Below are 112,752 nucleotides of genomic sequence, written 5' to 3'. Positions count from 1 at the left end.
CAGAAAGTTTGAAGCCACAAAGTAAATTAAAGAACAATATATGCAGTCTTGTTTGATTTTCTTTTACTAGCTTTATTTCCTAAGAGAATTTACAGGTTGTTTACAGAGTTTGTAGAAAATAAGGTTGTTCATGCTGCAGAAGATCGAGAAAAGGAAGTGAGATGGATGGTTCAGTTCTCAGTGATCTATTAATTTACGCAAAATTTACTTCCATTTCTTATCTATGTTTTCAATTTCCAAACAATTGAGAAGGACCTGACTCCTTTATTTTCCTAAAAGCTAGCAAAAGTGCTTGCATGTGCTAGTAGTTCTTTTAATAGTAGTTCGGAATTTCATAAAATATTAAATATTCGTTTTATGTAACAGTAGTAAGGTGTCTTCATTCATATTGATAGCCAAAATAGATTCCTTTTCCCTCGTTTAAGTTGATTTCATGAATCAAAATTCTAGGTAATTGTAGTTAATCACTTCTGATTTTCTTTCATATCTACAAATTCTAAAACTCTCATCAGGGTAGCAATCATTAGATAGGCTTTAACATCTAACAGCAATGGCATTAAAAGTATTAGAGGCAATGGCATTAAAAAGAATTAGATTGAAAATTATTGAAAAAAAGAATTCAAGGGGGTATCAGATTATTACCATTTCTTTCTTCAACCATTGGATTTTGGTTTCAATGGTACAATCTCTTGCCTTTTTGGTGAGAGGTGGGGGTTCAGTTCTGCAGGATATCGACCCTCTTCAGTCCCCGATTATATGAAGCTCAAATCATGCGGGCATTGGCTCAATTTTCCCAAGGGATTGGATTCTAGCTTGGGAGGGATAGAGTGGTGTAGATTAAAAGGTGGGGAATAGCTCTCCCAACTCAGAAAATAAAAAAGTTTTTGCACTACATTTTATTACAATTAGTGGATAATGCAATGTATATGGTCTTTCTCATATCGATGCTTCTTATATCAATCCAACTCTATTAGCATGGTTTGAACCAAGGATGAGCATTTATATAGGAAGATTTTAGGAAACTTTGTAAGGTAAAATGTGTAGAAATATCCGGAGACTACATAAAACAGTTCATACGGGGCGAGTGCAGCATAACTAGCGGGGTTTTTCTTCCCAAGCGCAACGCCAACATTAACTTTTACATGAATAAAATATGAATAATACACGCAAATTATCTGGCAAGTGGTGAAAGCAGGTAATCAGTGGAAGGGATTGATTTTTTTTTTTTTTTCCCCTTCCCCTCATTCAAGGAAAACCTTCAAAGTATCCATCCTAAAAAAACCATAAATACGGCAATCATCCTTCAAGAAGAGCACAGAATCCTTCACTTTTAGGATTGCAAAATTTGGAAGCTTCTTTACTTGGTCAGAATTCTTCCATTGGATTACTAATTCTCTCTTAAGTTTCGGTTGTTTGAAGAATTCATCCATGGATAATATATCAAGGTATCCAAACGGATCTTACAAGTAGAACTTCTAGCCTCTTACAACATTCCCACTTGATAAAACAAATTTTAAAAAACATGTTAGATTACCCATTGGCTCACATGGCACTTTGTTGGTCTGAGTGGTTTACCAAAGTAATGTCATTTCAAAATTTTTTTATGAAAATAATATATTTTTAAATTTATTTATCAATCTAATGCAAAAACAAAAAATTGTCATTTAAAATAATATTTTGTAACTGAGAAAACATCATTTCAAATGAGGCTTTTTATCGAGTTAACTCACGCCCTTCCCCAACAAAAAAAAAATGTTGCAACCACAAAAAAATACATGGCTAACCAGCTGAAAATGATAGTTGGAATGGCGCCTCTAGAAGTGCCATTCGGAACGGCACTTCTGGCCCTTATTTCCTGACACCCCCTAGCTTCTTCCTTCTCCTTCCCATTGATGCCCCCCATCTCGACGGCTTCCTTTTCGCCCCACGGCTTCTTCCTTCTCCTTCCCATCCGATGCCCCCTCCTGCGGCTTCTTTTTCCTTCTCATCTGCTCCACTCCCCCACCCCACCCTCACCCCCAGCGGCTTCTTCCTTCTCCATCCGACGCCCCCTCCCTTCCCCCACCCTCTGGGGTGGCTTCTTCCTTCTCCTTCCCATCCGATGCCGACATTCTATGCGTAGAGCCCCCCACTGCCCTTCTTTTTTGCTTCTCTTTCTTTCTTCTCCTTCTAGTCGATGCCGTACACTCAGTCTTCCATTTTCAGATAATTGAAAAAGCTGTCCGACACCATAGCGACGTGCCCAACACCGGTGATGCATAATCGTGACGCCGCAGTAATCTTACAATTATCTAATTTATCTATAAATGTAGCACTCGATTGTGTGTACTTCATTAATGTAAGTGTTTTAGTAGGAAAATAGATTCACATAATACCTAATTAATGTATCAATGTATTGTTCAATGTAAGTTGTCATATTAGGATTAATGTTGTTTGCTATATTCTTGAATAATTGAATTACTAAAATTAGTTGTTGAATAATTGTTTGCTATATTGCTATGACATTTAGACAATGGAATTCACAAATGTATTCATTGAATGCAGATGATTTTCTCAATATACTCTATGGCAATCTAGTTTTTATATCTTTTTATCAAAATAATTATTAATTCTAAATATTCTGATTTTGATACTGTCATAGGATTTTTTGAGAAAATGGCTAGTGCTCGAGTTCATCTACTATTGTATTATGATGGTATAATACAATATAACGAAGATGGAGTGCAGTACAGTTAGCCTGCGAATCGGATGGTTAGGCTGTCTTCATCATTATTATGTCAATAATTGTTGGATCATTTATACAGTGGTATTTCTATAGACAGAAAAATTGAAATCAAATTGAGATGAAAATCTCCTAACATATTGGGACAGTTAATGCAGAGCAAGTATGTCTTAGTTTCAATTGATGACAATGAAGATATCCAAAAAATATTGATATTTTCTTTAAAATTTATTGAGTAATTTAATTACATCTCTTGAAATAGCAAGCAATAAACTTACACAAGTTAGCTCCACTGGTCAACAAGATTAAATATTCATGTTGGCCATGGGAGGAATATGTCACATTAAGGTGCCAGTTGAGGGGACATACTCAAAAAAAAATCTATAAGGTATTTTTTGATTATTTACCCTATATTTGAATCAAGCATCTCCAATATTTTTGAACTTGCCATATTCCCTCCACCTCTTACCTGTTCTTTAACCACCACAACCTTTGGCCATCCTCCGGCAAAACTACACATTTACAAAACCCATAAACTGCCATATATGGGATTGCTCTGGCAACTCTTCACATGTGGTGCCTATCTTTATCTTATCTCCTTAGTTACTTTGTACATTCTACCACTTTGCCCATCCTTCGACACCACTCACTTTATCTCTATAATCCAAGCACACAACATCCAATAGCTCCAAATACAAGCCCCGACAGCCAATAAACTCTTCCTCCACACCTTATATCTTAATCATCTCTACACAAACTTACAAGTATCAGGTCAATTTCTCTATGTTAAGCTATTTATAATAAAAAGCCCTTCTTTGCCTATATATTTGTTAAAATAATGAAAGAGTTAACTTCTGACAGAGGTGGGATCACTGTATGTAGGCGCCTAAAAGCATCATTTGGAATGGCGCTTTTAGAAGTGCAATTTGGAATAGCATTTTTAACTACACGGAAAGCACCATTCAAAATGGTGCTTCTGTATTTTTTTTTTGTTGTGTTCTACGTAAGCTGCCATGCTAGATTGGAGGGGTGGGCTGACTGGACAGAAAGTGCCATTTCCGAATGGTATTTTTTTTAGTAGAAACTGCTATTTCAAATAGTACTTTTGGCTTTTGATGTGCAAATTTTAAAATTTGTAAATAAACCACAAGCGCACAGTGTGCAGAGTAGCATGACCAACGAGTACAGGTCGATCCCACAGAGACTTGGTTTAAAAATAATTTTCAAATCTATGCTCAAGCGAGCTTTAACGAAAATCGAAAATCGAAAGTTGTTTGCTAAAGACAATAAGACTAAGGATCTAGGGTTTTTGAATCCACTAGATCTAGATTAGAGAATTCTACCCAGAATTTTTCTTATTGATCCTAACGACTACTCCTCTTGTTTTTTTCCAAGCATAGATTATGAAGGGACTAAGGCCCAACGATAACCCATCAAGATTCTTTACAGGGGAGTAGTAACTAGGATCCCTTAGGGTTTTCTCCTCCTATGCACTGAATCAAGCATGAACTATGAAGGGACTCTGACCCAACTGTAGTTCATCAAAATTCTTGGCAAAAGAGGAAGAAAAAGAAATCCTAAGAAAAAGAAAGAACCCTATGTAAAATTCCTACTCATGATCTAGCTTCATCGCAAATCCTAGAAGGGATGCTTAGCTAGACATGATCTAAATCTACTTGCAAAAATTTAAAATGCAGAAAAATAAACTACCCTAATTTCATAAATTAAACTATCCTAATTGCATAAATTTAAACTGCATAATTTAAACTAACCTAATTGCATAAAATTAAATTGCATAAATTAAACTATCCTAATTGCAAGAAAAATAAATTGCATAATGTAAAGAGATAAAATTGCATAAAAATAAGATTTTATATATAAAAAAAAATTATTACAAAAATTTCAAAGCTCGAGGCTTGAGAAGAAAGCTAAAAACCCCACTATCTAGGGTTACAAGCTTGATCGGAAGGAAGGAATCATTAAAACAAGGGTCTTTGGGGGCTTTTTATAGGCATTTGGGGGTTATAAGATTTTCAAAACTTTAGATGTGGAACTAAGAGATTTTTAGATGGCTGTTAGGGGGGTTTAGGGGCTCAAATCTCGCTCAAAAAGTACTTAAATCCATCAAGAAACCCTAGAAATTATTTCAGCCGTCCGATCTTCATCTAAAGGACCCAATTCATCTAATAAATCAAGCCGGGAGCGATTCTGGGCCGTCGGATCACGATCTGGATGAAGCGCTGCCGTTGGATTGCGCTGCAGAGATGGGATCAGGTCGGATGCGTCGCGGACCGTCCGATCAAGGCGCTGGAAGATTTCATCCGTTGGATCGTGCTGCAGAAGGATCCCGTGTTGTCCTAGTGTTTATTGATTCTTGCAATTGCCTTGATTACGGTTGGATCTTGACCAGCTGCGATGGTGGCCGTTCGATGGCACAAAAATATGGAGCGTTGGATCTTGATCAGAGAAGATCAGACCTCGAGTAATGTGAAGTTACCAGGTTGCCCTTCGGACCTTCTTCTCTCTCCTCATGAGCCCTGGACCGCGCGTGTGGATCGGGCTCGCGATGCGTTGCGATGAGCTGAGACTCGCTGATTGGCTGGTTTATGGTGCGTCGATGGGTCCATGGTCCAGGCGCCTGTTGTTGTGGACCAGGCGGCTAACCAGATCACCAAATCAGTTGATTTTTGATCAATTTTGACCTAATTTGACTCGGATTTGACCCAATTGAGTCTTCTTTCTTCATTCTTCAATTCCTGGGTCAATTTAACTCCGTTTTGCGTAAAATTTACATCGTTGGAATCCTCTTTCCTTATTCTTTCTATTGATGACCTCTTCTTCTGCAAATATAATAACAAGTATCAATTTCCTAATAAAGTTAGATAATTTAGATATTAATTGATACTTTTTATGTCAATTTGTGACATAAATCAGCTTTTATATTACTTTAATAAATAAGTTGAAAGTTGCATCATTTTCGTAAAAATTTTTTACAAAGGCTTTAGTTTGGTAAACAACTCTTGTTGGTCCAATGCGGACCTCATTGATTGGCTAAGTGATATTTGAGGCTTGACTAATACCATTGGAACTGCATTTTGTTAATTTGGTCATCAAATAGATATTAAAATCCTGCAACACTTTAGGAATTTAGTTATCAAACAATAAATAATTTTTTATTGGAAACTCTACTTGAGAAGGTTTTACTATTTAAAGCTCTACTGAAAAAAATTCCAACGCTTAATGAGACGTAAGAGTCTTTGCATAGTCTCTTGATGACTTGGGGCATGTCTTTTTTTTTTATTATTATTATTTTTCAATAGAAGAGGTTTTACTGATTGTGCAAGATGCATAACTCTTCTCCAAATACTCTTAACTCTATGGTATATGTTGTTAGGATAGATCCTATCACTCAACCGTCCTCATCCAACTGATCTCAATCGGAGGCCTACCTTGGTAAAAGCCGACCTTATCAAAAGATCATGATCTCCAGAAAGTCGGTCTCACCAAAAGGCCGACCTCGTTTGAAAATTGAGGTCGGTGAAAATCTGACCTCAACATCACCTGAACGTGATGAGTCCAAGTTGAAGACTACATCGGCCAATGACTGGCCTGTTTCTTTAGTGGCATCGGCAAGAAACCGATGTCAGCTGCCTATGGTGCTTGATACTTCAGATCGATCAACTACCGATCTGACTTTCCAAACTTACTTGGCAAGCCTGGGACTGCTGGCGCGCGGGGTACTCACCGCAGACCGCTTCCAATCCCTTTCATCTTGCCTCGGCTAGTGCCCGATCTGGATATCGACATCGGCTGAACTACCAGAGGTCAAGTAAGGCTATCATGCAGTCACATCGAGTCACATCAAGTTGCATCATTCTGAGATCATACCCTAAGTGGTCTGCTCCATGCCGTGATAGAATATCATAAAGTCATTAATTATGCCACACACGTGCGATAAAGCTCACAGCTACGGCCACCAATGTTGGGAAATGTGTCCTAAAAAGCCAATCATCAAGCTGTTGACGGTTGAGCAACCAAGTATTGTAATTGATTTGTTAATAAATAAAATATATTTGGCATTTTCATCATAAGCTTTCATCTTCTAATGAACTCCGTTGTTATGATGAAGTCCTTAGGACTATTTAAGTTCGATAAAGAGAGGATTTATCGATTAGTCCTTAAAACTGTTCACGACCAAATGATAGGCTGTTAATAAGGACGACAGCTTCTATCAAGCATAGGTCGCTGTAGGCCATATGGGTTGGTTGTCCTCTTAACCAAGGAGTGTGGAGACACTGGTATGGCATACAGGTGAGATGTAAGGGTACATCATCATTGAACGTGACCAACTCCAGAGCATTCTGCTGTCGAGAATGTCTCTGATGGGATATAGGTATAAGTGTCCCTTAGACTTGAGATCACCTCAGTGACTTGCAAGCAACTCACTGTGCTTTGGTACTGGACTAACTGAATTTCTAATTCAGGGACGGAAGGCTTCTGGGCACAGTCAAGTACTTGCGAAGTCAGAGTGTGATCGAGATGGGATTGACCACTCCAAGAGTTGGAGAAGAATGAGTCGCTGTATTTCAATTTAACAAAACCTTGGCCAGGGTAATCCATCAGATGGATTTGATATTTTGAAATACAATGTGGACAACCTGATCAGAGTTGACAGTTGAGCTCTGGGGTGTCCTATGATCATTTTGGTCAAGGGGATGAATTATATGAAAACTATATCCGCATGGGTTCTAAGGATGTTGTTCTACACATTCGACCTATCCGGTCGTCGGGTATCATTGCTAGATGGTCACTTCGATTGGTATAGGAATTTGTTCCTATGCTACCGGCTTAGGTTCGGACCTATGAGGTCACACACATTAGAGTTCATGATCCGATCGGATGGTTGATCAACGATTAAGAATCGTTCTAGGGTTAGATGATCAATACGATTGATATTTAACCCAGTGCAGGTGTTGCAGGAGGATCGATTAGCAATTTGATTGCTAATTGGCTTAATTTGATTAAGCCAATGGGCTGAGATTAAGTCTAATTAAATATGATTTAATTAGATTTAGTTTGGGCTTGATTGGATCAAGTCCAATTGGTTTATTGGATAAGCCAAGTGCAAGGAAAAACTAGTCCTAGTTCAACTAGGACTTGGGTCAATCTAATTTCTAATTTGATTAGAAAATTAAATCAGATTTAAATCTAATTTAATCTGATTAAATTAGGTTCTTAATTGGGTTAAGACCTATTTTAATTGGGTTGATCTAATTTTGATTTGATTTGGTTTGAGAAACCAAATTAAAACAAGTTATGAGACAGAATCCTAGTAGGACTAGGATTCCACCTTGCGCCACATAAGCCTTCTCCACGCCCTCTCTCTTATTCAACGCCAATCTCCACTTATTTTGTGCGACAAAAGCCCTCTCCCAGATCTCTCCCACGTTCACAAAAGGTCTCCTCTCTTCTTTCTTACATGGAAGGTGATTTGGATCAAATCTAAAAGGAATAAGTTTGGATTTCGAATTCTATGAGATAGAGTTTTAGAAATCCAAAACTCTTTCAATTTTGCACCGAATTTATCCAAATTTTTTTTGGAATTTTTGTGGCTTTTAGGGTTTACATTGTGCACCCTTTTCTATTGATCCATCCACGAAAATATGAAGGAGATGCTCAAGAGTTGGGCGTCCCTTTACTTGCCATGTTTGGATAAGCCTTGACTAGGTGTTTGACCTAGACAAGGACTCTATCATATCTCTCTATATAAGACGAGTTTCTTCATGAAATTTGAAGGGGAGATAGTTTTTTGAGAGGCCTTTCTTCCATCCAAAAATCAGAGAGAAATACCTTTGGGTCGTGGAGATATAAAAGACGCAAGTTTGGGTGTCTAGAGAAAAAAATGTGAAGAAGAAGAGGGTCTTCTTCTAGGGTTTTTATTTTCATATCTTTCCTCCTTTGTTGCCCAGCTATGCAACCCAAGAGGGGGGGTGAATTGGGTTTCTAAAAATTTTAAGCCCAACAGATAACTTATGAAGAACAAAATAATGGCTTTAAATCAATATTAATTAACTAAAGCAGTATTGCAAGGATATAAATAAGATAAAGCGATAAAGCACACCACAAACACAAGGATTTATAGTGGTTCGGTGCTAACCTTGCACCTACGTCCACTCCCCAAGATCCCACTTGGGAATTTTAATCCACTATCCTTTGTATTCAACCCGAATACAAAACGTCGGAAACTCCGACACTAGCTATCCCAAGCTAGAATACAGGACGTCGGAAACTCCGACCCTAGCTATCCCAAGCTAGAACACTTGTTTCCCGGGTACAAGCCAACCCACAACACTCCGATTTCAGGTTCGGATCAACCTTTCCTTGTTTTGGAAATCCTCCAAAACAAGAGCAAAAACTCACAAAGAGTAAGAATATTTAGAGCACAGATGAATACAAAACAGCTCCTTAAATGAGCAAATATAACAATAAAAGCTTTACTCAAATGAAGAACCCCTTTTTCAGATTTTCTCAAGATGAATGAACGGTTGAACGCTTGAGAAGAGGTTGATTGTTGATTGAAGATCTCTTGAAACTTTGAACGATCTCTAGATCAAGGTTGCAACGATAGGCGTGAAGAATTCTCTCCTTGAAAGATCTTCCTTTTCTCTTTCACAATCTCTCTGGTATATTGTGGATCCTCTCTCTTTTTCTCTAAGGATATTTCTTTGATCTCAGGCTTTTTCTTGCAAATTTCGGATCCTCTCTTCTGTTCTTCCCTTTTTCCTCTCTTTTCTTCTCTACATTTGATTTCACGTTTGATCCGCTATTTAATCTGCAATTTCTTTCATCATTTAAAGCATTTTGTAGCATTAGAAGCAAGAGAAAACAATTTAGGCAGATAAAGAGCCGTTAGAGGATTTTTAGGAAGCATAAATGGCAATTAAAACGGGCAAAAAAATAGCCGTTGCTGACATTTCCCGTCGCAGGGGTCGACTCATGAGTCGACTCATGCTTCAGGAGTCGACTCATGAGTCGACTTCTGTTGCAACAGACCAGAAGATCTGATTTCTGAATTTTTCGGTTCAAATCAGCAGGGGTCGACTCATGAGTCGACTCATGCCTTGTGGGTCGACTCATGAGTCGACTCACAGGTCGTGCCAAGCCAAAAATCCAGCGTGCCATGGGAATTTTTTCGTGCCATTCAGCTCATAGTGCCATGAGTTGACTCATGAGTCGACTCATGCACTTAAACCTTCATAACTTCAAAAATATTAGTCCAAACACAATGAAATTTTCACCAATAGATTTCAAATATTTGTTCTACCAAATGGTACTATCAAATCAGGATTTTAGCAAAATTACGATTTTGCCCTTGAAGAGCATAAGGACTTTTTCAATTGTTTGTATCCCTTCAATCTGCTTTGTAATCATCAAAATCAATCTAGGAGCAACAATCTCCCCCTTTTTGATGATGACAAAACATATGAACAAAAATATTTATGTTAATGCATTAATTTCAAAAGAATCCATTATGGGTGTATATGCTTGAAAAGAGTATGATTCTTTTGGCATGTAATATAAATGCAAAAATAGTTTGTCCATTTTCTTAAAGATTTGAAAAGGGTATTAGATCATTTTGAGTTCAAGATATTTCAGAGCAAGAGAAGATAAATAACTTTTTCTATGTATCAGAGCAAAAATAATTTTTACAATGATATCAGAAAAGATTTTATAATGTATCAGAGCAAGAAAATTTTAATGTATCAGAGAAAATTTCATACAGTATTAGAGCAAATGTTATAATATTTTAGAGAAACCTTCACACTGTATCGGATCAAATGTTATCATGTATCAGATCAAGTTGAAAGAAATTGTAGGATGAATCAGAGTAAAACAAATTTCTTATTGATGTCTCAAGGTGAGTAAAATTTCAAAAGCAAGTTTGAATATCAGAGCATATATATAAAAAATACTTATTTGCATTGTACTCATAATTTTGCTTTTGATGGATTAAAGTTCTGTCTGATACCAAATTTCTCTGTCTATACCAAATTTCGATACCAAAATTTCTCAAAGTTTTGTTTAATCTTTCAATCCTTGTTTTTGTCTAATTTCTCCAATATTTATTTAATTTTTTCAATATTTGTTTTAATTTAATTTCTCCCCCTTTTTCTCATAATTTAGGGTTTTGCTTTTTGTCTAATTTCAATTTTTGTTTAATTTTAATTTCTCCCCCTTTTTGACATCATCAAACATAGTTAACTCTTTCTTTTCCTTTTCTGAAAATATTCTTTAATTTCTTCCTCTTTAGAGTTTTTCATAGATGTTTGCTCCCCCTCAATATAGCAATTATCAATAGCAAACAACAATAAGGAGAAGATAATATTTCAACAGATGTATCGGAGATTGAAATATAACCAAAATATAATCATTACAAAGAGGTAGAAATATAGGTAAAAGATGATTCCATTTATATCATAATTGTTTCAATACATAAAATTCAACCAGCTAAATGTCAATACATGGCCCCAAGGTATAGATCCTAGAACAAGATACTAACTCCTAGAACCTAGTAAAGATCAAGATAAGTCAATGATCAAGACAAATCATGGATCGGAGTCATCAGATATAGGGTGAGGAGATGATGGATCAGAAGTGCGTCCTCTACCCCGTCTGCCTCTGCCACGAGTGGAGGTGATGGCACGAGCAGGAGAACGAGATGAACTAGGTGGTTGAGAATGCTGAGATACTAGGGCTGATACCATGAGTCTGATAGAATCAAGTACGTTCAGTGCTCTGGAAACAGATTGAAGTAGAGCAGTGAACTGGGTGGTAGCATGCTCATTCGATCCTCTGATCTCTTTCCTCAGTAGCTCATATCCACTTTCTAATGCTCCTCTGAGCCTGCCAGCCTCTGCAGTGAGGTCTGTGACCTCAATAGTAGACTCCTGTGGCTGGGGATGGGCCAATGCAAGGACTTGCCCCTGCAAGTCAAGAACTCTGCCAGTAAGTCTCCAGACAGTATCCTCAAGCTGCTGTATCCTGACGGACTGATCTGAAATCATCTGAAATATAGTGGAGATGTGGGGAGTAATGGTCTGATCAGAAGAAGTAGCTCCAGGTGCAAAAGAAGTACTACTCCACTGGCTAGACAACAAAGAAGCCACACGCTGAGATATATGCTCGATCTGATCGTCAGCCAGTCTGAACTCTGAATGAGGTGCTCTGCTCTCTGGCTGATACACTGGTGTGGGCATCCTAGTAAACTCAGAAGGGCCAGCCTCAGTATCATGAATGAACTGGGTATCTGGTGAAGCTGCCCTGAAATCATGTACAGGAGAAGTTGGACCTTCTTCTTCTACTCTGCCTTCAGTTCTGTCTTCAGCTCTTTCCTCAGCTCTCTCCTCAGCTCTTTCTTCAGAGCCCTTGATCCAACCACCAACAGTCTTTGTAATTCCCATTCGGTGCAGGCTGTGTTGGTTGAAAGTGTCCACATGTGAGAGCTTGGTAGGTGTCTCCCCCTCACAGCTAACTCCAAACCTCCTAAAAACTCTAGTAAGGGCCATACCATAAGGCAAGTGTGCCTTGGATCTGTTCAAAGTTTCTCTCATGGCCTCTATCATAAGTGTAGGGAGGTTTAAGGGGGTCTGAGTGATGATATGAAACATGACACATACATCTCTGCCAGATAGTAAGTCATGTCTACCACTCCTAGGAAAGAATAGTTTTGTCACAATCTGATGCAGGACCCTCATCTCAATGGACAGTAGCTTTGCTTCCAATCTGTTTAAACTTCCTGAAAAATCTTCTCCTAAGATAATTCTGATCCCTTCTTCTTTAATTGGGAGTTCCATATATGAGTATCCTTCACTAGGCAACTGAAGTATCTCTCCCAATATCCTAGAATCCAAACAGATGTCAATCCCCTTTACAGTTGAAGTCACAGATCCGTTTCCATAATTTAGGTTCTGGTAGAACTCTCTGACTAGATCAACATAGGTGACTTCCTTAAGAGAGCAATAAAGTTCCCATCCTTGATTTTTGATCTTGGTAGCAAAAGTAAAGCCTTCTTTCTCAAAGAACCGAAAATCTATATTTTTCCCGGTTTCTACTTTTCTATCAGAAAGAAGATTTACATTGGGGCTTATGGAGGGTTGAGAGGGACCTTGAGCAGGTACTGAAACTGGATTGGGAACAGTGGAAGACTGAGCATGCCTTTTCTTTCGGACAATTTCCTCAGGCTCTCGGATTGATTTCCTTCTTTGGGGAAGTTTCATCTTTGGAGCCATATCCAATAAGGTAGCAGACAAGAAGACTTGAATTCAGTGGAGGAGGGATCACTAAAGAGTAAAGAAGAATTTTGGTGGAAAAAGAAGTGGATTTTGAATGAACGGTGAAGTTCTAGGGCACGTTCCACCCGCGCCAAACACTGCGAGAAAGCACAGAAAAATCCTTTTCAAGGAGGCGATTTTTGGTGGAGAGAAGGAGGGAGAATTGCCTCGAAATTAATCTTTGAATTTGGAGCAAAACAGAAGTTTGGAGAGGACGGCTTTCGGAAGGAAGACGACGAGAAGATGAGTCGTCTCATAAACAGGTTTCTCGTTTTAAAAACAATGAACCCGATGGAAGTTGGTGGGATTTACAAGTTTGCCATTGAGTCGACTCATGGGGGTCGACTCATGAAGTTCAGAAAATCAGAAAAAATACAAATAAATTCCAGAAAAATTCAAAATTTTGGGAGAAAGAATTTTGCTCAATGATAAGTTTTTAGAGTGATAAACCTGAGCTTTTGGAACTAGGATAGATGTTGAAAATTGAGCTCTAAGAGATTTTGACATCTATTCTTTGGAAATTGAGAAATTTCAGACATATGGATCTAGAATTCCTAGATTTCTCCTAATTTCACAGAATCTTTCCTCACTAAGGGCCTTTGTAAAGATATCAGCTAATTGATTTTCAGTGCAAACATATTCAAGAATTATATTTTTGTTTTGAACATGTTCTCTTATAAAATGATGTCTTATCTCAATATGTTTAGATCTTGAGTGTTGTATTGGATTTTTAGATAGATTTATAGCACTTGTATTATCACATTTTATTGGTGTTTCATTAAGTTTGATTCCAAAATCTTCGAGTTGTTGCTTAATCCACAAGATTTGAGCACAACAACTTCCGGCTGCAATGTATTCGGCCTCAGCCGTAGACAGTGCTACCGAATTTTGTTTCTTGCTAAACCATGAGATTAGGTTAACTCCAAGAAATTGGCAAGTTCCACTTGTGCTTTTTCTATCTAATTTACATCCAGCAAAATCAGCATCAGAATATCCTAACAAATTAATTTGTGAGTCCTTAGAGTACCATAACCCTATAGTTTGTGTACCATTTAAGTATCTAAGGATTCTTTTAACAGCATTCAAATGAGATTCCTTAGGATTAGATTGATATCTTGCACATAAGCAAACACTAAACATGATATCAGGCCTACTTGCAGTTAAATATAATAATGAGCCAATCATACCTCTATAGTATTTTAAGTCTACGCTTTTACCTTCATCATCCTTGTCAAGCTTACATGAGGGACTCATTGGTGTGCCAATTGGTTTGCAGTTCTCCATTCCAAATCTTTTGAGTAGTTCCTTGGTGTACTTGCTTTGGGTGATGGAGATTCCCTCTTTTGATTGTTTGATTTGGAGTCCGAGGAAGAAGGTGAGTTCTCCCATCATGCTCATCTCGAACTCTCCCTGCATAAGCTTAGCAAAGTCTTGACAAAGGGATTCATTAGTAGACCCAAAAATTATGTCATCAACATAAATTTGTATAATTAGCATATCATTTTGGTTTCTTTTAATAAATAGAGTTGTATCCACATTGCCTCTTGAGAAACCATTATTTAGTAGAAATTTGCTTAGCCTTTCATACCATGCTCTAGGTGCTTGTTTTAGACCATATAAAGCTTTATTTAATCTAAAGACATGATTGGGAAAAGCATGATTTTCAAATCCAGGGGGTTGTTCTACATATACTTCTTCAGAAATATATCCATTTAAAAATGCACTTTTAACATCCATTTGAAATAGTTTGAATTTCATAAAGCAAGCATAAGCAAGTAGAAGTCTAATGGCTTCTAATCTAGCAACAGGTGCAAAGGTTTCATCAAAATCAATTCCTTCTTCTTGATTATATCCCTTAGCAACCAGTCTTGCTTTATTTCTAATTACATTTCCATGCTCATCTAATTTGTTTCTAAAGACCCATTTAGTGCCAATTATTGAATAATCTTTAGGTCTTTTCACTAAGGTCCAAACATTATTTCTTTCAAATTGACTGAGTTCTTCTTGCATAGCATTAATCCAGTTATGATCATTTTCAGCTTCTTCAAAAGTTTTAGGTTCAAGTTGAGATACAAAAGCACAATGATTAAGTTCATCTCTAAGTGAAGAACGTGTTTTTACCCCATGCATAGGATCTCCGATAATTAATTCCTTAGGGTGGTTGTGAACATACCTCCATTCCTTGGGTAAGTCATTTGTACCTTGAGGTTGTTCTTGAATTTCTTCACCTTTCTCATTTTGTTCATCTTCTTGATCCTTGTCTTCTGGAGTTGCTGAATCTTTTAGAGTGATCTCCTTCATACCTTCTATTAGTGGATCTGCATCATCAACACCCTTATTCTTCCTTGAAGGAAGATCGTTAGATTCATCAAAGACAACATGTATGGACTCCTCAACTACTAAGGTTCTTTTGTTGAACACTCTAAATGCTTTACTAGTGGAGGAGTAGCCTAGAAGGATTGCTTCATCTGATTTTGCATCAAATTTACCAAGTTTTTCTTTGCCATTATTTAATACAAAACATCGGCAACCAAAAACATGAAAATAGGCAATATTTGGTTTTCTTCCTTTCCAAAGTTCATAGGGGGTTTTCTTTAAAAATTGTCTTATTAAAGCACGATTTAAAATGTAACATGCTGTGTTAATAGCTTCCGCCCAAAAATATTTTGGAAGGTTGCTTTCACAGAGCATGGTACGGGCCATTTCTTCTAAGGTTCTATTTTTCCTTTCAACTACCCCATTTTGTTGGGGTGTCCTAGGAGCAGAGAAGTTGTGGCCAATTCCATTTTCATCACAAAAATTTTCAAAGTCATGATTTTCAAATTCTGTTCCATGATCACTTCTAATATTTTGAATTGAAAACCCTTTTTCATTAGTGACTTTTCGATGAAATTTCGTGAAAATTTGAAAAGTTTCATTTTTGAGAGCTAAAAAGAAAACCCAAGTAAAACGAGAGTAATCATCAATTATTACAAATCCATATCGTTTTCCTCCTAGACTAGTGGTTTTAGTTGGTCCAAATAAATCCATATGTAAGAGCTCTAAAGGTCTAGAAGTTGAAATAGTGTTTTTGGATTTAAATGATATTCTAGTTTGTTTACCTAATTGGCATGCATCACAAATTCTATCCTTTTCAAAATTTAATTTTGGCAAACCGAGAACTAAATCCTTTTTGATTAATTTTGAAAGAGAATGCATGCTAATATGTGCAAGTCTACGATGCCACAGCCAACTAGTCTCATTTATTTTAGCATTTAAGGAAACTAGGCATTGCATGTCTAATTTAGTTAAATCATTCAAGTCTACCATATAAACATTGCCATGCCTATGTCCTATAAATTTAATGCCATCGTTAATAGGACTCGTCACAATGCATACAGATGATTCAAAACTTACTTTATACCCTTTATCACAGAATTGACTAATGCTAAGTAAGTTATGCTTTAAACCTTTAACAAGTAAAACATTCTCAATGTATTTGGAGGGAGTGATACCAATGTTACCTATCCCGATGATCTTTCCTTTGCCATTATCTCCAAAGGTGACCATCCCTCCATCCTTAGCATCAAGCGTGATGAATTGTGATTCATCACCAGTCATGTGTCTCGAGCATCCGCTGTCAAGATACCATTTCCTGTTTCCTTCTTGGGATGCTAGACACACCTGCAAGCACAGATCAAGTTTCTGTCTTAGGTACCCAAGCTTTCTTGGGTCCTTTCAGGTTAGTCAGAATGGTTCCTTTTGGAACCCATATTTTCTTTGTGTTTGCATATTTGTTAATAAGACATGTGTATGATTTATGTCCTATTCTTCCACATTTAAAACAAGTAATATTTGTAGGCTTTTTGCTTGAATAATTTGCATAAATATCCTTCAAAAATTTTTGTTTCTTCAGGGGTTTATAACCAAGTCCAGCCTTATCATATATAGCTTTCTGATTATCAAGGATCATATTTAGCTTGTTTGAACTTAAGGTGAACTTATCTACTATAGATTTCAGTTTGTTAATTTCATCCTTAAAGTTTTGATTTTCTTGAATCAATGTGAATTTTTCAATTGAAAGAATTTCAGCTTGTTTCACTAAGGACTCATTTTCCAATTTCAGCTCTTTGTTTTTCTTCCCTAGTTTCTTTAATTCATCAATTGAATCATAGAAAGCTTCATGCAATTCTTCAAAAGTAAATTCACTAGTGGATTCAGAAGTTACCTCATTTTCATGTGCCATCAGGCACAGATTGGCTTGTTCGGTTGAGGTTTCCTCGTCGGAGCTTGAGTCATCACTCGCACTCCAGGTCGCCATCATTGCCTTCTTTTTGAATTTCTTTGGACCTTTCTTCAATTGAGGACATTCGGATCTGAAATGTCCTGGCTTCTTGCACTCGTAGCATATAGGGGTTTGATCTTTTTCCTTTTCTATGCTTTGATCCCCTTTTGTAAATTTCTTTCTCATCCCCTGTTTCCTTTTTCTTAGAAACTTCTTGAATTTCCGGGTGATGAGAGCCATCTCCTCATCCTGATCTTCATCTTCAGTGTCATCTGTTTCATAATCAGGTGAAGTTGTGGATTTGAGGGCAATGGTTCTTTTCTTTTTGATTTCATCCTCTTGATGTTGCATCATGCTAAGTTCATGAGTCATCAAGGATCCAAGAAGCTCTTCTAGAGGTAGAGTGTTCAAGTCCTTTGCTTCTTGGATGGCAGTCACCTTGGCTTCCCAAGTTCTTGGCAGTGACCTGAGAATCTTCCTTACAAGTTCACTGTTAGTATAAGATTTGCCAAGACTCTTTAAACCATTGATTATATCAGTAAAATGAGTAAACATAGCAGTTATGGACTCATCATGCTCTATTTTGAACAATTCATATTTATGTACAAGCGTGTTTATTTTAGACTCTTTTACTTGATTTGTTCCCTCATGGGTGACTTCTAACCTATTCCATATTTCTTTAGCAGATGCACAAGTAGAAATGCGATTAAATTCACTAGCATCTAGTGCACAATAAAGAACATTCATAGCTTTGGCATTTAATTGTGCTAATTTCTTGTCAACCTCATCCCATTCTTTCTCGGGTTTGGTTGACTCCTCACCATCTATAATCTTGGTGGGTGTGTGAGGACCATTCACTATGATACTCCACATATCATAGTCGAGTGCTTGTATGAAAATCTTTATCCGAGCTTTCCAATAGGTGTAATTAGACCCATTGAAAAGTGGAGGTCGGTTTGTTGATTGCCCCTCGGCTAGAGAAGTTCCAACATGGGTTGCCATAGATCTTTGGCTCTTTGATTGTTAGATCAAAGAAGGGCTAGAGCACTGGCTCTGATACCACTTGTTGCCCAGCTATGCAACCCAAGAGGGGGGGTGAATTGGGTTTCTAAAAATTTTAAGCCCAACAGATAACTTATGAAGAACAAAATAATGGCTTTAAATCAATATTAATTAACTAAAGCAGTATTGCAAGGATATAAATAAGATAAAGCGATAAAGCACACCACAAACACAAGGATTTATAGTGGTTCGGTGCTAACCTTGCACCTACGTCCACTCCCCAAGATCCCACTTGGGAATTTTAATCCACTATCCTTTGTATTCAACCCGAATACAAAACGTCGGAAACTCCGACACTAGCTATCCCAAGCTAGAATACAGGACGTCGGAAACTCCGACCCTAGCTATCCCAAGCTAGAACACTTGTTTTCCGGGTACAAGCCAACCCACAACACTCCGATTTCAGGTTCGGATCAACCTTTCCTTGTTTTGGAAATCCTCCAAAAACAAGAGCAAAAACTCACAAAGAGTAAGAATATTTAGAGCACAGATGAATACAAAAACAGCTCCTTAAATGAGCAAATATAACAATAAAAGCTTTACTCAAATGAAGAACCCCTTTTTCAGATTTTCTCAAGATGAATGAACGGTTGAACGCTTGAGAAGAGGTTGATTGTTGATTGAAGATCTCTTGAAAACTTTGAATGATCTCTAGATCAAGGTTGCAACGATAGGCGTGAAGAATTCTCTCCTTGAAAGATCTTCCTTTTCTCTTTCACAATCTCTCTGGTATATTGTGGATCCTCTCTCTTTTTCTCTAAGGATATTTCTTTGATCTCAGGCTTTTTCTTGCAAATTTCGGATCCTCTCTTCTGTTCTTCCCTTTTTCCTCTCTTTTCTTCTCTACATTTGATTTCACGTTTGATCCGCTATTTAATCTGCAATTTCTTTCATCATTTAAAGCATTTTGTAGCATTAGAAGCAAGAGAAAACAATTTAGGCAGATAAAGAGCCGTTAGAGGATTTTTAGGAAGCATAAATGGCAATTAAAATGGGCAAAAAAATAGCCGTTGCTGACATTTCCCGTCGCAGGGGTCGACTCATGAGTCGACTCATGCTTCAGGAGTCGACTCATGAGTCGACTTCTGTTGCAACAGACCAGAAGATCTGATTTCTGAATTTTTCGGTTCAAATCAGCAGGGGTCGACTCATGAGTCGACTCATGCCTTGTGGGTCGACTCATGAGTCGACTCACAGGTCGTGCCAAGCCAAAAAATCCAGCGTGCCATGGGAATTTTTTCGTGCCATTCAGCTCATAGTGCCATGAGTTGACTCATGAGTCGACTCATGCACTTTAAACCTTCATAACTTCAAAAATATTAGTCCAAACACAATGAAATTTTCACCAATAGATTTCAAATCATTTGTTCTACCAAATGGTACTATCAAATCAGGATTTTAGCAAAATTACGATTTTGCCCTTGAAGAGCATAAGGACTTTTTCAATTGTTTGTATCCCTTCAATCTGCTTTGTAATCATCAAAATCAATCTAGGAGCAACATCCTTCCATCTTGAGTTTCCTGAGAGCGTCTCAGATCTGAAACTCCTCCTTCTACTTTCCATCTTTGGAAGAGTCCAAATCAAGAAGAAGGAGGCACCTGATCAACCATCAAAGAAGGATCAGCGCAGTACTAGCATACTGTGCTGATTTCCTGAAGCAGGACTTCTGATCGAGATTCGTGAGCTCATGTGGACGACTCCTAGAGGCCGGACGCGTGTGCGGCTTGCAACATCATCCTTAAGCCCGGATCAGCGAGGTTAGAGCGTCTAACTTGCAAGGTAATAGATCTGATCTATTATTTAATACATACATTAGATGTAGCTAGCATAGAAACATGTTGATATGATCAACATGTAGTTCATACTATATTTATATATATTTTAATTTTTGATTTAATGCCATGTAATAATCATGTAATAGAATCTTAGATCTAGGGATTTTTTGATCTTAGAAAATAAATTTTGATTTATTTTAGTCTTCCGCTGTATGATCTTGAAAAAGTTTCAAGATCTAACCCTGAAACCCTAGATCTGGTTCCTACAATTGGTATCAGAGCCCAGGTTCTTTATTACATGATTATTTGCACATGTTTAGATTATTTTTTAGATTAGATCTAATTTATAATCTGATTATTAAATCTGAAATTAAAATTTTAGATCAATCACAAACTGCAAGGTTGTCCTGCTGTAAGGTTTACCCCTTACAGTGCAAAGGTTGTCCTAGTTTGTGTAGATCTATCTTTAATCATAAATTTGTTAGATATGATCTAGATTAAATTTATGATTTATTAGATTTAAAAGATGTTTAAATCTGAAATAAAATCTCTTTGTTAATAATTTTTATGCAAAAAAAAAATTATGTAAAGTTGAAATTGTTTCAATTACATGAACCTGTTTAGATTAGATCTAAAGTAGTTTCATGTTTATTTCACTTGCATCTTGATTATGAATCAAACATGCAATATGATTGGTAGAATCATATTGTAAAATTATTTTACAAATATGAAAATTATTTTTTGAAAAGCCAAACCCAACCCTCAGCCCAAAACTTAATTAAGAATTAAGAAGTTGTTTGATTAGGTTCTAGGATTGTGAATTGAAGAACCTAAGACACAAATCATAACACATTGGGTTAATGGGCTAGTGAAAATTAGGTCCATTAATTGGGTTAGACCTATGGTTAGATTAAAGATGGACTTAATTAGAGAATTGACTAAATCTAATCAATTGTTGTCTTAGATTAGGTCAAGGATTCTCTAGATCAATTACAATAGTTGTAGTTGGTCAAGTCCATGTCTTTAACGAGAACCAAATGGACTTGATTTTTGGCTAAGCGGTCTAGCACGAACTGTTAGGTTGATCTAATCGAAACTAATTAAACCAGTTGGTGTCTAAGGTAAACCAGACCGGTGGTTTTTAATTGGGAGCCCGCTTACCTGGCCATTTCTGATGGTGTCTAAGGCAAGCTTTGGCAGACCCTCCCACTGATCGAACTTACCTGGCCTCTTGGTGAAATTATGTTTTGATCGGATCACTTGACTATTCGAGCTGACCCATGTCAGCTAGGTAAATCAGTGTGACTGATTTAGGTGCTCCTAGACCAGCCCTGGTCTCCCTTAAGCTGACTTGGTGAAGCCAGTGGGAGGATCATGATAAGCTGGTTCATCTGACCTCATCCTCTATATTATTTAATCCTCTAAAATTATTAGGTCCTTAAAATGATAAAGTTATGGAGATAACTGAGTCATAGCCTCCCATTAAGGTGTTTGATAATGAGTCCATGAACTCAATAATCATTGCAGACCCAAAGGCCTGGTGCTTGTTGACTAATGGAATTATCACTCATCATATGATGACTTGGAAGTGTCTCACTAATGGTGGTTAGGTGAGCCAACCAAAGTTGGGCTTAATCATTCGTTGGTTAGATACACCAAGTATGATCATGTTAATGGTTGGACCTAACCGGATCCTTACAGTGGAGGCCAAAGCCTACTGATTAGGTTTCTGGGGCAAAATTAAAATTACTAGAAATTGTTTAGAGAAACAATTGGTTATGAACCTACCCTTAGATGTACATGGGTTGACCAACCAAAGTTGGGCTTGTGTGCAGTCTAAGTGGATTCTAGTACCCGCTAAGGAATTAGGGTAATTCCTCGAATTGGAGGTAGAGGCTACCAATTCGAATAAAATAGTGGGAGAAACCTTTTGATTAAAGTCCAAATCTTTAGGTTTAATGAATCAATTACTAATTAGGTTATGGTTCTCCTTTGTGCAAATATGGCCACTTCCCTATCGCTCCGATCATTGTTGGACAATGATAAGTTGGTGGGACCCAACTTCGGTAGCTGGTACCGAAAGTTGAAGATAGTCCTGGAGCATGAACGGATCCTATATGTGATAATGGATCCTGCACCTGAGGAGCCAGCTGTCAATGCACGTGGAACAGTCAGAGACACTTACCAGAAGTGGCTCAGTGACCGGACCACGGTGCGCTGTATCATGCTGGCTGCTATGAGCGACGAGTTCAGTCGCAGATTCGAGATGTCTCAGCCAAAAGACATGCTTCAAGTGTTGGAGGATGCCTTTGGCACACCCGATGACGTAGAGAGGCACAAGACTAGTTGTGCCATCTTCAACGCCAAAATACGAGATGGAGTCTCTGTCACTGATCATGTATTGTACATGATTGAGCTGATGGAACGATTGAGCAAGCTCGACTTTCCCTTGCATGAGCAGCTTGGGAAAGATGCAATACTGAACTCGCTGCCCAAGTCTTGTCTCCCATTCCTCACTCATTATAGAATGACAAAGCCTGAAGTAAACTACCATGGGTTAATGGGGTTGCTTCAGAACTTTGAGAAGGATCACCAACTCCTCAAGGAGTCGGTGAACTCAGTGAACTCAGTGGGAGATTCATCTTCTGGTTCTCGACCCTTTGAGAAAGGAAAGAAGAACAAGAAGAAGAAAGTCAAGAAGGTGCAAGTTCAGGCTGGGACATCTGTGCAGAGCCAGACCAAAAAGATCAAGCCTGATAAGAGTCTATTCTACTGGCAAGCACCCTAGATTAGATAGTGTGTCAAATATCTACTTATGGCATTGGAGGCTAGGTCATATAAATAAGAACAGAATAAACAGGTTGACTCAAGAGGGAATCCTCAAAGTCAGTGATTGTGAATCACTTCCAACCTGTGAGTTCTGTCTTCTTGGTAAAATGACCAAGTCACCTTTTACTGGAAAAGGTGAGAGAGCTACTGAGCTCTTGGGCCTAGTACATACTGATGTATGCGGGCCCATGAGCACCAGTGCTAGAGGTGGATATTTCTACTTCATAGCTTTCACGGATGACCTATCCCAATATGGATATGTCTATCTGATGAAACATAAGTCGGATTCATTTGAAATGTTCAAACGATTCCGAAGTGAAGTAGAAAAACAAACTGGGAAGAGTATTAAAACTCTTCGATCTGATCGAGGAGGAGAATACCTTTCTAGTGAGTTTCTCACATATCTAGGAGAGAATGGGATTCTCTCCCAATGGACTCCTCCAGGAACACCACAGCATAATGGTGTGTTTGAAAGGAGGAATCAGACTTTATTTGACATGGTCCGATCCATGATGGATTTTTGCTAGCTTGCTGATATCCTTCTGGGGATATGCACTCGAATCGGCTTGTTATCTGTTAAATAGGATTCCAAGTAAGTCTGTAATTAAGACTCCATATGAGATATGGACGGGATATAAGCCAGCACTTTCACACCTTAGGGTCTGGGGGTGCCCGGCCTATGTCAAACGATTAGTCACAGACAAACTTGGACCTAGGTCTGACAAATGCTCATTCATAGGGTACCCCAAAGAGACAAAAAGATATTTTTTCTACCATGCTGATGAACAAAAGGTGTTCGTCAGCCTTAAGGCAATCTTTTTAGAAAAGGAGTTCCTTGGTGAAGGAACCGTTGCCTCTAAGGTTGAACTTGATGAAGTTCAACAGGTAGAAGGACCGACACCAATAGCTGAACCTGAGTCGGATATGATTAGATCAGATCCGGAGCCCAATATACCTGCACCATTAAGGCGATCCGGTAGAGTACCGCGTCAGCCGGACAGATACTACGGTTTCTTGGTCCGAAACGGTGATCCCATCAAACTTGATGAGAATAATGAGGATCCGATCACCTATATGGATGCTATGCAGAGACCTGATTTCGAGAAATGGCTTGAAGCCATGAAATCCGAAATGGAGTCCATGAAGGTCAACGATGTATGGACATTGGTTGACCCACCTGAAGGGGTTAAACCCATTGGGTGTAAATGGGTCTTCAAAAGGAAGAGGGGCGCAGACGGAAAGGTGGAGACCTATAAAGCCCGTCTGGTTGCCACAAGGGGTATCGTCAACGTTATGGTATTGACTATGACGAGATGTTTTCCCCTGTGGCAATGCTCAAATCTATTCGGATAATGCTTGCAATAGCTGCCCATCTGGATTATGAGATCTGGCAGATGGATGTAAAGACAGCTTTCCTTATGGGAGAGCTGACTGAAGAGGTGTATATGATACAACCTGAAGGGTTTACATCCACAGATGAGTCCAAGGTGTGCAAGCTTCAGAGATCCATTTATGGATTGAAGCAAGCTTCTCGGAGTTGGAACATGCGTTTTGATAAGGTGATCAAAACGTATGGCTTCATTAAGAATGGAGAAGAGCCCTGCATCTATAAATGGGCAAATGGTCCAGTTGTGGTATTCCTTGTCTTGTACGTGGATGACATTCTCTTAATCGGGAATGACATCCCCGCACTACAAGGAATAAAAGTTTGGTTGTCATCATAGTTCTCCATGAAGGACTTGGGTGAAGCATCCTACATCCTAGGGATGAAGATCTATAGGGATAGATCTAAAAGGATGCTTGGGTTATCCCAGTCCATGTACATAGATACTGTGCTGAAGAGGTTCAGCATGGAGAATTCCAAGAAGGGCTATCTACCGATAGGCCAAGGAATTTCTCTCTCTAAGAAGGATTGTCCGACAACTCCTGAAGAGAGAGAGCGTATGAGTAGAGTCCCATATGCTTCAGCCGTGGGATCCATCATGTATGCCATGACATGTACAAGACCAGATGTGGCATACTCACTAGGAGTAGTGAGTAGATACCAATCTGATCCTGGAGAAAATCACTGGAAAGTGGTTAAAGCCATCCTTAAGTATTTGAGAAATACTAAGGACCAATGGTTGATTTATGGCAAGTCAGATCTGAAACTTGTGGGGTTCACAGACTCTAGCTTCCAATCTGACCATGATGACAGCAGGAGTGTGTCGGGTTATATCTTTACTCTGAATGGTGGAGCCATCTGCTGGAAGAGTTCCAAGCAGCATACTGTGGCAGACTCTGTTTGTGAAGCAGAGTATATCGCAGCATCAGATGCCGCGAAGGAAGCTGTGTGGCTGAGGAAATTCATCAATGAGCTTGGAGTAGCATCCTCCTTCGATGGTCCAGTCCTGCTCTACTGCGACAGCACTGGTACCATAGCTCAAGTGAAGGAACCCAAAGCACATCAGCGGATGAAGCACATCTTGCACCGCTTCCACCTGGTCCGAGAGATCGTGGATCGAGGTGACGTCGACCTTCAGAAGATCGACTGAAAGGAGAACCTAGCCGACCCCTTCACTAAAGCCCTGGCAATAAAGAAGTTCGACAACCACAAGTTGAAGATGGGTATTAGATACTGTGCCGAGTGGCTTTAGGACAAGTGGGAGTTGTTGGGAAATATGTCCTAAAAAGCCAATCATCAAGCTGTTGACGGTTGAGCAACCAAGTATTGTAATTGATTTGTTAATAAATAAAATATATTTGGCATTTTCATCATAAGCTTTCATCTTCTAATGAACTCCGTTGTTATGATGAAGTCCTTAGGACTATTTAAGTTCGATAAAGAGAGGATTTATCGATTAGTCCTTAAAACTGTTCACGACCAAATGATAGGCTGTTAATAAGGATGACAGCTTCTATCAAGCATAGGTCGCTGTAGGCCATATGGGTTGGTTGTCCTCTTAACCAAGGAGTGTGGAGACACTGGTATGGCATACAGGTGAGATGTAAGGGTACATCATCATTGAACGTGACCAACTCCAGAGCATTCTGCTGTCGAGAATGTCTCTGATGGGATATAGGTATAAGTGTCCCTTAGACTTGAGATCACCTCAGTGACTTGCAAGCAACTCACTGTGCTTTGGTACTGGACTAACTGAATTTCTAATTCAGGGACGGAAGGCTTCTGGGCACAGTCAAGTACTTGCGAAGTCAGAGTGTGATCGAGATGGGATTGACCACTCCAAGAGTTGGAGAAGAATGAGTCGCTGTATTTCAATTTAGCAAAACCTTGGCCAGGGTAATCCATCAGATGGATTTGATATTTTGAAATACAATGTGGACAACCTGATCAGAGTTGACAGTTGAGCTCTGGGGTGTCCTATGATCATTTTGGTCAAGGAGATGAATTATATGAAAACTATATCCGCATGGGTTCTAAGGATGTTGTTCTACACATTCGACCTATCCGGTCGTCGGGTATCATTGCTAGATGGTCACTTCGATTGGTATAGGAATTTGTTTCTATGCTACCGGCTTAGGTTCGGACCTATGAGGTCACACACATTAGAGTTCATGATCCGATCGGATGGTTGATCAACGATTAAGAATCGTTCTAGGGTTAGATGATCAATACGATTGATATTTAACCCAGTGCAGGTGTTGCAGGAGGATCGATTAGCAATTTGATTGCTAATTGGCTTAATTTGATTAAGCCAATGGGCTGAGATTAAGTCTAATTAAATATGATTTAATTAGATTTAGTTTGGGCTTGATTGGATCAAGTCCAATTGGTTTATTGGATAAGCCAAGTGCAAGGAAAAACTAGTCCTAGTTCAACTAGGACTTGGGTCAATCTAATTTCTAATTTGATTAGAAAATTAAATCAGATTTAAATCTAATTTAATCTGATTAAATTAGGTTCTTAATTGGGTTAAGACCTATTTTAATTGGGTTGATCTAATTTTGATTTGATTTGGTTTGGGAAACCAAATTAAAACAAGTTATGAGACAGAATCCTAGTAGGACTAGGATTCTACCTTGCGCCACATAAGCCTTCTCCACGCCCTCTCTCTTATTCAACGCCAATCTCCACTTATTTTGTGCGACAAAAGCCCTCTCCCAGATCTCTCCCACGTTCACAAAAGGTCTCCTCTCTTCTTTCTTACATGGAAGGTGATTTGGATCAAATCTAAAAGGAATAAGTTTGGATTTCGAATTCTATGAGATAGAGTTTTAGAAATCCAAAACTCTTTCAATTTTGCACCGAATTTATCCAAATTTTTTTTGGAATTTTCGTGGCTTTTAGGGTTTACATTGTGCACCCTTTTCTATTGATCCATCCACGAAAATATGAAGGAGGTGCTCAAGAGTTGGGCGTCCCTTTACTTGCCATGTTTGGATAAGCCTTGACTAGGTGTTTGACCTAGACAAGGACTCTATCATATCTCTCTATATAAGACGAGTTTCTTCATGAAATTTGAAGGGGAGATAGTTTTTTGAGAGGCCTTTCTTCCATCCAAAAATCAGAGAGAAATACCTTTGGGTCGTGGAGATATAAAAGACACAAGTTTGGGTGTCTAGAGAAAAAAATGTGAAGAAGAAGAGGGTCTTCTTCTAGGGTTTTTATTTTCATATCTTTCCTCCTTCCATCTTGAGTTTCCTGAGAGCGTCTCAGATCTGAAACTCCTCCTTCTACTTTCCATCTTTGGAAGAGTCCAAATCAAGAAGAAGGAGGCACCTGATCAACCATCAAAGAAGGATCAGCGCAGTACTAGCATACTGTGCTGATTTCCTGAAGCAGGACTTCTGATCGAGATTCGTGGGCTCATGTGGATGACTCCTAGAGGCCGGATGCGTGTGTGGCTTGCAACATCATCCTTAAGCCCGGATCAGCGAGGTTAGAGCGTCTAACTTGCAAGGTAATAGATCTGATCTATTATTTAATACATACATTAGATGTAGCTAGCATAGAAACATGTTGATATGATCAACATGTAGTTCATACTATATTTATATATATTTTAATTTTTGATTTAATGCCATGTAATAATCATGTAATAGAATCTTAGATCTAGGGATTTTTTGATCTTAGAAAATAAATTTTGATTTATTTTAGTCTTCCGCTGTATGATCTTGAAAAAGTTTCAAGATCTAACCCTGAAACCCTAGATCTGGTTCCTACAACCAACGCGTCGGACAAAAGGCATGCCCACTGACGGGGCCATTGAAAGATGCCCCCATGCGGTTTTGAATGATTGGATGTTATCGAAATGCTCTCCCATCTTTTCATCCTTTATCCTGCTCTCTTTATAAATGAAGGTAAGAAAATATCCCCAGAAGGTACGCACACTAAAATACTCAGAGTTTTTCAGCTAGTAGCCGACCTAGATTTCGACATTGGCCAAACTATCAGAGGTCAAGTGAGGCTGTCATGCAGTCACATCAAGTCGTCTCATCCCAAGATCATATCCTCAGCGGTCTGCTCCACGTCATGATAGGACACCACAAAGTTATTAATTATGCCACGCGCACGTGATAAGGCTCACCGCTGTGACCACTGACACGTCGGACAAAAGGCATGCCCACTGACAGGGCCATTTAAAGATGCCCCATGCAGCTCCGTATGATTGGACCTTATCGAAATGCTGTCCCTTTCTTTCGTCCTTCATCCTGCTCTCTCTATATATGGAGGTAAGAGAAGACCCTAGGAGGTACGCATACTAAAATACTCAGAGTCTAAAATTCTACCACACTCGCTCCTCTACCTATTGAGTTAAAAACTGACTTGAGCATCGGAGTGTCTTTATCGGAGCCATTTTTGGTGTAGACTTTTCTTGTAGGTTTCGTTGCTGCCTCTGGACATCGTCGGCTGACCTTTTCGTCCGATCCGAGTCGACTCCATCTCGGTTCAGTACACCGTGAGCCCTCATTCTCATTCTCGATCCTCTCAACTGTGCCCTCTCTCCGACGAGCGGTATCTCTCCACCGACTTTCGATCGTTCAACACTCAGGCGCGACAATCTGACTATTCCATCGGAGACGAGCTGCAACAGTTGGGCACGCTAGGTAGGGGGGAGGAACACCCTTCTAGGAGTTACAATGGCCAAGATGAGAGCGCAAAATGCTTCCCTTAGTTCCACTCGATGCTCATCATAGCATGACGCACTTCCGACAACCCTCGAGGAGCTGAGTGCCTCGCGACAGGAGGAAACAATGGACCAGCAACAGCTTGCTGCCTTAGTACAGTAAGTTAGAATATTGATGAAGGCTGTCTATAGTCTCCAACAGACTACAGAGCAGCAGCAATAGCAGCAATGGCAGACAGAGGATTTGACATCGTGGGACGTGCCCTCCAGGCAGAGTCCCTGGTCCCATTCTTCATCTTGCCACTCATCTCGACACTCCCATTAGATGACTTTTCCACCTGTCCGATGGTCGCCACAGGCTGACTCTCGATGCATTCTACGTGCCACTTTCAGTGATCGTCGGTCTCCTTCCTCTTGATGAGCTTCACACAAGGGGAAGAGGCCGCAATCTCCATTAAGATCTTCTTCTAGGGAAGGTTCTACCCTCGGATATTCCAAGCGCTCAGATGAATCTCAACGACGGTTGGATGAATATGACCCCAAGCTGAAGGAGTTTGATCACCGCATGAATCGACTCCAAGCAAACAACTGAGATCCTATCGGTGAGCTCGACATCAGCACCCATCTGTCCTTCTCTTGATGGATTCTCGATGAACTGATTTTGGATCGGTTTAAAATGTCATAGATGGAACCGTACGATGGCTCCACCGATCCGCTCGATTATCTTGAGAGCTACAAAGCTCTCATGCTTCTTTAGGGGATATTTGATGTCCTCCTCTACATCATCTTCTCAGTCATGCTCAGGAAAATTGCCCAAACGTGGTACTCCATACTTTAACCTAGGAGTATCCATTCATTCGACCAGCTCGGACAGCTCTCCTTGGCATACTTCGGTACCAATCAGAAGGCACCACGGACATCCAACAGCCATTTCTCCATCAGATAGTAAGATGGAGAATCTCATGATATTTCGTGGCATAATTCAATGTTGCTATCCTGAAGGTTCGGGGTCTTGACGAATTGACGGCCATTGTGGCCATGAAGTGGGGATTGCACAGCTCCAAGTTCTCCTATTTTCTGGACAAGATGCTTTTTTGGACATATGCCGAGCCGAGGAAGGAGAGACTGACCGATGTCGATCTAAAGGCAAGGACCCAAAGAAGAAAGCCAAGAAAGAAGGAACCTCCATAGGATCCAGTCGAGCCCGTACTGAGAGGGAGGCTCCACCTTTCCAACCAAGCCTGAAGCTTAAAAATTTCAATCCCAAGTATGATTCCTACACCCTTGTAACTACTCCTCGTACACAGATCCTCATAGAGATAGAGAGGGAGGACTATTTTTGACGATCCCAATCGATGAAGACAAGAGCAGCATTCCGTAACCAAAGGCACTAGTGTCGGTTGTTGGAAATTATATCCTAAAGTCAATCATTTAGATTGTAGATGATTGTGCCCTATACATGTATATAAATTATAAAATGATAAATATTATCTGGCAAGATTCATCATAAGGAATACATCTTTCTAAATAGAACTCATATGTTATGATGAAGTCTTTAAAGCTACTTCCAAAATGATAAAGAAAGATTTATCGTATAGTTCTTAAATCCAGTTCATGATCAAATGATAGAATTGTTACAAAGATAATAATTGTATCGAGTGTAGATCGTTGTATGCCATATTGGTTGGTTGTCTTCTTAATCAAGGCGTGTGGTGACACAGATATGGCATATGGATGATTTGTAAGAGTGCATTTCATTGAGCGTGACCACTTTCGAAGCACTCTGCTGTCAAGGATTGCTCTGATAGGATATGGGTATATGTGTCTCTCTAATCTGAGACTGCCTTAGTGACTTGCAAATAATGCACTGTGCTTTGGTGTCGGACTATCCGAATTTCTAATTCGATGATGAAAGATTTTTGGATATAGTCAAGTACTTATGAAGTCTAAGTACGAGTCAAGATGGAATTGACCGCTCCAAATAAAATTGAAGATGATACATCATTGTATTTTAATTTAGCAAAATTTTGATCAAAGTAGTCCTAGTGAAGAGTCACAAATTTTTGAGATTGAGACACAATGTGGATCACTCATCTTGGGTTGATAGTTTAAGCCAAAGCATCCTTGAGCATTGAGTGCCAAAGGAATGAATTATACGGTAACTATATCCACATGGGTTCTAGAGTATTGCTGGACATACATTCGGCCTATCCGGATATTGAAAACTATTATTAGATGGTAACATCGATTAGTACAAGAATTGTTCTTATGCTACCGACTTAGGTTCGAACCTATGGGGTCACACACATAAAAGTACTATCTGATCAAATGGCTGATCAATGATTATGAATCGTTGAAGAGTTTAATTATCAATGTGATTGATGATTAATCCTTTGCAAAGATTGTAATAAAATATTTACTAATGGTTGATAAATTAAAAAAATAATTAATTAATAATTTAATTATTAATTAGTTCAATTTGATTGAGCAATGAAAATTGGATTAAATCTAATTGAATTGGATGCAATTAGATCGGTTTTGGATTGATTGGATGCATCCTTATTGAATAATAAGGCTTGTTTCAATTGATCTCAGGGATATAAATCAAATTTTAAATTGAATATGATTCAATTAATTTTATATAAGCTTGGATTGGATTTAATCCTATTGGATAATAGGCTTGATTGGATCAAGTCCTAATATCAAATGAAGTTCCTGATCTCCATTTAGAAATAATCCCTAGATTAATGGGATTTTAATCTAACTAATTCCCAATTAGATTGGGGCCTAATTAGTTTCATAATTAGGCTAGGACCCAATTAGTTAGTTTGTTATAACTAATTCTTAAATTGATTAGAATTGGATCTAAGAATTAGTTAGAGTTTGACCAAGATCTTGAATCCTATTTGGAATAGGACTTAACCAACTTAAAACCTAAACTCATATGATATAAATCCCACATGCCCCACACCTCTTTATGTTAAGAAATTCCTCACGCCCAAAAGGAGCAGTGCCCCTCTCTTCTCTCGTGTGAAAAGGAGACGTTCCCTTTCTCTTCATGTCGTCAAGAAAATAGGAGGGGGTGTCCAAGAGTTGGACGCCCCAAACTTTACATGCCCACACTTCATCTTCTTCCCATCTTGAAGTATGTTTGTGAAAGTTTTCTTGCTGATTTTTGGACATCAAAGAGAGACTCCTCTGCTGGTTATACAGCAGAAAATTGAAGAAGAAAAGTTCTTCCCAACGAGAGAAAGAGAAGGAAAAAGAAGTGTCTTCTTTCTTGTGCGTAGCCTTGAAGAAGAAGGAGTTCTTCTTTTAGATTTTTTTTCTATTTTTTTCTAAGATTAAAGTCAGATTAGATTTGATTTTAATATAAAAATTTAAAAAAAAATATCAAAAAAATCTGATTGGATGTTTGGGGCTTCCTAGAGTTCTAGATCAGAAAGAAGAAGAGAGAAGAACGGTTCTTCTCTTGGATCTTTCTTTTGGGTTCTTCTAGAGCTCAAGATTTTATATAATTTTCAACATAAAAAATTAGATTAGATCTGATTTTTATTATAAAAAATTAGAGAAGAAAAGTTCTTCTTAAAAGTGTGAAAGAAAGAAAAAAATGTTCTCTCTTATGCGTGGGAGAATTGAGAAGAAAGGGTTCTTCTCTTGATCTCTATTGTAGAGAGTTGATGTGTGGATCCAAAAAAAAAAGAAAGAATCTCTTTATTCTTCATCCTCTTCATGTTCTTCTTAAATCAATTAAAATATGATGTCTTCGTGAGCTAGCACTCCCGAGGTCATTCATTAGCATATGGACTTCATGTGGATAGCTGTAGAAACCAAACACGTATGCGGCTACCGAGCATCATGAAGAACCAACTACTATGGACTTCAAATATGGTTATCTACTACCCATACTCAGGTATAAAATTTTAATTTCGATTTATATTTAGATATGATTTAAATATAAATTAGATATGATCTAATTGCATATAGATATGATCTATACTTGCTGAATTTTAGATTTCAGATTACATATATGTATATTAGTTCATGTCATAGATCCTGTATGGTAGTTTTAGATTTGATCTATGCATACATTGTAGATTAAATTATTTAATTTATGTATATTCTGTTATAAAATTTTAAAATACATGCGTAAAACCACCACACTTTCCTTCAACTGATATCAGAGCAAAAGTTCATTATGACATGAACATATATGCATGTAGAGTTGAAATCCAGATTTAGCAATGCATGAGATGTGTTATGATCTGATTTTAGATATGATCTAATGTAAAAATTAGATCTGATATAATTTAGATTAGATCTAAATTTTTGCATATATGATATGTGAGTAGATTAGATGATCCGATTAGTAGTACTTGGATTGGATTGATCATTAGGCCGTCCGATCAAAGAAGCAAAAAATATTTAAAGGCCCTCTCTTCCTATTTGATAGGATGCTCTTATGACGTGTAGGGGTGCCATGTGATTTAATCCCATGAAGAAAAAAATGAAAGGAAAAATTTACTTTTCTGTAAAATCCTAGATGTTGAAACCCTAGGACTTGTTATATGTGATACAAAATATGAGTTGTATGAAAAATAGATCATCTAATCTATATGATTAAAATTATTTCAATAATAAGAATAAAATTTGAAATCATAAAATATTTAGATATGATCTAAAGTTTATTATGATTGATTTTATTTCAGTTTATGCGAAGATTTTCAAATCTAAAATTATGTGATACTTGTTGGCACGCCAACTGAGCCGACTAATTTTGAACTAAGTCGACCCAATCTCCTGATTTAATCGGTTCCATGCTAACTGATCCGATCCAGTTGTCTTAGGCCGAACAGTAATGATTATTGTTCACGATCAGTTAGTTGATCAAGTATCAAACTTAGTCGATCTACTGAAATGAGCCAACTTAGCTCAGAGGTGAGCCAACTTAGTTTTCAGACCAAAAAATTTTACATAAAATTGATGTAAAATTATTTTACAAAATTGAAATAGTTTCGATTAATAACTTTAACCCATGTTGATGCGATACTTAATTGAGAATTAAAAAATATATTATAGATCTAGAATTGTGATTCGAGATCCAATGATGTTGCATAAAATATGGGGCATAGACTAGTTCAAATCAAATCCTATTAATTGGGTTAGACCTAAGGTTAGAATCAAAGATCTAATGGACTAAAAAAAGTAGTTGATCAAATCTAACCAATAGTTGATTTAGATTAGATCAAGGATACTCTAGATCAAATATAATAGTTGTAGTTGATCGAGTTCATATCTTTGATTAAACTAAATGGATCTTGATTGAGGCTCAATGGTTGAGCCTGAGTCATTAGACTGATTAGATCACTAGTGACTCGAGTTGACCCATATCGTTAAGGTTAATCAATATGACTGATTTAGGTACCTTAGATCGACTTGTCGGTTGAACCGACTTATCTTTAGTCCTTCTCATTACTTGATGAAGTTAATGGAAGGATTTATGATGTACCAGTTGGATCCGCTAGTCACTAATCCTTTACATGATTTGGTGAAGTCAATGAGAGGATTTATGATTTGTAGATCGATTGATGTCTTATTAAATAAATTAACCAAATCTTCTAAATTATTAGATCCATAAAATGAGCTAGTTATGGAGATAACTAGATCATAGCCTCCCATTAAGGTGCGTGATAATGAGTCTAATATTCCAAATAGGTATTGGAGGTGCCACACACCTGGTGTCTATTATGTATTGAAATTATCATCCATCATATGACCATCTTATTATACTTGCAGATCAATGCTCAAGTTGGTCAAGCCATACTCAAGTCTGAATATCTGTTTATTGGATGCACTTGATGTTGTCATATTAATGGTTGGACATAATCAGAATTTTCAGTAGAGGCGCCACACGCCTGCTGAAGGGATGTCTGGGGTAAAATCTAATTGCTAGAAATTATTTAGAGAAATAATTGGTTATGAACCTACTCATTGATGCACTAGAGTTGGCCGAGCCACACTCGGGCCTGAATGCAGTCTGTGTGGGTTCTAGCACCTACTAAGAAATTAAAGTAATTCTTCAGATTGGAGGTAGAGGCTACCAATTCGTATAAAATAGTGAGAGAACCTTTAGACTAAAATCCAAATCTTTAAGCTTAAAATAATTCATATACTAATAGGTCAATTATTCTCTTTTCAGAAATGACTAGAATATTATCGTTCTGTTCATTGTTAGACAGTGACAACGTTATCAAACCTAACTTTGATAGCCAGTATTGAAAGTTGATTATAGTTTTTGAGTGAATTGATCAAAAAAATCTTAGGCTAACCCAAACAGGCTTAAAAGAAAAATCAACAAATCATTGCTAGTCAAGATGTTATGTGATAACTCTTTGAAGTTTTTCTATTAGTAATACTACTATCTGGGTATGGGATACCGACAGTGCAAGTCATATTTGTAAATAGTTGTAAAAGACTTCAGGATAGTAGAAGATTTAAAAACGACAAGAGACTCTTGAATGTAAGACATGGAAGTCTATCCAGTCTTAACATCAGAAATCGTTGAGCTTGTTTTCAATCCTGAAGATGTCATTTTAAGTGATTGTCACTATTGTCCAATCTTATTGATGGTGTCAATAAGAATGATTATTGTGATATCATTATGAATAATACTACAATAATAAATTGATAATTGAAAATGATATAAACTCAGTACCATAGTCTGTTAGTGTAAAGTACACATCTAACTAGCACCCTAAATTAGACAATATCATTGCAACTTGCTTTTGGTATAGTTGACTCATTCATCTTTTATTGGAAAGGATGAACAAGCCAGTGTTGTTCTGAGTTTGATACATATTGATATATTTGCACTCATGACTCATAAGTGCCAGAAGAAAGCTTTACTACTTCATTAAAATCTCTGATGACCTATCTTGGTATGGGTGCATCCTGCTTATGAAGTATAAAATTGAATCGATTGAAATATTCAAATGATTTCATAATGAGGTAGAAAAATAAACTATAAAGAGTATTAGCATTCATCGATTTCTCAGATGAAGTGAATACCTTTACAGTAAGTTTTGACATGACTTGGAGAAAATTAGATTCTCTCTTAATGGCCCTCTCTTGGAACATCACTATTTAAAAAGAATGTCTGAAAGGAGGAATTAAATTTTGTTAGATATGGTTCGGTCTATTATGAGGTTTGTTGGTCTGCCTGAGGATCGAGGTTATGTATTAGAGGCTACTTGATATATGCTCAAAAATATTTTGAGCAAATCGATCACCAAAACTCCATATGAGATATAAACTTGGGTAATTTGATACTCACTTACCTTAGGTTTGGGATGTCGAACTTACATGAAATATTCACAAACCGACTAGCTTGGATCTTGATTTGATAAATATTATTTTAGAGATATTTTTTTTACCTTCCTGATGGACATGAGATGTTTATGAATCTTAAGGCATTCTTTTTGAAAAAAAAGTTCTTTGGTGAAGGAACTGATGCCGTTAAGAGCAAGCTTGGGGAAGCTTGATAGGTAGAGAAACTGACTCTGACACAAACCAATAAAATCGAAGTTGATTAGATCAAATCCGAAGCCCGATGTAAAGGCATCTCTGAGTAGATACGGTAGAGTACCGTGTTAGCCGAACAGATACTTTGATTTCTAAGTTCAAAAAAAAGATTTGATCTCCCATAAGGATGCTGTACATGGATCTAACTTTGAGAAGTGGCTTAGAGTCATTAAATTTGAAATGAAGTCCATCAAGATCGACGATGTATGGATATTCGTTGATTCACCTGAAGGGATAAGACCCATAGGGTGTGAGTAGATTTTAGATGGATAAGAGGTGCAGAAAGAAAGGTGGAGACCTATTAATTATGTCCGATTATCAAAAAATTTTATCAAAGTTATAGTATTGACTACGATGAGATATTTTCCTTACGGCAATCCTCAAGTCCACTCGGATTAAATTAAACTTCTCAAAGTTGGAATATACGTTTTGAATGCATGGCTTCATTGAGAACAAAGAAGAATCCTATATGTACAAATGGACTAATAGTTCTGTAAAAGTATTCTTTGTGTTGTTTAGATAAAATTTTCTTAATCAAAAATGACATCCCTACATTACAGAGAATAAAAGTTTGGTTATTATCTCTGTTCTCTATAAAGATTTGGATGGTTATGAGAATCATCCTTAAGTATTTATGAAATATTAAAGACTAATGGCTCGTTTATGGAGAATCTGACTTAAAACTTGTGGAATATTGATTTCAGTTTCTAGTTGGATCAGAATGACAAAGTTGTATCAGATTATGTTTTTATCCTAAAAAGAGGAGCGACATGCTGGAAAGGTTCCATACAGTATTCAGTAGTCAGTTTTATTTGTGATACAGAGTTCTTTGCGATATTTGATGTTGATAAAGAAGTTGTTTGGTTATGGAAGTTTATTAGCTAGCTTGGAGAGGCACCCTTCATTGATAGTCCAGTCTTTCTGTATTGACAGTAGTACTGGAGCTATAGCTCAAGCTGAAGAACCAATGTTCCATCTAAGAATCAAACACTTTCTATATTGTAATCACCTTATTCGATAAGATCGAAATAAAGTCGACCTTAGGAAGATCGATCGAAAGGAGAACTTGACCGACCCATTGACTAGAGCAATCGGATCTAAAGAGTTCGATGATCACAAATAGAAGATGGATATTTGATACCAATCTAATTGACTTTAGTCCAAGTGGGAGTTGCTAGAAATTATCTTAAAGTCATTCATTTAGGTTGTAGATGATTGTGCTCTATACATGTATATGAATTATAAAATGATAAATATTATCTGACAAAATTCATCATAAGAAATATATCTTCCTAAATAGAACTCATATGTTATGATGAAGTTCTTAGAACTACTTCCAAAACGATAAAGAAAGATTTATCGTGTAATTCTTAAATCCAGCTCACGATCAAATGATACATTTGTTACAAAGATGATAATTATATCGAGTGTAGGTCATTGTATGCCATATTGATTGGTTATCCTCTTAACCAAGGCATGTGGTGATATGAGTATGGTATATAGATGATTTGTAGGAGTACATTTTACTGAGCGTGATCACTTTCGGAGCACTCTACTGTCAAGGATTGCTCTAATGGGATATGGGTATATATATCCCTCTGACCTAAAACTGTCTTGGTGACTTGCAAGCAACTCACTATGCTTTGGTGCCAGACTATCCAAATTTCTAATTCGATGATGGAAGGTTTCTGGATATAGTCAAGTACTTGTGAAGTCTGAGAGCGAGTCAAGATAGGATTGACCGCTCCAAGTAAAATTAGAGATGATGCATCATCGTATTTTAATTTAGCAAAATTTTGATCAAAGTAGTCTTAGTAAGGTGTCACAAGATTTTTGAGATTGAGATACAATGTGGACCACTCATCCTGGGTTGACAGTTTAACCCAAAGTCATCCTTGAGCATCGAATGTCAAAGGGATGAATTATACGGTAACTATATCTACATGGGTTCTAGAGTATTGCTGGACATACATTCGGCCTATCCGGATATCAGAAACTATTGCTAGATGGTAGCATCGATTAGTACAAAAATTATTCTTTTGCTACCGGCTTAGATTCGAACCTATGGGATCACAAACATCGAAGTACCATCTGATCAAAAGACTGATCAACGATTATGAATCATTGAAGGATTTAATTATCAATGTGATTGATGATTAATCCTTTGCAAAGATTGTAATAAAATATTTACTAATGATTGGTAAATTAGAGAAATAATTAATTAACAAGTTGATTGTTAATTGGCTCAATTTGATTGAGCAATGGAGATTTGATTAGATCTAATTGAATTAGATTCAATTAGATTGGTTTTGGATTGATTGGATGCATCCCTATTGAATAATAGGACTTATTCCAATTGATCTCAGGGATACAAATCAAATTCTAAATTGAATATGATTCAATTAGTTTTATATAGGCTTAGATTGGATCTAATCCTATTGAATAATAAGCTTGATTGGATCAAGTCCTAATATCAAATGAAGTCTTTGATCTCCATTTAGAAATAATCCCTGGATCAATGGAATTTTAATCTAACTAATTTCTAATTGGATTGAGGCCTAATTGATTTTATAATTGGGATAGGGTCTAATTAGTTAATTTATTATAATTAATTCCTAAATTGGTTAGAATTGGATCCAAAAATTATTTAGAGTTTGATCAAGACTTTGAATCCTATTTAGAATAGGGCTTAACCAACTTATAACTTAAAGCTATGTGATATAAATTCCACACGGCCCACACCTCTTCACGTTGAGAAATTCCTCACGCCCAAAAGGAGAAGCACCCCTCTCTTCTCTTGCATGAAAAGGAGATGTTCCCTTTCTCTTCATGTCGCCAAGAAAATAGGAGGGGGGCATCCAAGAGTTGGATGCCCTAAACTTTACACGCCTACACTTCATCTTCTTCCCATCTTGAAGTATTTTTGTGAGAGTTTTCTTGTTGGTTTTTGGGTATCAAAGAGAGGCTCCTCTGCTGGTTATATAGTAAAAAATTGAAAAAAAATTCTTCCCAACGATAGAAAGAGAAGGAAGAAGAAGGGTCTTCTTTCTTGTACGCAGCCTTCAAGAAGAAGGAGTTCTTCTTTCAGATTTTTTTTCTATTTTTTTCTATGATTAAAGTCAGATTAGATCTTATTTTTAATATGAAAATTTAGAGAAGAATTTTTAAAAAAATTTAGTTGGATGTTTGGGGCTTCCTAGAGTTCTAGATCAAAGAGAAAAAAGAAGAAGAAGAGAGAAGAATGATTTTTCTCTTGGATCTTTCTTTTGAATTCTTCTAGAGCTCAAGATTTTATATGATTTTTAGTATGAAAAATCAGATTATATCTAATTTTTATCATGAAAAATTAGAGAAAAAAAGTTCTTCTTAAAGGTGTGAAAGGAAGAGAGAAAGGTTCTCTCTTATGCGTGGGAGAATTGAGAAGAAAGGGTTTTTCTCTTGATCTCTATTGTAGAGAGTTGATGTGTGGATCCAGAAAGAAAAGAAAAAAAATTTTTTATTCTTCATCCTCTTCATGTTCCTCTTAGATCAGTCAAAACATGATGTCTTCACGAGCTAGCACTCCCGAGGTCATCGATCAGCACATGGGCTTCATGTGGATACCTGTAGAGGACGGACACGTGTGCAGCTGTCGAGTATCATGAAGAACCAACTACCACGGACTTTGGATGCGATGATCTGCTATCCACGCTCAGGTATGAAGTTTTGATTTCGATTCATATTTAGATATGATATAAATATAAATTAGATATGATTTAATTACATATAGATATGATCTATATTTGCTAAATTTTAGATTTCAGATTATATACATGCATATTAATTCATGTCATGGATCCTGTATGGTAGTTTTAGATTTGATCTATGCATGCATTATAGATTAAATTGTTTAATCTATATATATTCTGCTATAAAATTTTAAAAATACATACATAAAACCACCATGCTTCCCTTCAACAGGTTTCTCCGCGACTACAGTCACAACATCGAGAGGTGCATCGAGTTTAAGAACGAGATCGAGGATCTGATAAGATGGGGATACTTTGGGATGTACATGTGGGACAGACCTACACAGCTGTCGGGTGACTCTCAGCCTCAGTTGCACCCCAATGAGGAAGCTCACACTCAACCTACTGTGGGCGTGATCAACGTGATCTCAGCAGGATCGAGACTTTGAAAATTCGATGACTCAGAAAGCTCTCCCAAACATCGATGATTAAACGACGACATCATATACTCTGAGGAAGATCTGCAAGGAGTCCAAACTCCTCATAATAATGCTGTTATTGTATCAATAAGATAGCCAATTATAATATAAAACGATGTCTTATTGATAATGGAAGCTCAGCCGACGTAATTTTTTATGATTATTTTTCTCGAATGTGACTTTTTATTGATCGACTTAAATCGATCAATGCTCCTTTAACCAGGTTCACTGACGACTCAGTCAAGGTAGAAGGGGAGATAGAACTCCCTATTACTGTCGGGCAACCACTTCGGTAATCGATCGTGCAACTCAATTTTTTGGTGGTCCAGGGTTCTTCCACCTACAATGTTATTCTGAGGTGATCTGGGCTGAATGCTCTTCAAGCAATCATCTCAATGTATCACTTGCTCATGTGCATCCGGATGAGAAAAAAAATCGATGAAATGAGAGAAGATCAACAGTTGACCCGACAATGTTGCTTAACCATAGCAAAGGAAGGAAGTCGGCTAAGGCTCTTCCCATCGACGACAGATTGGACCAAAGAAAGGAAAAAAATTAAGGGGACCCACAGAGCGACTCACCTCGATGCCCTACTAATAGGAGGACCCGATCAGAACTATTCAGGTCGGATCTTCCTTAAGCGACGAACTAAAGGAGGAGCTGATCAACTTTCTAAGAAAAAATGCAGATGTCTTCACCTGGTTTGCCTCAGATATGTCGGACATCCCACCTAATGTGATTGTCTACCGACTAAATATCGATGCCAAGCATAAGCCGATGAGATAAAAAAAAAAGAAGTTTCGCTCCCGAGCGATAGAAGGCCATCGATGAAGAGGTCGACAGATTACTGGCAGCCGACTTCATCCGTGAGGCGACCTATCCAGATTGGCTCACGAATATTGTGATGGTCAAGAAAGCTAATGGCAAGTAGCGGATATTCGTCAACTACACCGACCTGAATAAAGCTTGTCCGAAGAAAAACTTTCCACTGCCCTTGTTGATCAACTGGTCAGCGCTACGTTGAGCCATCAGCTGCTCAGCTCATGGATGCCTTCTCCAGCTACAATCAGATCTAGATGGCATCGGAGGATGAGGAGAAGATGATGTTTGTCACCAATAAAGACTTTACTGCTACAAAGTCATGCCTTTCGGCTTCAAAAATACTGAGGCAACATATCAGAGGCTGGTCAACAAAGTCTTCAAGAATCAGATTGATCGTAACATAGAGGTCTATATCGATAATATGCTCATGAAAAGTAAGAAAGTTACTCTCCATATTGATGACTTAGTAGAAGCTTTCGATGCTCTGAGGAGACATTGGATGAAACTGAATCCGACTAAGTATGCCTTCGACATCACATCGAAAAAGTTTTTTGATTTTATGGTGACGAAGCGAGACATCAAAGCCAACCCCGAGAAGATCAAGGCAGTTCTCGACATGAAACTCCTGACCTCTCGATGGGATATTCAGAAGCTGGCGAGACACGTGGCATCTTTGAGCTGGTTTATCTCCAAGTCTGCAGAACGGTGCCTCCCCTTCTTCAAGACCCTCAGGCAGATGAACTTCACTTGGATGGAAGAATGTCAGAAGACTTTCGACGATCTGAGATGATATCTGAGTTCTCCTCCACTTCTGACAAAGCCAAATACCGACGATGAATTACTTATGTATCTGGCTATGACTCCTAAAGCCGTAAGCTTAGTACTAGTCCGAGAAAAAAATAAGATGCAGAAACTGATCTACTACATAAGTCAGATGCTGTATGGGGCAAAAATCAGATATCTTCGGATTGAAAAGGTGATCTTCATGATCATCATGACAACTCGATGACTGCGATTTTATTTTCAGGTGCACTCAGTAAAGATTCTGACTGACCTCCCCTTGAGGACTCTACTTCAACAGTCAGATACTTCAGAGAGGATGGCCAAATAGATGATCAAGCTCAGTGAATCGATCTCTCTTTTGTCCCATGATCCTTGATGAAGGCTTAGGTACTCACCAACTTTGTTGTCGAGTGCACTCTGACTGACGACGGTCCAGTCAAGAACCACCCCCAAGGAGAAACTTTAGAGCCTGTGTAGATTCTGCATGTGGATGGAGCTTCAAATGCCCAAGGCTGCAGTGCGGATCTCATTTTGACCAACATTGATGGGGTGGTGACTGAGTACATTTTTTTGTTTGACTTCAAAGCTTCTAACAATCAAGCTGAATATAAAGCTCTGATAGTTGGATTGAAGATCACCAAAGATCTCATTGTCAAACACCTAAGAGTGTTCAGCGACTCGCAGCTGATCGTCGGACAATCCTAAGGAAAATATGAGGCTCGAGATTCAATTTTCTTCAGGTATCTACAAAAACTCAGATCTCTGCAAACAAATTTTTATTACTTTGAGGTCTACCATATTTTCCACTCGAAGAATGTTCGAGCTGATTCCCTGTCCTGATTTGCCACATCTAGCTACGATGAGTTGGAGAGGATCTTTATCGAGCATCTCAAAAATTCAAGTACCGACTTTGAGGAGAAAGTTCACCAGGTTTAAGTTGGTCATGAACCGAGCTAGATCGATCCGTTCGTTGAGTTCTTGATCAACAAAATCTTGCCGACTGATCCTATTGAGGCGCACCGAATGAGGAGACTGATGGTTCGATACGTGATCATCGACGATAAACACTACCGCATGTCGGCGTCTTTGCCCTTGCTCAAGTGCCTCCGATCCTCTGAAGCTGACACGCTCTTCAAGAGGTGCACGAGGGCATTTGCGATAACCATTTGAGGGACAAGTTGCTGTCCTACAAGATACTGCGGCAAGGATATTATTGGCCGACCATGTAGAGAGATGCTGTCGATCTGGTGCAGAAGTACGATCAATGTCAGAGATTTGTCAATGTTCAAAGACTTTCATCAAGTTAACTCACAACCATTTCGGCACCATAGCCATTTGACCAGTGGAGAGTCGATATACTCGATCCTTTCTCACTTGTCAGTGGATAAAGAAGGTTCATCATCGTGGCCATCGACTATTTCATCAAGTGGATGGAGGTCGAACTGCTGGCGCAGATAACGGAAAGAGAAACTATCAACTTTCTATGAAAATCCATTATCTGCCGCTTTGGTCTATCCTGAGTGATCATCATCGATAATGACCAACAATTCGACAACACTATATTCGAAAAATTCTATGTACAGTACCACATCATCCATAGATTCATCTCGATCGAGCACTCACAGTCTAATAAAGAAGCCGAGGTGACCAACAAGATAATTCTACAAAGCCTGAGGATAAGAATCGATCAAGTCAAAGGATGTTGGACTGACAAACTCCCCAGCGATCTATGGTCTTATCGAACAACTCCTCGGGTCCCAACCAGAAAGATCCCTTTCAAATTGGCATTCGGGATGGAAGCCATGATCCCGATTAAAATCGATCTACCTTCAACCCGAGTGGAGCACTACGATGAACGGACCAATTCGAACAAGTGACGAGCTGATTTGGACTTGCTTAATAAGACTTGAAGACAAGTCTAACTAAGGATGGGTTCCTATCAGCAAAGAGTAGCTCAGTACTACAACTCCCGAGTTAAGCTCAAGATCTTCCAAGCTAGAGACCCAGTCCTTAGGAGAGCCGAAGTCTCCAAACCGACCGAGCAAAAAAAGTTATCTCCAAATTGGGAAGGTCCTTACAAGGTCTCAGCAGTTCTACGACCTAGAGCATACAAGATTGAGGACCTGGACGAGATGAAGATTTTTTGGATCTAGAACATCGAAAATCTATGGATGTATTGTCAATAGGAACAGCTTATAAATAATTTTTTTTCTACAATTCTGTGTTAAACAACTCAACTCTCGAAGGCCTAATCCTCGGCCAAATTAGAAGTCACCTCGATGAGGTCCAAGATGTGACGATAGGAACCCTTGGCCAAGGACCAAGGCAGCCTTGACGAGATTCAAAACACAGCAAACGATGACGCTCCTCTGCGATGGAATGGCCTACAATAAAAACCCACATCAAGGCCCCAAGTCACCTCGGTTGTTTTCGAGGTGTGGTGTGTTTAAGATTGTTGATAGGACACTAGGTCACCTTGATAAAATTCGAGGTGCAACAGCAATATTGATAAAACACAAGGTCACCTCGATAAAATTTGAGGAGGAACTCCTAAGAAGTCATCAAGAGGCCCCTCCAAAATGAGTCGACCATGACCTCGGCGAGACTGACACTACAGGGGGCAAACGACTCAGAATGTTCCTCCGACTTGGGAAACTCCTCTAGATGTTAGCAACTTGGTCGCTTGATAGCCGACCAGTCCACATCTTCATCAACTGGTATCTGATGAGATGTTATTTGACTAATACCCATTTAATGGAGCCATGGAGTCCGGCAACTGTTAGCGTGCCAACTATGATCAAAAGGACGTTGAAGTATAAGCTGCAGTTTACGGTGCAGACCCAAATGAAATCCGACATTATTCGGCTAATACCTATTTAACAGAGCTGTGGAGTCCGGCAACTGTTAGCATGCCATCTATGGCCAAAGGACCGTTGGAGTATAAGCTACAGTTTGCGGTGCAAATCCAGACGAAATCGCACTTTATTCGGCTAATATCTGTTTAACGGAGTTGTGGAGTCCGGCAACTATTAGTATGCCAGTTATGGCCAAAGGGCTACTGGACTATGAGCTACAATTCGCAGCGTAGATTCAAATAAAAAAAATTATGGTTAGTCGGCTTATTTCTGATTGATCAAGGATCAGTTGATCCAAAATAAAGTGGAGATACGACCATGCTCCAACTCAACCACCATGCTTCAAACTTGATGAGATGCTCCATAGATTGGCGACCCTTGCTCCGAAACAACAAGTCTACTGCATGTGACTTCTGAGGATGGTCATCAAAAAATATTACTTGGATCTGCACATCGGTTAACTCCTTTCGTCTGATGAAGACTACGTAATCGAACTCAGGAGTTGGGAGGCAAATGTTGGGGTAGGTCCTCATCACTTAACCGACCTCATCCAACCAATCTCAACTGCAGGCGTACCTCGATAAAAATCGACCTCATCAGAAGATCGTGGTCTCTAGGAAATCGGTCTCACCAGGAGGCCAAACCTCATCTGAAAACTGAGGTTGGTGAAAGTCCGACCTCAAATCACCTGGACGTAGTGAGTCCAAGTTGAAAACTACATCGGCCAACGACCAACCTATTTCTCTAGTGGCATCGGCAAGAAACCGACGTTAGCTACCTACAGTGTTTGATACTTCAGATCGATCCACTACCGACCTGACTTTCCAATCCCACTTGATGAGTTCGAGACTGCTTGCGCACAGAGTACTCACCTCGGACTGCTTCCAATCCCTTTCATCTTATCCCGACTAGTGGCAGACCTAGATATCGACATCGGCCAAACTATCGGAGGTCAAATAATTCTGTCATGCAGTTACATTGCTCTCCGCATCGTGATAGAATACCATAAAGTCATTAATTGTGCCATACACGTGCGATAAGAGTCATCGCTGCGACCACTGATGTGCCGGACAAAATGCATGCCCACTAATGGGGCCATTTAAAAATACCCCCATACAGCTCCGTATGATTGGATGTTATCAAAATGCTCTTCCGTTCTTTCGTCCTTCATCCTACTTTTCTATAAATGGAGGTAAGAGAAGATCTTCAGGAGATACGCACACTAAAATACTTAGAGTCTGAAATTTTGTCTCACTCGCTCCTCCAGCTAAAAATTGATTTGAGCGTCGGAATGTCCTCGCCGGAGCCATCTCTGGTGCAGACTTTTCTTGCAGGTTTTTCTGCCACTACCGGACGTCATCGGCTGACCTTTCCATTCGGTCCGAGTCGACCCCACCTCCGTTCAATGCACTGTGAGTCCTCATTTTTGTTCTCTTCCCTTTCGACTGTGCCCTCTCTCAGACGAATGATCCCTCTCCATCAGCTCTCGATCGTTCGACACTCAGATACGATGATCCGACTATCTCATTGGAGACGAGCCGCAATACATGCAAATTTCAAATATACCATCAACAAATTTTCCTAGCTTGGTGAGCTGGCATCGTTAAAATTAAAGCTAATTTAATTAATATGTAGAAAGAAATAATAATTTAAATCTTTATAAAATCATTTACTAAGTATCTTCATTAATCTATTCCAGAAGAATAATATTGCTGGGCTCTCGATATGTGTATGGCATAAGAGAGTTGCTGCAATTCCCGGGATTGTTTATTGTCCTAAAAACAGGAGATTGGTAATAAATTTTTTCCCCCGTCTCTTGATCTGGAACCCGGTGCCCTGGCTGCCGGAGGTTAAAAAAGAACTCCCTTTCCAGTCTCGGCGATCCATCCATTCCTACTAGCTTACTCTCAAGAACAATAAGAAGAAAGGCTTTCCGATCCCTTCCAAATTCTCCAATAAGTCTCCGCTAGATCTCGCTGCTACAACGCCCGATGATGTCTCTCCATCAGAGGCAGCAGCAGCAGCAGCAGCTGCCTCTCGCCGACGCCTACCCCCTCTCCCCTCGTGCCGCCTCCTATGGCTTCTTCCCCCAGCGAACCATGTCCTTCTTCGGCCGCACCGGCCTCCTCGCCCTCCTCGCTCTCCTCGTCCTCCTCGGCGTCTTCCTCCCCTGGGCCGGCCCCATGGAAGGCCTCTTCTTCTCCTCCACTAACCGAGAGCGGTCTCTATCGCGATGGAGGGACTACACTCTGGCCCAAGCTGCCGCCTTTGTGGCCAAGAACAGCACCGTCATCGTCTGCGCCGTGAGCCAGCCCTACATCCCCTTCCTTAACAATTGGCTCATCAGCATCGCCCGGCAGAGGCATCAGGACAAGGTGCTTGTCATCGCCGAAGACTATGCCACCCTCTACGAGGTCAACCAGAAGTGGCCCGGCCATGCCGTTTTGATCCCTCCCGCTCCTGATGCCCAGACTGCTCACAAGTTTGGTTCTCAGGTAATTCTTCCCCTTTGTTTTTTAAGCGCATTGTCACCTTAGTTCTTGAATCATTTGTATATTGCGTAGAAAAGAGATTAATTTGCATGTTTGTTGTAGATGCGGCGTCATTGATTATGCTTGCTTGTAGCAAGATTGAATCTTTTTGAGCTTCAGAGGATATTTGTGGTGGTTTTTGTATTTTAGGGCATGTGGGCTGATTGGATCATATATGACAGGGTTTCTTCAATTTTACGTCCCGCAGGCCTCGGCATCTGCTGCATATTCTGGAGCTGGGTTATAATGTGATGTACAATGACGTGGATATGGTCTGGTTGGCGGATCCATTTTCTTATCTTGAAGGGAACCATGATGTCTACTTCACGGATGACATGGCTGCTGTAAGTGTCATATTGTAAAACCGTCTTCAAATTCTAAAGGGATACTAGTGTCGAATATCAAGTTGAGGGAATAAAATTATGAGCTTTCTCTGCTTTTGTTGGATATTAGAAAAGATGGGGTTTGCTAATTTGGTCATTTTTGTTCAGGTGGCAGTAGAAATGACCTTTGCTCTCAACCAATTTATACTTTTCATACTAATTGATTTGGAACTGACAGGTGAAACCTCTGAATCACCCTCATGATTTGCCACCTCCTGGGAAAAAGGGGCGAACATATATCTGCAGCTGCATGATTTTTCTTCGTCCTACAAAAGGAGCAAAGGAAGTGATGAAGAAGTGGATTGATGAACTACAAGAACAGCCATGGTCTAAGAAAAGGAAAGCAAATGACCAACCTGCTTTCAACTGGGCTTTGAACAAAACTGCTGGCCAGGTGTGTTATGTCATGCAGTATTAAATGTTCTGGAACTTAGGTGTTTGTTTCTAATTGATAGAATTGCATTACCTTTCTGCAGATTTTGGAATGGAGTCATTATGATAGTATAGTTGCTTAAGGATTTTTTTGAACCAGTATGATTAAAAAGATCAATAAGTATGTGTATATTTAAAGTCTGAACTTGTACATATAGTTTTGAGGCTTGCGTTTTTATCCTGCACCAGCCTTGGATAATGAATGATGAGTCTTCAAATGTGAAAATTAGTTAACATGTTGAAAGTCTATGCAATTAAATCAGATTTCTTGCCCTAGGTATATAGATGGAATAAGATAGAGTTCTGTGAAGAGGTAAGGATCTTGGCCTTGGGGAACTGTGAGCCTTAGTGTGGCTTCATGAAGAGATGGCTACAACTGATTGTTAGTAGTATGGGAATTCTTTTTTATAATTTGCTAAAAAATTATATTGCCAGTACGGTTTGGGATGTCGACATTTTGAAGAAGAAGAGAAGTGTCCAATAATTGTAGGAAATTTTTAAGATGGAAGAGGTTGGGGTGAGGGTTGCTGGAGTAGCGAGAAGGGAGATCAAATGATCTAAAAATTGGTATATGGAAGGAGATGATGTTGACTGATAGGGGTAGAGATCAACTTCTTACCTAGCTTAGATAAAGCTTATTGCTTACGTAATAAGCAAAACTCTTATATATATAAATGTTTCTTTATCAGATTGAGCTGATGCTTTAAGGTAAAAAATGGAGAAAAAGGGAAGAGAGAGGGTTATTAGCTCAATTTTTGTTTTTCATTTTTTACCTATTGAGGTGAATAATTGTTGATAAGCATGTTTTCTGATAAAAGAACAAATAGATTTCACTAGTAAGGATCAAGAACAATCAAACACTAAAGAATCTGTAAGATAGAAATTGTGCTCAAGTGAATAGATGCTTCTTTCTTGGTTTTGCAAACCTATTAACCATTAATATGCTCATACATTTGGCAGTGCAACTTCCACCCCCTTTTTTTCACGTAGCTACCACTAATATTGACAACACGTGTTTTTAGTTAATTGCCAGCATAAATGTTGCCCGACTACACCTTAAGATTGTTCTCAAGATGGCATTCATGCTTTCCATCCATCCTAGGTGACAATTTTGTGAAATATTCAAAATAGTTTGTAACAGTAGGAACTAGCTTTGCCATCTCCATGAAGCCATTTGAGAAATTTCTTATTATAATACAAGTTTACTTCTTTATATCTTTGTAAAGATTTTCAGCCTATGATTGTTAATTCGACATGCTTTCAACAAGAATTAGCTTGTTATCAATTTATGACATGGTTAAATGCCCAAGTTTCCTATAGTGGAAGCAATTATAATGTTTGCTTATGGTTACTCCTACTTGATCAGCCACAAAAAATAAATTATTAGTATAATTGTATGGATGAGTGTTCATTCTATGCATTGAGTTTTTCACCTTGTATAATGTTCTTTACTTCATCTACAATCCATCAAGCTAATAAATCCATGTTTTAAATCAGCATGGAAGAAAATTGTTTAGAGTCCATCTACATTGTCATCCTCCAGACTTTAAGAAGATGCATCTGGATTTCAAGAAGATGCACTAGGTATTGCCATTACATAATTAGAAGGCAACATAGTGACGTGGTTTATCTTTGCATGTTCTTTGAGAACCGTGTACATGAGTGCTGGTAAAATGATTCGGGCATGTACTTGATGTTTCGACAGTGACCTGGAATTCCTTCCACTTCATGATCTTCCTTTATGGGATGAAACAAGTGTGCTGAGATGGCACCCTTGGCCTATGTATAGCAAGGCTCCTTGGTGTTGCAACGTGTCGGGCTCATGTTTGAGCCTTCGAGGTCCCTAACTACATTTAAGAGTATGGTATGCTATCTATTATGGAAGTCAACCCCAACTCCTGTTATACTTCTATCTCCAATATCTGTAGATCTGATACAAAAAACATGGCAAATAGCGGAATCCCTTGGACAACCTCTATTCATAATTATGTTATTGACAACTTCCAGCATGAAGGCTCAATGCTGAAATTTGGAAGGTAGTGAAGTTCGGGGAAATCTAAGATGCTTTAGAATAGTGACCTCTTCGTAGTTGGTTTTCAGATGATGCTGAATTCTGGTGGAGTTTTCCCTTGAAAGAGAAGAATCTGATTCAGGAAAGTTGATAGAGCATGATAATGAGAAGATGAAGCTCTTGACTTTGCTGATCAAGAGTTCTGGTAGAAACATTCCATTTGGTGAGGCGTGCCACTCTACAGAACTCTGGTGCATATTTATGGATTTTCTGGTGCTCGAGGGTAAGAATGCAGTGACTTATGGGGTCACATCCTTCGAGGAATACGTGGAATGTATGGTAAGCTCTTTTATCAGACTGGATCAATGAGTGGTCCACCTGACCATGCTGTTGCTTTGGGACAGGTAGATGATCCCAAAAAGGTCATCATGCTTGATTTTGGTCGACTTTTTATTTGCAACCAAGGTTTTGCTAGTCAATGCCTCCAATGCAAACTTCCCAGTTAATTTGGAGGCCCTCAAGGAGTTGGCTCTAGCACTCTTTCAGATATGAATATCTTGGTAGCTGATGATGTAGATGAGTTGCCTCTGTTGTTAGAGTTGACTTGCTAATAGAATGATTAGCTCTTTATTACGCAATATTGGAGGAAGAACTCGGTGGAAAATATCCTCTAAGACATTTTGGTTTTGGCTTTTCAGAATGTTGTAGATCATGATAGATTGTGAATTTTAGCTTAGGTGGCCCATAATATATACCCACCCCCGCCACCCCACCCACCTCACACACCCACCCAACCACCCCCCCCCCCCAGGTGCACCCATGTGCACGTGCACGTGTCCATGAATGCGTTGCTTCTATCTTGCATCTGTCATGTCAACAGCTTAGTTACCTGAAATGCAGGAGGATGCATGGATATGGAGACGTGGGCTTCTTAAAAAATTATGAACGAGGAAGTTCTTAGGGAGCTGATGTAGGGATGAGGTTGCAAAAAGATCTCAAAGCAGGTGTGTCGTATAAGTAAAATGTCGGCTACTCATAAATGTGTTCCTAGAGATACCTTTTGACGATGACCATGTGGTATGTTCCAGTGATTGGATTTTGTAAGTACTTTTTTCTCTGTACAGAGGCTTTTCTTATCGATGCCTGAAATCCAACCCATAATGGTTAATATTCATCCATGTATTCTTTTCTTTTGCTTGTTTACTTGCGCATTTTCTGTTCGGATGACTCCATTTGCATTAAAATTTATATCAAAATGCCAGGCACTTTCAGACTGTGCATGCTTCAAGTCTTCAACTTCTGTAGTCTGATCTGTGACTAAGAACTTCTAGGATTGCCTTTAATCTTGGTTCATTTTGTGTTTCATTTGATGGATAGTAATGCTAATGGTGAAAAATTTTGACTGCAGGTGGATCTTTATCTGCTGCCCCAGGCTGCATTTCCATCAGGAGGTTTGTATTTTAAAAATGATACATGGGTACAAGAAACTAAAGGCATGCATGTCATCATTCATAACAACTACATCACTGGCTTTGATAAGAAGATCAAGCGGTTCCGTGATTATGGGCTCTGGTTGGTGGATGACCACAGCCATGAATCACCACTTGGTAAAATGTAAGCAAGCAGTGAAGAACTTTTGCTGTTTCACAATGTCATGGCACAAAACCGTAGCTATGTTTTCCTCGGCTTGTTAGGTAGCAAGAGCTTACTTGTCACATGAGAGGCCACATTAACAAGCACACAGATGAGATGAAATTGATCAAATTAAATTGTTTTGCTTTACTTTTTCCTCTGTAATTCTTAGCCATATTTTCTTCTGCACTTGTAAGTTATCATATTAATTGATCATTTTTTTTTTTGGATTCATCAAACATATAAGAAATTAGAGCTATATGACCCTTCTCATGACATGTTACACTTGATTATTCGATCTTGTTTTAGTACTTTTCGACTCTAATGGCACCTGAACCTTCATTGTCTTGTAGCTGGTACATGCTAGCGTGATCCACGAAACGGTGGCCATTTCGTTTTCCTTTTTTTTTTTTTTTTTTTTTATGTTCTTGTGTAGGCGTTTGCGTGCAGGTGTACGTGTACGGGCGCATTCACGTTCTATCTCACTGCAGAAATACCTACTTGGATGATTTTGTATGTTGATATGTCAGCCGAGGAACACAAGCCATTTCGGTTCAAAAAGACTTGATCTATATGCGACGTGGTAGGATGAATTATGTCATCCTCCGACGTATATTACCGTAGAGAAATTTTTTATACCCAGCATGTGGCGTAGAAAAAAATATGCCACCGGTTAGATCATTTACAGTTATATTTTTTTATTTAAAATTTTAAATAAAAAAATATTTTTTTAAAATTATGATATCTTGATTATATTATGATATTCTGTGTTTAAATTATATTTTTTATATACAAAATGTCATATTTTTTTTAAAAAAATTACAGAGATGGAAGTTTTTTTTATCGTGAAAAATTTATAAAATTTTTAAATGATGAAATATTTTTTTTATGATATTCTGTGATCAAATTATAATTTATCATGTATAGGAAGTCATAATTTGATCATATGAATAATATGATCACATAATTTTTTTTAATAAAAAAATATATTTTTATCATTTAAAATTTTAAATAAAATAATTTAAATTATAAATATTAAATATGTTAAAAAATAATAACTACATAAACAAAGAGGGTAAAGCAGTAGTCTCCTTCTTCAATATTTATTTTCTTCACATTTTATTTTTTTAAAATTTTTATTAATTTAATATTTAATTTAAAAATAATTATTAAAATAATATTTTTTGAAAAGTATTTATCAAATTACTATCCGGAGCAAAGTTATTCTATCATAGGATGATTTTGTGTGCTGACTCAGTATTCTTACTGCGGCTTTACTGTCAGGATGGATTACACAGCATGAGTCGTCCTATGATAGGACGACTCTATAAGTTGCCCTAACATAGAGCAACTCTATAAGCAAATAATATTGTATAATATTATATATTATAATATTATATTATAATATTATATTATATTAATATTTTATGTTAGTATAATATAATATATATTATATAATATCATTATTATAAATTATATAGTAATATATTATATTAATATATAATTTTATTAGTTTCTCGTTGTATATTATTATAATGTAATATAATATATTAAAATATTATATTATATTAATTTTATTTTAATATAATATAATATATATTATATAATATTATTATATATAATAATATAGTGTAAAATATTATAAATATCAATATATGATATATGATATTATATTACTATACATTATTGTATTATATAATATTATATATACTATATATAATATAATAATTTATTATATATTATATAATATTATTATATAATATAATATAGCGTAAAATATTATATACATTATAAATATTAATACATAATATATTATATTATATTCTTATATATTATTATATTATATATATTATATATTATATATCATATAATATTATTATATATTATATAATATTATTATATATTATTATAATAGTGTAAAATATTATAAATATCAATATATAATATATTATATTATATTATTATTATTTTTGAAATATAAATTTGAATTTTTTTAATTTTATTTATAATTAACATGGCAGGATATCTTAGAAATGATGGACAATCCCAAACTCCAACTATATAACCTATATCAAGGTCAACAATTAATTTTTTGTGCAACTAATAAAAATTGTAATATGTACTTTCAGATTAAAAAAAATTATAATATTAATTTTAAAATAATATAATCCAATAGTTGATGATTATAAAGTTTATTAGAAAAAAAAATATATATAAATATCACAACTATCGAGAGGCGTATATATCAAGATACTGGGGCCTCCTTCGCGTCCACTTCTCATAAACACGTATCATCTCTGGCCGCTGGCGTGATAGCTCGAGCACGTTATCGACCAGTGGGGTGGGAGATGATGGCATGCTCGGCCTATTAACATATGCCTGATGTCTACCTCGAAAAACTCTCAGTCGACTCCTATCTCTAGCCCTCCCATGCTGATCGACATGCTGCTCATTAGGTCAGTACGATGTATCTCTCGGCTCACTCATCCTCGATGATATAGACGCATCATCTATGGAGAAGTTGATGTCCAAGAAGCTAGGATATGAGGTGTGCTGGGCATATGAAGAGGTACTCAGATTATCTACTGATGGCATAGCCTGAAGTCATCTACCCTCTAAAACGACTCACATTGTATCGACAAGACCATCCATAACATCGACAAGTGCTCGATCCTTACATCCAATAGTGACCGAATGGAAGCCGCTCCTTGCCGTATCGTATAGCAATGTGATCATTTGAAACTGTCAGTATGAAAAAAAATATATATATATTTTTCATAAGTATACCAATAACAACATAACAAAATGAGACAAAAGTAAAATATACTTACCACAATATCCATCATGCTGTCCGAAGGATGAAACTTCATCTCGGGCAGTTCACATATCAATGGTGAGATGAATCACCTAGTAATGCTCCTGTACCACTGTAGATATGGATCATAATAATCCATCATAGAGAGCATGGGTGGACCAGCCACAATCAATCCTCCCGTCGCTCCATACATCAATATGCTCCCGATGCTCTCGAACCTAATTGTGGCGATGCCGCCCTCATCGATCCACATTGTGGAGAGCGTCATGAGTGTCGTATGGTGGGGGACGTCCTGATGCATACCAAACTGTCAGCATCACGTGCTCTAAACAATAGATCTTCATGATGTCGAAGCAAATGAGAGATGCACGTGTCCTCCATACATACTGATCTGATCGACATACCTCGAATAATGTGACCAATATCTCTAGTGTGTAAGGCACCCACACCATCTAATCATCATGCTGCTGGTCAAACTGATCCCTATATTTTATGATTATGTGTGGCACCGAATTACTAGCACCAGCCAGTCAAGTCCTCCATCCATCCAAAATGAAGTCACTATATTATTGTGTGAAAATATATAGTTATTTATCATATAAAATCAGTGCTATTGGTTATATACTTGCATCCCATTGAATCAGTCTGATCATGCTGTATGCCACCAAATAGGCCCTTAAAACCAGCATCATCCACATCTAACGAGCCATGTCCTGCTATATCACCTTTCACCATCGGTTGGTAGGCTTCTACCCTGGGAAGCACCCGATCTGACCATTCAATATGTAAATGCTCCCATACCCAAACTTGAAGCAACACCAACGACCGTGCTATCTCACGTGCATCTAGTCTGGTTGCCTTGCAGAGCTCACGATATAAAAAGGCTAAGATAGTGCTACCCCAACTCCACTATTCACATGCGTCGAGATCACATAGCAGGGATAAGTACAACAACTGCACATGGGAATCGGATTTATCGATGAACAGATGACCACCGATAAAGCAAAGAATAAATGCTCGTGCATGCCTCCACACGGTCTTATCATCCGCATCATCCGATAAGTGGTGAAACATGTCGTGAAACTAGTGAAATCTCAGTGAAGACCCCGACAACATCTCTAGCAATCTAATCTCAAATAACTCCTCACATAGATTTGACTAGATAATCTGTACAGTATCAGTGATGGCAGGCCCGTGCACCCATAATCTGAAAAGAATGGTAACGTCCTGCAAAGTGATTGTCGCCTCCTCGATGCATAGGTGGAAAGTGTGAGTCTCCTGACGCCATAGCTCCATCATGGCTATGATGAGGGCCCAATCCAGCTGTATATCGCAAACTTTAAATACTCCATAAAAATCAGATGTATGAGATACTGCTGGATCCTCTCATATAACCGCCAAACGTGCATGATGGTCGAGCCTCTGTGTCTAAAGCGTAGAGGCCCCATATTCTCCCCAGAATATATACTGTCGTTATGATGTCGAGTCTAAAGATAGAGCACGGTAGAGTCAGTCGGCCCCGAATGCACGTCAGAGCTTGAACCAGCCATATCTGAGGTGCAAAATATAAACACGAGTATACAACAAAGATAATAAGAAATATCAAAGATGATAAGAAATATCAAAGACGATAAATAATGAATATTAATAACAAGATCATTTCATAAATTTTTGCAAGCGTTTACATAACATGATTACATAATCAAAATAGTTTAAAAAGAACACAAGCGATACATAAAGATAGTTCATATATCACATAAAAAAATAAATAAATCAGCACCATTGGGGGCATCTGCGTGCGTTACGGTCCATCATAGTCATCTGGATCCTTCCACCATCATAATATACACCATTAGCATCATGACTGATCCTCCCATCCTAATGGAAGATAACAGTGACAAGACTTCGATCTATTTTGTTGGAAATTATTGTGAGAAGTAACTGCATGAATATATAAACATATGTTCACTAGGAGAAAGTACTTAACATTTAAAATGGCTTATATAATAAATGCATTCTACCATTGTAAAATTAGGTCCTATCCCATTTAAGAATTGCATTAATTCTATAGATAATTACAGTAATCAAACGATGCACAATAGGGACTGAAAAAAATTTCGACAATATTTTTTCTTAGTTCTCCCTACGGCTGAAAATGTGTGAGGAAAACTAAAGAAAAATGCTGTCCAAAATTTTTTTTGAACCCTCTACATATCGTTTGATTATTGTAATTATCTATAAAATCAATTATAATTCTCAAACAGTCCAAACTGGATAGACAATTAACTAAGGTACATAATTCTCTCATTCGTACAAAAAAATATAAATGTACAGATATTTTAGAATATGTATATTAATCAAAAGACGGATCTATGATTCCATGCAATGCAATATTTTTAAAAGCAAACGATCAAGTCAGAAATTATTTTGATAATTTATTTATAAATTAATATTATTTAAATAAAATTAATATTATTTATAAATTAAAATTAGTTTCTAAATAGAAATTATATAATTTATATAAAAATAAATTATACATTATACTTTCTAAACATTATCCTTCTAAATAGAACAAATAAATTTATAATTTATATAAAAAAATAAAAGTAAAGAAATATACCTCATTTAGTTAGGGGGGTTGAGGCGGTGCAGCAAGGACTGTCGGGAGGACCGAGAGGACGGGGGGCCAGGAAGGGCCTAATAAACCGTTGGGAGGGAGGGGCACTGCAGACCACTGGGAGGGAAGAGAGAAGGGTGGCCATACATCGAAGAGGGAGGAGGGTGGGTTGAGAGGGAGGCACGACGGTATATCGAGGAGGGAGAGGGAGGCGGGTCGAGAGGAGGAGAGATTTCTCGTACCGAGGGCTCTCGCACCAAAGATCGAGAGGGAGAGGAAGGAGGGTTATTGCACCATCAATTGAGAGGAAAGGGGAGGGAGGTTTCAAATGCCAGGGATCGAGAGGATCATTGGGGCAGGGGTGACGGAGACCGACAGTCAAAGAGGAGAGGGCTTATTGTGTTTTTTGTCTAAGTGATGGGCAAAAAAGATATTTGGTGTAAGATTAATATCATACGACCAAATCACCTTATGATAAAATGGCTCTACAAGCCATCCTACCATAAGGCAGCTCTCTTCCTGCTGACTCCACACATCAGGTGCTGACTCCACACATCAGGTGACGTGCAAAATAATGAATCAGCACACAGTCGTCCTATCATAGAGTGACTTTGTTTCGGACAATACTTTGATAAATAATTTCGAAAGAGTATTATTTTATTTTTTTTTAAATAAGTATTAAATCAGTAAAATTTTTTATTTTCTGCATTGAAAAAAAAAAAAATATATATATATATATATATATATAACCCTTCCCTGTAAACTACTTGTCATAGGGCATCTTCTTGATTGCTAAAATGGGATTTTCATCGATAAAATATAGCCAATCCAATAACCCCAGTTTACACAGGGCAAATGATAGATAGGAAAAGTAAAATGGAGTGAGACAATTTACATTGGTCTCTAGTCTTTACAGGGTAAAAGAACTTCACTAGAAGGGTCGACTCCTGCAACAGAGTCAAAACAAAATAGTAAAACAAATCATATGACATAGAGGATGTACAAGAGGTTATACATGTCTCTCTCATCTCGGACTGTTCCATGGAGGGGAGGATTTGTATGCTAATCCATGTGAGGGTGCTCCATGGCTCAAATCAAGACTATGCAATTGTTCCATGAGTTGGGATCTCCGTTCTTTGAAGAAGTCAAGACGGGTTGTCAGTTCCACCAATGTAGAAGATGCCACTGATGGTTGCCATTGATATTCCATACCCTGCTGGAACAAACCTTGATTAACAATGATGCACATAGGAGTAAAACCGGTCAACATATTTGACAGATGGCTTTCCCTACCTCTGTTATTCTGGATGTATCATTAGCAACAACAGCAACGGTTTCTGATGATATGCTTGTTGATGCCTCCGCATCTTTTGACTCGCTCGCAATTGTCTCCAAAGAATGTCTCCAAGAAAGCTTGTTGGAACTAGCATGAGGTAGCACTTGCGGCTTAATGTTCTTCCAATCTGCTCCAGATGAGCTTTCCTGTAATGAGTCTTGAGCATTAAGATTTGAGATGACATTCATTCGCAGCAAACTTATGCTGGCTTGTCGACAGGCTTTCACATCCTCACTACTTTGCCAACCAGCTTTAATCCTTACAATTATCACATTTGAATTTTTCTGCTGCTTATATCAAACAATCGACATGGGATATCACGAGTACACATTTTCATAGTCACTCCTTGATAACATAAGATTTAATAGACTAGTATTACTGTAAATTCTAGGAATGAAGAACAAATTCAATCTGCCAGTAACTTCCCCTGGTAGCTCTTTACATCTAATTTTAAAGCAAACAAGAACTATGTACCAAAAAGAAATGAGAACAGCCTCATATTATAGTTTATGCTCAATGGGTTGCATAGACCTATGCCACATGCGTCTGCATAGACCATTTTATGTAACAGTGACAAATAAAATTGCCTAGTCCCACTCGTTCTTGTTTCTACTTGTAAAAGCTAAAAAATGATGATCTCATATTAGGTTCTTATCATATTTTCAGTCTATTATCTAAGATGAAGAAGAATTAATAAGACATAAAACAACAAGAAAAGGTCATTCTGATGCTTGATTGGACTTCTAAACAACCACCGAAGATTCACCAAATAGTGTGCCTAGGGAAGTGGACTAACAAATTGTATGCATGAAGGCCACATAACCCACAAGCATGAAAAATCTTATCAAAAAAACCTATGCAAATGGGATCCGCAACTGGTTTTCAAGGTTGTCTCAAAAGTAAATTATTGTTTAAATTACTTTTAGGACAAGTTTGGGTAGATAACTTATGATTTATCTTGTAAGTAACAAGTTTAGTTTAATCAGTTTCAAAATTTATTTTAAATAATTTTCTGAAGGAGAAAAATAATGCAGGCAGCATTAGTTCCCTATCACTGTTGGTCTGACAAGTTTGATGTCTAATTGTTGAATAAGGACTTTAGGACACTAGACAGAAGACTCTACATATCAAAGTTCAAAATAAAAGGAGCTTGATAGTTTCAACCATTGAACAAAATGCTAATTATACATTTATTAATTAGATCAACATATCTTAGCATTCATTTCACCAAGAATGATTAAAAGTCAGCCAAAATTAATAAAGTAGCAGATCGTAGTAATAATAAAATACTTCCAAATTGTATAGATTACACATAGTAGTCTGTCCATTTATGCCATGCTTGCGTGCTTCAATCAGGCCAGTATTTGATCATAAACAGACCCAAGGCATTGGATCATCATCTCCAATTGTGCATGCAGAATGTACCATCAACAATAAAAGAAAGGGTAATATATTAAACCATCTAGGTTAAATCAGGGAGAAAACTAAGGTTCTCAAATCACAAAAATAACAACATAAATCAGAAAACAGCAGATACAGAAGGAAAAAAAAAAGACTAGAAATTTGGGTTCTCAAATCACAAAAATAACAACATAAATCAGAAAACAGCAGATACAGAAGGAAAAAAGAAAAAAAGACTAGAAATTTGGATTTAAGCACCTTGGCATCATGTAGTATAAAAAGTCAATGAAATGTGAGAGAGAGAGAGAGAGGAACTAAGAAAAAGCTGAAGAAAATATAGCATTAAGTGGGAGGCAAACATGGCTTTCTCTAATTCAGGTTTATAGGTTTATGGTGGAGAACACTAAACTGGTGAATGTGCATAGATAGTCTTTGAAACCTATTCTACCCTAGCTAGATTGACCTTGAACCAAGGTTTTAAATCCTATGAGATGGGGCTGTCCCAATTTTCCCATGAAATGGGATACGCCGCTGTCCCGCTTCGTTCCGACACTTAGGACAGAGGATATCCCAAGACGTCCCGATCAGGACGCTGAGACAATAGCAGGACGTCCTGTCCCGACACATGAGATGGTATCCCATCCTGATATCCCGCTGGATGTCCCGTTGGACCTAAATCCTTGCCTTGGACACCTATCTAAGAAAAACCAATATAAAGTGATAAAAGCCATGGAAGCATTTTCAAGTTGTAATAGGTTATCCGGACAATAAGTTGGCATGCATAGAATGGAGAAAGGGATGGCGATCCAAGAAACTGAGGGCAGCAATTGGTTAAACAAGTATATGCACATGGAGAAGCCTACTCTGCTTGTGTAAATATTATCTTGTTTGTGCAAAATATCTGAACTTGGTAAACTATTTAGTGCAACATTGTGGTTGTCACATCATGTTAGCAGTATTCCAGAAAATCCTGCATATCATCTCCATTAATACAAATACCCTTAGTTTATGGATTCATGTAGACTGACATCTCAAATATAGCTCAACAATTGGACATATCTCAAAAGGAGTGGTTTGATAAAAGGACTACTCCAAAGACTGTATATGATATAAAAATTGTATATTTATAACAAATATGATTGAAACTTGTTACAAAATCATCTCAGACAAAATACTAATTATATTGTTGTTTACTTAAAGATGACTGGAACACATACACACACACACATATAGAATTAGAACATAACAATGTTATCACTAAATGTTTAGAAGGTGATAACAATGTAAAATTTCTCTACATTGTAGAAGGCGAAAAGGGATCAGATAATACGTATCTGGATCCCTTCTCATATACGAATCTATAAAAGTAACACAAATCTTCGCATCCGACAAATGTTCATATTCATACCTGGCAAAGAAAGAAGATATTCCTATGAATACACATATCCAATTTGTATCTGGATATCCAAATCGATCTTCAACCCGACTTGGTCACATATAGTTCTAATACACCCCACAGGAAATCAAGTGATAACATCAGCATGCTTTCAATATAATTTTCTTCCATAGAGCAACATTCTTACATTTCACCCTAACATAGTCACCCTTTTAATCGAATGCATGTAGCTTAGAAGAACTATTAGGATTGACTAAAGGACTCATCTAAGTAGATGTGGTATTTCTCTGTTGCTTTTCATATAATCATTTGTTTGTTTCAGAAACATAATAAAAAGAAAGTCTGGAAGCTTGTATACTTACTCTTTAACAAAACATAAAGTGGAATACTATCCTACCCAGGAAGTTTAGCTATCTAATTCATATCCATACCGTTAATATCCAATTTGTATCTGTATCAGTTCAAAATATAGATTCAAATTTTAGCATCTCATTAACATTCATGCCCATATTTGTTGCTTACCAAATAAAAATGGATATGGATATGGATATGCTAACACCTGATCCATATCTGATCCATTTCAGCCTCCTACATTGATTATTAGTTTATTACTATGAAGATATAACATACCACTTCATAGAATGAAGCATGCATCCAAACAGCTTGTTATCGATCCATCTTTTAATGCTACCATGATGTTTATTCAATTTTAATTTTTTTCAATTTCTGTTACTTAATCATTTTCAATTTCCTTATCATATTTGAGTATTTCAGACTTCTACAATCTTTGCAGCAAAATTCATTTTGATTGTTTTAAAACCAACCTGCTTGGTCTGCTTGGTTCATTTCTATTACCAACTCACCTAAACAAACCAAAACATTTGTCGTTACCTGCAAGAACTATTTCAGCATTGCTTTATTACGTTTTGCTTAACATAAAAAATAACAAATTTTTCGAGGGCCTTTAGTGACAGCACATTCCACACCACTTCAGCTCAACTTTTCCTAGATACCACTTATTGTCATGTCCAAGGTCTGCAAAACCAGTATCGGGATCCGTACCAGTCGGCAGCCAGTTCAGCTCTGTACAAGGTGATCCGACAGTTCAGTCTGGTTCAGCAAGCCTAGTCAAATCATTTTTTTTTCAATTTTTATCTTAGTACAGATTGGTACACTTTGATTTGGTATGGTACGAGGGTGGTATGCCTCGGTACGGGTGGTTTCGGAGGTGGTTTCAAAAAATAGGACCGAACCAACCCAGTCCCGCACCAATTCGGCTCGATATGGAGTGAACAGGGTGGCTTAGCCCGGTTCGGCAAATTATGCATGTCGCTTCCCAGGGCATCTTTGAAGAGTCAAATGCATGGCTTTTTCTTTTGTCCAAATTATTAGCAATATTAATTTATGAAAATTAAAGGCAGAACCAAATGTTGCCTGCTTGAAATGCTCAAACATAATGCTTAAATGACAGAAAAGAAAATGAATTTTCTACGGAAGCATATTATAGGACTGCATTATTGCCAGAACCCAAAAAGGAAATGTCTAAAAAAAAAAGCAATAAGGATTAAAAAATTTAACTATATATAAAAGCATATGAGACAGGAATTGGTTAGACATGCCTCATTTCTTTGTTTCCTCTCATGGTTGCAGAAAGCAAGGCTCATATCAAAATCTTTCTGAACAATCTTCCTGCAGAATATTTAAAAGCAAAAAGATTGTGGCAACAAGATCAGACCATAGAATTTCTCCATCAGACCCATTAAATAACCAAGTACGTTTCGGCAACTTGAGTTGATTGATAAGTTAGTCCACGTATAATCACAGAGATAAGCTCAGTTATCAACCAAAAGTTAAACCGAATGAAATAAATTTTAGTTCATGATTATCATGCATGCCAAGAGAAAGGGTGTTCTAGAAGTTAATGATATTGTAATGCCGAATATAGCATTCTTCACAAGTCACAATCATTTCCCTGCTTGTTGGCAGGTCATCTCCTTATTTAAGATTTCCTCACTAAAAGAAACTTGTAGGGATGCAATGAATCAGCACAATACAGGTTGACCATTGGAATGGGCAGGGACTATTGTCCTTTGGTTAAAAGCAGGTTGGATTCTAGGTGTCGACTTTGATCAGGCCTTGATTTGGTCCATTACATGCTAGAAAATAAATCAGTATAAAGGAATGGTCCCTCATGAATAAGATTAAAAATGAAAACTAATTTGGCATCAAAACCCAGTAAGGACTACACTAAGAGTAGCCAACAACAATGTGCCTAGAAACAAGTTATCTCTCTATAGAAGTCATTCGATCGTCCAACCAAACACATCAACTTCTAGTTATTTATCAAGGCTCAATTAGACAACGCGATTTTAATTTTTCAAGTTTTAGCTTAATTTTGTTTGAAAATTAAAAGAAAAAAACAAAAAAAACGCTAACTAAAAATTAACCAAAGAACATTAAAAAATCAGAGGTAAAAAGTTGTCAATTCACTTGGTTCATACCAACATTAGACGTATTCTTTGACTGTTTGACATTTTCGGACCCTACTCAACTCTGCAGTCCTTGCAGTAAGCAGTTGAGCCCCTTTCATAATGATTTCATCTGGATATGAAGATATGAGATACTTCTAATGGCTATGTGCTTGTTTTGGCAACTCTTCCTAAGCATTTGGTATCAATTTTGTGTTCTTGAGATTCTTGACCTTTCTATTGGCTCTACCTGCATCTTTTGGCTTTTTTGTTGGTTACTTCTTCTGAACCAGGTTTTTAAATTTATGCCCATCAAGCTAGTGCCCTTTTTTTTGTTTACCAAATTAAAAGGAGTGCAACGCGAGGAATTCCCAAGGGCTCATCCATCCTAGTATTACCTCACCCAAGCACGCTTAACCTAGTGCCCTTTTTGGATATGTTCTATTTGCCACACAGACATTAGAGATACCTGATTTGGTTTTCTTGATATGTTAGCACAGCAAAGGATACTTCTGGCATTGAACTTGATCGGATGAGTGGTTAAGATGTCAAGTGGGTTGCCCATCCTATTTTAATTGTCAGTTTTTCCAAATCATTTGCACATTCAAGAATTCATTTATACCATAAATAAGTTATAATCACAAGCCTAATGTAATGTTCAGAATCAGCTTTACAAACTGAAGCAAATTTATAATATGCATTTGGATGCATAACATGGATGGTAGTTATGAAACAAATAACTGGAGATACAAGTAGAGGTGTCGTAACGTATATACAATCTATGTTCTAACCAAGAATTCAAGTGCCAACCATATCATGTCATGCCATGCTGACAAGGTGCGGGCACTGGGCATGCATGGATATCAACCCATGGCACCACATATCAGCTGTCAAAATGGCATGGCTCAATGTGACTTAGTAGCGTTAAGTACAAACCCAGTTTTTTCTTACTTTTCATTCAGAATTTCACAGCACAGCTGGCCGGCACACCCATCAGCACCTGCATTTGAGTCCTAGGTGCCATCTGACATTTCCCATATGATAAAAGTGATGTATGTTTACAATGCCCCTATCCATTCAGGAAAATATACAGCAGATACATAATATACATCTTAACATGGGATGTAAAAGAAATTTTCTACATAAACAAATTACTCAATATGCAAATATAAAAAGTGGAGATGATTGATATGCCAACACTAACAATTTATATGATAGATAAAACTAGTGTTACATGTCTGAATGTGAGAAGCATGATAGAATCCTTGTGTTTAAAAAGGATAAAAAGAAAAAAAGTGGTTTAAACTTTAGAATTTAGACATATTAAAAATTCAAAAACTGAAACTAGGAAGATCAAATTGTCTCACTGTTGTGAGATATGGGTTGGAAGGATTTGACAGCGATCACCGGCATGAGGGAGAGATCCATGTTGATTTTCACGTTGTTGATTAAGTTGAAGATGGAGTTCTGCAACTTTCTGTTTTAACCTGGCAACGTCAGCCTCGGCAAGGGCAATCTCCTCAAGTTCTGCCCTTGTCTTCAGAGAAAGTTAAAAGGCATAAGGTCAAACTTGACAAAATCCATTATTTTATGCAAAGAATGATGAACAGGAAAAAGAGCACAGACCTTAGAGTCCATGGTACGTGAGCTAGAAAACTGTCCAGAAGACATGCTCAAGCCAACCTCCAGAGCAGCTCTAAGGTCCCTCTCAGCTTGTAATTGCTCTTGTAGCCTTGAGACCTTAAAAAAATAGTCAACAGAATGTTATTAACATATTTTCAGAAAAGATAAATAGTTGCCTGCTATAAAAGTTCGCTTCAATAAATGCAAACGATAACCACAAATGAAAACATGTGATTGCATATCAGGTATTTTGCATATACAACTTCTGCATTTGGTTATCCTTACCAAGTCATTCATGGTGGGGGTGACAATAGAGGCAGGTCAGAACATGAATGGATCAGAGTAGAAAATGCTCAACCCCAAATCCATAACCACAATTGGCCAGGTCAGCAAAATACAAACCCTCAGACAACATATCCAAGTCAATTTATTTCAAAATGAACTTAAGAGACTAAGAACTTTAATTAATATTGTTCTATAAACTAGCAGCTGTCCTAGAATTTATATTTACATCCAATTCAATTAGTACTGTCATAATAAAGCATGTAAGGAGCATTTAGAAAAGGTGATCCCACAAAGAATGAAGATTAGCTGACAGTATAGAGAAAAATGTGAAGACTGACAACCACGTAAAAGCAAAAGATTTAAACTAAGTCCCAACAAAAATTGCCAACAAAGTGACTGTGAATTGTAATATAAGGTGGTTTTATAGAAATATAAAGAAAACAAGTGTTATGCCATCCGATCTACAGCTGTCTAATGAGCAAGCCTTTATGAGCAGCTTGTATTCGGCTGAGTTCAGCTCCTCCTCAGCTCACTTGACCGGGTTGGCTCACTAGAGCTCAGCTCTATTTAGCCCAAAATAGGAATAGATAAATAGTACTATTTTAGTTATTATTCATAAATCATTTTTATTTAACAATGATTAAAATTTAATACAATTTATACATAACATAATGAATTTCAAATGTAATTTTTAATATATAAAAGCTTTGTGAGATGCCAATCTCTCCATGTTCTCTTAAACAAGCTGTTCATGAGCAAATTCGAGTTCCACTCAACATTACACGAGCTGGCAAGAGCTTGCCTCAATTACAGAGTGATCTGAACATGAGCTAAGCCTGGCTGGCTCACTGGAGTCTGGCATATTTACACCTCCCAATCAGATAAGGATCTTACAGATCCACCAACCAGACATGAGTTTACAAAGGTTGAGCATTCGCCATATATGCAGAAAAAGATTCTTCCAATACTTGGTACAATCATATAAAAAGAAATTTTTTTCTTACTCATTCCTTGACCTTTCCGGAGATTAGTATTGGAACTTTCTACTCCAAAAACTTCAAGCAAACAAACATATGAAACTCAATAAGCTTTACTGGAAGCATACAAGAAAATAACATACATCTTGTTCTAGAGCCAAGCGCCGTTCATGCAAAGCCTGCTTTCTTCTTTCCAGACTTGCCTGTAGAATAGCATTTCCTTTGGCCTGATAAAGTATTTTCCATATATGCCAATAAGAGTTCAGCCACTCTATATCCTGTCACATCCCAAGAAAATTTCCTCTCATACCTCTTTAGCAATCCTAATCCGGAGGTCATTCTTTGTGATCTCAAGCCTTTGGATAGCAAGCCTGACACAGGATACGTTACAAGTTTATCAAGAATATTTATGATGCAGAAACTGAAAGAAAAATTTCTTTGTTACCACTGTCTTCCAGCTAAAATGTTCGAGTCAAAATAAATAAGACAATGCTTCATAGGTACAGTTGCACATGGACAATTTGAGAACAGATCTACAATTTCATCACAAAATTTTAAACCATGGAATATCTTTGACGGTAGCAATTTTCATCAGCAGAACCCACAATATGATAATTGTTTAACTTGATACAATGATTCTCATAGAAATGTCAGATTGGTTACATATCAACAACCGAACTTCCAGGACATACAATGCATGAAAAAGAAACCTATCTTGAAAGAAAATTTATGCTTCAAAAAAAAAAAAAACAAACAAAAAAGCAGAACTACCTTTACATTAGCACAAAAATGTGCATATAGATAAGCAACATGAAGGAGTGCAAGTCCAGTAACTTCAAGATTACCAAAAAAAAGTTGTGATACATTGAACAATCTTAATTTAAAAGGATAAATAACATAATTTACAAGAACTAGGAAAGTCTCACAACAATGAAGGACATTGACATTAACCATTGCAAGATTGGAAAGGTAAATTTATCAGGCCATTATTTGATATGAAGACAAAATTTCCTTCTCCCAGAATTACCACAAACCCTATCAAAAATTCAAGCTTAAAATATCTCCAATCCGTTTCTCAGTTCAAGAAAAGCAGAACTCAACTTCCCCTACCATAATCCTCATCCATGACACCTTTCCCTCTAACATGATATGGAAAACAAAATGGCAAAACAAAGTGTTGCTAGACTGTGAACTATTTGGTGCCAAAGTTAGAATCCATAAATAAATCCACAAAGCAGAATTGTCAAAAATGGGGGACCAGAATTTCGATTGAGATATATTGTAGCTGAGCTATCTAATCCAGCACAGCTGACCAACTTGGGAATAGCAAATAGGCTCCTCATTAATTTCTCATAGCTGAATGGTTCCCATCTTTCCTTATTATTTCAAGTTATATCTTCTATAATTAGAGAAATACAAACCTGAAGATAAAGGTGATTTTGGATGGAGAATGTGTTCTGAAAAGTCAAATGCAGTCAGATATTAGACATGACAATCTTACAAATTTCCTCAAAAAGTCTATGTAAACCATAAGAAGGCATTTAAAAACAGTCTATCTTAAAAAAAATTCCTAGTTAGATCCTTGTATATCAGTTAGATCCTTGCCCAGCCACATGCCAAAGTTATAACAATAAAGTTGAGCTGATGGCAGTCTGGAAGTGTCACCGTCCAGCACATCACAATATTTAAGCCATGACCCACTACAAGCACTGACAGCTTTGCCTAAACAGAAGTTATTCAGATGAAACCAACCTGAAGCAACCAGTCTGTTAGGTGGCAAACCTTGACTAGTTTCTGATGGTCAGATCTCATAATGAATAGCTTTGGTGGAATGGTTTTTCTGGGAAAAGGTTTGTACCATTTTTGTACCAAGAACTTTGCTGCTTTCATCTCTAGCTTAATGGTTTAACAAATTCAAATTTGATTCAACTAATTTAGTCAAAAACATCAAAAAGTTGGGTACTACCGCAGTTCAGTTGCAGTTCAAATAACCCAAAATCTACAACAGTTCATTCACAATGTCTTATTCATGAATGTACTTAAAAGCGAACATCTTTTCTTTTATTATTTTTTCAAAGGATGGAGTTTCATTTGCACTCGGAAAGCTGTCAAGGGGAAATGAATGCATCTTCTATCATTTCAAAAATTATTTAAAGAAAAAAAATCTTTTCTCTCATTAAAGGAAATGGCTTCAGCTGCTCAACAAAAAATTATGCATGCCTTTCAGTGGGACAATGGAAGTCAAAGGAAGTCTAGCACATCTTAAAGAAAGGCAAGCAACTCAGAAAACCAATGGAAAGTTCAGGAGAGAATATCAAGATAGTTCATTTAGTTCAGTTTTTCTTTTTGCATCATTATCATTTTGCTGAGGATTTGTTATTTGCTTTCCCCATTTTAGAAATCATCCATATAATTACCAGCCAAGGAAGAAGGGAGTGTGCGCTCACGCGCACACTCAGAGAGAAGGGGGGAGAGAGAGAGAGATTATGATAGTACAGCCATGTGATCCAATAATGGATACTTTTAATTCGCATTAGATACCATTACACTGCATTTGATATCGCCGAAGCTAAAAATCAAAAATACATCAGACGGTAACTAGAAGACTTACTCTTCTTCACCAGACGAATCGACTGACTCCACTGATTGATTCTTCCTGGCCTATAAAATTGATAAGCATGACATCAGAAATATATTTGATAAATTTTATATCGAAAATATAGAAAGCATTCCTACAATAATTAGATAGGGAAAAATACTTCCAGCACAAATATAAAAGAAAAATTCATTAGCAATATACATATCAATGATTATTGGGAACATGGTATTCCGTACAGCCCCGAACCGGCCGATACACCCCGTACCGTACCATACCGATGGGAAACTGATTCGGTTCAGACTGATTTTTCAGAAAATGGCCTAAACCGGACCAAACCGCTCGGTTCGGTACGGTACGGGGCCAAACCGCCCGATACTGGACGGTTTGGTCCGGTATGGTGCGGTACGATACCGTTTCGGTTCGGTACGATTTGATTTTTTTTTTTCCTTTTTTTTTCTTTTTTGGCCATTGAGTGGGTTTTTTTGGGGGGTACGGTATGGTACCATTCCGATCAGAAACTAATACGGGCCTTGGTATCGGTTCCTGAAACCTTGATTGGGAATAAGCACTTATGTAGAATTCAAATCTATAATATTCTGCATAATTACAAGAGGAACCTAGGAGGCTAGGACAATAAGCTCTAGATTCAGACATATAACAGACCAAAGATAATAACCATCCAAAACAATAATTACAGGAAAAAGAAAGACAATAAGAAGAAAAACATTTCAAAACTTTTAAGGATTTGTTTTCAGAAATAACAGGATTTCACAGTCAAGTAGTCCAGAGTATCAGCAAAGTAACTCACATTATTGCGTCCCCAAAAATCAGTTCGTGCTATTTGTGTGTGTGATCCATTTAGTTTGCTTGGATGACTCTCCAAACAATATTCAGCAACATGACCTGGGAAAGACATTCCTGGATCAAAGGATGACAGGATCTCTCCCATTGATAGGGGACACTCATGGATAGGAAACACACTAGAGGTATTCTTCTCAGTCATTGAGTTATCCATAGTTTTATTTGCAGAATCATGCTCATGTAGTTCAGCTTGGGAACCTCTAGTTGACTCTACATTTGCTGCTGAATCCTGATTATCTTTAGGAGAATCAGCATCTGAATCATCACCAGCAAATACCTATTTTTCACACATCAGAAAAAGATTTCAATTTAAGAGAAAGGGAAGTAACTCTAGCAAACAAAGTTGACTACAGGTAAAATACCAAGCCAAACGCATAAAGAAAATCAATATCAATGCATGTTATCATAGAATAAAGCGCACTCACTAGCTGGAAACAACATTTATAAGTAAAAGACTCTGGTCAGGCAAGAATGCAATATCATCCCGAACAAGCACTTCCAATTATAGCACCAATTTATGTTTGAGCACTACAAACATGAAGAACAATTTGCTAAATAATGCAAGACTCAGGAAATCATTGGTCACAGTAAAAGGCTTTATTCATGTTGAGTAAAGTCATCACAATGAGCTTTGCATTTTTTATACCATTATAAATGCCATATACACTAAATATTTGGTGCCTGGAATCTTCTATATAGGATTCCCCACCTGCTCCAAAATCTTGCACTCATTTCCTCATTCCTCATGCTTCAACTGCATGTTGAAATCTAGCACTATTTTGCAAAATCAGCCCAACCTCTGTAAGTAAATAACTTATTGCTTTTACACTTTCTAAGATACACGGTTATGCATTTCTTCAAAGGACAGCAAGTAAATCCTATTATTCTTTAATATATGACATTACAAAGGCTTCCTAGGTGCTTTTGTATCTAAAATTTATCTATTAATTGTTCGCAGCCCCCACCAACTCTTTGTTCAAGTAACTAATGATAAACCAAACCAGCAAAACAGTTCAGTAGTACCCTGAAAACTTGTTCTTTTTTATTTATTTTGTTGACATTTTACTATCGAAGAGAGCATAATTTGCAGTAAAATTGAAAAAATACAGCAGGGAAAAGGAAAAGACAAGCAAAATCCAGTTGAAGATCCGGGCATTTGTTACTATCTGACCAAAAATTGTTACCCTAAAGGAAATTAAGGGCTGTATCTAGTTATGGTTGTCAAAAAAGAGATTGCGACGCCAGTATGACAATCAGAAGAAGACAAGCTACATCCTTATACAGAAACTGATTGAACTTTTGCCCTGAAAACATGAAGAGGTGCATCAACCAGCTGAGGACCCAGGTACATAAAATTTAATGTTCATTAAAAAATTAATGATGCAAGTCAAAGCCAAGGGACACTCAGACTAACTTGTACAGTATAGCTGCGAGAACAGCACATACTCCATTTGTACAGAAAAATGTGTTTGGTTATGCAAGTTCATAGTTAACATGTCAAAACTCAATGATTTTTCACAAGATAAATAATATCACAGCGAAATACATGAGTGTCCTCAGTGAGAATAAGCACATATTGAGCATATGTCGCTGCACTTAGTCACCCTTATTTACTAATTCTATTAGAAATTTTTGATCTTTTCTGGAAAATATATAAATTGCTCAGGAATTGGCAAGGAAATGAAAGTCATACACAATAGGACCATCAGTCATTAAAAATAATGAGCAAAAATATGCCAATTACTTGAAGAATTATTAGCCCAATAAATAAGACATTTAGCCTCGAAAAGGTAGTTTGGTGCACTCTTTCAGGTAACCTGATTTAACACACAAACTTTTTATATGTGCGCAGTCACTTTAACAAATAAGTCATTTGCATGTCTTGATAACAATTCAGGAAATAGAAAAAGGAACAGCACAGAACAAATTAATTTATAAAATTAAAGGGCGCTCTCTCTCTCTCTCTCCCTTGGAATACAGCTAGATGTACAAATAACTAATGTGAGAAAAAGAACAAGAAGAAACACTAAATTGGAGAACCAATATAACCTCAACTACAGAAATGATACATCAGGCAAATGGCATCTATTGATCATATCTCCAGATATACTGCACTTACGAATATGAGAAATGCCGCCACTAGCTTTCAACTGTAGGAATCAGAAAGTAGTAGGTGCACTTATTAGTCAAATGCCAATCAGAAATTGGTTATTTAAGTAATAGATACATCGCCTACAAATAAATTACATTGTGTCTGTTTCTTGTTCCAAGTTAACATGGAATTGATGGACCATCATTTCTCAAGTTTTTCAGCTTCTTTTTGCCACTAGTATATAGCTATTGGATTCCTGTACCACAAGTAATCTAATCCAGAGAACCTAGATTTTGTTCCTCAACTGGTGTAGCAGAACTTAGTTAGCAGTTATAATAATGCATTATGGTTTTTTCAGCCAAACTTTAGAAGTACCCAGTTATGTAGCACCATCAGTCTGTACACTTACAGAGAGCAAATAGCAAATTTCTTCTAGAAAAGTAATCAGCACACGGCCTATGGTAATAATTAGGTGAATCAATATAATAATAGAGTATCCATGAAGTACAGGACTCAAGCAAATGACTTTTCTATTTAATTTAGAAAAACAAAAATAGGTACAAGTACAAATGTATTACCTCAATATTAGGGGATAAGATATACTTTGAAAAAGTCAAAACCTTTCAGGCTAGAGGTGAAATGTGCTAGAGGTGAACTTATAGGCATTTCACCGCTCTGGTTTATACATAATGAAGGGCAAAAATTCATGTTTAATAATGGACTTAGATTACAGGGTTATGCTCACCTAATATTTTGAAGTCATCTTATGTATTGTAAGCCTTTTATAAATACAGCCTAAACTACGTAACGTTGGCACATTATTCAGAAACATATTTGCACATCTGCATGCAGTAGAAATATCATCATGCTCAAAAGATGTCTGCTATTACAACCTGTTAGGAACAGGAGGAGAACCTCGTCCTAATATGAGCAAAGTCGAAAGCCCGGTTATTTAAAGACCGGATGGGAGGAGAGACCCTTACAACGGCCCTTATGTGCCCCCACAGCCATGTTAGGAACAGGAGGAGAACCTCGTCATAACATGAGCAAAGTCGAAGGTCCGGTTATTTAAAGATCGAATGGGGGGAGAGACCCTTACAACGGCCCTTATGTGCCCCCACAGCCATGTGAGAAACAGGAGGAGAACCTCGTCCTAACATGAGCAAAGTCGAAGGCCCAATTATTTAAAGACCGGATGGGGGGAGAGACCCTTACAACGGCCCTTATGTGCCCCCACAGCCATGTTAGGAACAGGAGGAGAACCTCGTCCTAACATGAACAAAGTCGAAGGCCCGGTTATCTAGAGACCGAATGAGGGGAGAGGTCCTTCCAACGGCCCTTACGCGCCCCCACAGTCCTGTTAGAAACAGGAGGAGAACGTCATCCTAACATGAGCTGAAATTGACTGTGTCGGGAGCAGGAGGAGAACCTCGTCCTAATACAAACAAAGACCCGGTCGATCAAGACCAGACGAGGAGGAAAGCCTCCTCAACAGCTCCTCTACACTCCCACAACCCCGTTAAGAGCAAAGGGAAAACCCTCGCCCAAATGTAAAAAAAAAAGGAGGAGATAAAAAGGGAAAGCGACGAACTACACCAGTGATAAGGGAAAAACAAACTACATCAAAGACACAAGGGATCTCGTCTCAACGAGGAAGGAAACTCTTATCAAAAACCCTCAGTCTCTAGGAGGAAACTCAACACAGACCGAGGAAAAATCGACTTCCTCAAGATAACAAGAAGTTCGGGCCCCCAAGCTCGAGCACCAGGAGGAAGCGCCAAACTCAAATGGCCTCGAAAAGACCTACGGTCATGAACAAAAAGGGCAAATTAACACAGCGACGACCAGGAACCTTCAAACAACGTCGACATCGAACAAGACAAAAGACAAAAAAAGTTCGATAAACGATGACTTAATGCAAGAATGGACAAGATAATGAAAAATTTTCTTTTCATTTCATTAGTGAAGTGTACATTACAAAGCCTTGAAGGCCAAAAAAGAAAAACGACAAGAAAAGAAAAAGAATACATGGAAGAACGAAAGGTAAAAGAAGCTCTAAGGAAGCTCGGCTTCTTCCGACTTCGAGCTCTCGATTCCTGTCCTTATTAGGGATTGCTTTAAGTTTTCGACTTCTTCTTCCAGCTCCATCTTTCTTAGCAGCATCTCCCAATACATCTGGTGGAACCGCCGGCTTTCGCCCTCCGACTCCCGAAGCCTCTTCCTTAGGACCTCGGACTCCGCCTCGACATCCTTGACCGCCTGCTGCTCGTGGGCCAGCTAAATCTTCAGCCGCTGCAGTTCGGCCTTCTCCCGCCCAAGGGCCACAGACAGTTCTTCCATGATCCCCCTCAAGGAGCGGAGTTCGTCGGAGCCTTGTGCAGAGGCGGGCTGGACTCTCTCAGACAACTGCCTCTGAAGGCGGGCAACTTCGTCGGTCGCCATCTTGAGCTTCCTTCGGTAGTCCTCTACTTGCCCGCACCAGCTGACTCGGTAGGCGTTGTAGTTCGCCTCAGCGTCCTGCAGCTGCTTTTGAAGGTCGAAGAATTTTTTCGACCAGTCTCGATCGCGTTCGGCCTGAGTTGCGAGCCAGGACGAGCTCCCTTCCAATTGGCCGATCTTCTTCCGTGCAGCCGCCAGCTCAACTTCAAGAGAGCTGATCTTGGAAGCCTGAGTCCAAGATCGGTCGCTGACGCGTTTTCGGAGTTCCTCAAGCTCCGCCACAAAGTCGGCCTTCCTCCGGGTGTATTCCATGAAACCCTTTTTGTGAAGGTCCCGAAACCGAGTAGCCTCCGCAGTAACTTCCGAATGGCTCTTTCTCAGCCGGTGAAGTTCGTCATCTAGCTTCTTGGATTTCTTCGTTAAGTGACGAACTTCCCTTCTGAGATCCTGGATCATCGACTTCAAAGGAATCCCCTGTGGTAGGGGAAGAGCTTCGGCAGGGCACTGTCGTTGGGAGACAAGAGCGCCACAACTCAAATTAGTGCAACAAGACAAAAGAGAAGGAAAAAAATGCAGAAGAAGAAAAAGGAACTCTCTGTAAAGAAGAATCCGATTTCATTGATTAAATAGTTTTTAAGTACAAGAGAACAAAGAAAAGTCGCCACAAAGAAAAAATACAAAATTAAAAGTTTCGGACCTCTGGGACAGAAGTGGAGGAGCTCGGCGCCCCCAGAAGGTCGGTCGCGGCAGTCGCAGCGGTCGAAGAGATCCCGACTGGAGGAGGACCGGCAGCGGCTTCGGAAGGACCGACTTCATCGTCGGACGCCTCATCTAGGAAGCCGAGGTCCAGTTCGAAAAACTTTCCGACCACCTCTTGGCAGAGCTCGAAACCCTTAATGAAGGCGTCCTAGCCGAACTGGACCTGCAGATCCTCCATCTCGAAGGTCTTGAACTCCTCCACTGCTCGGGCCCCTGCCTCCGAGACTAGGGACGGGATCTGCACCTTCAGCTCGGAGACCTGCGCCTTCAGTTCAGAGACCTCGGCCTCTGCCTTCTTTCTTCCCTCCAAAGCGGCCCTCAGATCGAACGAGGTTTGTCCCTCCTGCAGCGCCTCCTGGAAACTTGTGACCTCAGCGATCTTCTCCTTGAGGCGGACGGCCTCAGCCAGGCGACCTTCCTCCGCCCGAGCTGCCTCCCTCTTAGCGGTCTTCATCGCCTCGACGTTGGCGATGAGCTGGTGTCCAATCTGCAAGAGAGACCGGGGAGTCAATATAAAGACTAAAGAGTAAACTAAGTAAAGAAGCAAGAAGAAGAAAAAAGTGAATTGACCTACCTCGAGAAAGGATCCCAGAGAGTCCCAGACCCGCTGCTCAGGATCAGCAAGGACGATCCTGTGGACGACCTCGGGCAGAATGCACCCTTCGACCAGCCTCTTTATTAAATTCCTATTGTTGAAGGAATTTTTCCCCAGATCTTCCTCGGGGCCGTCGGCCCCCTCGATGGCAGCCTTGCGGCTGCGGCTCTTGCGGGTCAGGATCTTCTTTCTCCTCCTCCTTTCGGCCCTCGGTGCCCCCTCGGGACGAGCCTCTGGAGTGGGAACCTCGGCCGGGGGGCTCCGTGGAGAGGCTCGGGGGACTTCGGGCTCGACGTCAGAGGGGGTGTCGACGGCAACGGCCACCTGAGCAGGCGCTGCCGAGCTCGTCTCTTCTGTCATGGCTCTCTTCGCCGACTCCGAAGTCGCGGCGCCTTTTCTCTTGTGGGTCTTGAGACCCTGGGCTAACCTCTGAGCCACGTCTGTGTCCATGTCTACAATAAAAGAAGATCGACACGGCTCAGAAATAAAATAAGAGAAAGGAGAAGCAAAAAAAAAAAAATATATATATATATATATATATATATAATAATGATAGTACCGGCAGGGTCAAGAGGGCTCAGACCGACGTTGAATAAGAGTTGTTCCTTCAGAAGGTCAGAAAGGAGGGGGGGCTGGATAGGCCTCGAGCTTATTGGAGGCTTCGAGGTCGTCCCTTTCCAGGCTAGAAGCCCGACGGACGGAATCCTTCAGAGCCCTAGAGGGGTAATCCCAGCTCCAAGGTCGGGCATCGGACGTAGAAGTACCTCTCCTTCCAGTTGTGGATAGAAGAGGGGACGCCTTTCAACAACCCCTTTCTACCGAATTGGGGGGAGAAGTACCACCAATCCTTTGTCGAAGGGTGACGCTTGAAAGTATAGAAATTCCTAAACAGAGAAAGGGTTGGCTGGACTTCGGCTAGGCGACAGAGGGAAAGAAACCCTATCAAAAATCTAAAAGAGTTCGGCGCTACAGAAACTAAAGAAATGTTTAAAAAGCGGAAGAGAGCGATGACAAAAGGCGGTAGCGGAAGTCGAAACCCGACGCGAAAAACTTCGTGGTATAAACAGAAGCAGCCAAGGGGAGGAGCGCTGGCCCGACCAGTTTGCCCGGGAAGTTCCAACTCGTACTCCGAAGAAACTCCGTACTGAATCCTAATCAGTGAGAGTTCCTCCAGAGTCAGAGAGCTGGGGATGGTGTCTGGTACAAAGACCGGACGAAGTTCATCTACAGAACTAAGATTTTGGGGAGCTGAGATGGACGAACTCCTAGAACTGCTAGAGGAGGAAGTACTGGAGGACATTATGAATCGAGCAAAAACCCTAAAAATCCCAAAAAAATTGAGAAAAATAAGAGATAGGGCGCTCGCAGAAAAAACTAAACAGGCGGAATGTAACAGAAAAAAATGGAAGAAGAACAGCAAGAGAAAAAACAAAGAGGGGAGTTCTGGATCTAACCTAGGCTGGTCCGAGAAGTGCGGAGATGCAGAGATGGGGATCGACTCGAAGAACGCCTAAGGCCGAAAGGGATGGAACACTCGGGGAAGAAGAAGGGCACCAACAGGACTCTCAGGCAAAGTGAAATTCCTAAAAGAGGGGAGCGGGTTTAAATAGGCAACAGGACCCGACGCAGTAATAATTGCGGATCTCCTCTGGCCGACCTACACTCACCGCGTGTCCCACTCACCATGACAGGCGGCTGAAAACGGCTGACAGCTGACAAAATCATTATTGTGCCACCTAGAGCAACGCTCTAGTGAAAATTCCGAAAAAACCTTTTCGGATCGCCTCGATTTGAAAAGGCTCTGGCACCAGCGCGTCAAACGCCAAAATATCTAAAAACTATGAAAATTTTTCTGTACTTTATTCAGAACCCGAACTCGGAAGTGGGGGGACTGGTGTTGGATATAAAATACCCCCAACCGAAGTTTGTAAAAGGCCGACCCTTTCAGGGTTTTTCCGGCTTCCGACCTTGTGTGGTGTCTTTCTGAACTCCCTCGACCGTCCAAGTTTCCATAATACCATCCGGACTTCTCCAATCATGAGCTTCTCCATTCATCTACCGGACTGCTCCAAACGCTCTCTAAACTTCACTATCAGTCGATTTTCTACAGTAATCGACTATTCTTCGAATTCCTCCCAGACTTCTTCCGACCACGGACGACTCTACTTCGAACTTCTTTCAGACTTCGTCAATATCCGAGCTTCTCCGACAATGAGATTTCTACAGTAACCAGACTCCATCCAAATTTTTACGACGATCGACCACCTTCCGGATTCCATCTGAGCTCCTACGAGAACCGGATTTCAACCGAACTCCTACAGTGGATGGATCCCAGACGAATTTCGATAACGGAAGGACTCCACCAGCCGGATCTCTACTCCGAACTTCTACCGCAAACAGTCTACTCCGACCTTCTACTGCAGGCGGTCTACTCCGGATCTCTACTGTAAGCGAATTCCATCCGAGCCTCTACTGTAAATGAATTCCTTCCGAACTTCTATTACAGGCAGACTTCAGCCGAGCTTCTTCATAGCCGGATCCCAACCGAGCTCCTACAGTGGACGGATCCCAAACAAGCTTCTACAATGGGATAGGCTCCACCAGCCAGATCACTACTCCGAACTTCCACGACAATCGATCTTCGATCGAGGTTCTACAATAAGCGGCCTCCTTTCAGCCTTCTACAAGAATCGGACTCCATCTGAACTTTCATAGCGGATGGATTTCGGACGAACTTCTACAACAGACGGACTCCAGCAGCTGGATTTCTACAACGACCAACCGCCTCCGATGTCTGCCGTACCTCCCCAGCCATCAACCTTCAATAGCGTCAGCCGAACTTCAACAACGCCATCCGGACTTCCACAGGATCCTCCAGACTCCTCCAGCGGACGAACCTCTCCAACGCCATCCGAAATCCACTGCCGGTCGACCCTCTGTCGGATTCCTCATGAAACCGGACTTCTCCAACAGAAAGTCCCGATCCGAGCTTCTACAGCAGATGACTCCCGCCTGCAGCATCAGCGTTCTAGACACCCAACAGTAGACCCGTCAGCAACCTCGAAAACATCCGAGCTTCTCCTGGATTGACGAGACAGAGAGCCATTCCGCTCCATCAGACATCCCAGCCGAGCTTCAGCTGACAGATCCGAACTCTCTGGCAAGTCACGACAATGGCCACTACCCTACTCCACTCTCTGTAACGGATTCCGTGTGGCTCCACCACTCTCTGGCAAGTCGCGACAATGGACACCACTCCACTCTCCGTAACAAACTCCACGTGGCCCTGAACGGCCCCCTGACGCCACTACTCTCCGTAACAAACTCCGCGTGGCCCTGAACAGCCCACTACCAGGCGGTTACAGACGTCGCTGTCAATCAGTTACACTCTCCGTCTATAAACAGGGACCCCCAAATACGTTCTTCTCTAAGCTCAAAACTCTATCTCGAAACTCTGCCAAAATCCCATTTGAGCACTCCATTTCTGTTGAAGCAAAGTACTGACTTAAGCGTCGGAAGATCTTGCCGGAGCACCCCCAACTCCGGTTTAGACTTCCTTTGCAGGTCCCGCGGCGGCCGCGGTCATCTCAACTCTAGCTTCTCCGGCGTCGACGGAATTCTGCACCAACACAACCCAAACAGATCCCTTTTAGAAGGTTTGATGTTTAAGGAGGATTTCTCATGATTACCGGGTGAAATGCAAATGAATTGATGGAATGTTGAGTTAATCCCACAACCAGCAAAGATGCCAATAATGTCATCATCATCATCACCTACTTCAGAAAGAATAGCTAGAGAAAAGGAGGGGGGGTTAGGGAGAGGGGGGAAGAGAGAGAGAGATTTTAAACTTAAACAATGAGCAGTCATGATTAGACTAGCCTTCATCATGACTAAGAAAATATCTTAAATAGAATTAAACCCATCAAAAAGCATTAAGAAAAAGGTATAAATGTACAAAACCAGACTTGTAGACCCTGGACATATTAAACAAATGCACATGTACCATGGAGATTGAGAACTGAAAAGTACCAACAAAAAGCAGCAATTCACCCCCACACTACAATGCAGAAGATAAATAAACAGTGGCCTAAGATCTTCTCGGCCTCACAATAGAAATATTAGAACATAACTTACAAAAACAAAAGCTTCCTTAAAAAATGAATGAGTGTGGTATTGAAAAATCTCAATAAAGTGAAGCATTATCGACCATGAAAAGAAAACCTTGTACTCAAAAAGGTCACTGCCAGCATATCCACTGCTTTCACTCAGTTTTCCACTATGTACACGCTCAGGATCATCAACGACCTCCGGATCTACATCATTTTCTGCATCATGATATCCATTATCTTTCACCCCACCATTTCTGTCATCTGTTGATTCCTCACTGCCAGTATCTTCAACTTGGGGATCATGTGACAGAGAGCATCTGTCTAATTTATTATCCTGCAAAGCAAGGATAACCCGGATGATCATGAAAATATAAACAAGAAACAAAAGGTTTAGACAGTTCATCCTGCAAAACAAGGATAACCCAGATGACCATGAAAATATAAACAAGAAACAAAAGAATACATGCAAGGAAAATAATATCTACTGGAGTAAACATACATTCAAACATATGAAGATGAAAAATAAACAGTTGCTAACTGGAAGCAATCATGAAAGGTTTGGGATGAGTCTTGTAAGCAATAAAAATAATAAAGCAGGCAAACAAGAAAACATTTAGCCCTTTACACTGGATATCTTATTATACATTGGAGGTGAGGATAAAAGGGAAAAATATATAAATAGAGACTGACATTAATCAAAACTTCAATATAGAAAACATAACTCCATTATACCAACTTCATATTTCTCTCCCATTTCTAATAATGCGAATGCCCCTGAAAATGATGCTTGGTAGCAAAAAAGCCATTGTCAGGGAAAATACTCGGGCACTGCACAACCTTAAAATCTTTCCTCATCAATTGTCATGCTAAGGACTGGAGTACCAGGTCCCACACCCATTCTGGCAAATAGACCAGATAGTAAACTATAGTGCTCACAGTATACACCCTCGGCTGCCCACAAGCACAGAAAGATGTGCTAGTGGTTAAAAGATATGCTGATGAAAAAAAAAAAAAGGGAAAAATAGAAGTACACTTTTAAAGTTTAAAACTAATTTGAAGTGTCCTTTAGACAAATATAAAGACATGTTTTGAACAAACAAGCATAAATTTTGAAAACTCTGTCGAAATCTAACAGCACAAGTCATCCAAGATGTCTCTGCTGATTTGTGGTTTCAAGAAATAATATCATATGAACAACCATCACATAACTGTAAAGGCCATTTAGGTAATGAAAAAATAACTAACTCCATGCATCTGGTGACGAATGCATAGTTCTTTTTCTGCCCCCACATTTTAATGGTTTGGCTTAAATCCGAGGCAAATTTAGTCATCATTAGGTCAAACCAAAAGGTAAAGAAGAAAAAAGGGTTGCTTTGATGTCTAGCCTTTGATCCGATGTAAAAAGGTGATTCTATGTTGTTATTACATGTGATCTATAAATCAGTCTTTCAAATCCAAAAGAAACTGCGAAGAGCTTTGAGCCATCCTGTATAAACATAAGTGTGTGGGACATGGGCAAAATGTTGTACTGCAATGATTTGCCTTCCATAGTGTGTCAAATACTAAGCATTGATTTTGGCATATACACAGCAATATGGAGAGATAGATAATGACAGATGTATGCAGTCCACATTCATATGCATAACCCAATAGGATGTGATAAGAATCAGCATTTTAGTGCATGATTTGCACTAATTCATGGTTTTAATATCCACTTCTTGAACATCCTTGATAGTTAGAAATCTCCTGATGAACAATGTATGTACAAATTGCAATCCACTAATACTCACCAAATTAAAATCAATCGCAATAACTATTAGAGCTAAGTGCATAAACCACACTTGGTCTGAGCCAGGTCTCACAATGGCAGTCAGATTTTTCCCCCAGGTGAAATAATATCACAGAAAGAAAATCAGGCAAACAACCTGTTTTTTTTCCTTTTTTAAATTGAGCCTAAGCTACTTCTTCAGTTCCCCACCAAATGCACCTAGACTTCATAATTTTTGACTCAATTATATCAAGGACTTTGATTATTATATCTGCATACTTGAAAATAAACCTTGATTTAAACTATTTTTTCAAGCAAAACTCATTCTTTAGTGGTGACGCACCAAATCTTACTCCGGTTCCATGCATAAAAATTGCATACACAACTTCTTTACAATTACATTAGTATTCTCTTGCAAGCACAGACTTTACAAGAATGCATTTATAAGTACAGAATCTTGTTCTAAAACCTCACATCTATGCTATTCATGTGCTATTTCTCTTCATATGCAGTGAGTTAGCATGTTCAAGGATGCCACAAAATAAATAAAGTATAATGAATACCACAAAATGAAAGGTTCAATAATAAAGAGAATACACAAATACACAATGTACATACAAGAACATAAACACAGATGAGTATGATGGATACACATATATAAATATATGTTCAACCATACATGTAAATATGAAATCATGTGGAACCCAAAACTTGCTGCAATGGATTTTCTCTAAAGGTCAGTTATTTCTCCTTTATACATGATGGTTAAGTTCCATAAACTATGTTTAGGTTTTGGTAGTATATAATGCATAAATCGAACATATCTTAAAATCAGTAATGAACATTTAACATGGTACAGGTGTTGACTGGACCATTTGCAAAACTAACCAAACTATTTCCAAGCCAATAGTTTGCTTCCAATTTATTATTTTATTAAGTGACAAATCTTACAGTTTTTCTATTTTCCTTTTTCTAAAATTGTCATTTAGTAGTTTTAGTTCCACCCGTAGATCCAAATGCCGTAAACTTTGAATTTAATTTCTTGGTGGGGTTGACAGATCACTAAGATGGTAAATTATACTGATTAAAGTTATTTTCTTGGCAGTTATTAGAGCCACAGCATAAAACAGACAATCAATGATGCTTTCTGAGAAATAACCTTTCAGCCCACCAAATAACATTCATAGTTCAGCCAAAGAAGGAAATCAACCAAGCCATCTGTCCTATCAATATCTAAAGTAACTTTGAACCCTGTACCATCTATAGGAAAAACTAATTTGTCAGTTGACAAGAATCTCACATCAAAAATATTCTCGTACTCGTCTAAGAGAGTTGTGATGATGGCCTGAGCATTGTTAGCAGCATTTGCTGCAGCCAGAAGCTGAGCAGAAGTGTCACCATTCATATCAAAGTCATCATCCATCTCACATTCACCAGCCAAAAGTGGGCGCAACAGAAGTGGTGCCATGCAAGCGGCAACAGCAGATGGAGTCATCCGATTCTCAGCAGTATGAGAGGCAATTATGTGCATCATTTTTAAAATCCTGGAACCCATATTCACAATTGGATATGAAACCATAACACATATATATAATGATGAAAGAACAATTCAACAAATTAAAGATGGAAACTTAATTCAGGAAAATAAAAAATCAGATATATTTCATGTTTGGTTGAGAGTTAAGAGTTGAGACGCTTCGCACAACTGAGGTTCCTATGTTTCGCATTCATAAGTAATGGTATTCTCATCAATCAGGCTTCGCCTCAACTATGTGTGCTTCACAGTTTATCAGGTTTGGAAAGCTAAACTAGGTACTGGTTACACCGATGCACAAAGAGAGTAGTTCCTCTTAGTGCTTCAAATAGTACTCACAAGCAAGGATGATTCAGGTATTGCAACTCTGATGGCTACACATGTTAGTTCTATGTTTTCTAGTGGACATTCATGTTGGCCATTGGGTAAAGGTAGCTAGCAATAAAATCTAGATGTACAATTTAAATCAAGAGGTCAGTCTTTTAAGATCAAGATTTGCCGTGCCGGAACCGGACCCATGCCGATCGGTTGGTGGTATAGTTTGGTATGCCCCTATACCAGGTCCGAACCGACATGGCAAAGAAAGCGAGAGAAGGAGAACCAGAGAGAGGAAAAAACAGAGAGGGGAGAGAGGGAGGGAGGAAGGGAGAGAGAGACTACGGTGGCCATTGGAGGGCCACAGAAGCTTTTGGATAATCGGAGCGGAAAATCGGAATGGACAAAATCGAGAGAAGAAAGGGGAGAGAAGGGGGGAGGGAGATGAAGGGAAGGAGGAAAGAGAGGGCAGGGATGCCAATGGCCGCGGAAACAAGATCCTCCTCCCCGCCATCAGCCAAACGAAACAGGGGCTCCAACAGGACGCCCATATCCTCCTTCCAACTCTCCATTGATCGAAACAAGGGCGACTGCCCTGTTTCAATCGTAAATTCACAAATTCACAATTTTTTTTGCCATCTAACAGCAAAGTAGACAACAGTGCCGACTTCAGTTAAGTGAAGCCAACAACTAGTTCACTATGAAGCAGCAAAAAAGTTAAGTATTGCGATTTCACAATAGAGAGGGGGCGCCTCGCCCCTGTTTCAACCGCACAAAGGGGAAGCGCTGTCCAGGGGCCTCCCCGACCCTCTGACGGCTACCACTGGCTCTCCCTCTCCTTCCCTCCCCCTCTCTCTCTCTCTCTCTCTCCAATTCACCCTCTCTCGCACACCATGATCATCGGCGGCCATGATGGCCCTCTGACCAACCCCGACGGCCTCCCTAGCCTTTCCCTCTCCTTCCCCCCCTCTCTTTTCCTCTCTTTCCTTCGATGTTCCGGATTCCATGCAATAACCGCACCGATAAGCTATCGATACAGTTTGGCATGTCTTGAACCATCCAGTTCGGGTCGGTTCAGCGAACGCTGCTTAAGATCATAATTTCAAGTTTAAAAACATTCACCGTTACATTTAATAATGGTGGTCTTTAGACATGGGAGCACTACTGCTTACTAAGGTGTTGAAATAACATCTTTGAGGCCAAAACAGAGTGCATTAATTGCATCTTATATGGACCTCACCAAGTGATCATGATTAAGCCATCAACAGGAATTAGTTATCTAATGAGGGATCCACCCATATATGTGTTCATTATGAGGATCAGTCACAATCGGACTGAAAATCATGGATCCATGTACATTGTCAATTATTTTCACATATATTTGGAAACTCAATTATTGTGATTGCATATTATCCTTTTAAAAGGGTTCGACAGAATCATTTCCAATCACAACCAAAACTCATGTTGCATGTGCACGCTACCTACAGGTTGGATCATACAAGGTCATTAGTTTCTTAAAGGTATATATAGGAATCAGGGAAAGAAAGGGATGGAAATGTAATATTTCAGTTTGCACAAGGGACCTTCACAAGGCAATCAGCAAAAGCCTTATCTCCATAGATATGGTTAATTGCATAACAACCTGGAAACAAAAAAGGGTTTCGACTAGATGGTTACCCTTCTTCACATAAAGCTCCCTCAACGTCACTTCCATAAATAGAACTATGGAGGCCCTGCTGCATTGCATCACTGGGCTCCTGGGATTTTCTAAAAAAGCCCCTAATGGTGCCACTTAGACACCAGTGTCCCGCTCAAAGAATCTCTTTCAGATGCATCAGCAAACTAAGGAGGCACCAAACAGTTAGATACTAATCATAATGAAATTAAAAGTGTCCTTTCATTTTTCAAATCTTGGTTCAGAATGTAATGTTGAAAGAAATTTGGGGAATGACACAATCTTGTATCCCTTCAGTTAATCCCAGAGTTGGTTCAGAATTATATTTTGATTAAAATCTTTTGCTAAGACATTTAATATTAATTTTTAGGTTCGACAGTGATATCTATCTTAACAGTGTCTTTTTTCATAACTTATGACAGTTATAAATCTTTAAATGTAATTAAATACAACAAATAAAAAATCACATAACTCACAATTTATATTGGAGAACTTAAAAGACCAATGTAAAGGTCATCAAAAATTTACTAGTATGCCTTTCTTATGTTACCCAGACACCATGGTTTACCCTAAAGTAAATGCAACCAAACTTTCAAATCTAGTATGACAATGGCGCTTGAACCCATTCCTACACCCAACAATCTTACTAATGAACTAATCCCAAAGCACAAGTACAAATTGCTCAAAACTATTTGATGGTAATTCAAGTGTTCGATGTTTTGCTTCTCATTTTTATGTGATTACTGTTCAAAAATTTCAACAGCTTTTATACGAATCTTCTCAAGTCTTATTTGTCCTCTAACTCATCCCATTATAAGCAAATGTCTCAAGAATGTGATTTGTGCCTATTGCTATTTTGTTATCATTAGTTCATTACTTTTGTTTAGCTTGGATATGCTTTTGGTAATTTGTTACATTCTTGAATTGCTATATTTCTAGGCTTCCTTGGATTCTCTTTTTAATGATTAGGTGTCCTCATTCCTCAGTGGCACCTATGGACTTGGAATAGAGGTGATTCAACTATGTGAAGCATATAGAGGTGTAGCATCAAAGTAGACGATGAAAGTTGGCAAGTATTAACAAATATACTTATCTACTTTGTGTTCCATATTATTCATATTTAAATCTTAAAACAAATTTCTTATCCTTACTTTTCCTAGTTTTTTATTTGCATTTCAAATCATACCAAGAAAAAAAAAATGTATTCAATGTATGAGTTGAATCACCTCTATTCAAGCATGCTACACCTCATAATGTAGCACCAAAGTTACTTAAAGTAGACAATGAAAGGAAAGATAACTATATGAAGCATATAGTGCCAATGAAAGGGACAAAGGAATCATATTAAGCATAGAGGATGCAATTGCTAGAGAATACTCGCTTTAACTACCCACGTGCCAAGAAAATTATCAAAGATGATGCTATTTCAAGAAGATGGTATAAACAAAAAGATAAAGCAAAAGGAAAGAAACTTGGATATTAGTCATTAAGGAGCAGAGAGGAAATTGAGTATTGCCCCCGTCAATTAGCCATTAAAGTATCGCTTGTCAGTTGCCATGCACAAGCAGAATTAATTAATAGAGTTGACATGAAAATAGCTAGTTTCTAAGACTTATTTGCGGATAAGATAGAAAATAGGTGTAAATGCAGAAATTCCTTTGTTTACAAACTACAAAAATGACATTTCTATAAAAACCAACAACACAAAACCAAAAGTTAATATGGAATATAAAATCCATGTTACACATATCTTAGTTGTCTTTCTCCATGGATGTAGTACCATGCCAACATACAGCATTATAAGATGCATTTGATTTGTAATGATCTTACAAATAAAGTACCAAAGTTTTTGACCCATATACTTCTCCTCTAGACTTCAACTTTGCATGAATTGATAAGCAGATAGGATGAGTGATATATTCAATTACAAACTAATCACAAACCTGTCTTGGAAATTCTTCCCCCAAAGAAGCTCAAGCATGATGTTGCATCCATATGCCGTTTAGAATATGTAGAAGGCTATAATGCAAACTTCATTTGACTTCATAATGTGTAAAACATGTCCGTCAATCCTAGAACCTACTCCTATAGTTCCAATGTCTCTCCAACCAGCTCTCTAATAAATACTTATCCTCCAACATTTAACAATCATGTCTACATGGTGAAATCTTCAAATTTAGAGGTTTATAACTACATTTTGGGTTGGAATTGGTTCAGGCCATGTCGGGTTTCATGCAGCCACCGGGTGGGGACTAGAAAAACTTTCGGGCTTCGCACCAAGCCTAGGCCCAAAAAAATTTTCCAGAGTTAGGATTAAGCTAACCAATCGGCCCAAAGAGCTGACCTAAGCCCAAACTCAACACCTCAGGAATCCAGGCCCTCCCAGGACTCAAAGCAGCAAACAAGAGCAGGCAAGGGCCAGTTTGCTGATGTTGGTAGTGGTGGCACTACCAAGGAGCCCGTGGGAGCGTCAAAAACCAGAGAGGAGGGAAAAAGAGGGGGCAATATCGATGGCAACAGCAGACAAGGAGGTAGTGGGAGCGGCAAAAGCAGAGGGAGGGGAGGGAGGGGAGAGGAGGTCGGGGTGGTGACAGCAGTATGGACAAGGTCAGGAAGCAGCAGAAATAGAGGGTGCAGAGAGAGGGGATGGGGAGGTGGGGGCTGCACCTGTGTTGATTTTAGAAACAGCAATGGAGCAGCAAGGGAGGGAAAGCAGGGAGAGGGGGGGTCAGGGCAATGTTGGCATTGGCTGCACCAAGCTGCCATGGAAGCAACAGAAGCAGAGGGAGGCAAGGGGAGGAGGGGCAGGGAAGGACAGCAGCATGAGGAATGATGCTAGGTATAGGGTTTGAGGATAGGTGGAGGGTGATGTGAGCGATGAAGAAAGGAGTGCAGAAGAGGGAGAAGAAGCAAAGAGCAATGTGGGGGTTGGGCTACGAGTCAAGCATCAGACCAGGCTTGGGCAAGGATGAAATTTATTTGGGCACTAGAACATGACCCAAACCCTCTCGCGTGATGCCTAATGCCCAACCAAAAGTTGGCCTGGCACAAAAAGTCTCAGGCGGCCCAAGCCCATTTCCAACCCTAACTGTATGTTGTATAATTTATCCAAAAACAATTGCAAGAAAGCAATAAAAGAACTGTCATGGTTAAAACTAACAGTTCAAATACCACAGGATTAAGGACAACGTTTATTACCAAAAACAAATATAACCAATATAGCATGCTTGGTAGTCCATATAACTAGAGAACAGTTTAAAAAAATCAGTATGTATGACTAAAAAAATCATAGAAACAAAAAGAAATAATCTCTGCAAAAAAATCATAGAAACAAAAAGAAGTAACCTCTGCAACAACCGCCGGTTTGGTTCTGGGAATGTCTCAGATATTGCGGAATGCATGGCATTAATGCGAGCTTCCTGCTGTTCAAGTCCTTATCAAGCATAGCATCAAAGTAGCAAATGATTAGTTCCAACTTCAAACCAGCCATAAAGGGCAGATAAGAAAATGCCTTTCTGCTTTGCTAGGAGCCTGACTTTCCAGCTTTTAGCTGAGAAATACCTCTTTAGGAAACAGAATAATCAACATTTCTAAATACTTACAGTAGGACTACAACCAGACAGTATATATATGAAAAAGAAACAAATAGTAGCCAGGACAAAAAGTAACGAAAGGGCCTTGTAAGCAATCTCCATTGCTATCAGGAAAGAAATGTTCAGGAATTTTTTTTCAAAAGTAGCAAACATGGTGTAATCATGATGGTGACAAGAGCAATAGATAACAGTTAGCTGCAACAAGTGATAAGAATAGCTGCTCCATGCTGAGAATCAAAGTTATGAAATATTGGTTCATGATTTCTTCCCAATTATCCACAAAGTGGTGTTCAAAAGTCAAAATATTCTGCTCGGTAAATGTCTGAAGTTCAAAATGACAACAGAATGTATAGACTATAGACAACTCATTCAAAAACTGGCAATGTGTACATTAGATTTATCCAAAAATATGCCAAGTTACTTACTATAGGCTTCCAGCAATGCAGTACAGCAGGATGCAGGAACCGGAGATGATGGTAGCTCCCGAAGAACATGCTACAAGACAGTCTCTTGAAAGTCAATCTTTATACAGGTAGGCATCTTAAATATACAATGTAATCAGGAAAAAGCCATTCATCAATATAAAAGTACCTTTACACAGTCACCAACAACATGGGCATCCTCATCTGCTGCAAATTCAGTCCTCCCTGATGAAAAATTAAACTAACATTTAGATCTGAAATTAAAGCAAGTCAAGATATTTGCACAGCAGTTGCATTCATGCAAATGCATTGAGTAAATCAATTGTGATTGAATGCCACAATAGTACTGATGGACTGAGAACTGAAACCATATAAAAATTTCAACAGACCATCATAAACTGGGAATCTAGAGGAATTGTGTAACCTTGCTCATACTCTTGAACTCTTCGATCAACTTCTTCAACATCAGCTGACTGTCGCAAGATTCCCTCAACTTTTGTTCCTGTCAGATATTATTCATGACGAGGATTAGTGTAGGTTTGATAGTCAAAATGCAAAATTGATCAAAAAATATGACTACAGGTCTACTTCAGCATATAAGTGAGGGACGTAATTGACAGGAAGTGGGAACCGAATAGATAGGTAACTTAAAGAAACTTGCAGGATTTGTACTACTCAACAATTTTTCTAGCAATGAACAAACAAACTAGAAAATAAATATATGAGGGGTATATGCATAGTAGAAGCAGCATAAATAGAAAGTACAATGCAATGTTAAGTGATCTCCTGATTTTTTCTCACTTGACTTATCAGCGGAGTTCAAGTTAACAAGGTTTGGCTGAAATCTGCATAGTTGCAGATAGGTCGCCAGACATACACCACAAATACATCAGGAACTCTGCCTCATATATTACTTCATACCAACAACCACTAAACCATCCCAAACCAGACAGTTCATGGCGTACCAAACCGGACCGGTCAATTCATTTCCAGAACCACACCAGATTTTTTCATAAAAAACCCTCCAGAAGTACCAATCCTCCCCCTCTTTCCCTCTCTCTCAATTCTCCTCTCCTAATCTTCCTCTTACCTCTCCCCTCTCTCACAATGCTCTGCAATGACGATGGCTCCACGATGACAATGCCAGCTAGGGTTAGGATGCCATCACCACTACCAACAAAGTATGCCTCTCCCCCTCTCTCCCTCCCTCTCCTCCACCCCGTTCTGGTACATTTTGGCTTGATACGGTACGTACAGGTGCCATACTAAATTGGTCATCGGGTGATACAACCTCGGGTACCGATTCAGCGAACCGTATTTTGTACATTGAAAACTCCAAATATCATGAAAACTGTGTGTGGTACTGAGCTGCATAGAAAGTTAAAACCTTGCAAAATGAAATTAAATTGAAAGGCACAAAGAAAGCTTGCTCAGTTTTCAGATAAATGAAACGACATTACTTCCATGACTGTGGTTTGTGTCAACTAAAAATGACATTTTATTGCCTCGTTTCTAGTTGTATTGTCCATGGTAAGCATCAAGTATTCAAGAATGTGGGACAACATGAACATTTAACAAGCAAGACAAGAGGTTTTACCATGACTTTCGTATCACAATTATAACCATAGCTATCAAGCCTTGTCCCAAATGTTTCTTCAGATCCTCAAAATCAGACCAAGAAAATGTGATATACAAATAAACAAAAAATATACATGTGTGTCTTTGGGGAGCATTATGATCACAACGATATCAGCAGTGCTGCATATGGCTGTAACATGATTAATACACCCTAGGACTACATTTAAATAGGGAAAAAATGACCACAATATCACCATCTAAATGATGGAAAGGAAATATGATTACTCTGAATGCAATTATTTCACCCCTCAAAGACAAAAAAGCCTTTTAGCTCTTGCTACTAGATATGCATGAAACCAGGGGTGGTGTACTGGTCATTTCAGCTTCCCACGGATCAAGGTTTATGATACAAGTTTTAGTACCTATACCAGTACCCAAGTACAATGTCCATATGTTCTGCTTGTTGGTACCAATATTCGATATGGGAGGCTTACCAAGTATTGGCATTCTACAGGTCCACATCAATATGCCTGGTATGGTCTGGTACTGCAAACTATGCTCCAAATATATTTACACAATTTCTGTACACGTGCCTCCTATGCTTATGCATCTCTACCCATAGTTCTTAGAACTAAGTGCCATGGAGATCAGAAGCAATCTACCAGCTATCCAACCTTAAAGACTACCCTGACAAGTATATGGGAAAACTATGGACAGCATAGCAAGTACCATCGTCAAAGATTTACCATACGACTATAGCAAATACTAGTTCATAATAGATAATATGGTTCATGGCATTCATCAGAAGCACCAGATATGAGAGTATATCCAAAATAATGTAGGCTAATTAGAAACCTACCATGCTTCTCTAGAAAGCACAAAGCCTTTTCTAAGAAGGAAGGTCCTCCATCAATGTCTTCAAGTGCAAGCAAAATTGGTCTACCAACAACCAATGACTTGATTGGATGCTTATCTCTCCCTGTGTAACATACAGCACTCATAGTGAAAATTCACAATCAGGAAAAGGCACGCTTCTGAGAAAATCAGACTCATTTTATATTAAGCTATTGATTGCATGATCTTGTAGTTGAAAAGCACGAACAGTGTCGCATAGATCCTTCATATGTGTCAGCACTGTCATTACGAAATATTCCATTGTGTCCCATCACAAGGGCAGCATTAGGAGCTTGTGCAAGAGCATGTTCTAGTGCTGTTTTCCATTCAAATAAATCTTCTGATGTCTCTGCCTGGTATCCACACAAACAAGAAAATTTATGGCCCAAAATATTACAAATGAATGATGCACGACAAACAAGAAAAGCAAGAATTTCAGTGCAATTGCTCTGAAAGAGGATCTGGCAATAGAACAGATGAAACACCTTAAGGGTGAATGCACGCCCATCGCGTCCATCAGGAAACAAAACAGTCAGCAATTTTTTATCTTCCCTAACCACCACACTGTGAATAAGAATTAAACAAGCATTTTTTCCAATGTAGTATTAATGCTAATATCCATAAACAGAAGCAAAACAGTTTTCAAATGATACAGAATAACATGTACCTCCCAGAATTATTTAGGTCAATACCCCCTAAAGTAAGATTCACTTCACCACCTCTCTCTGGTAGTGCATTCTGCAATATAACCAAATATCCCTCATGAATTCTCCCATGCCCGTTTAAATTTCGAGAATGGAGTTTTTGAAAACATGGTTAAACAACATGAAATTATCAAAGATTGGACAAACCACAAAATGGACAAAAAAAATGAAATACAGAATAGGAAATTCTAATTTGTTGTGGTAAATGGCCACCAGTGTTCTCTCAGAGGATTCAGAATAAACAATGTACACCAGATTGCCAGCAAAATATATTAATTTATACATCACATTTGCTACTGAATTTGGTTTCACAGCTACAACCAGAAGAGAGAGGAGAGAGACCGAAAGCAAGTTCAAGAACAAGGTGCAAAAACTTTTGGACAGGAAGGTTATACTTCCAAACAGAAATATTGAACAGTGCCACAGTTTTAGGAATTAAATAGTAATAAAAGACAAATATGTAACATGGCGCAAACAAAACAACATTTACACCAAAATTTGGTTTTCTTGTTTGTACATAATTTATGTTAAGAAACATTTTAAGTTATATTAATCTAGGCATGTGGAGTTATCTGAATATCAGTTTCAGGGTCGCACTCAATGTTGCAAATTTCTTCATAGCCTCTTCCAACATCTACCAAATAAAAGAAAGAAGACAAGAAATCCAATTAATAAAAAGGGAGGGCCAGTGCTACCTCAACTTTGGCATCCAACTTTGAAAAGACATGTTAGGCATGTGTCAGTGACTCAAGTTTCAAGCAATCAGTGAATTGTTTGACTATCCAATAAAGGAAAAAGGCATTCACTTTACGTCTTTACTGTTTTTATTTCATCAATTTTTATTGAAGAGATGTTAATCGTCATATTTTTAGGAAGCTCAGTCCTGTAAGATTTCATACTAGTGAAAGAAGACATCTGGGCAATGCATATGGTAATATTGGTCAACCCTCGACAATTAGCAATTCGAGATGCTAACATATATTCATCACATATTAACATCGTGACTTCATTTTTTTCCACGTTACATCTTCTAGACCATGAGCAATACTCATTATTGTTTGGATAAATTGAGAATGATTACTTTAGAGAGGACCACAATTTAACTATCAATAATTACTTTGCAAGCCATAATCAAGTTTCTTGTATTAAAGTAATCCGATCAAATTGTTCCATAAACATAAAATACTAGCATAAAATACTGACAGGATCATTTTTAAAGAAAACCAAAGACGTGCGCGTGAGAATGAACCAACGCTTCTTCCATGATTTCCAACCAATTCCTGCAAAGCAGCGACATAAGCATTAACATCACAATCATACAAATAAAGCAGCGGGGAGGATGGAAAACAGAGAATAAATAATCAACACTATATAAAAAAATATGCCAAGTATTGAATGATAGCAACAGGAAAGCAGCTTAAATGGGAGCCAGTTGAGAAGCATTTTTGGGTGCATAAGAGAGAAAGCATCCAGACAAAATTTAAGAGAAAAAAGAGAACAACTACAAAATGTTGGTATGGGTCGATATTAAGTTCTATAAAGTAATAGAAATTCCATATGTCATGTTTGTATGCATATCTTTTCAAGAGAACTCTTCAGTTATTTTCCTAAAAAAATATAAGGGATGCCAAAGATAACAATAGAAATTGTTAAGATAAATCAATGTCACTCTTAATTTAGTATCAAAGGAATCAAAGTTTAAATCGACAATGTCAATAGTTTTACCAGCCAAGGCTGGTTTGTCCATTTTAACGCTCAAAACCTATCCTAATGCTCATGTGCAAAGCATTCAATTGCCACCTAGGAATTTCAGCAACATTGATTAAAGCATAATGTAAGTGTTCTTCAAAGTAGTGGTGTAATTGCACCACCTAATTTAGCCTAAAGTTCTGGCACCCAGCATTTGAACATGGATATTAGTACGGCACTTAGACATGGCTCCTTAAGGAGAAATTCTTAGATATTAAAAGGATTGATGCTTAGACACACATGCATTGCGACACATGAACCCAAGTCCAAGTAACATCACTAAAGGGTTTTGCAGAATATTCCCATTCTTAGCACTCCAAAAATCTTCAGTTAATGAAATTTGAACTTAGTAAGTTCCGTGATATTTGATCAAGCAACTACATAAAAGTGACATGGTTATATGCACTTGTATTAGCTGATTTAAGCGCTTCGACACAACAAAAATTGGTTGATCAGATATGCAAAGTAGGTGACCACCAGATCTTTGTCTGCAAATGTTTTCAAAGAGTGAGGTCCTCTCAAGAAAATAATCCAGTGAAAAGAAATTTAGAACATGTACAGTTTGTAGAGATGCCTACATCATGTCTCCCTTCAGGGGCCATTTTCAAAATTATTTGTCCTTTTTGCCCACATGCCATACCTTATCTTATCAAAAAGAGCATGGCATATTTCATACATTTTAAAAAATCCAAAAAAGAGGAGTCCTATATTCTACTTGATTTAGATATTTATTTCAAATATTTCTGAAATAAGCATTTTTAGGTTCTGTATGGTACTATTTTCTCCGATTTCACATCCTAAGCATTTCAATAGATTTTTTTTGCTTTTTTTTGTATATTTTGCCTTTACAGGCCATACTTAAACCAATATGATTGTAACCATACTTTATGCTCACAAATTTTTAGAACATCAAATGGCGGTTGAATTGGATGTCCACAATTGTATTGTAATTGCCCCTGAGGAGCTGTGAGGATGCTGCAGTGTCTGCCAACCTTTAACATTATAACTTGTGAGCACAGCGCTCTCAAAGAATCTCATGCATGCAAGAAAGGGAAAAAAAGATTATACTCACTCCTATCTTTCTAGATATTCTTTAGTTGCAACAGTATGTCTTATTTTCAGGGCAAACAACATGGACGATTTTGTGGCTAATATTGATGGCAACATATTAAATCAAAACAGCACAAATATGCCAGAAAGTAAAAGAAGCATATGCATGTACGCATCCATGTACCTGTAAAATTAAATCGTGCATATAAAGGACTGCCAAACAGTTGGGAGGAACTCATATAAGAATGTTGAAGAAACAGGGGGAAAAAAAATGTAACCTTTAGATGAGATGAAGAGTGGTCCACTCTTAAACACCTGTGAAGGAAGTTGGAAGTCAGATAAACAATACATATACATTTCAATAAATTTATTAAAAAAGGAAATTTATTAAAAAAAATGGAAAAGCCGGGGGAGGGACCATCAAAACACATCATATTTTAGCTTATTCAAGAAAATCCTCCTTATTGTTAGGACTATACTTAAGTTTCAATTTAACAAACCTGAACAAATTTTAAACAGTTCCAACAGTGTCTTGCCAGGTACATAATTATGTGCTGCATATGTGCCTGGTATGCTTGGATAACCAGCAAGGAACCGCCGGGGCACAAAATAATTGCACAATTGGCGCGGAATGGAACACAATTAAGTCACATTACACATGCCAGTTAGACATGGTTGCAGTAGAGAATAAGAAGTCAGCAACAAGAAATCGAAGGTGCACAAGGCAATAGCTGAAAGAGACAATTAATACATGGAGCACATCTCTTTATGGACCATATGGTTCAACAGAAACCAGGATCTTTTCTCCTTTTTTATTCGAGAAGATGAAGTGAAGCATTTCAGCAAGTTGAAAGATCAATTTATACTGGTCTGAATAGTGGCTCCTGAGACTATGGAGATTGGAGAATGGAGACAGTGTCATCCCTACATGAAAGAGGACGGTGCAAATAGTAATCTGATACATAATAGGACCTTTATCGTCCATTTATGTGATTAGCAACTCCGGATACACCTGACACTCATGTACATACCCATTAATAACTGAATGGATGATTTGCAAACAGATGAAGTCCATACATACAATAAACTCCTTAAAATCTGCAGCAGATCAAACAAGTAGGGTTTTCAACAAAGTCAAATACGATCAACAGTATGAGACAATTAGGACTGTTCCTCCCTCAATAAGCATATGGATTTTTCCTCTCAAGATGTATAAATTAAAGTCAGAAAATGAAAGCAATTCCCTTGTGATATCTGAGATGTATAGTTAACATTAATTTATGATGGGCAAACATAGACCAACCATTGGTCCACAATTGAAAACATGTTGACATGTGTGTGACAAACTAACATTGTTGATTATATGTTTAGATAACCCAGCATGCACTTTGGCATCAAGGAGTAGCTAACAGAGTCATGCCGCAAGATGTATATCTGGTGGCTTATATGTCCTTAGCTTTAATATACAGCACGAATAGACATAAGATCAAAAAATACAAAAATAGGACAAATGAATTTTCTGACTGTAGGGACAGGGGAGTGGGATACAGAGTGGCTATAGAATAGAGCTAAGGAGGGGACCAAGGTAATCACATACAGAGTACAGGGTGGAATCAGATTCAAGCAAATTAGGCCTGCTCTACTGGCCCAGACCACCTGACCTGATCTTGGGATACAATGTTCATTGGACAGATGGCACGAGTGTCAGGTCACCAAGTGTCTAAAAGAGTCTAACACATGAACCAGACATGCATGTTTCTTATATATGTAAGTGTAATTATGTAATGATGTATTCATATAATGAATAATAAGCTAGACACATACTCCTTAAGTTCATAAAATTGGATAAAATGGTTGCTAATTGTTATGTTAGGCTTGATAACTTTCATACAGAAGTGCCAAAATAGACAAGTAATAATGATGTCATTTTAATCTGATGCTATGAAGTGTCATTGTCATGAAATGTCCCAAATGTATTTGATGAGTCAAAAAACCCAATATTTGTAGTGTCTAGGGAACACTGTTGAGTAGGCCTATGCAGAGTTTTAAGAATAAAAATATACAGATTGTGGTTTACTCACATATCATGTAGACAAGCCTTAGTTGCATGATGAATCCCCTGTTTGTGGATTTCAAAGCATGTGAGATCAGAACAAATTAAGATCTAACGAAGCCACTGTGAGTTCCAACTGAAAGACCCAGAACTTCATTTCGAACAGGATATCACATCCGTGGAAAAAATCACACCTGACACCACCCCCATGTGTCTCCTCCTCTCCCTCCCATCCGTGCCCTAGGTATCTCCAGCCAAAACTCTGCCTCCTCCAGCTAGAGGGATCCTCTATCCCATTCAAGCCGAATCCCTCCCTCCCATGTCTAGTTTGGCTCCAACCAAGTCCCACCTCCACCAGCTGCCAGCCATGAATTCCAACATGATATACTCAGACCTTTTTCCTTCAAGCTGGATCTCACCCACTGCGGTGGGCACCAATGACCCCACCTATAGGATGCACAAGCTCCCCACCCACCGCCTCCTCACCATCATCCTTGTTCATGGTGGCGGCAACAGCAACGAAAATTACCACATGAAGGTGAATGGCCAGGGCGAAGGTTCAGATGATGGCCCTCTATGCTCCCCGAATCTTTCATCTAACCCATAAGCTCAACCACCATATCAACCATAAGACCATTGAGTATCTCCTTTGCCACACCGAGCCTTCCATCATTGTTACCATCAGCTTCAATGTTGCCACCTATCCTACCACTTTCATCCTCTTCTCCTCCATCATCTCACCTCCCTTCTCCTCCCCCTCCCCACTGCCATGATCATCGGCACCCTCAATCACCCCTCCACCGACTCTAGCTGGTTTCTTCGTTGTCAAGGGGATGTAGTTCTATACTCCCATGGGAGAATTAGGCTTCTTCATTGCCATGGACAATAGGATGGAGTACCAAGTTGAGTGGAATCCAACCCGAATGGAAGAGGAAAAGGTCTTTGATTGGACATACCTTGAGATCCAGAAATAAGTGATGTGTCATGTAGCTAAGACTTCTCTATATGATGCATTATAAATGGCAGCTTATAAATTTTTTATCCAGGCCTTTTATACCATCAAGTCAAGCCTAAAACCTAGGGCCCTTTTAAAATTTAGACTAGGCCCACATTGGCAAAAAAGTATCTAGGCCTAGATAAACTCAGTCCTACACCAGATGATACATATATAATATATTAATAATAAAATGTATAATATCTGTTTTGTTTAAAAATCAAGAACCATTCCATCTATTATCTAAAGTATTAGAACCTCAATAATTTGTCCATCTCCACCCACCTAACTCCCTCATGCCCAACTCTCTCTCCTCCCACATCCAACACACAAAGAACCACCATAGGCATGCTGCATCCTATCCTCCCCCATTCCTCTCTCCCTCACCCATGACAAGCAAGATCAATGTCAAGGTGCTGAGTCACCCTCACCTGATGTGGTGTGCTATCCCCCTCATCCTCTCTCTTCCCCCTCTACAACAGATGATATGCATGCCACTAAATAGAGTTGGTGCTCACTCACTCGGCCCTCATGTCGAACCACAATTATTTGCAGGAACTCCCCACTCTACTCTCCCTCAATCCATGTCCTAGAGCAAGATTGGCTCAAGACAAGTCAGTCTCAAGACTCAGGTATAGTGGCTAAGTTAGGCTCAACTTGAATCACAGTTCGAGGCCAAGCCAAGTGAGGCTAAAACCAGCCTGATGGCACTTGAAACTAAGCTTAGGCCCAAATTGAACCTAATCTAGCCCTAGTGAATGCTTAAAGCCAGATGAAATTAAATCCATTAATAGATTCATGCCCATATTGTCATTTAGGTGGAAATGGGCCAATCTAGCCCAAATGGCCCAAAAACTTGGTCTGAAAAGCCCCAGATCAAGTTCACCAACTAGGACCAAGAATTAGAGCCCGGCCAAAAAAATTTAAGCCATGTTGTGGGTTTAGAATTTTGAAAAAAATTTAAGTTGGCCCCATTTCAAGCCAAAGCCCAAGGCCATCCCAACCTAGCAAGTAGCCAAATCTAGTTGTGCTCCAACCAAGCCTTTTTGAGCCTATTCACATCAAGCCTGAGCTCAAGCCTCGATTTTTCAACAACAAATCAGGACTAGGCAGACCTTACCTAGGTTTTCCCAAGGTCATATTGTTTACACCTCTAGGCATATCCTCATAGGAAAGGTATATGGGAGGATCATGTGAACTTTACAAGTTTTAGGCATGTAAACAAATAATGATACCACATGCATACTGACAAATTTTCCAAGAAAGGCAAAACTGACAATCTTGAACACTTGAATTGAACTATTTCCAAAGTGCACACATATAGAAAAGGAATAGATCTAAATCACCATGAGCTAAATTTGAGTTCATGTTGATTGATGGAAAAGGCATATGGGACACAAAGATTGCAAATTGAACAATTCATATGGCACACTACACTATATTGCCTAAAATTTAAAATCAAATGCTTAAATGTTACTTATCTATCCATCAACTGAATGCAAGACATATGGTTCAGGTAGAGCTAATAGTCCAAAACACATGGTGGAGCTATATCATGAAGTTTAAATACAAAGGGCTACATCAATAGTTATTAGTTTATGAAAAAACAACAACTTAAATGCTCTGGCAGGCACTTAAATTTCTATGCAATGTGGAGTTGTTTGAGTAGTGCTTATTTAAGAGAATTCTTTTGTTTAAACTTTTTAATCATTTTTGTGGTTGTTTGATACTCTAGATTGCTTTTTAAAAAAATCTTGCAACATGAATTGAATCCTTGGGGTCCGCAGCTTAATTTTGATCTCAATCTGCAAGTCATACATAGTGTTCAACATGTTGTCCATCCATTACCCAATGCATAATTATATTTCAACTGCACTTAGTCTTGTTTACATTGAGATATCAGATAAACGAAAATATGTGCAACAGTAATATTAACAAAACAAAATATAAGTTGTCGTAAATGACCTTTTGCTTAATTTACACCAAACGCCATGGCCTCCAATTCCACAACCTCATTGATGAAGAAAGCAACCCCCCACACACACGCACTCACAAAAAAAAAAGTTTATTGGTAAACATTGCACACTCTTTCAATCCCTCTCTGTGCTCCATGCACTTTTTCACTTTGCATTCTCTTCACTTTAAATTTGGTCATCTTACTTTCAATCTTCTTCTGATCTTCCCTTTTTTTTTTTTAAATCTATCAATTTCTAGTTGGTCTCTTCTTTCTTTTTCCTGTTCTTTAAAGCTCCGCACGCTCTTCACTTTTAGTTTTGTCATCTTCCTTTCAATTTTCTTCTAGACTAGAGCATCTTAGGGGTCGGGTCAGGTTTTTGCCTAGCCTAATCTCAATATCAAGAGCCTTGAAGCTGGCCCAAGCCCAGCCTAGTCGGGCTATAGGTTGAGCTTTCTCAACTTAAGCCCAGCCTAACTCTCAAAAAGAGAGCCCTTTCTCGTGGCCCTTTTGCTGAGGAAGTGGATCAACCTGACTATTTTCTTCTTTCAAATCAAGTGTATATCTACTTGCTTCTTAAGTTGGTTCTGATGACTCTGAAGTGGAGAAGGCAAGTCATTATGCTTGGATGCATCAACGTTTCATTGTTTTGACTAAGCAAGATGATTAACTGGAGTCCTTACTTCACAGCACATCGCAATTGCACAGCTACAGACGACATAGCATTGGTCCATCTGCAGCTTTGCAATTACACCTTATTCCAGCTTATCAAGAAGCAACACACATTATACAATAATAATCTATAGATACGCAGGGAACTTAATAACCACATCACCAAACTCCACATTCTCCCAAATTACAAAAAAGCAAGAGAAGTTCAGCATTTTTTTTTTTTGGCTGAAAAATGAAGAAAATTTTTACCGAAGTTTTAATGTCCCACAAAGCCAAAACATGATTAACTGAATAGCAGAATGCATGAAGCACAGCAGCAATATCTTCTTCCTATACTAGTAATCATTAAGCAAACATCACAAAGATCCCATTTTTAAAATCATTCACCACGAAAAGAAACAAAATAGAATCGCATTTCTAAAATCATTCACCACTAAAACAAGTAAAATAGGAGTGCAAACCGCCATACCGCGTTCGACGCTACGGCTCGATGGCGCTCGAACGGCGGCGCCGAGGCAGGAGAAGACGACATCTCGCCCCAATCCCAGCAAACAACACTGGAAGCATCAGATCAGAACCACCACCACCCCGATCTCCACCAAATCCTCAGATTCTGGCACGAAATTAAACTAAAAACCAGAGAGGAAAAAAAATGTGGGAACAAGACAATCTGAAAACCACCACGGCCACCAACACCAGAACTCATCTGCGGAACCGCGACGGATCGGGCCACAGTAAGGGTATATGAAGTGCGATTCCCGCGCGACACAATGCCAACGACTTGGGGATTTCAGCGCTTCCTAAGAGAAGTCCGTTAGGGTTTCCGTCTCCCTGCTGGGGCGAAAGGAAGGCAAGGGACCGGATCGAGACGGGATAACGATGAGGGATAGAAACGCCTTCCCCTCCCTCCCTCCCTCCCTCCCTCCCTCCCTTCCTCTCTACCCGTCGCTGTAAATAGTAATGCACGCCACAGAGCTACCGAATCTCCAGCCTTATTATCGAACTCTTGAAATGGTCGAGCTTTTTTCCTCTCTAGGAGAGAGAGAAAGAGAGAGGGGGGGGGAGAGTTTAGGGGGGAACATTGGGTGGGTGGTGAAAATGGTAAAAGGATTAATTAAAGAGGACTGGCATTGAATTGGGAGGTGGATTAGGGGGGGTGCGGGTGACCGCGGTGGAGAAGGGAGTGGGAGACACCGCCACTCCCTCTACGGGCTACGGCTCTATTTCTTTCTGGCTCTTTGTTTATGGCTTTCAAAATTAAAATATTCTTCTACACAGTGTGGCACTCGTCTTTTAAACTTAAAAGCTGACGTGCCACCTCAGAGCAAGACCCCCATATCTCCTTGTACGGTAGCTATAAGATTTTATGCTGGGAGTAGGAACACTTACGCTTGTTTGACCATATTTTCTACCGGAAGAGGAGCTGTATAATTTTTTTTCTATAAAAAATAAAAGAATAAATAATAAAACATTTGAGATTTATATGTATTATACTTATATTTACATCCACTTAAATTAATAATATTAATAATATTATTTATTTCAAGCCAATATTTTTCTTAATTAAGAGAAAGATGCATACATTCCCTTACATTTTGAATGGTTGTTATATTATGTTGGATTATTTTGATTATTTTTATTTTTTTATGTAATATTTGAAATCTATTTAAGATTAACAATTGGATTAATGTTCTGTTAAGTTATAAGTAAAAATATTAGATGAAACTAAATCTCAAAGAACTAGGTGTAAGTTTTTTAAATTATTGAATATAACTATAATTTACCTCTAATGCTAAGAGAGTTTTTATAATTTATTCATAATAAATGATAGATATTTATTTCTATTGGTGTATAATTAGAAAGTTTTGATGCTAGCTTTATGTAATTTGTCCTAAAGATGTGAAAACTCAAAACTTCAAATATGCTATAAATTAAAGCATGTTCTCATTCTGAAGAAGAAAAATGGCATGGTATATAAATTATAAATATCAAATTTTAATAAATAATTATTTATATCATAAATAAATAATAATTTTATATTAAAATAGTTATGTTTTGACATCTCCTCTAGTTTATAGATGAATCGTAGAAATTTAAGCTATAAATCATAACTACCTATGTCATACGCAATTATCTACGATCATGTAGACTCTATATAGCATATAAACATATAAAATAATACATAATGGTTATCTTCAAACTAGATCTCCTCAATTTACACATAAAGTGAAGGAAATCTAAATTTATATTTGATTTTTTGTAAAAATTATTTGGCAAGTTTTATTTATACTTTATTTCCGAACAAAAGCTGCCTCCGTGTCCGTGCGTTAACAAGCTTTTGGGTCAACAAAGGAGTGGAAAGAGAGAGTGCGTTTCGGTTTTAGAAAGTACGTATTTGGAGTTCCATAATTTTTCCTTCTCGGATTCCATATTGGTCGCACACGTGACACGTCTTTGTCATTTTTTTAAGGAAATGTGACACGTCTTTGTCGTGGGGACGGGATAGACGGAAAGCGGCCGCCAGCTCACGAAAATTAATGGGTTGGGCCTCGTTCACATAATTTATTAGATAAAGAAAACATTAAGTACATGATTGGATGTTGTTAAGTAGAAAAATTATTAAATATATAGTAATATGTATTGTTATCGAATATAAAATAAAAAATAAATTATCCATGTCCCACCATAAACCAAGTCCAATTAATAATTTTTCAATACTTTCTCTCCCAATTTGATGAAATTTATGGATCAGCCTAAATGCTAAGGTATATGTATAGTTGATAACGAGCACCTTTTATTTGATTTTGAATTGTTTCAATACATGGGCAATGTGCGAGTCATTATTAGACCAGACCTGATTATCCAATAATTAAATACAACAAATGTGGTATAGGGCTCCATTTTTTTTTTTTTCTCTCGCTAGAACATCGGGTCCTTTCTTTTGTAACTGGGGCCATTACCGATCTGTATTTAACTGGGATGGGTGTGTTTTCTCCAAGCTCGTCATTATTACGCCCAAGAAGAATGGGGAGAGCACAATGTCCAAAAGTCCAAATAAATGTGCGAATAGTGGACTTTTGATGCATTTAGGATTTGACATGCAATGGAACCACGTTTGGACCAATCCAACATCAAGCTTCCCTATTGTTTAAATTTTGAAAAGGAATATGATTAATGCGCACAACAACATAACAAGTCAAGTAGTTCTCATACATGACTCCTCATTTTTATCTAAGTTTCAATGTTGATCCATATTTTCAAAGATGATAAAGATGTTACATGTTGTTCCAAGAAGATGAAATAAAGGAGCCAATCAATTTTTTTTTCTTTTTCGATAAGTCAAGAGTCAAATGGATGAATTATGCTGTAACAATATCTAAAAAATAATATTACGACAACGATGATAACTAGCCCTACTTAATTTACCTTTTGCCTCTTTTTCCACATCATGCAACTCAAGTGATAAAAGCTTTTCTTAAAATCTTTAATATTTATATTTTTTTATATCATAATAGTTCATAAATATTTTACTCTTTGGACAATTTTAAAGAAAATTCAGCAATTAGTATAAAAGAAAAATATCAGCTACGCATCAACTCCTTACCTAAGGCCATGGTTTTTTCTATCCTCATGACTCCAGTTGAGTCAAAGCTCTAACCCATATCTGGCGCATTTTAAATTCGGCTTGAAAACTCGTTGCTTGATCGCATGAAAAAAAATTCTTGACCCATAATCGGCTTAAATAGAAGAAAAATGACATGGGATATCAAGTGCCAAATTAGAAACATCTGGGCTTAAGCTTTGGTGAGCCTTCGTATCACAAAGCCTAAGAAAATTGTGCCTAGTTTGTATAGAAATCGCTCTAGTATTTAGAAACAAAATGGTACCCAAGCGGCCTTGTATTCTCAATATATTAGCTGATCTAAAACATTGTGCTGAGGTGGCAGTGTTTTCAAATGCCATCTGCAAGCATCTATAATGCTCATTCAAAATCCTATTAGGCCCGGATGCTTCAGTACTTAGCAACGGCTCAGATGGCTTTTATCATTTGGGAGTCTCCACCTTCTGAATTTTTCAAGATTAATTTTAATAGCAGCGTCAGAGATAGTAGAATGGGTGTAGGCTTTATGATTTACGGACCCGATTCGAGGTTCGTGATTGTGGATGGGCATCACCTCATTAGAAGCACGATTCCATCGGCATAAATATGAGGCACCTGGTTGGTATTATTTTTGCTAGAATAAGATTTGGTGCTAACAACCGATGGTGGGGGGCGATTCAGCCACCATAATTGCTTGAATTCGGAGATATTCACGCAGGATTAATGCTTATTCGCTATTGCATGATATTTGATGTATGACAAAAATCTGTACATCCATTAACATACGTTACATCCATGAGACCAACAGTGCTATTGACTGGATAGCTCCTATGTGGTAGAGCATACTAGAGTTGTATGATCATTCCATCTTATTAAAAAAAAATATTATTGGGCCAGCCTAATCAACAAGTAATGAGGGATTTTACCTATGATAATGGAATGTATGGGAAGATTACATGAATCTTAATGTTATTATTTGTTAAAACTAGCAGTGCGAGCCGTCATATTTTTTTCAAATTTTAAATTATATATATTTGAATATTTAAGTCCCATCTTGATGTTCTACAAGCATGAATAAAAAATTACAGATCAGAAGTAGAAATTTTGATTTGTCGATAAAGTAAAGTTTAGCTTCTAATCTTTTGTACTCATTGGCCCAAACCTATTATTTGATATTATATCGTGCAAAGGCAAGTAGCAAAATTGTTACTTTTATATCACTTGATGATGTTTGTTATCCATGATAGTTTTGAAATTTGAAAATATTCCTTTTATTCATTTATATTTTTACCCATGATCCATCCATCGCTTTTTATTCTAATAATTAATACCATCTCACCTATCTTAAATATTATATTGGTTGACCATGCAAGCTTTCTTTTAGAAAATAAGATCTTCTCAAATTGATATGCTGCTCAACTACCCTAAAGCACACTCTCTAGCATTTCTACCCAAAAAACCGCATACTCTCTTGCACGTTACATCTCCCTCACCCCGCCCGCCATTCTCTAATGCCTTGGTTCTTCCCCTCTCTCCTCTTATCCGCGTAAATCCCAATGCCCAACCGTGCTCTACAAACTATATGTATTTTATTTGATAAACTAAATATTTTTATTTAATTTTTTATTTATATATTTTAATTTTATGTCATATTTTATTTTATTTTATATTTTATTATTATATTTTTTAGTGAATTTACTTTTATACTCATTTTTTGATCTTTTTGATATTTTTAAATTGGTCAAATTTCATTCTTATGATAGCTACACCATTGTTTATTTTTTTCAATAATATTTTCTTTTTAATTTATTTCATTACTTATGTTTTTATATTTTATTTTATTGTTTGTTTATCATTTACCATCTAAATATGTTGGTTAGTGTTTATATTATATTTTAACTAATAATGGTGTCCAAAGGACACAAGCAAGATAACGATGAGAGGCATCGGGTCAAATACTTTGAATCATGGTGGCAACTCGATTGGAAAGTCTAAATATTGGGGGTGGCCTAAAGAAAGACCAACTATGGTAAATTTGATGTCGATCAAGTAAGGTAATTTATGAAAAACCTATCAGTTTGGCATATGGTATGAAATAAAGCAATTACTAGAATATGAATAGTAGAGGATGGTTAGCACCACTTAAGAAAACTTTCAGATGACTAGAGGCTAGATATATCATTTGTCATGTTAGGTATAAATAATGGGATCTAATTTGAGAGAAAAAAAATTGGCGGCAAATTGAACAACTTATTATTATCTTTATCATTATCTTTATTTATGCTTGCATTATATTTAATTTTCTTGCTTTAGTTACCTAGTTCCATGCTAGTTTATTGATAGCCGTAGCATAAAATTATAGCTCCAACTATATCTTACTTTCTTATCTTATCCTTTTTCAAACAAATTGTGTTATTATAGTGAAAGTCCTCGTATGTTAGGCACTAAAATCCATACTACTAATCCATTACTTTATCTTCTTTTTGCTTATTCGATATTGATGGTATATTTGAGTATTCACGCAAATCTACTAAAGAACGTCCGCACTAGAGAATTTTCTATTTAATAATTAGTAACTTATACTTAAAATATTATACTAATTTTTATTTTATTTGACATATATATCATATTATATTTTTGTTAAATTATTTATATTTTTTTGTATTATTTATATTTTAATAAAAAATTATAATATATTATTTTACTTATTAAATTTTATGAATAATTTTTTTAATTACCATGGATTTTCTTTTTTTATTTCATTTTAATTGCATATCATATTTTTTAATTTATTTTGTTTAATCATATTTTTATATTTATTATCTATAATATTTACTTTTCATATATATTTAAAATATTATAACTATATTATTATAATTATTATTATTTTTGTCAAATATATATTACACATATTTAATTAGTCATAATTATAACAGTGAACGCTAACAACCACCATGGAATGCCCACCTACCGAGTTTGGATAGTAGCTTTCGTGCGAAAGAATGATTCACTTTTCTCCCGATGTATATCATTGAATCACACAATAGCCATTACAAGATATATGCAAGTAGACGGAAGAAAGAGTTTAGTATACTTTGAAATTTGTGTGAGATATAATTTAGGATCGGTGTCATGAAAAAAAAAAAAAAACAAATATTCTTTCATACAAAAAATAACAACCCAGAGCCCGCTCTCCTTCCTTCCTCGGGGAGAACTTATTGAATGGATCAAGCCTGATGGACGAACGATGTATAGTACGATAAATTTCATTTTTTTTTTTTTTGGTACAAAACGGACGGTTCATCTCAATTTTAATCTTAAATAGTTGAAATACAAAGATCAGTGATACGGCGAGTGACTACTGAACTGGTCCTTTGGATCCGGTCCATCTAATAATTTCTCCGTAGTTGGTGCTTACTTTTTTTGCTAGCCGAACTTAATGCGGGCGGGCCACACGGCCAGGTTAATCCATTCACGAAGGGGGAGCAGGTCAATTGATCCAGCCGAAAAAATATATCGGGTACACTGCAAGCAATCATGCGTCCGTTCTCAGACAACCTACATCGATGACTGGTCAGAAAGTAGACGTACGTTTGTGTTCGGCTGTGAAGGCTCCCGTGAGCCAATGTTTGTCCAATTTGACCAAATCCAAACATAAACAAACTCTTGAGGCGACGTCCTCCCAATTTGACCAGACCCAAAGATAATTATTTCCTCGAAGACAACTATAAAACAAGCTCAAACTTGAGAGTAAATATCACGAACCAAAAGAAGATCGACCATCACAAAGATAATAATGATATCATGTTGAGCTCATAAATAAATCACCGCGTTTTGAAACGTAGAAATGAAATCAAGTGGGGCCCATAAGACATAAAAAAATTTGACTATTGGCTAAATTATATTCATTTAAATCCTAAATATGCTTCTTTCGTTAATTAATAGTCATGTTACAAGATGTTTTTTTTTTTTTTCCCCCTCGCGTACTTTATAAATCGTGGAGGGTATGATAAGAAGATGAGAACAAAGTAGCCAGGTGTTGCCAGGTGAGCTGATTTGTCAAAAAGTGCCGACGTTGGTCACGCCAGTTTTTTTTTTTTTCAAAAGGCGTTGGTCACGCCCGTCACCGAGTCAAACCTACATCGAAGCGCGCGTTCCCATCGGATCCCGAACATTCTCACAAAAATTAATATCATACCCATCACCAAACCCACCTTCCTTTTCTGCCCTACATCGACTCATCAACCGACTCACCAAACGATTGACAAATATTTATTTCAAATTGATTTATAAACAATCTTTCACTTCATCTTTTACATATTTGATGACAAGATATTTTTCCTGATTAATAACATAAATTAACAAATATTTATTATCCTTTCACATCATCTTTTGCATATTTCATTGTGGGACTTTTTTCGTAATTAACATCATAAATTAACCAATATTTATGATATTTAATATATCTAACAAAAGTCTATATGATCATATATAAAAAAGGCTGTAATTTATAAAAACAGTGATGATAAGAGTATGTTGCGTGTTATAATATTTATTTTTCATTTTATACAAGAACATAGGCTGTAGCAAATATAATAAATTGAAATATAATTATATATAATTTAATTTTCTGGTCAAGTAAGTTTCGTAAGCATATAGTGGTAAAATCGTCCACTGAAATTAAATGGGTCCAGTGTCACGTGCCGCACCTATCGCAATCATGTTCAACTGGTCTCTTCCTAGCTGTATTTTCTTCCGGGAATCTAGATGGAACACCACGCACCGCGGGCCCCACTTCCGATCATCGAACGTGTCAGCTCCTCGTCTTCCAATAACATTTTACGCTGTGTGGTCTCCCACATCCGATCCGGTGTCCCTCCCTTGGTTTGATAAGCTCGGCTCTCGTCCTTTGTCCGTATACTTCGTTTCCAAGGCGAGCGATGGAGGTCAAGCTCCGCACGGCCAAATCGCTGGTGCAGCGGCTGAATTCAGCGGCGGACGCCGACTCCGCCGCCGAGGCCATCGCTGAGATCCGCCTCCTCACAAAGCACGACCCCGAGATCCGTTCCCCCCTCGCCGACTCCGGTGCCATCCCCCTCCTCGCCGCCTACCTCCTCCCCAGCGGCCACTCCGCGGTTTCCCAGGAGAACGCCGCCGCCGCGCTTCTCAACATCTCCATCTCCTCCCGGGAGGCCCTCATGTCCACCCCGGGTCTCCTCGACGCCCTCGCCGCCGCTCTCCAACTCCCCTCCTCCGCCTCCGGCGCCACCCAGCATGCCGCCGCCACCCTCTACAGCCTCCTCTCCGTCGACGCCTACCGCCCCATCATCGGATCCAAGCGCCCCCTCGTTTCCTCCCTCATCGCCCTCCTCCGTTCCCCCAAACCCCCCACGCGATCCATTAAGGACGCGCTTAAAGCCCTCTTCGGTATCGCCCTCTACCCTCTCAACCGCCCGGCGATGGTCGATCTCGGCGCCGTCCCGGCGCTCTTCTCCCTCGTCGTCAAGGACGGCCGGACCGGCGTCGTCGAGGATACCACGGCGGTGATCGCCCAGGTGGCGGGGTGCTACGAGAGCGTCGACGCCTTCCGGAAGGTGGCCGGGGTTAGGGTTCTGGTAGATCTGGTGGACGTTGGCACGGGAGCGAGCGTGCGGGCGAGGGAGAACGCGGCGTCGGCGCTGCTGAACCTGGTGATGAGCGGCGGGGAGAAGGCGGCGGCGGACGTGCGGGAGATCGAGACGGCGGAGGCCGCCATCCGGGAGCTCGCCGGCGACGGCGAGAGCGCGAGGGCGAAGAGCAAGGCCGAGTCGCTGCTTACGGTTTTGGAGAGCGGTCGAAGGGGCCACCTCCACCGGTTTCCCGAATTCGAGGTCAATTCTCCGTCGCCGCCCCTTTCTTCTTCGTCCTCCGCTACTACGGTTAATAATTAGATCAGTTTTTTTTTTTTTTTTAGAGACTTAGACGGTGATGATTAATTAATTTCCATTCTTTTGGGTGTCTAATCACTTGTTTATAAAATGTAGCAATGGGCTTGAACTAGCTTTAATCTAAGGAAGGTTGTAGGACTTGCTAATCTTCATCCGATGGCGAAAATGTCTGTAAATAGATACATTGAGATGATAGATTAGAAGAAATTTAGGTCATTTTTGCTTATTTCTTTGATTAGATATGTTGTGGATTGTTTGTCACTCCATGTGTGTCACGTTTGCATTCATAGCCGTACAGACTTGTTACATTTTGTGCAAGATTTTTGAAATGGGTGGTATTAGTCAACACGCAAGGTGAAGAAATTTTTGAAAAAATAAAGATCATATTTTAGAAAATTTATGTTAAAATCTCTACAAAATATAATGACTCTGATATTAGCAATTATATCTGATATTAATTTTAAATTTATCAATTAAAAATTTATTTAACAAACGAGAAAGTGATTGAAAAGTATCGATTGGTATATTTCTATGGGCTGGTAGCTTAGAATTTATTGCATTGGTTTGACTGAGATGAAGATTTTGATTCTGTGAATTGTAGTGGCTTGAGCTCCTTCTCTATCCTGGGCGGTGAAGTAGTTGGTTCCTTCCGATCTTTCTTAAGGTTGTATACAACGGAATGATTGGTTTCTTGCGCTTGTCTTTGTAAATAATGGAGTAATTGGTTTCTGCCCTGGTGCTTGTTTTTATATCTTGTCCAGGGAATTAATTGTAGTACGAAGAGGCACGTGAACGGATCTTTTTAAAATTTGATTCTATTCCAGAAAAAAAATGATGGTTGATGATATCATTCACGGGCCATGGATCAGCCTTGGGTTAAGATTGGATGTCTTTTTTCCTTTGACGTGCTTGTCCTCCCATAAATGGATTTTTCGGTTTGGCTGTCTTTTGTTCAGTCGTTGCACACTGAATCCGGCTCTAAAGTTACTTGTAATATCATGTACTTACAATCCAAAAGTTTAAACTATTAGTTGGGCCGATAAAATATGATCCTCTGTCAATCTTATTCGCGTTCAATCCATCATATAAATTTAAATTAAATAAATTTAAATTATAAATAAATCGATCTATTTAATCTATTTAATATTTGAATCGAAGTTAAATTTTAGATATCTGATTCATTTATCTTATTTAATATTCAGATAAAATTGAGTGAGATAATCTATTTAATTTATTTAACATATTTAATTTGTTTAATCTGTTTTAGATCTATTTTATTTGATTTATTTAACATGTTAATTTATTTAATATTTTTTATTTATTTAATTTAATTTAATTTATTTAATAAACGGATCGAATTGAATTACTTATTTAATAAATAGATTGGGTTCAGATTTGAATTTTTAACCTGTTTAATAAACATGTTGGGTTTGACCTGTTTGGAATGATGATTTTTTGACTTGTATATAATCCAACCTGATCCAATTGTTATCTTTAGCTATTAGGAGAAGGGTCACTTTGGACGTGAGGATTTATACAGGTGTATATTTAGTTCCACATTGGTTATTCATGGAAAAGATCTTGAATATTTATGTAGGATTAAGAAAC

General features: G+C 38.3%; 4 protein-coding genes across 9 annotated transcripts; 2 read left to right on the top strand and 2 right to left on the bottom strand.

Annotated features, from left to right (window-relative positions):
* Window positions 1–47,067: 47,067 nt before the first annotated feature.
* LOC105057599 (UDP-D-xylose:L-fucose alpha-1,3-D-xylosyltransferase MGP4) lies at window positions 47,068–52,579 on the top strand. The gene is made up of 4 exons (XM_010940248.3): window positions 47,068–47,795; window positions 48,014–48,175; window positions 48,393–48,608; window positions 52,066–52,579. Exons 1-4 carry the CDS (start codon window positions 47,292–47,294, stop codon window positions 52,273–52,275), a joined length of 1,092 nt encoding a protein of 363 aa, XP_010938550.1. The 5' UTR covers window positions 47,068–47,291; the 3' UTR covers window positions 52,276–52,579.
* Window positions 52,580–58,541: 5,962 nt separating this feature from the next.
* Window positions 58,542–102,806, bottom strand: LOC105057598 (rho GTPase-activating protein 7). Of its 5 annotated transcripts, none has more exons than XM_019854850.3 (23): window positions 102,086–102,806; window positions 96,128–96,258; window positions 94,348–94,424; window positions 93,108–93,178; window positions 92,926–93,004; window positions 92,649–92,793; window positions 92,406–92,525; window positions 90,393–90,470; window positions 90,138–90,193; window positions 89,972–90,041; window positions 89,299–89,386; window positions 83,730–83,973; window positions 80,774–80,995; window positions 70,615–70,944; window positions 69,819–69,868; window positions 68,629–68,664; window positions 67,518–67,578; window positions 67,351–67,434; window positions 65,949–66,062; window positions 65,690–65,859; window positions 63,474–63,543; window positions 59,015–59,203; window positions 58,542–58,934 (listed from the first exon to the last, which is right to left on the bottom strand). In XM_019854850.3, exons 2-23 carry the CDS (start codon window positions 96,180–96,182, stop codon window positions 58,746–58,748), a joined length of 2,598 nt encoding a protein of 865 aa, XP_019710409.1. In that variant the 5' UTR covers window positions 96,183–96,258; window positions 102,086–102,806; the 3' UTR covers window positions 58,542–58,745. The 5 variants fall into 5 exon arrangements, with proteins under 5 accessions (XP_019710409.1, XP_010938547.1, XP_073104975.1 ...); XM_010940245.4 differs by having other exon boundaries at window positions 96,222–96,258; window positions 102,086–102,805; XM_073248874.1 differs by lacking the exon at window positions 102,086–102,806 and adding an exon at window positions 98,025–98,934.
* LOC140853828 (uncharacterized) lies at window positions 72,835–80,762 on the bottom strand. 2 transcript variants are annotated; one of them, XR_012136962.1, is made up of 2 exons: window positions 75,896–80,762; window positions 72,835–75,702 (listed from the first exon to the last, which is right to left on the bottom strand). XR_012136962.1 is itself a non-coding variant. In XM_073248876.1 (2 exons), the coding sequence occupies exons 1-2, from the start codon at window positions 77,000–77,002 to the stop codon at window positions 76,106–76,108; spliced, it is 810 nt and encodes a 269-aa protein (XP_073104977.1). In that variant the 5' UTR covers window positions 77,003–80,762; the 3' UTR covers window positions 72,835–76,105. The 2 variants fall into 2 exon arrangements, 1 of the variants encoding a protein (XP_073104977.1); XM_073248876.1 differs by having other exon boundaries at window positions 72,835–76,444; window positions 76,532–80,762.
* Window positions 102,807–110,128: 7,322 nt separating the features above from the next.
* Window positions 110,129–112,001, top strand: LOC105057596 (U-box domain-containing protein 16). The gene is made up of 2 exons (XM_029268264.2): window positions 110,129–111,087; window positions 111,746–112,001. The coding sequence occupies exons 1-2, from the start codon at window positions 110,158–110,160 to the stop codon at window positions 111,776–111,778; spliced, it is 963 nt and encodes a 320-aa protein (XP_029124097.2). The 5' UTR covers window positions 110,129–110,157; the 3' UTR covers window positions 111,779–112,001.
* The last annotated feature ends 751 nt before the right edge of the window (window positions 112,002–112,752 follow it).

The sequence above is a fragment of the Elaeis guineensis genome, chromosome 14 (assembly GCF_000442705.2).
Source record: "Elaeis guineensis isolate ETL-2024a chromosome 14, EG11, whole genome shotgun sequence".
Lineage (NCBI taxonomy): Eukaryota > Viridiplantae > Streptophyta > Magnoliopsida > Arecales > Arecaceae > Elaeis > Elaeis guineensis.
This window is presented reverse-complemented; position numbering and strand designations above follow the sequence as displayed.

What these genes read in the sequence shown, in the direction of transcription:
- LOC105057599 (XM_010940248.3), top strand. Translation starts at nt 47,292, where the DNA reads ATGATGTCTCTCCATCAGAGGCAGCAGCAGCAGCAGCAGCTGCCTCTC. An exon ending in CTCACAAGTTTGGTTCTCAG is followed by an intron (nt 47,796 to 48,013) that starts GTAATTCTTCCC and finishes CATATATGACAG; the next exon opens with GGTTTCTTCAATTTTACGTC. An exon ending in TCACGGATGACATGGCTGCT is followed by an intron (nt 48,176 to 48,392) that starts GTAAGTGTCATA and finishes TGGAACTGACAG; the next exon opens with GTGAAACCTCTGAATCACCC.
- LOC105057596 (XM_029268264.2), top strand. Translation starts at nt 110,158, where the DNA reads ATGGAGGTCAAGCTCCGCACGGCCAAATCGCTGGTGCAGCGGCTGAAT. An exon ending in ACCGGTTTCCCGAATTCGAG is followed by an intron (nt 111,088 to 111,745) that starts GTCAATTCTCCG and finishes TGTGAATTGTAG; the next exon opens with TGGCTTGAGCTCCTTCTCTA.
- LOC105057598 (XM_073248874.1), bottom strand. An exon ending in GGCGTGCATTCACCCTTAAG is followed by an intron (nt 92,794 to 92,925) that starts GTGTTTCATCTG and finishes TGTGGATACCAG; the next exon opens with GCAGAGACATCAGAAGATTT. An exon ending in CACGTACCATGGACTCTAAG is followed by an intron (nt 65,860 to 65,948) that starts GTCTGTGCTCTT and finishes CTTTCTCTGAAG; the next exon opens with ACAAGGGCAGAACTTGAGGA.
- LOC140853828 (XM_073248876.1), bottom strand. Translation starts at nt 77,002, where the DNA reads ATGGACACAGACGTGGCTCAGAGGTTAGCCCAGGGTCTCAAGACCCAC. An exon ending in CTCTGGGATCCTTTCTCGAG is followed by an intron (nt 76,445 to 76,531) that starts GTAGGTCAATTC and finishes TCTCTCTTGCAG; the next exon opens with ATTGGACACCAGCTCATCGC.